Source organism: Orcinus orca, chromosome 6 (assembly GCF_937001465.1).
Source record: "Orcinus orca chromosome 6, mOrcOrc1.1, whole genome shotgun sequence".
Lineage (NCBI taxonomy): Eukaryota > Metazoa > Chordata > Mammalia > Artiodactyla > Delphinidae > Orcinus > Orcinus orca.
Window position 1 is genome coordinate 27,880,871 of NC_064564.1, and position 110,872 is coordinate 27,991,742.

Consider the following 110,872-nt stretch of genomic DNA (forward strand, 5'->3'; position numbering starts at 1 on the left):
ACAAGTGCTGGCTTAAGACAGTGTCATAGTTAGACAGTGAACGCTGCAAAGGCAGCTGCCCCTGCTGGGGGCCATGGCCTCTGTGGGGACATTTCTCTAGCTGAGCCACCTTTACAACCCTGCCTATTTCAAAGTCATATCCAAACACAGTCAACAAGGTTGCCGGAGAGCAGCTCGGAGATGACATCACCCCTAATTAGCAGCTGAGAGAGGAGGGCATGAAAAACAGGACGATGCACGATGCAGGTACAGGGAAAAAAAGATGCTTGAAATAATTTCTATCCTATTAAATTGTTGAGGCTGAAGTCCAATTGGTCTATTTTGTCATTTAGGATCTCTGTTGCCTTATTTTCTGTTTGGAAAATCTGTTCATTGATGTCAGTGGGGTGTTAAAATCTCCTACTATTATGGTATTCCTGTCAGTTTCTCCCTTTATATCTGTTAGTATTCATTTCATTTATTTAGGTGCTCCAGTATTGGGTGCATATATGTTAATGAGTATAATATCCTCTTCTTATATTGATCCCTTTATCATTATATAATGTCCTTCTTTGTCTTTATGGACTTTGTTTTAAAGTCTATTTTGTCTGATATGAGTATTGCTACCCCAGCTTTCTTGTCATTTCTATTTGCATGGAATATCTTTTTCCATCGCCTTTCAATCTGTGCATGTCTTTCACCCTGAAGTGAGTCTCTTGAGGGCAACATATTGTAGGTTTTTGTTTTCTTTAATCCAGTCTGCCATTCTGTTTTTTTATTAGGGCATTTAGTCCATTGACATTTAAAGTAATTTTTTTTTTAAGTAAAAACAAGGTTTATTTCAGTATACACAATGAATCATCAAGGAAGGGCAACTGAGCTTCAGCGTCATTAGAAATAAAAAGCTGGTAGAATAAACTGCGTTTTTGTTTTTGTTTTTTTTTACATCTTTATTGGAGTATAATTGCTTTACAATGGTGCTCCCACCAAAAGACACAGATTGGCTGAACAGATACAAAAACAAGACCCATATATATGCTGTCTACAAGAGACCCACCTCAGACCTAGAGACACATACAGACTGAAAGTAAGCAGATGGAAAAAGATATTCCATGCAAATGGAAACCAAAAGAAAGCTGGAGTAGCAATTCTCATATCAGACAAAATAGACTTTAAAATAAAGACTATTACAAGAGACAAAGAAGGACACTCCATAATGATTAAGGGATCGATCCAAGAAGAAGATATAACAATTGTAAATATTTATGCACCCAACATAGGAGCACCTCAATACATAAGGCAAATACTAACAGCCATAAAAGGGGAAATCGACAGTAACACATTCACAGTAGGGGGCTTTAACACCCCACTTTCACCAATGGACAGATCATCCAAAATGAAAATAAATAAGGAAACTCCTTCCAAAAACAACAGAATACACATTTTTCTCAAGTGCTCATGGAACACCCTCCAGGATAGATCATATCTTGGGTCACAAATCAAGCCTTGGTAAATTTAAGAAAATTGAAATGGTATCAACTATCTTCTCTGACCACAATGCTATGAGACTAGATATCAATTACAGGAAAAGATCTGTAAAAAATACAAACACATGGACGCTAAACAATACACTACTTAATAACGAAGTGATCACTGAAGAAATCAAATAGGAAATCAAAAAATACCTAGAAACAAATGATAATGGAGACACGACGACCCAAAACCTATGGGATGCAGCAAAAGCAGTTCTAAGAGGGAAGTTTATAGCAATACAATCCTACTTTAAGAAGCAGGAAACATCTCGAATAAACAACCTAACCTTGCACCTAAAGCAATTAGAGAAAGAAGAACAAAAAAACCCCAAAGTTAGCAGAAGGAAAGAAATCATAAAAATCAGATCAGAAATAAATGAAAAAGAAATGAAGGAAACAATAGCAAAGATCAATAAAACTAAAAGCTGGTTCTTTGAGAAGATAAACAAAACTGATAAACCATTAACCAGACTCATCAAGAAAAAAAGGGAGAAGACTCAAATCAATAGAATTAGAAATGAAAAAGGAGAAGTAACAACTGACACTGCAGAAATACAAAAGATCGTGAGAGATTACTACAAGCAACTCTATGCCAATAAAATGGACAACCTGGAAGAAATGGACAAATTCTTAGAAATGCACAACCTGGCAAGACTGAATCAGGAAGAAATAGAAATATGAACAGATCAATCACAAGCACTGAAATTGAAACTGTGATTAAAAATCTTCCAACAGATTGGCAGAGGGGAAGATGGCGGAAGAGTAAGACACGGAGATCACCTTCTTCCCCACAGATACACCAGAAATACATCTACACGTGGAGCAACTCCTACAGAACACCTACTGAATGCTGGCAGAAGACCTCAGACTTCCCAAAAGGCAAGAAACTCCCCACGTACCTGGGTAGGGCAAAAGAAAAAAAGAAAAAACAGAGACAAAAGAATAGGGACGGCACCTGCACCAGTGGGAGGGAGCTGTGAGGGAGGAAAGGTTTCCACACACTAGGAAGCCCCTTCGCAGGCGGAGACTGCGGGAGGCGGAGAGGGGAGCTTCGGAGCCGCAGAGGAGAGCACAGCAACAGGGGTGCGGAGGGCAAAGCGGGGAGATTCCCGCACAGAGGATTGGTGCCGACTGGCACTCACCAGCCTGAGAGGCTTCTCTGCTTGCCCGCCAGGGCGGTGGTGGGGCTGCGAGCTGAGGCTCGGGCTTTGGTCGGAGTGCAGGGAGAGGACTGGGGTTGGCTGCGTGAACACAGCCTGAAGGGGTTAGTGCACCACGGATAGCCGGGAGGGAGTCCGGGAAAAGGTCTGGAGCTGCCGAAGAGGCAAGAGACTTTTTCTTCCCTCTTTGTTTCCTGGTGCGCGAGGAGAGGGGATTAAGAGCGCTGCTTAAACGAGCTCCAGAGACGGGCTTGAGCCGCGGCTAAAAGCGTGAACCCCAGAGACGGGTGCGAGCCATGTCGAAAAGCGCGGACCCCAGAGACGGGCGGGAGACGCTAAGGCTGCTGCTGCCGCCAACAAGGGGCCTGTGTGCGAGCACAGGTCACTATCCACACCCCCCTTCCGGAGATCCTGTGCAGCCCGCCACTGCCAGGTTCCCGGGATCCAGGGACAACTTCCCCAGGAGAATGCACGGCGGGCCTCAGGCTGGTGCAACGTCACGCTGGCCTCTGCCGCCGCAGGCTCGCTCAGCACTCCGCGCACCTCCCTCCCCCCGGCCTGAGTGAGCCAGTGGCTCCGAATCAGCGGCTCCTTTAACCCTGTCCTGTCTGAGCAAAAAACAGACCCCCTCCAGCGACCTACACTCAGAGGTGGGGCCAAATCAAAGTTGAGCCCCTGGGAGCTGTGAGAACAAAGAAGAGAAAGGGAAATCTCTCCCAACAGCCTCAGAAGCAGCGGATTAAAGCTCCACAATCAACTTGATGTACCCTGCATCTGTGGAATACATGAATAGAAAACGAGTCATCCCAAATTGAGGAGGTGGACTTCGAGAGCAAGATTTATGATTTTTTCCCCTTTTCCTCTTTTTGTGAGTGTGTATGTGTATGCTTCTGTGTGAGATTTTGTCTGTATAGCTTTGCTTCCACCATTTGTCCTACGGTTCTATCCGTCCGGTTTTTTTGTTTTGTTTTGTTTTAATATTTTTCTTAATATTTAATTTTAATAACTTTATTATACTTTTCTTTCTTCCTTTCTTTCTTTCTTTCTTCCTTCCTTCCTCCCTTTCTTTCTTTCTTTCTTTCTTTCTTTCTTTCTTTCTTTCTTTCTTTCTTTCTTTCTTTCTTTCTTTCTTTCTTTCTTTCCTTCCCTCCTTTAGACAACGAATCATCCCAAATTGAAGAGGTGGACTTTGAGAGCAAGATTTATGATTTTTTCTGCTTTACCTCTTTTTGTGGGGGTGTATGTGTATGCTTCTGTGTAAGATTTTGTCTGTATAGCTTTGCTTCCACCATTTGTCCTAAGGTTCTATCCGTCCCTTTTTTTTTTCTAATTATTTTTTAATTTAATAACATTATTATATTTTCCTTTATTTTATTTTACTGTATCTTCTTTCTTTCTTTTTTCCTTCCTTCCCTCCTTCCTTCCTCCCTCCCTCCCTCCCTGCCTCCCTCCCTCCCTCCTTTCTTTCCTTCTTTCCTACTTTTCTTCTTTCTTTCTGTCTGTCTGTCTTTCTTTCTTCCTACTTCTACTAATTCTTTCTCTCTACTTTTTCTCCCTTGTATTCTGAGCCGTGTGGAGGAAAGGCTCTTGGTGCTGCAGCCAGGAGTCAGTGCTGTGCCACTGATGTGGGAGAGCCAACTTCAGGACAATGGTCCACAAGAGACCTCCCAGCTCCACATAATATCAAACGGCAAAAATCTCCCAGAGATCTCCATCTCAACACCAGCACTCAGCTTCACTCAACGACCAGCAAGCTACAGTGCTGGACAACCTATGCCAAACAACTAGCAAAACAGGAACACAACCACACCCATTAGCAGAGAGGCTGTCTAAAATCATAATAAGTCCACAAACACCCCAAAACACACCACCAGACGTGGACCTGCCCACTAGAGAGACAAGATCCAGCCTCATCCAGCAGAACACAGGCACTAGTCCCCTCCACCAGGAAGCCTACACAACCCACTGAACCAACCTTAGCCACTGGGAACAGACATCAAAAACAACGGGAACTACGAACCTGCAGCCTGCAAAAAGGAGACCCCAAACACAGTAAGATAAGCAAAATGAGAAGACAGAAAAACACGCAGCAGATGAAGGAGCAAGATAAAAACGCACCTGACCTAACAAATGAAGAGGAAATAAGCAGTCTACCTGAAAAAGAATTCAGAATAATGATAGTAAAGTTGATCCAAAATCTTGGAAATAGAATGGACAAAATGCAAGGAACATTTAACAAGGACCTAGAAGAACTAAAGATGAAACAAACAATGATGAACAACACAATAAATGAAATGAAAAAGACTCCAGATGGGATCAATAGCAGAATAACTGAGGCAGAAGAATGGATAAGTGACCTGGAAGATAAAATAGTGGAAATAACTACTGCAGAGCAGAATAAAGAAAAAAGAATGAAAAGAACTGAGGACAGTCTCAGAGACCTCTGGGACAACATTAAATGCACCAACATTCGAATTATAGGGGTTCCAGAAGAAGAAGAGAAAAAGAAAGGGACTGAGAAAATATTTGAAGAGATTTTAGTTGAAAACTTCCCTAATATGGGAAAGGAAATAGTTAATCAAGTCCAGGAAGCACAGAGAGTCCCATACAGGATAAATCCAAGGAGGAATACGCCAACACACATACTAATCAAACTGTCAAAAATTAAATACAAAGAAAGCATATTAAAAGCAGCAAGGGGAAAACAACAAATAACACACAAGGGAATCCCCATAAGGTTAACAGCTGATCTTTCAGCAGAAACTCTGCAAGCCAGAAGGGAGTGGCAGGACATACTGAAAGTGATGAAGGAGAAAAACCTGCAACCAAGATTACTCTACCCAGCAAGGATCTCATTCAGATTTGATGGAGAAATTAAAACCTTTACAGACAAGCAAAAGCTGATAGAGTTCAGCACCACCAAACCAGCTTTACAACAAATGGTAAAGGAACTTCTCTAGGCAAGAAACACAAGAGAAGGAAAAGACCTATAATAACGAACCCAAAACAATTTAGAAAATGGGAATAGGAACATACATATCGATAATTACCTTAAATGTAAATGGATTAAATGCTCCCACCAAAAGACACAGACTGGCTGAATGGATACAAAAACAAGACCCATATATATGCTGTCTACAAGAGACCCACTTCAGACCTAGAGACACATACAGACTGAAAGTAAGGGGATGGAAAAAGATATTCCATGCAAATGGAAACCAAAAGAAAGCTGGAGTAGCAATTCTCATATCAGACAAAATAGACTTTAAAATAAAGACTATTACAAGAGACAAAGAAGGACACTCCATAATGATCAAGGCATCGATCCAAGAAGAAGATATAACAATTGTAAATATTTATGCACCCAACATAGGAGCATCTCAATACATAAGGCAAATACTAACAGCCATAAAAGTGGAAATCGACAGTAACACATTCATAGTAGGGGGCTTTAACACCCCACTTTCACCAATGGACAGATCATCCAAAATGAAAATAAATAAGGAAACTCCTTCCAAAAACAACAGAATACACATTTTTCTCAAGTGCTCATGGAACACCCTCCAGGATAGATCATATCTTGGGTCACAAATCAAGCCTTGGTAAATTTAAGAAAATTGAAATCGTATCAAGTGTCTTTTCCGACCACAACGCCATGAGACTAGATATCAATTACAGAAAAAGATCTGTAAAAAATGCAAACACATGGAGGCTAAACAATACACTACTTAATAATGAAGCGATCACTGAAGAAATCAAAGAGGAAAATAAAAAATGCCTAGAAACAAATGACAATGGAGACACAACGACCCAAAACCTATGGGATGCAGCAAAAGCAGTTCTAAGAGGGAAGTTTATAGCAATACAAGCCCACCTTAAGAAGCAGGAAACATCTCGAATAAACAACCTAACCTTGCACCTAATGCAATTAGAGAAAGAACAAAAAAACCCCAAAGTTAGCAGAAGGAAAGAAATCATAAAAATCAGATCAGAAATAAATGAAAAAGAAATGAAGGAAACAATAGCAAAGATCAATAAAACTAAAAGCTGGTTCTTTGAGAAGATAAACAAAATAGATAAACCATTAGCCAGACTCATCAAGAAAAAAAGGGAGAAGACTCAAATCAATAGAATTAGAAATGAAAAAGGAGAAGTAACAACTGACACTGCAGAAATACAAAAGTTCATGAGAGATTACTACAAGTAACTCTGTGCCAATAAAATGGACAAATTCTTAGAAAGGCACAACCTGGCAAGACTGAATCAGGAAGAAATAGAAAATATGAACAGATCAATCACAAGCACTGAAATTGAAACTGTGATTAAAAATCTTCCAACAAACAAAAGCTCAGAACCAGATGGCTTCAGAGGAGAATTCTATCAAACATTTAGAGAAGAGCTAACATCTATCCTTCTCAAACTCTTCCAAAATATAGCAGAGGGAGGAACACTCCCAAATTCCTTCTACGAGGCCACCATCACCTTGATACCAAAGCCAGACAAGGATGTCACAAAGAAAGAAAACTACAGGCCAATATCACTGATGAACATAGATGCAAAAATCCTCAACAAAGTACTAGCAAACAGAATCCAACAGCACATTAAAAGGATCATACACCATGATCGAGTGGGGTTTATTCCAGGAATGCAAGGATTCTTCAATATATGCAAATCTATCAATGTGATAAACCATATTAACAAACTGAAGGAGAAAAACCATATGATCATCTCAATAGATGCAGAGAAAGCTTTTGACAAAATTCAACACCCATTTATGATAAAAACCCTGCAGACAGTAGGCATAGAGGGAACTTTCCTCAACATAATAAATGCCATATATGACAAGCCCACAGCCAACATCATCCTCAATGGTGAAAAACTGAAAGCATTTCCACTAAGATCAGGAAGAAGACAAGGTTGCCCACTCTCACCACTCTTATTCAACATAGCTTTCAAAGCTTTAGCCACAGCAATCAGAGAAGAAAGGGAAATAAAAGGAATCCAAATTGGAAAAGAAGAAGTAAAGCTGTCACTGTTTGCAGATGACATGATACTATACATGGAGAATCCTAAAGATGCTACCTGAAAACTACTACAGATAATCAATGAATTTGGTAAAGGTGCAGGATACAAAATTAATGCACAGAAATCTCTTGCATTCCTATACACTAATGATGAAAAATCTGAAAGTGAAATCAAGAAAACACTCCCATTTACTACTGCAACAAAAAGAATAAAATATCTAGGAATAAACCTACCTAAGGAGACAAAAGACCTGTATGCAGAAAATTATAAGACACTGATGAAAGAAATTAAAGATGATACAAACAGATGGAGAGATATACCATGTTCTTGGATTGGAAGAATCAACATTGTGAAAATGACTCTACTACCCAAAGCAATCTATAGATTCAATGCAATCCCTATCAAACTACCACTGGCATTTTTCACAGAACTAGAACAAAAAATTTCACAATTTGTATGGAAACACAAAAGACCCCGAATAGCCAAAGCAATCTTGAGAATGAAAAACGGAGCTGGAGAAATCAGGCTCCCTGACTTCACACTATACTACAAAGCTACAGTAATCAAGACACTATGGTACTGGCACAAAAACAGAAAGACAGATCAACGGAACAGGATAGAAAGACCAGAGATAAACCCACACACATATGGTCACCTTATCTTTGATAAAGGAGGCAGGAATGTACAGTGGAGAAAGGACAGCCTCTTCAATAAGTGGTGCTGGGAAAACTGGACAGGTATATGTAAAAGTATGAGATTGGATCACTCCCTAACACCAGACACAAAAATGAGCTGAAAATGGATTAAAGGCCTAAATGTAAGGCCAGAAACTATCAAACTCTTAGAGGAAAACATAGGCAGGACACTCTATGACATAAATCACAGCAAGATCCTTTTTGACCCACCTCCTAGAGAAATGGAAATAAAACCAAAAATAAACAAATGGGACCTAATGAAACTTCAAAGCTTTTGCACAGCAAAGGAAACCATAAAGAAGACCAAAAGACAACCCTCAGAATGGGAGAAAATAGTTGCAAATGAAGCAACTGACAAAGGATTAATTTCCAAAATTTACAAGCAGCTCATGCAGCTCAATAACAAAAAAACAAACAACCCAATCCAAAAATGGGCAGAAGACCTAAAGAGACATTTCTCCAAAGAAGATATACAGATTGCCAACAAACACATGAAAGAATGCTCAACATCATTAATCATTAGAGAAATGCAAATCAAAACTACAATGAGATATCATCTCACATCAGTCAGAATGGCCATCATCAAAAAATCTAGAAACAATAAATGCTGGAGAGGGTGTGGAGAAAAGGGAACACTCTTGCACTGCTGGTGGGAATGTGAATTGGTTCAGCCACTATGGAGAACAGTATGGAGGTTCCTTAAAAAACTACAAATAGAACTACCATGTGACCCAGCAATCCCACTACTGGGCATATACCCTGAGAAAACCAAAATTCAAAAAGAGTCATGTACCAAAATGTTCATTGCAGCTCTATTTACAATAGCCCGGAGATGGGAACAACCTAAGTGCCCATCATTGGATGAATGGATAAAGAAGATGTGGCACAAATATACAATGGAATATTACTCAGCCTTAAAAGGAAACGAAATTGAGCTATTTGTAATGAGGTGGATAGACCTAGAGTCTGTCATACAGAGTGAAGTAAGTCAGAAAGAGAAAGACAAATACCATATGCTAACACATATATATGGAATTTAAGAAAAAAATGTCATGAAGAACCTAGGGGTAAGACAGGAATAAAGACACAGACCTACTGGAGAACAGACTTGAGGATATGGGGAGGGGAAAGGGTGAGCTGTGAGAAAGCGAGAGAGAGGCATGGACATATATACACTAACAAACGTAAGGTAGATAGCTAGTGGGAAGCACCCGCATAGCACAGGGAGATCAGCTTGGTGCTTTGTGACCGCCCGGAGGGGTGGGATGGGGAGGGTGGGAGGGAGGGAGATGAAAGAGGGAAGAAATATGGGAACATATGTATATGTATAACTGATTCACTTTGTTATAAAGCAGAAAGTAACACACCACTGAAAGCAATTATACCCCAATAAAGTTGTTAAAAAAAAAAATCTTCCAACAAAAGCCCAGGACCAGATGGCCTCACAGGCGAATTCTGTCAAACATTTAGAGAAGAGCTAACACCTATCCTTCTCAAACTCTTCCAAAATATAGCAAGGGAGGAACACTCCCAAATTTATTCTACAAGGCCACCAACACCTTGATACCAAAGCCAGACAAGGATGTCACAAAGAAAGAAAACTCTAGGCCAATATCACTGATGAACATAGATGCAAAAATCCTCAACAAAATACTAGCAAACAGAATCCAACAGCACATTAAAAGGATCATACACCATGATCGAGTGGGGTTTATTCCAGGAATGCAAGGATTCTTCAATATATGCAAATCTATCAATGTGATACACCATATTAACAAATTGAAGGAGAAAAACCATATGATCATCTCAATAGATGTAAAGTAATTATTGATAGTTATGTACTTATTGTCATGTTAAACCTTGTTTTCCAGTTGATTTTGTAGTTCTTCTACAAAACTTATTTTTTTGTTTTTCCTTTTGTGGTTTGATATGGTTTTCTTTTTTATTATGCTTGAGTTTCTTTTCGGTGTTTGTGAATCTATTGTATGTTTTTTATTTGTGGTTACCATGGTTTTCAAGTATGTTGACCCTTAACTATATCTACTTGCTTTAGACTGATAATACAAGTTCAAACACATTCTAAAAGATCTACATTTTTTATTCCCCGCCCTCACATTTTTGTGATTTTGATGCCCTATTTTACATCTTCATGTTCATCCTTTTGCTGTTAATTGTAGTTAGAATTGCTTTTACAAAAAATTTTTAATTGTTTTTGAATCTATTTACTGGCCTATTTAAGTGATCTTCCATCCTTTTATATATTTGTCTTTCCTATTGTGATTTTCCCTTTCCTATAGATGCTTGCTTCTTTTCTATTTAGAGAAGATATTTTAATATTTCTTTTAGGGTAGGTTTAGTATTATTGTATTATTTTAGTTTTTGCTTGTCTGAGAAATTCTTTATCTCTCTTTCTATTCTAAATGATAATCCTCCTGGGTAGAGTATCCTTGGTTCCAGGTTTTTCTGTTTCAGGGATTTGAATAAATCATGTCACTCACTTCTAGCCTGCAAAATTTCTGCAGAGAAATCAGCTGACAGCCTTATTGGGGTTCCCTTGTAACTGACTCTTTGTTTTTCTCTTGCTGCCTTTAGAATCCTCTCTTTATTTTTAACTTTTGCCATTTTACTTATAATATTTATGTCTTGGTGTGGGTCTGTTTGGGTTCATCTTGTTCGGGACCCTCTGTGCTTCCCGTACCTGGATATTTGTTTCCTTTTTCAAGTTTGGGAAGTTTTCAGCCATAATTTCTTCACATACATTTTTGATCCCCTTCTCTCTCTCTTCTCCTTCTGGAACTCCTATTATGTGTAGGTTTGTATGCTTTACATTATCCCATAGATCTCACCTGTTGCTTTCATTTGTTTTTCATTTGTCTTTCTGTGTGCTGTTCTGATTAGGTGATTTCCATTATTCTATCTTCCAGATCACTTATCTGTTCATCTGTGTTATTTAGTTTGCTATTCACTGCTTCTAGATCGGTTTTTATCTCAGCAATTGAGCTGTATAATTTTGATTGGTTCCGTTTTATAGTTTCTAGTTCCTTGTTACAGTGATCTGCATTTCTATCGATAATCTTTCTTATTTCCTTTAGCATTTGTGCTACCTCCTTTTTGAACTCAGTGTCTAGTAGACTGGTGAGGTCTGTTTCATTATTTGTTCTTTCATGGGATTTCTCTTGTTCCTTTAATTGGGAGTGGTGCTTCTGCTTTTTCATTTTACTTAACTTTCTCTGCCTCTATGACTTTAGGAGAAACAGTTATCTACTGTGGTCTTGAAGGGGTGTTTTTGTGTGGGAGCAGCCCTGTGTAGACTGTGTGAGTCCAATATTTTTGGTATGGATGCCAGCCACATCTTTTCTCAGTGTGTGCTGGCCATTATCCCCTTGATAGTGGGTGTAATTGGTGTTGTGGTGTCCAGAGCCAGCACTGGATGTTTGGCAGGGCCTCCTCTTTGCTCCATGGCTATCACAGCCCTGTTGGGGGCGGGTTCCGCTCCCCAGTTACTGGAGTAGAAGCCCTGAGGATTGGGTTCAATTCGGCTACGTTGCCCTTGACTGCATGCTTTGTCCCAAAGGAGGTGAGTGCTGAAGCAAGTGAGGTCCCTGTGGTCACAGCGAACCTATTCACCACCTGTGCCGAAGTCCATGGTTCTGCCCAGAAGCAGCCCAAGGTCACATCCCTTTCTCCATTGTGTTTATCCTAGACCTAGTGCTAGGCTGGTGCTGGGGTCCAGAGTTCTGTAGCTGCAGGAATTGAGGTGGTTGTGCTGCCGCCTGGGACCTGGGCTGCCTCTGTGGCTGCTCTCTCCCAGGACCTGTTCATCCCAGCTCTGGCTCCAAGCCATAGTGTGGGGTGGGCGGGACCAGAGCACTCCTGCCAGGAAAGGAACTGCTGCATATTCCTCCTCAGAGGCTGTCCACCCAAGACGTGTGTTTCTGTGGTACCACCCTGTGTGCACGCCACTGCTGGACCTGTGCCCCACTGTGCACATGCTGACAATGGGCTCCAATGAAGGACCACACCCACCATTCATACACTGGCAATGGGCTCTGAGGTTTGGACCATTACCACACCCCAAGCCCTCCAGGCTGTCTCTGCACAGTTAAACCAAGTTTTCTCCCAGGGCCCGTCCACCTGAGATTCAGTGCCTAGCTGCTGCTGGTACTAGCAGTCCTACCGGGCATGCATTTCAGGCTGGGAAGTGCGGCAAGGTGGCGGCCTGTCTCTCTCCACCCTGATTGCTAGCAAGCTGGCACATGTGCACTCTTTGAAAGCAAAGTTCAGACCCCTCCAGCCCCTCTATCTGTCCCATCAGACCTCCCAGCAGGCAAGGCGGGTCCCTAGGGAGAGTGCCTGTCTGTGTGGACTTTCCCTCCTATGTCCTCATCCTCTTACTCAGAGTCCTACTGTCTCTCAGAAAGGCTTGAGTTCTTGGGACAGGACCAGGAGAGGACATGATGCCTGGGATTGCAGCACCCATTGTGCTATCAGACTATAGCTAGAGTCAATCATGGAGGAAGGCAGAGGCGGCCCTGGAGTACTACACCTCATCACCCCTCCCCTTCTAAGAACCTTCAGTTATGGGAGGTAATCCATTCTCGTTTCAGTCAATGTTTTCTATCACTGTTGCAGAAAACAACCGATGTGGTGTTTTGTCTAAAATTTCTATCTTGTATAAAGTATTTTGGCAGATATTTTTCCTACTGTATGTGATGAAATCACAGGGAGAAGAGGCAGTTCAGAATCATGATTCGACAGGTGGTCTAGTCAGAACTGCAGAGCCTTCACCCCTTCCTGGTTCACTCTGGTGGGGGTCACACCCACTCCCGGTGACAGCCCTTTAAAGAGGGCCCTACTGGGGTAATCAGCCCATTTTAAAGGTGTAGATCTGAAGCCTGACTACCACGCCCTGAGCAACAGGGCATGAAGGCAGAGATGAGTCCTCTGTTAGGACATGAAGAGCTGACTGTTCAAACGATTACTTGCTAAGAGATTAGTTTCCAGTGAGAGATCTAGAGTTCCTCATGTACATTACAGTAACTGTTGGCTCAAGGCACCTGTGTCTGCTCTCTCCACAGACTTCCCAGCTACAGGGTCCTTCAAGCCTCTAAGAGCACGTGGTGAATGGCTGGCAGTCTCTGGTTGTCATTTCCCTGTAACCCCCGCCACTGTTACAGACACACACACACATACACACCACACACACACACACACCACACACCACACACACCACACCACACACACACACCACACACCACACACACACCACACACAAACGCATACCACACTCACCACACACACACCACACTGCACAAACACCACACACACACACCACATACCACAAACACACACACACACCACACACCACAAACACACACACACACCACACACAACCACACACACCACACACCACACCACACACACACACACCACACACTACACACATACCACACACACATACTACACACACCACACACACCACACCACACACACACACACACACACACACACACAGGGCCCCGAGCTACCTTCCCTGCACCCCCACACTGTTCACCACTTGTTTTGCCAGAACAGAACAAATATTCTTATGTGGTCATTTTGCCTACAGAGCGTCCACTAAAACACAGGTCTCGTGCACCCCTCCCCCTGCCTTCCTCCCTGCAGAGGTTTGGTCCACAGGCAATGGCTCTGTGAACCGGGACCACTGTTTTCAGAAGAAGCCAATGGGGAGCCCCGTAGACCTCGTATGTAACTACAAATGGAAATCCTTGTGACACCCTTGAATAAAGTAACAGAATGCATGGAGGGCTCTCTGACAGATCATGAATACGTGGCTTGAGGAAGTTGGGAAGCTTTTATCAGTAAGTGCTGACCTCACAAAGAAGTCTGTAAGAGAATTAAAACAGAGAAATACAAAGTGTGTGCATGTGTGTGTTAGGGAGAGGATACAGGACAAAAGCAGGTGTAGCTCTCGCTGGCCCCTCTCTGGCGTGGCCTGAGTACATTGATAGTGACCATTAATTATACTGCCTGAGATGGTTGTTGAGACCAAACTTCACCCTGCCCGTCTATCCCATCTCGCATTCTTTGCCAGCCTCACTGCCCACCCTACAGTTTCTCTAACATAATAAGCCGTGTGCTTTCTCACCCCAGGGCCTTTGCACATGCTGTTTCACTAATCCTCCTTCCCCTTCAGGGCTCTGCTTAAATGCCCTGTCCCAGCAAGTCCACCTTCAACCCCTGGACCCCGTCAGGCCAGGTTAACTCATGCTGAACACATTTCACACTGTGTAACCAATTAGCATAGTTGTATGTGTGGTATATCTTTTATAGTATATATAACCACATAGTGTGGCAGGATAGTTAGTGTTACTAGTAGTTTGAGTCTATCCTACCCTGTGGGCTGCACGCTTTGTGAGGAAGGGGCTGTGGCTCTCCTGTTCAGATTTGGGACCTGGGTAACTGGCATGAACCTTCCATGTAAAAGTAAAAACCCACCCTGCCACTCACTGGGCTGAAAGGGCAGCCCCAGAAGACCAGCTGCAGAATTCATAAGAAAAGCACTTCTCACAGGACAGCTGTGCCCTGTCACAACAATGCCTTCTGTGAAGGATTGCTGCTGTTCCCACTGAGAAGCTTGAGTCTCTAAAATCCTAGACTGTCAGACACTTGCCATTTGGAATGAAAGCTGTGAGAATGAAGCAGCCCATGATCCCCAAGGGACTTGGGTCTCCGACTCAGGGATGAAGCCCAGATGTACAACCCAGGTGCACAGCTTCAGACAAGGGGTCTCTGGACACACGTTCTTGCAGTTCCCAAGGAGGTCTACACAGCTCTGCAGGGCAAGCCTATCAACCCATAGCTTCATTCCAATTTCACCTAAACTCCATCCTTTACAAATCCTAAAAAACTCTTTCCCTTTATTGGTAAGATGCCCAAAGACTCCTTTGGTAAGCAATCAGCTCACTATAACAGGTCAATGAACCAGAGGCCAGGTTGGTCCCCGGAGGTCCCAGGCGAGAAGACACATTGATCTGAAACAGAGCGTGGTGCCTCCTGACAGCCTGTGTGTTGTCCACGTCCCCAGCACTTGGGCCAGTAGGCTCCACATGGTGACCAGGGCTGCAGCCTCTGTCTTCTCCAGGTTCAATCATAGACATTTAAAAAATTGAGATATAAGTCACAAACTGTAAATTCACCCTTTAAAAGTGAACTTTTATTTCAGTGGGGTTTTAAAAATATATTTACAAGGTTGTGCAATCATCACCACTATCTAGTTCCACAACATTTTCATAGTCCAAAAACAGATCCCCAAGACCCACTGAACAGTCACTCCCCATTCCCACGCAGCCCCTGGCAACCTCTGATCTGCTTCCTGTCTCTACAGATTTGCCTATTCTGGACATTTCATAGAAATGAAAACTTACGACGTGGCCTTTGTGTCCGGCTTCTTTCATTCAGTATAATGTTTTCAAGGTTCATCCAACTTGTAGCACGTACCAGTATTTCATTCTTTTTGTGGCTGAATAATATTCCTCTGTATGGGTAGACTATATTTTGCTTATCTCGTCATCAGTTTATAAGACACTTGAGGTTTTTTTTTTTTTTTTTTTGGCTATTGTGAATAATGCAGCTATGAACATTTGTATACAAACTATTGTGTGGACACATGTTTTCATTTCTCTTGGGTTTAAACCTAGGAATGGAAATGCTGGTTCATGTGGTAACTCTGTTTACCATTTTGAGGAACTGCCAGACTGTTTCCCAAAGCAGCTGCACCATTTGCATTCCCACCAGCAGTAAATGATGGTTCCAGTTTTTCCACATCCTCACCAACACTTGTCTTTTTGACTAGAGCCACCTTAGTGGGTGTGGAATGAGTGTGACTATATTATTCTTTAGTAAATAGGTTTCCCCTCTTACTATCATACCCAAATTCAAACGTCCCTTTAAGAACACACAATCCTGATGCATAATCACAAGCATGTCCAAGTGCCCTTCATGCTGTGGCCTGAGAGCTATGTACGAAGCAGATATGTGAAGCAGATCCAACCTCTTCCTACCTGTATGACCTTGGGCAAGTTATTTATCATCTATCAGCCTGAGTTTCCACATCTATAAAATGGAGATGGTAATGTCTATTGGGAGGTTTTAATGAGATAATATATGTAAAGTCTCTAGAAAAGTGCCTGGAAAATAAGAAGCTACTGTGTTTCTCATTATCATTTTAATATAAATTGATACTCCTGAGCTCCTATTAGCAATAGAGTGACTTAATTTGTTAGAGCAAATTAGACATAGTGATCCACTTACCACCATTTGATCGAACCAAGTGACCCACAATCCAGAAACAATCTCTAAAGACAGCTGGCCAGGGAGGGGCTGAGGCTCAGATATCTGTAATCGACCTCAAAGTGTGGTGTTACAGGCTCCAACCAGCTGGGCAAGATGGGAACTGAGCACTTAGGATGAAGCCCAAAGGATAGAAAGTCATGCCACTGCATTCCCAGTGTCTTGCATCCCCTCTTTCCTGGGGCCTCCCTTGGGAACACCAAGATTGGCCTGAGGGGCTGTCCAGATAACACATTCAGGGCAAACCAGGCTTTCCAAAGCCCTTTCCGTTTTCAGTCTCTGATTCTTCCCTCCTCAAGGCAGACTCATTCCCTCATTTGTGGAGGTTTCTTACCCCCTCCAGGCCTGGTGACCTGTTTCTCCAAAGTTGTAACTGCTCAGACCCTCTCATGGATGGTAAAGCGCCCATCTTTGTGACTACTACAGTTTATCCAACCAGCATGAGGGGTGTCACCATGTCACGAGCTCACTAGCCTTTGACTCTCAGAGCGGAGCAGAGGCTCCACACACCTTGCCATCCTGTCTCACAAATCACGGGGGGCCTGTATGAATCTTATTCACCTTGCCTAGGCTACCTCTCCCACGGTCTGGGACCGCTCGGGCAGCCCAGGGTCTCCAGATTTCTCTGTGGAGCCCTGTCCTCTACACCTCAGGCTACTCCGAGGGCAGCAGCTGCCCCTGGAACCAGTTAGAAATGTAGACTCTCAGGCTTCACCCCACACCCGCTGAATCAGAATCTGCATTCACACTCCAGGAGAATCATGCTCTCAACCTAATAGTTTCCAACCAACTGACAAATCTTAGAGCAACGCCCTGGGCAGCTGTTCTGCTTAAACAGAGGCCTTTAGTCAGGAACATTCTGTTTTCTGGGTGCCTAGTTTTCATCAGCGTATCAGCCTGCGGCCATCACCTCTCTTCACTGGCCTTCACAGCCGGTCTACTCTTCCTCCCATCTGTGTGCTCACCCTCAGTCCCCAGAGACAGGACTCCACTGCCTGCACACATGCACACTCACCCGCACATGCATATGCTAACACTACCCATGTGTTCACGTGCTGCACATGCATACACTTTACACGTGGATGTGTACACACACACATGCACATTTAAACACATGCTCACATACCCACCTGAACATGCAGAGACACACATGCACCCTTGTGTGCATACTTACACACTTGTGAGCACACACAGGACCCTGTTCTCAATCTCTGGGACCAGCTGAGAGAGGGAAGAATAAGATTGATTCCAACATACATCAAGACTCTCTGTAAAACCTGTGGGTAAAATACACAGCCCTCTCTCCTGAGAAAGATCGGGATTTTTCAGCCTGACTTTTGAGAGCCTATTTTGTAAATCTGTATATATTGAGAAACAGTCAGTGGTCTGAATGAATTAAGATCAGCTGCATGGATGCTGACTGACATGGTCAGGTCATGATCACGTTGGCAGGTGTGAGTTCGTGGAAGGACAGGAACCACCCCCTCTGCATTGCCCTCCAATAGGCAGGTGTCCACAACTGGAGAGACCCTTGACCTCGAGGTCTGCCCGTCATCTGTAAGATGTGACCACCCACCTATTTCAGTCTCTGCACAGGGTCCCTGCTGGCCCAACGGCAGAAACTGAGGCTCTCACAGCTCACTGGTCGAGGGCCCTTCACATCTGAACTGAAGACCCCCCAAAAGTCACACTGAACTTATGGAGAGAAACGCAAAGGAGGCAGATGCCCACCTTTTTAAGGCATGGAATTTATTTTATGTACCAACGAACACATAGTACTTACCTGTACAGTTTACAGGACTGAGATGGACAACCATCCGTGTTAGGTTATGCTAGCGCCTCATCTGCACTGTCCACGACAGCAGATACAGGCCACACGCAGCTATCTATATTACAATGAAATAAAATTAAAAATTTAGTTCCTCAGCCCCACGAACCACATTTTGGGTGCTCAGAAGCCACGTGTGGCTACCGCATTGGGCAGCACAGACAGAACATCCCCCAAGGTTCTACTGGACAGCCTTGTCTTGGATGTTCAGTGCAAGCTCAGCTTTCCATAGCACAGGTCTGATCGTTACTACAAGACACTCAAGTGGACCCATCTGTAAAATGGGAGTGAAAATAATGCCTAACCGTCAGAAGAAGTTATTGCAAGGATTTTATATCTTATATATGAAACACACACACAGAACAACCAAGTTCCCAGCACGTACACACATAGTGTTCTGTTGCCTGACAAATCTGAGTTACTGCTATGTCTTAGTCCACTCAGGCTGCTGGGTGGCTTACAAACAAGAAATCTGCTCACAGTTCTGGAGGCTTTAAGTCCAAGATCAAGGCACCAGAAGGTGGGTGAGGACCTGCTTCCTGGTTCATAGATGGATGACTTACTGCTGTCTGCTATCATATGGAGGAAGGGGCAAGGGAGGTCTCTAGGGTTTCTTTTGTAAGGGCACTAATCCCAACAGGGGGCTCCACCCTCATGATCTAGTCACCTCCCAAAGGTCCCACTTCCTAATACCATCACACTGGGCCTCAGGATTTAACATAGGAATTTTGTAGAGACACAGCCTGTAGCAATGGGCTCGAGCTTCTGCCAAGTGCCTTAATGCAGGCACACGTGGTTCTCCCTGGAGTCCTTACTTTGTCAGATGTTAATAAGATATCTCTACTGTTAAAGGACTGAGGAAATCTAACTCTGAAATGCTTGCAACATTCCTGTCCTGCACAGGATTTCTCTGCCTTGGCTTCTTCCAAGGTATTCTCCCGAAATCCAAAGCCAGAGCTGCTTTACCCTGGTAAGGTCTGCATTGGCTTGTTACTCACTTGGAAAGGGTTTATCGCTCACCATTGTGTTGGTAGCCATCAGCAGATGAGGGGGTAAGTGATAACTGAGGGTCCATGACATCTCTCCGCCAGAGTCTTCTCCAAGCCACAGGTTGCAAACTTCTCTTTCTAGGTCCCCCATCCACAAGTCCAAACAAACTTTTATTCTTGAGAGACTTTCATTCAAAGATAAACTGGTAAAACTCATTTCTTAGTAGCAACCACCAAGCAACTGTATTTCTAAAGACTTCTTTAGGATCAACTATCAAATGTGAATTTTAAAAGACCATCTCAAATTATCACAAAGTCACTGGGAGCAGGGGATGCACTTCTGGAGGAGGCTTTGCAATCCATCATGGCTGTGGGCCCTAGAGGATGAGAGGGATGGAGGCAGTGATTTATTCATTTAACCATTAATTCATTGTTGTTGTGATCAATTTTTCCAAAATAACGACACTATTACCTAGGACAGATATTTGGCTTTATTCTTTTGTACATAATTTAGACAAGAATATCGCCGATATTAAGAGAGACCAATACATCTACACAGAGGTGAAATAAATCAAAGCAGTTTTGAAATGGCTACCACCCCAAGGCTACTGAGACATGGGGCATAAAGAAAAGCACAGGCCAAGGTCAAAGCCACGGCTACCACGAACACAGAGGTGGATGTCACCTGTTTGCCTCAAAATCTTATGTTCTTATGCTGTGCAAAGAAAGTAACCAGTCCTAAGCACGAACATTCATCTTCATTATAGTGCAGGCATTCTTTTTAGGGCTTCAGTTTAACACTACAGATTCTCGAATACATAGCGCACGCCGGGGGAAACAGCTCTCATGGCCAAGTGTAGTCGACATAACCTTGAGTTGCTCTCCTGTGTAAATGTGGCCATGTAAGAACGGAGAGCGAGTCCTCTTGGAGACTGGAAGGTACCTCTCTTGCTTTTGCATCTGGACCCAACTGTCCTTCCTGCCTGGATCTTGAAGGAGCAAGCACATCCAAGCCTGCGAGGAGATGGGGCACTGGCAGTCACTGCTCTCAGGGTCAAGGCTGGGGCTGGCACTGGCTGACCACTAACTTGTGAGTACAACATCCAGGCCAAGGAAACACCAGGAAAGCCGGGGCAGCTTGCAAAGTACATGCAAAATGCCCAAGGGGACTAGTGAAGTGTTCCCAGTTATGACTGCGAAGTGGGAATCCCTTTGCAATGACAGCAACTGGAACTGGAATGTGACGTGGAGAAACTCATAAAGTAGCACATGCAGAAGTGGTTAGGCAACAAAAATGCAAAAAAAGCAAGGCAATCTCTCTAGCCAAGAACTCGAATAGGAGAGACTTGTGAAATCCTCACAGATTCTTATCCCAAACAGCTTCCAGCAGGAACTCCCAGCTTGATACTCTGGTCCTTGAATAATCTCCCCCCTCTGAAGTGTTTTATTTGTTCTCCCTCAAAGTCCAGGTACCTTAGGCAGGAAAGGGTTAGACATCCTGTTTGCTCCCTTCTCTCGTCAGTGTGTCCACCTGTGCAAGGGTAGGAGGCAGCAATGAAGAAATGCACTGAGCCACACACATGTTCTGGTGGGGGAAGGCATGCCGTCTGCCCACCAGCCTCCTGCCGGACTTTGATGAAACATTTTCCCACATGAATTTGCCCTGGTGTTGGGCTGACTTGTAGGATTGCCTCCATAGCTAATTTTTCCTCAAAAACTGCTTTCAGGGCTTCCCAGGTGGTGCAGTGGTTGAGAATCCACCTGCCAATGCAGGGGACACGGGTTCGAGCCGTGGTCCGGGAAGACCTCACATGCCGCGGAGCAACTAAGCCCCTGAGCCACAACTACTGAGCCTGTGCTCTAGAGCCTGCGAGCCACAACTACTGGAGCCCATGTGCCACAACTTCTGAAGCCTGCGCGTCTAGAGCCTGTGCTCCACAACAAGAGAAGCCACCGCAATGAGAAGCCCGCAGACCGCAACAAAGAGTAGCCCCCGCTTGCTGCGTGCAGCAACAAAGACCCAACACAGCCAAAAAAAAATAAAAAATAAAAATAAAAAACTACTTTCACAAAACCCCCTAGGACCACAAATGTACATGAGACTAACATTCTCCCTCGCACTACCACCTGTGTGCTCTCACACCTGCTCCAGCCAACAAATGCAGCATCCCAAAGCATGTGCACACAGGCGTGCACAAACACAAGTCTGCATTCCACCACAAGGTAGACTCTGGAAGGTTCCTCACTGCAGCGGGCTGAGCTCTGATGGACGGATGTAGTGGCGAGACTCGAAGGGTGACAAGGCGGCGTTCTCGACCCAGCCTGAGTGACCTAGGTCCACCTCTCCACTTGCCTTCGCTTTCTGAGGGCAGGCTCAGCCCCACAGCATGTAAGATGTGTTTAATTCCCAAACTAGCCTAAAGCAGAATATTTCCAGTAACGGGTCACTGGGAGTGAAAATAAAGTGTATAAGGTCTCATTCTCAGCTGCTTTTGCTTTCGGTATTCTTAACTTTTTGGTTTTAGTTTTTGGCTTTTCACACTCCCTTCTGGCCGCCTCTTCTGGTTCTGCCTTTCTCATGGGCCTGCTCCCTCTTCCAGATTGAGCCTGCTCTCGGTCTCCGGAAGAATCACAGACTGTCAGCATCAGAAGGGGCCCCCTGGCGTCAAGGTGCTTCCTGTAGCTTTTGGTAAACCTGCAGGCCTCACAGCACCGACTCACCACCAACCACTGCTGCCCCGTGGGTGCCCACGGGCCACATGTGGGCATTCGCCCAAAGGGCTTCTCAGCCTGGGCCGTGAGCTGCCCAGCTCCACAAGTATTAATACTTGTAGCTTTTTCTCTAGTTTTCTTGTCCTCCTCTCAGCCTTTTAGCAAGATGATTCACTTGTGATGATGACGTTATGGTTCCCACCAGTTATTTTCCTAAATAGAGAAAACTTCAGTTTTTCATGACTTCAGCTCTGATGCTGTTTCCCAGCACTTGACCCAGAGGACAAAGGCGCATGACACTCATGGAGCTCACACCCCCCAACCCCCTCGGCAATCTACCTCGTCCAAATGCAAGTCACAAACTAGAACACCCCCCTTTGGTCTAGCCCCGTGTCCTCAGACTGGGTACCAAAGCATCACCCATGAGGTTGTCAGAAAAACAAATTCCCAGGCAGGCAGCCCAAACTCAGAATCACAAACTGTCCCTCCCACCTTTCCTTCTTTTTAGAATTCAGATATTATCTCAGGAGTCTTCTAAATGCTTTATTTGAGATATAATTCACATATGTATCATAAAATCAACTATGTTAAGTGAATAATTTTTTAGTAAATTTAGTAAATGGTTATACAATCATCAGTAACAGTTCCCTCAACGCAAAACGACTCCTAGTATCCACTGGCAGGTGGTCTCCATTCCCAACTGCAGCCTCCAGCAACCAACCAATAATCTACTTTCTGTAGTTTTTACTTTTTAGGAAATTTCACATAAATGGAATCACAGAATATGTGGTATTTTCCATCTGTCTTCCTCCATTTTATGTTTCTGATATTGTAGCTTGTACCAGCTCATTCCTTTTCCTATCTGAGTAGTGTTCCATTGTATGGATCTACCAGTGTGTTTATCCACTCACTGGTTGATGATAATTTGGTGTATTTCCATTTGGGGGCTATTATGAACAATGTTTCTATAAACATTAGTTTACAAGTTTTCTGTAGACATATTTTCTCGATTTTCATGTGTATTTTCCTAGGTACCTAGGGTCTTATGGTAAATTTGTATTTAACTTTTTAAGAAACTGCTAAACTGTTATCCAAAGGGGCTGCACCAATTTCTCCACATCTTTACCAACATTTGTCATTGCCTATCCTTTGTGTTACAGCTATTTTGGTACTGTTATTTGGTACAGTTATTCTGCATGGGAAGTGGCATCTCAGTTTTAATTTGCACTTCCCTAATGACTAAGGATGTTGAACATCTTTTTGTATTTATTGGCCACTTGTGGATCTTCCTTGGAGAGATATCTATTCAAATCCTTTGCACTATTACTTGGATTGTCTTCTTGTTAAAGAGCTCTTTGTATACTCTGAACACCAATCTTTTATCAATATGATTTATAAATGTTCTTTTCCAGTCTGGCTTGCATTCTCATTTCCTTAACAGTGGCTTGTAACACACAAGTTTTTAATTTTGATGGAGCCTAACATCAATTTTACCTTTTAGATTGTGCTTTTGGTGTTGTATACAAGAAATCTTTGACAAAGAGAGTTTTTATCATGAAAGGTGTCACACTTTGTCAAATGCTTTCCCTCTGCCTTTTGAAATGACTCGTGTCTTTTGTCCTTCCATCTGTTAATATGGTGGAATACATTCATTGGCTTTCTGGTATTAAATCTCACCTGGCCATGAACCTAAGCCTTTCTAAATGTCATTGGATTTGTTGAAGATTTTTGTATCTATATTCATAAGGGATACTGGTCTGTAGTAGTGTTTGTGATGCTTTTGTCTGGCTTTTGTATCAGGATAATAGGGGGCTCATAACATAGAACAAGTAAGTATTCCCTCCTCTTCCATTTTCTGAGTCTCTGAAAGATTGGCATTATTTCTTCTTTATATGTTTGATTGCATTCACCAGTGAAGCTATCTGGCCCTGGGGTTTATTTTCATGAGAGAAGTCTAGTTTCCAGCCTAATCTCTCCACTTGTTATAGATCTAATGAAATTTTCTATTTCTTCTTGACAAAGTGTTGATTTGTGTCTTAAGATTTGTCCATTTCACTTGAGTTGTCCATGTGTTGACATAAAGTTGTTCACAGCATTTCCTTACCGTTCTTTTAATTTCTATAAAATTGGTAGTTATGTGACCTCTTTGATTCTTGATGTTGGTAATTTGTGTCTTCTCTTTCTTCCTTGGTCAGTGTAGCTAAAGGTATGCCAAACTTGATCTTTTCAAAGACCCAACAATTGCTTTCATTGATTTTTCTGTACTATTTTTGTTTTCTATTTCACTGATTTCCATACTAATCTTTATTATTTCTTTCCTTCTGTTTGCTTTGGATTTATTCTTGCTCTTCTTTTTCTAGTTCTTTTAAGGTGGAAGCTTAGACTTTGATTTGAGATCTTTTTAATATAAGTATTCACAGCTATAAATTTCCCTCCAAGCACTGTTTAGCTGCATCCCATATATTTTGATATTATGTTGTGATTAACTTATTAGGAAGTGATATCCAAATTTTTTTTTTTTTACAAACACCTCTTTAATCATCCACTTACTATCGTTTTTGCAAAAGTCCAACTTCCAGGAAGATAACAACGAATTTAATATAAAAGGTTGTTAGTTAACTAATTCAAGCTCTGTACTTCAGATTCTAAGAAGTAACACTGAGCATATTAAGATCTATCTATGCATACAGTCCAGTAATCAGGCCAATGTGAGCTATGTGGAAAATAAACATGGATGCATTTGGTATTAAGCCACTGCCTACACACACACCCATGTCATCATTCAGACGGTTTGAAGACTGAGTTCCATCCTCTTAAAGACAAATAAGAATTCTGTGAAACACACAGCTAAGTGGTTATTTAGAGAAATTCCAAGTGTACATGGCAAATGAATTGTGATAAAATACTATTCTTTTGTTCCTATAATAGTTTCTTTTAATTAATAAGCACCTTTCAAAGTTATAAAATGACATCAATTCATTTTCCAAAGTTAAATCAATGTGTGAGAGCATGAGAGAGCATCCTGCAGGTGAAAATCATTTTGGCACAAGGTACTTCCGTGTCCTGCAAGTTTTCTGTTTTGTTTTAAAACTATTACTGAGTATCCTTTCAGGAATAGAAGTAGTCTAAAATGACTTGAGTTCTGTTTCTGATGAAGCTCTCAACATCATTTGAATACTGAAGCCTGAGGGTTGTTTTCCATCAGAAAGTCATACCTAAATGGGCAACAGCAGACAGGGGTCACCTGGCTGAGGTCCGAGGTAGAACTAACACAGCCTGGCTCATGAATGGGCAAACACAGGAATGCCATGTGCTGATATCTGAACAATCTCATAAGCACATTCACAGAACTCCAAACACAACAACTTTAATCATTTCCCCAGTTCCAAAGTCTTTTAAGACTTGTATATTGACATAAAAATTAATCTGAAGGCTTAAAACAGGAAGATTTAAGTCAAAATCATTAGAAACATGAAAGCATTTTCTAACCATCCCTGAGATACAGCCTTGGAAATATTAAAATAACAAAAACTCCATGATTTTTAAATACTCCCTAAGATCCAAGATGGTAGGTCTCAAACTTGAGTATGCACAAAATTAGGGGTAGGGAAGGAGTTCTTCTAAGATTGCAGTTTCCTGAGTGTCAACTTTAGTTTGTGTGAAGCCTAGGAATCTGTATTTCTAATAACCCTCACACAGATGATCATGTAGCTGACTCTCATGCTGCACTCAAAGACACTAGCCTAAGATGGGTTAGCAGAAACAATTTCTCGGTCTTACCGACCACTCTTAAAGACCACCCATTTCTGATGATTACCAAAATTAACATGTAATCGATTCCTATTTCTTAGCTCTTTAACCCCTTTCTACTCCAGAATAATAACTTAATGGTGAGTTACAAGCACAATGTCAGACACTGAGGAAAAAAGCTACAGAACCTCACCTTTTAAATACATAATCTTAATATAAGTAAATGAATCTTCTATAAAGGCTTATTTAGGCTCATGACAGACCATTAAAAGTGTGTTAACTGTTGATAAGGCAAGGAAAATAAAAGCATGAAAGGAATGGGGACTAATGTGTAAGAGAAAATGGTCACGTCAGCCAACATTTCATTACAGTACACGGTACCTGCTTAGCCAACAGCTCCAACAGGCAACCTGGAGCTAGGCAGCTGCCCTTTTCTCTGCAATCCTGGTCACCAATGTGTGGTGCTAAAGTGAAAGGGAGAAATTAGACCCTCAGTGGCCTTCCCAGGAACCACTCAGAGAAAGAATTCCCATGTTGAAAAATGAAGTGCTCTTAGCTGCCACAGCAAACCCCACCATCAAACACACTCTTCATTGACAGTCATGTAGGACCAACTCCTGAGGCTGTAAATCCAGCATGGTCACTTGGGATACAGATTTGACACTTCTGTCTGTGAACATTTTCCTGGGGCCTCCTGACCACCCACAATAGGAGTGTAACTGAGACAGTAGTTACGCAACAGATCTTTGTGCAAAGAGAGCAGTTCTCTCACTGCTCTTCCTTCCAGGAAGCAGCCAGGGGGTAGGGGTGGGGGGTAGGGGTTGGGCAGCAGGGTCCTTGGGGGCAGGTGGACATCCTGACCTCTGAGGTTTGAGTGTCACCTCAGTGTTCGGCAGACTGGATACAATCACTTTACCAGGGACTACACTTGCCACTGGCCCTCAGGCCCAGGCTGCTCCCTGGACTTTACGGATGCCATGAGGGGTGACGGGTGACAACCCCAAAACTCAACTGGTCTGTGACACCAATCACGATGTTATGAACATGCTGTGCAGCAGGCAGTCAAAGAGGCCCTGGTGGAGGCCAGAACAGTGGAGATGCCTCCTGACTCTAGCGTGGGCCTCCGCCCAAGCCCTCAGCTTCACAGGCACTCTGCAGGCACTCAGGAGCTGGCAGACAGCCTGAAGTGGAGAGCCATTGAAAGACAGACTCAGGTGAACCTGAGATGAATCTGCTCAGAGTGTCTCTTCTAATGCTTAAAGGTATCCTAGGCACTGTATGAATTAGCTTACTCCTTTTTGCAATAATGTACTTTCATATACTTCCCTTTTGGGGGGATTTTCTGCTCAAAGTCACTCAAACCAGAACTTTTTCAAAACGATACTCTGGACAGTACCCAGGGAACTAGGTATGACTTTACCATCTGAAAAAATTCATGACATAAGATTCTTAAAATCTTGTCTTTAAAGATCATAAAAAGTAAATAAATCAACAGAAAATTATATTAACATGATCCTGAAATAAGATGCTTAATAAAGGTATGACAATTTACTTAAGTACAAAGGAATTTTGGTAATATGGTTAGCTATAAAAGGAACTTAATTTTCTTGGAAAAATTAACAGTCAGCTTAGAACAATGGCTTCAAATAAATTTTGAAAAACTTCTAATTTACCTTCAGTTCAGTGCTGAATGAGCATATAAACTATTAAGTTAAACCTAGGATGCTCAGTATAAGGAAAACATTAAAATACCTTGGTATACAAAAGTCCCATCTTAATAGTGTCTTTCCTCAAAATACTTAAAATGTCTTGAAATCCAGTAAATCCTACAATATCACATCAGAAAAGTGAAGCTGGTAAAGTTGGTCTTTTCTCCAAAGAAGGTAGAGATAAGAATACAGAGCAACCGTTAAGATGGGTGTCTTAAAAAAAAAAAAGATGGGTGTCTAGCCAAAAATCATGCCTTCACCCATTTCAGCTTGAAATTGTAAGTAGAACTGTTTTTAAACAGGAAACAAATTACAACAATTTTAGAATATTTTAAATTATGAAGACACAGAAACTGCAGAAAAGGTTTTGGGTTTTTCTGATATTAATGGTACACAATTTGAAACTTAACCTTGCACTTCATGATAAACTATAAGGTGCACGTAAACCCTGAGAAGCAGCAGGTATGACAACACAACCAGGCAAGTCCTGACCACAGCCAAATGGATCCTGCTGGAACGTGGAACACAAGTTTGTCCTGCTCTCTCACAGAAAGCCCCTCACTGGAGGAGGCTGGGCAGAAACAGCCCTGGTGGATTCCAGCGTATTAACGGTCTGTTGGCCAATGGTCGGCTGGGAGGATTTTGACTGTAAACTGAGAATATGCTACAATTTACATTTTACTTTGTTTTCTCTTTCTAAAAGCTACACCACACCACTCTTTGGTGTCACAGACAACTAAAATGCTTAAATGGCAGTTGTAAGCTCCTCCATGGAGCACAGTGTAGCAGGGAGAACACCGGTTAGGAATAAACACCTTCATCAGCTTCATGTTCATCAGCCAAAGTAATTGTTGGTATAAGGCACCTCACTAAACCAGATGAGCAGTGGGAAGACTTCGATGTAGTAATACGTAGAACAGACACGAGCTTATTGCTATCTGAATTACGTTGCTAGTTTAAATGTAGTATAGACTGTCACTTATTCTGAGGCATTTTTGCAAAAACAAGTTACTCTTTCCTAAGTGCTTTTAAAAAACAGGAGATAATAATATTATTCTGGATAAACAAGTTAGAAGTTCAGAGATATTAAAAAAAATAATCATGCAAAGAAAGAAACTGAGCACAGAGATGTTTTAAAATAGAGAACAGAGACCAGACTCCAAATACCTGCCCAGGGCTAATTCTACCAGGCCTTGTGAATTTATCCTGCAAAGTCCAGCTGCTGCACCGGACAGTGCCCCCCAAAATCCCAAGTCGTAACCACCATATAACTCACGTACTGGTGAAATTTAACCACACAACAGTGAACACAAGTTTTAGGAGCCATTTCAGTGAGGTGCCTCTCTGAGGTGGCAGTATACCATATCAATTTACATTATCTGGAAAGAAACAGCAATCTTCCACAGGACTCTTAAAACTTCACTATTAAGGATGGAGAATTTTCAAGGGCAAAATAACTATGTATACCTATTTTGTTCCATAAAAGATTTTAGGTAGCTTATGAAATTATTTGTATAGTATTCACATTTACAAAATATCCTAGAGGCAAATGTACATTTTTGCTACTATCTGAAGAGTATTAAAGCTGAATTAGGTTAGAATTGACTTGTTTACAGGTTATAATAAAGACTTGCAACATAGCAACATTTGTAATTCCATTCTTAAGAAGTTTAATTAAACCCTCACCTCCTTTAGAGGAAGGCAGCCTGCTATCTTCACTTTCTCAGCAGGACAAAATCCTGCTCTTGGTGTCCACACCCTCGACACTTTCCCAGGCGCCCCACTGAAGAACACAAGCAATGGCACCGTTACGCGCCAGCTGCCAGCTACCATTCTCGGACAATTTGATGGTTATTTCTTTTGAGCACACATGAAAATAAAATGAAATTCGGTTGCAGTTTAAATAAAGCAGCTGGCTTTACCTGAGTGTGGGACCAATGTTAAATAGTCATACCAGAAATTAATTAAAGATGGGACATCAAATACTAAGGTGAAATTAATACCTGCAAACAACCCCGCCCCCTCAAACCATAATCAACTTTTAAAACTTTTCCAAAGAGGGACTGATTTCAGATTATATTAGAGAAAAAGCAACATTGGTGATTAAAGACACAGTGCATCAAGGCCTCACTTGGGGTGGGAGTGAGGACAGTGGTCATTACTCTCCTATTACACACAACGGCTACGTTTCATTGGGCATAACTGTACTGTTTTAAAGATACGACTTCCCTCTTAGGCAGCAAAACATTCTGAAAGTAGACTATTTAAATTACTCCAAATCAGGCCACTGGCTGACACTGCCAACTCTAGCACCATGTTTTACGAAAGCACTAAGGAGGCAGTTCAGTGTTCATGACCCCTACGACAATGTGAGAACATTAGCAAAACACAGATGCAGACCTTTATTCATGAAGGTTATCTTCATAGTCTCCTTCTTAGTCACAATAAAATGGAAAATGTAGAACATCCCACTGACCTTTCAACGGTGCTTTTTACAACAATTTTTACATATGCTGGGAGATGCTACTGTTCTGAAAAAATATAAAAATGGAAATCTTCCCGATTGACATTATATAAGTGAAACTGTATCAAACTAAAAGATCTCAAAGATCATAAAATCAAAGCAAATCATGGCAAGGCCTGAAATGACAGAGCTGCTGTCTGTGTAAGGCCCTGACACCCAATGAAATCCCAGCACGAAGGTGACTCGCTCCCTCTGCATCAGGCTCAGGTCTGCATCACGCGAACATCCAGCATCACTGGATCCACTCATCTTTTGAGTGAGTAGGGCAGGATTCTCCCCAAATACAGATGAGGAAAAGAAGTTAGAAAGGCTAAACAATTTGCCTGAGATCATACTGATAGGAAGTGGGCAACCAGAACTCAGAGATTTGGCTCTTCTTTCAATGCTCTCTTTAGTACACTAAATTTATCCATCCCTTTTAAATAAAAATAGAAAATTAGTATTGTTTTTAAAATAATTAGTCTATCAAAAATAATGCTCTGCCAATAAGATTTCTTTTCCATTGTAAGCTTAACAGTAAGAAAGCCCAACTAAATTTTAACACGGTGCTGTGGATTAAATTGCATTACCCCAAAATTCACCTGTTGGTATCCTAACCCCTGGCAACTCAGAATGTGACTGTATTTGGAGATAATGGCCTTTAAAGAAGCGGTTAAGGTTAAATGAGGTGGTTATAGCGGGCCCTAATCCAGTGTAACTGATGTTCTTACAAGAAGAGATCACGGCAGACACACACAGAGGGAACACCATGTGAAGTTGGAGGTAGGACAGCTGTCTGCAAGCCAAGGAGAAAGGCCTCAGGAGAAACCATCCTGCTGACACCTTAACCATGGAGTTTCACCTTCTAGACCTGAGCAAGAATAAATGTCTATTGTTTAAGCCCCACAGTCTGTGGTGTTTGTTACGGCAGCCTGAGCTGACGGACACATATAATATGTAAAGCAGTATCAGAAAACAATCCTTCAGTGGTCTACCACATGTAATTTGATCAGAGCATGACCCTTTTTAAAAAACATAACTACCAAATTTTAAAAAAGGGCCAGTGACAACGGCTGAGACATTTGTTTTCGTTTACTTGTTTGTCTTACAAATGCATGTGAATTAAGGAGACGGCTGGTAACAGGTGTTAGTTTCCTGTGCTCTGTGTGATCTCTCCCCCACAAACTGCTCAGAGGCAGTAATTCTAGTTGTAGGACAATGCAGACTGTGGACTCCATCCCTTCAGACATGTTTTTCAGTCCTTAACATACTGCTCTCTTCTGCTGGCTGGACTGCTCTGAAAATGACCACAATCTTGTCCTTCTCCTGTGACAAATCAGATTTGGGATAAATTAAGACAAGTGCAGTGGTTAAAACTACTTGGCCACGGTATTACAGGGCAACTCGAAGCAACACTTTGCTCAAATCAGGTCCCCCGTAAATAACAGACATGCACACACACACACACACACAGAGTAAACACAGTCCACACAAAGTACAACTCTTGGGAAAAAAGCCACAGTCACCAGGGACTACTCTCCTCTCGTTTTTCTAGTGGGAATGCACAGTGCACAAGAAGTCGTGTTCAGATTTCTTACAAATCCTTTAGGAGACAAATCTAAGGCAAAAGCTTTAAAGCAACTTTCACAATCTGTATCAGAAGACAATTCAGAATGCTGAATTTCAATCTTCAGTTGTTAACTGTTCATATCAATGTCAAGGTTTTTAAAAGGTTTTGGTCTTCCTTCTGTCCCTTTCACATCATAATCTGCTTTGGTTCCAACATGAAGACACAGAATTTAAAGTTACGTGTAATGTGCCAATCCTATGAAAAGGATTTTTAGGTAGTTCACATGGTACTTCAAGCTCTAATGTTCCCCCAGAGCATGAATTTTCAAAGCATAAGTTGAAAGTAATGAAAGAGGATGGAGATAAAGCGGAAGCAGGAACACGCCCACAGTATACATGGCAGCCTACTCACCTACTGTTAATAGCCAACGTAAAAAAGAAATGCATGGAAAGGGCCCACGCCTCTGTGTCACCATTGCGAGAGCTGACAGGGGTCAATGCGCTACCTGGTCCAGTGCCCTCACATAAAAATTAAGCAGAAAGAATGCAATGTCATTTTTAGGCAAAATGATGTGCCAAGGCAGTACCCGAAGACCATCTGCCACTGAGTTACCAAAACCTACGAGTTTTAGGGCCCATACAGGGGCAGAGACTATCCTAGAATGTCTGGAGAAACAGTTTACAGACTCACCTAATTTTCCGAAATTCAGCAGCCTAAAAACTTAAACACACACACACACACACACACGTATATTAATGACATAAGACAATTACTGTGAAAACTAGGAAGGAGCATAAGAAGTCTAGGTTTTATAAGAATATTAACTTAATGACATGTTTAAAGTGTCTGAAATATAAAATAGTATCTACATTCTTGTGATGGAAATTATTTAAATATTTCCAGTACAATTTCTCTCCAAATAAAAGATATTTATTTTTATACCTTTTATTAGCTATATTTATTATAACTTTGGGTTACAATTCTCACTATAAAGAGACAGATTTCTACATTCTAGTGACTTAATATAAAACCTTTTATTATGCAACTTGGAAATAAAATACTTTTTGCTATCAATGTACAAAATAAGGTTACAAAAAATTATCCATAGAAATTACTGGACCATAGACTATTCAAATCAAATCACCCCACTTTAGTAATTTAATTCTGAGGCGTGAACACAGCAGCTTGGAGCCTGGGCACAGGCATTGAAGGTCTGAGTCCTGATGGCCTCTGTAATCCTGGACAAGGTACTCAACCCTCACTCCTTTTACAACAGCACAACATGGAAAAACGTCATGCCTTCCTCACAGTATTAAGAATTAAATGAAGGGACTTCCCTGGCAGTTCAGTAGTTAAGACTCTGCGCTTCCACTGCAGGGGGCATGGGTTCGATCCCTGGTTGGGGAACTAAGATCCCGCATGCCACATGGCATGGTCAAAAAACAAAAAAACAGAAGGTGTTTGGCAAGGTACTTACTAAGCACTTTTGCTAGTGCTTTATTAGTGTCAAATGCTTTATTATCACAGAGCTGTGACTGTACCAAGTGAAGAAACAATGGAAAGCAAGCCCATCCCTGCAATTCTCCAATAGTGGCGACTGCTCTAGACCTAGTTCTTCAGTTTACAAACAGCAGTCAGCAACCGCCAACCTTTCGACTAAGCTTGCTTTGTTATTTTGGGGGAAAATATTTCCTGAGCTGTACCTTCGATACTGCAATGAGTGATTTACCTTCAGGAAGAAGACTGTAAGATCTCGCCCAGGGTGAACACGTGTGCTTCCAGGTTCATCTTCTCCCAACACCTGTCTGCGACTCCTCCCACCAGAGTCTGAGAGGTGGTCCTGAATCCCCTTGGCCAGGGCCTCAGCAGTAGTCATTGCAGCTGCCATGCCAAGCCTCCCCAGCCACTGGCCGCAACAAAAGTGACCTGTCCCGTCCTAGCTTTAACCACGGATCCTTGGGCCAAACAGGGAAACATAAAAAATGAATCTAATTAAGGGCAGGCATACCATAAACTCTACTTTTCCCTCTCACTGATAAAATTATCCAGGAAGATAAAATATAGAGTACATATAGTTCCAGTATTACCTACATGTCTTTGTCCTTACTACTGGAAAAAAAAAAAAAGGAGATTTTTTCACTGCAGAATTTCACTAGTTGGTATTTAAGTATTAATAAAAGCAATATATAATTATAGCAAGAAAAGATGTGAAAGTATAAAACACACATTATTTAATTCTATTTAAAACAATTCTTTTAAGTTTAAAATTTTATGATAAATTGAAATTTCTCATTAATTGCTAATCACAAACTTTCATATTTTGGACTATATAATATATTGGGGCTACTGATTATTGCTCCCTTTCTTTACAGGTACTATTAATTATCATTCAAATAAAAATTCTATTTCTTTCTGTTCCTATATATATCTGACATTTACATTTGGTGAAAAGAGGGAAAAAAGGTCTCTTAAAATCTTCAAGTAAAACTTCAAAAACTTTTTCAGAAGCACGTTTAACACATCACAGTTTGCTCATAAGCACAAAATTTACAGTCAAAAGTTGCACATAAAGGGTTTATTTTAAATGTTTTAAGGATAGGATAGAGTTACATCATAATTATAAAAATTACTTACAGAATGAACAGATTTATATTGTTTATACTTCTAAATGCAGAGAACAGGGAACTGTCTACACATTGTATAAAATAAAATTAAAATTAAAAATGAATTCAAGCTTGAAAGATGAGGTCATTTACCTAATATTAAAATGCGAACACGAAGACCTCTGAACTATACACATTCGTTCGAACTGCACTAATGATGGAAAATACAAAAAGCGCAGCATTTCCAAGGAACCACAGACATTTTGACCATAATTATTTTGTTACAATAATTCCTGTTTTGTCTTTGGAGAACTGTCTTTTTTTTTTTTTTTTAAGACAATCAGCTTCAAGAATGTCTTCAGGCACTACAATTTGTGACAATCAAAACAGTCTTCTAATGGGTCCACAGCGTTCAGAGATTCAAGCCCAATGCACTTCAGGGTTTGGCACGTAAAACAATAATAGAAATGAAATCTGGTTTAGAAGCAACTGTGATTGTTTTAAGAATGCACAGTCCCTTCAAATGCTGCATGACATACACAACTGGAAAATCACCTTCTGTTGGCACTACATTTGCTTCACCAGTGCATCTTTATCCTACAACCACTGAAACAGCACAGTTAAGCAAATATACAGAAACTGAAACCAAATAAAAACAAAGATAGAAAACAAAAAACCTAAATATATTTAACATGCAATTTTAGTTAGTTACATTGAACATTCTACTTAGAATAGAGCATGCAAAAAAGGATGGTCTGCTTTTAAGGTTTTCCTTTGAAGCTTTACATGGCAGCCAGACATCACGCACGCACACACACACGACACAATAATACTATAGCAGGTCAATGAGAAAGGCCAATACATTTTATACAGAGATTCATGTCTTGTGTTGTCACAAGTCCCATGATAATTTTGGAAATTAATGTTGTATTCCTAGAACAAGGAACCAACATTCCGATACCAGGAAAATGCAAGCAATGCATGCAGATCTGAAACATGAGCCTAGACGAAGCCTGAAATACTCGGCTGGGGAGCAGAGTTAGTCATGGCATCAGGAAGTGTGGTTTAAGCCACCAAAAGAAAAAAGAATGGGAAAAAAAAAGGAAAAAACAACAACAAAAAGACCCCTTCCCCTTCCTTCAACCCTAAAGGCAATAAATGGAACAATGATTAAAATAATGATGATAATAAATCACGTCACATTCATCTAGAGAGATCACGTGGTATTAAAAGTTGCTAAAGGTACTTGCAGAAAAACCACAATGCAAGTCATTAAGTAATGCCAGAAATGTTTCAACTCAACTGACCCAACCCTCAGGATACCTCCAAAGGACTTTGTTTTTCAGTCTGAAGTCACTGTGTCCTGTTCATGCAGTGCACGCTGGACAACACACTCTCTGGGCCACATGTGTCCACTTGGGCACAGGGAGCTGGGCTCAACCTTGAGATTCACATGCAGGAACTCTTACAAGAGCCTCCAGGAGAACAGATGACAGATCTGTAGCATGACACTTGTTTCAAGCACAGGAGGAACATCTAAGACCTGGGTACCCACTGCATGGAGCAGCTCACCCCTGGCTGCCCTCAGTGAGGCACTGGGCACGCTGGAGAGAACTGGGGTGCTGTATTTACATGGTGTGCGAGGTTACCACCCACCAGCACAACAAGGCACAGCCTTCCTGAAGGCAAAAATGGGCATCACACAAACCATGCAGAGCGCGGCCTTGAAACTACAGAATCTCTTAACATCAAGAACAGCCATGACAGACGTCACACAGACCTGGTGTTTGACTGAGATTCATATGCATTTAAGCTTTCTGCCCAAATCAGAGGTAAGATTTTCAATCTCCACAAGACTGGTTTCACATATCATCTTTCTCCTAGCTTTCAAACTGCCAGGGATCATCCAAAACAAAGTGATAGACTGATGTTCTGCTGCTAAATGAACCACTTTTGCAGTTCTATTTTAGTTAAAACAACCTTGCAGGAAAGGATTCAATGGCTAAGGGCTGCTATCAGTCACACCCACAAGCCAGTGCAGGTGACTGACCCTGATGTGGCAGGATCCACCAAATGGAATGAATCCACATCAACAGCATACCATGAGTAAGAACATACAGCACCACAAGAGGTGTCAGGAATTTAAGCTGTTATTTGTCTAGACATTCTTCGAGGGGAAAAGCCAAGGGGGAAAAGCCTTCTGACCATAATCATATATCAGTAATAACAGTAATAAAAATAAAGGTATCCCAGAGAACTTGTTAAAAGGCAACAATGTCATTCTTAAACTTACATTTCTAATATAAAAGCACTACGTTCTTCCAGGAACTTGCCAAATACACATAAACCGCTGATATACTGTTGCCTTTTAAATCCGTGTACTAAAATTCCAGATTACTAATTTGTACAAATAACGGACCAAATGTGCCATCCAAAATACACCTGGCATTACACTATGTGGACCAAGTACCTGGGCTTTGCTTAAAAAGAAGTATTTATGATAAAAAATGTAAACAAATAATATACAAAGCTTAGAATTAAAGGCAGCCTTTTACCCAGATTTCTAACTGTTTTGTAAAATTGTAATGTGGGTCATTAAATGTTCACAGGTGATTCATATTTGAATTTACAGTTTAAAGCCTCCAGACTGAAATGGTACTCTGAACTTGACTTTCAAAATAAGCTGAATGTCCCGATGTGCTTCCTGTGCCCAAATTTAATTTTAAATAAACAGCAGTAATACAATGAATACACTAAATACAAATGGCTTGGGTCAGCACTCCTGTTAAACTGGAGAAAATTATGTAACCCCCACTCCAACCCACAAAGAAAGGACTGCCCACGAAGTGTGTGTGTGTGTGTGTGTGTGTGTGTGTGTGTGTGTGTGCGCGCGCGCGCGCACGTGCACACAGATCTATGTGTATGTATATATACATTATATATGTATACACACAGATATAGATAGATAGGTAGATATAGATACATATATATCTCAAAAAAAGGCAATAACAAAAATACCAAACTATGCTTGCATTGTGGCAGCAGAATAACAGTGTTAAGCGTGAAGGGGAAAGTGGATAAGATCTACTACAGTTTTAAATGACTATGATACTAGCTTAACTTTTACCAGACTTGCCTGTAACTCCCTTCCAAACAGACAGACTTCTTTTAAGAGGAAGGAGTTCCTTACACAAAATGCTTTGTGTTCACATAAATCTGTACTATTCAGAACAAAACCAGTTCTGCTGGCAGAGATTGTGGGTTCGCAGGGACATTTAAGCTTTCATTAAACTGGAAAGCAATCAAGTCTTTATGTCTACAAATTATACATTTAAGAGTTCCACAAATTTGGCAAAGTTCGTGATGACATCTAGGATGTTTTCACCAAATCGTAGACATAAATATGGAAATCATCATCAAACTTGATGAAATAGACAGACGGTTTGGCTTCTACTTGATGAATGACCATGCCAGTCCTTTTAGAGCCATCTTCTTTGGCATATTCCACTTGTTTGCCTACCAGGCTGTCCACAACTTCTCCTGGTTCCCTTTCTGCTGGAGGTGAATCATCTGTATTTAAAAGGGGGAAAAAAGAGAATTTAGAGTCAATTTTTAGATACACACCAACTCACATATCTATTTTAATAATTAAAAAAAATTTTTTTTAATATCCTGAATTCACCTTGATTTTCTAGACCAAGAGTCAGCAAACTTTTCCTTCAAAGGCCAGACAATACATATGTTAGGCCTGAAGCCATACGGTCTCTGTACCAACTACTCAGCTGTATTGTTGTCATATGAGAGCAGCCACAGATGATATATAAATGAATGGTGTGGTTGTGTGCCAATAAAACTTTATTTACAAAAACAGTGTGCTGATCCCCAAGAGCTAGACATGTAAATGATTTTGAAAATCATAACCAGAAATTTCTTTGGCTTATATTTAGTTATAGCTATAATTACCTAAAGAGGGATGGACTAAAAGAAGGAAAGGGTCAAGAAAAAAACTAAATACAGTTGACCCTTGAACAACAGGGGTTTGAACTGCATGGGTCCGCTTATACAGGGATTTTTTCCAATAGTAAATACAGTTAGTTGAATCCACAGATGCAGAGGAACTGCAGATACGAAGGGCTGCCCATAAGTCATATGCAGATTTTCAACTGCGCGGAGGATCAGTCTCCCCAACCCCCAAGCTGTTCAAGAATCAACTGTAATTATACAACTTCTTTCTTTTTTAAAAAAATTTTATTGAAGTATAGTTGATTTACAATGTTATGTTCTATAGCTTCTTAAAAATAAGGCTGTTTTCCTTTGAAATAATTTCAAAGCAGATAATACCTACTAGGATTACTGAGAATGTGCCTAAATGCCTAAGTATTCCTGTCTTATCCTGTGAATCCTTAAAGCTTTTTTCCCCTCAACTTCATTTCATCACACATGGTCCTCTTAACCCAGTTTCAAAATAAAAGAGATTTCCTGTGCTATAAAAATAGGTGCTAAGTGAACTCCATCCTCAGACCAATTACAACTGAATCTCAGAGGATGGCTGAGGCACCTGTACTTTTTGAGAAACCCCCAAGAAAATCTGAGTGTTGGAAAACACTGCCCGCCCTATGACCTAGCAAGAACTCTGTAAATTCTAGGAATACACATAAAATGAGAACAAACCATCACTGCCAACAATAAAGAAACAAAGTACAAAAAAGGGTAGCCAGGGGATGGAGCTAGGCAGTTACAATTCTATTTTAAGAAACCCCTAACAGGTCCTGAATAACTCAAGCTCTTATCCATGTAGTAACAGAGAGCCTTCAAGTAGGACAACCAGGTATCCTGGTTTGCCCAAGACAGTCAGTGCTTATGCCTGTAGTCCTGACACAATGGTTAGCAGTGCACCTTTTTATTTTCACATGTATCCTGGTTTGGATCATATCATGTATCTGTATTAACAGTAGTTTGCCTCTTTGATTATAATAAATTCTCTCATTGAATGGCATAATCTGAAACCTGCTATTCTGATCTCACACAACACAAACAAACCACCTGAGCATAGTGTTATCAGTTCTTTAAAAAAAGGAAGTAAAGAGGAAATCTAAGCTGAACTCTTCTTCAACAGTGCTCTTCCGTCAAGCAGCAACATCATACCACACCACACTTTTGTGGCACCTCATGTGTACAAAGAAATTACGAACACATGATCGCCATACGTTTTACAGTAACCATAAGTGAAGAAGCCAAGGACTCAGAGGCCACTGCAGAGCTCTTTGTATCAGAACATCACAACAGCAAGTAACAGCAAATAAACTTCCATACCACTCGAAAGAAAGGAGGAGTGAGAGGATAAAGACGTGGTTGGTACAGGCAATGATTTAATCTGCAAATGACCTCATACTTTCTATTATCAAGTCAACAGTACTTGCTTTGGACATTTCTCTACAAAAAAAGTTTAAAACTTCATATAGGTTGGAGGAAATGTTTTTATGGTATGCTCTCATATTTAAATTCCCGCCTATATAACACTTTCCATTACACATTTATAACAAATATACACGCACTTAAAACAAAAAAGATTAAGAAGGCAGAAGTCAGGGCCAGATGAGCACATGAGTAGATTCAATGAGTGGCTTGTTCACAGGAAGAACTTAAAAAAAAAAGGAACAGAGATGGTGTTACATTGCTAATATATCCAGTGTCTGTCAGTCAGCCATATCTGCCTAGGGCCAAGAATTCATGTGTTTGAGGAAAAGCTATTGAGTAGTTTAAAGAAAAAAAAAAAAAGGCTTACGCAAAAGTGAAATTAAGAAAATAATTTTATTCACAATAGCATCAAAAAGAATAAAATACTTAGGACTATAAGAAGTGCAAAAACGTATACTCAGAAAACTACAAAACGTTGATAGAAATGGAAAAAACTCAATAAATGAAAAAACATCCCATGCGCATGGGTCAATGGCTTAACTTAAGATGGCAATACGCTCCCGCCAAACTGATCTAGAGATTCAACACAATACCTAACAGAATCCCAGCTGACTTTTTTGCAGAAATTGACAAGCTGATTCTAAAATTCATACGAAATTGCAAAGAACAGCCAAAACAATTCTGAAAAAGGAGGATTCACACTTCTTGATTTTAAAACTTATTATGAAGCAGTGTAATCAAGTGTGACACTGGCATAACTATAGACATATGGACAAATGGAATAGAACTCAAAGTCCAGAAATATCTTCATACCTCCATAGTCAAGTAATTTTTACCAAGGGTGCCAAAACCATTCAGTAGGAAAAAGAACAGTCTTTTCAAAAAGTGGTTTTCAGACAACTGGATTGCCACATGCAAAACAAAGAAGTTGGACATGACACATCATAAACAAATATTGACTCAAAATGTATCAAAGATCCAAGTAAGACCTACATGTAAGAGCTAAAACTGTAAGACTCTTAGAAGAAAACATAGGGGCAAATCTTCATAACCTTTGATTTGGCAAGGGTTTATTAGATATGACACCAAAAGCATGAGCAATAAAAGGAAAACTAGAAAAATAGGATTTCATCAAAATTAAAAACTTTTGTACTTCAAAGAATACTTTTAAGAAACTGAAAAGACAACTCAGAGAATAAGAGAAAGTATCTGCAAGTCACATATCTGACAAGAGACTTATACCTATACTATTGACTGTTACGACTCAATAACAGAAAGACAATGCAATTGAAAAACAGGCAAAGGATGTGAATAGATATTTCTCCAACAAGACACACAAATGGCCAATAACACACGAAAAGATACTTGACATCTTTAGTCATCAAAAAAAATGAAAACCAAAACCACAATGAGATACCATTTCACTACCACTAGGATGGCTAAAATCAAAAAGTCAAGTAACAAGTGTTGGTAAGGATGTGGAGAAATCAGAACCCTCACACACTGTTGGTGAGAATCTAAAATGATGCAACCACTTTGAAAATCAGTCTGGCAGTTGCCTAAATGATTCAACCAGAGTGATCACTATGCCTCATCAATTCCATTCCAAGGCATATACCCAAGAAAACTGAAAACAAATGTCCACTCAGAAACTTGTACACAATTCTTCATAATAACCAAAAAGAAGCAAAAAAATCCAAATATCCATCAACAGATGAATGAATAAACAAAATACAGTATATCCATACAATCGAGTTGTATTTGGTTATTAAAAGAAATGAAATACAGACACACGCTACAACATGGATGAGCCTTGAAAACATAAGCTGAGTGAAAGAAGCTAGTCACAAAGGACCCCACATTATATACACCATTCATATCAAAGTCCAAAGTCCAGAACAGGGAAAGTAAATTATTCTTGGCAAAAGGGTAAAAATTTCACAACCTATGCTTTGTGCATGACTAAAAGAATAATCACTTAACCCTAATAATTAAAATTTTTAAATGTATCTGCACAAGAGTTAATCAAATATCTTGCTCTAAAGATATTTATCAAATTATTTTTGAATTATCAAAAATAAAAGTTGTCAATCTATACTTACTAGAATCGGGCATAATGCGAAGGTCGCCTTCTTTATAATCATCTAAGAGCTGGTACATGTACAAGACAGGATCTTTTTCATAGGTGATGTAAAACCATGTGTTCATTATAGGGGCGCGTGCTAAGACCATTCCCCTCCACTCGTCTTTAGAGCCATCCTCGGTCTCAAACATGTGTTCCACTGCTTTGCCAATCATTGTGTCGGCTAGGTGTGCATCACTGATTCGAGATGTTGCTGGGGACAAAAAAAGCAAACAATGGTTTACGTGAAAGAATCTGCTTTTTTCTTTTTTTTCTGAATTCATCTGTTCTTGGTACTGTACCTAATTAAAACTTTTAGTTTATTCAAGGTATAAAGTGTTTTTTTGTTATTGTTTAATCGATAATTATTTTAAATTATGAGATAGAATTAGACTTACAGAAGAGTCCCAAAAATAATATTGTTCCCATATACCCTTTACCCACCTTGCCTTTTAAATATCTTATATAACCATTGACCATTTATGAAAACCAAGGTATTAACCTATTCAAGGCATAGGTTTTTACTCTTGCCCCTACAATCTATTTTTTACAATAATCAGAGTGATATTTGTGGCCGTTATACCAGATTGTGTTGGTCATTTGCTTAAAATACTCCAGCACTTTCCTTTCATAATTTGAATAACGAACTGCTTCTCCAGATCCACAGCACATTGGCCATCATCCCCTGGCAGCCCTCTGCCCTCCTGCTCGTCACATACTGCTTGACTGCCTTACACCTCAGCAGCATGGGCATCTTTTCCTGGGATACCCTTGGGCTGACTACGACCCCCACATCCTCAGGGGCTGGCTCTTCCTGAGCAGATGTCCTCCCAGAGGCTTTCCAGGACCACCCGGTGAAAACAGCCCCAACAATCAGTCACCTAACCGAGCTTGATTTCTTAAAGACATTTACCACTCTCTGCAGTTATCTTGTTTTACATGTTTGTTTACTTGCTTTTAGACTGCACAGTGATGAAAGCAAAGGCCTTTCCCATCTTGTTTCCAATACTGTGATCACAGGGGTTCAACATTTGTTGTATAAATTATTTCAGAGGAAAGCAGGTTGTTCTAGATGGCCTGTGTGATTAGGAACACAGGCCTCCCTACTGGTGTATCAACAGCCCTCTGCAGCCCTGCTCTACATTAAAGACATAGGTGAAAAATTACAAGTTTCATTTTCTTTTTTAATATTGGGAAAATTATGGAGGAACCTACTGATTTTAAGATTTATCCATTCCTCACATTTTAGACAATTATCTTTAAAAAAAAATTAGCACTTCTTACTCATGAGTCCTATTTTTGTCAAAGTTCAAAGGAACAAAGATTAGAATTTCTTGGTAAAGATACTGCTATCCAATTTTATCAGAAGGACACTGTAAACACATACGGTAGTTTTCTTTGCTTAAGTATGCAATAATTACCCAAAATAACATAGAATTCCCCACTGTGCATGACACTATAGCAAAATCCCACTAGTTTTCTTCATACCAGAAGTTATCAAACTTTCTCATCTTAGGACTCCTTTACATTCTTAAAAGTTTTTGAGCATTTGTTTATATGGATGATAAATATCAGTACCAACTATTTTAGAAATTATAAATGACATATCTAAAAATATGTTAAAATACCTACAGAAACACATTTTTAATGAAAAATATTTTCTAACAAAAAATTAGTAAGAAATGTCTAGCTTTAAAAATGGACAGCTAGGGGCTTCCCTGGTGCCGCAGTGGTTGAGAGTCCGCCTGCCGATGCAGGGGACACGGGTGCGTGCCCCGGTCCGGGAAGATCCCACATGCCGTGGAGCGGCTGGGCCCAAGAGCCATGGCCGCTGGGCCTGCGCATCTGGAGCCTGTGCTCCACAACGGGAGAGGCCACAGCAGTGAGAGGCCCGCGTACCACCAAAAAAAAAAAAAAAAAAAAAAAAAAGACAGCTAGAATCTCATATCTGTTTCAGCATTCAATCTGTTGTATGTACTTTTAGTTGGTGTATAAAATCACAAAGATATGCTGTTGAAAAAATATTTTATTAGTGTTCAGATAATTCTAGGTATTCTTCTATGATACCACATCAAAACTCAACAAGTGGTAGCTTTCCTTAAAGGTTAATTGCAATGTAGAATCTGAAATCATTATCAATAAACTTCTGTCACACTATTAAATTAAAATTCATTTGTCTCCAGAATACATAAAGAACGCCTACAACTCTACAACAAACAAAACAAAAAAATCAAGTGACCTGATCAAAAAAGTGGGCAAAGGACTTGAACAGACATTTCTGCAAAAATGACATACGAACGGGCAAAAAGCATATGAAAGATTCTTAACATCACTAATCATCAAAGAAATGCAAATCAAAACCAACAGAAAATAACAAATTATTGGTGAGGATGCGGAGAAATTGGAACCCTCGGGCACTGTTGGTGGGACTGTAAAATGTTAACAAACACTATGGAAAATATTACGTATGTAGGCTCCTCAGATAATTAAACACAAAATTACCATATGATTCAGAATTCCTGGTTAAATACTCAAAAGAACTGAAAGAAGGGCTCAAAGAGATATTTGTATACCCATGTTCACAGCAGCAGTATTCACAACAGCCAAAAGGCAGAAGGAACCCAAGTGTCCAATCATGGATGAATGGGGAAAAAAATGTGGTATACACATGCAATGGAATATTATTCAGCCTTAGAAAGAAAGGAAATCCTATCACATGCTACAACATGGATGAATCTTGAGGACATTCTGCTAAGGGAAAGAATCTAGTCACAAAAAGACAAATACTACATGATTCTACTTATGATGTATCTAAAGTAATCAAATTCATAGAAACAGGATGGTGGGTGCCAGGGGCCAGTGGGAGGCAGAAAAGAGTAGCTGTTGTTTTAATGGGGAAAGAATTACAGACTTGCAAAATGAAAAATTTCTGGAAACCTATTCCATAACAATGTGAATATACTTAATGCCTCTGAACTGTATACTTAAAAATAATTATGGTAGTAAATTTAATGTTTTGTGTTTTTACCACAACATAAAAAATCTGTCGGTCTTTGAATGGATCTTTCACCAATATATGATTTGGTAACATCATGCATTGCTCATATAGAAAATATTGTATTCACTGAGTTATGCAGATCTTCCAAATAGTGGGAAACTCCAGTGTATAACTGTGAAAGGATGAGAGTGAAAAAGGCAAATTATATCTTAAGATTTTTATGAAAATTAATTTTGACCTAATAAGCCTCCTGAATTGGCCTCTGGAAACCTCAAGGGTCCTCAGACTACACTTTGGGAACTGGTACTCTGTGACATCACATGCTTTTGGATTGACTGACTTACTTTTCTCTCCACCTTTAGCTTAAGGAAAACAAAACTGTAACTTTAATGTACTGCCTTAAGCAAATTAGGAAAGACCATTTTCTTCCTACATGAAACATAAATGAAGTCCAAATAAATTTTCAGACTAAAGTATCACAGGGAATACCACAGTTAACTCTTAATTAAATTAGGCATGTAACATATTGCTGCTTTGCACACAGGCCTTTGGATTTCCTTTTTTAAATTGCTTTTCTGTTTACAAAAGCAATCCATATCTACTGTTGGAAACAGAGATGGCCCAGAAGTAGAAAGAAAAACATTAAGAAACCCTTAAATCCCATCACCAGAGATACTCATATATCTTCAGATATTTTGGTTTAGTCAAATCACTTTTTTATCAAGATAAAAGGTTTCTTCTGTCCTATGATGACATCAGAGCTAACACAGGTCATGTGGCAGAATGCAGTAAATTTCAAGTAAGCTAGCAGCCTTGCCCTTGAAGGGGTCAGAAACTAAAATTCTGGGTCAGAAAAAGAATGTATGATAATTACTGAGCACAAATAATTGATATAAAGGTGTGGATAATACTTTTTAAGCCCTGAAGGGAAGATTCTTCAATGTTAATTTCTAATGTGGAAAATGGACTGATGTCAAGATCAGGAGAAAAGAGGATGTGCTTCACGAGGAAGAATGTGTTCAGCTGAACTTAGACTAAAATGCCAAAGATTTACTATTACATAATTAGTTACCTTTGGTTAAAAATACAAATTTAAAGAAAGATTTCTGTGAAAGCTGAACTATATTTATACAAGATGAATAAAGACAGTGTTTGCTATCTAAAGCAAGGATTAAAAAAATAACTTGCTGCTCTGGCAAAGTTAACTTGATGAGGAAGCATGTGTTCCAGGAACACAATGGCAAAAACAAAGGGGGAAAGGGGGGCTAGGTAAGCGTCTTCCCTTGACAATTTGATCCCAAATTTCTATCCTTCAAGTGCAGATCTGCTGAGGCTTTATTTGTACATATATAGGCTTCTACGGACAATTCCAAAAGCATAAACCAGATTCAAGCAATAGCAGCATCACTGTAATAATAATAAGAAAACATTTCAAAGTAAATACTCTGAAGAAAGTAACAACTTGGGTGTATTCCATTGATCTTAAGAATAAAATCATATTTTATTTTATTCTTAAAAATAAAACCAGTCATTATTATTTAACTGACACCTTATGCCTTAAGGAACCTAAGGTATGCAAGGCAAAACTGATTTGTATGACATTAAAAAAGCCATTCATTTCCCACAAACCTTGTACAAACGAACCCCAAAAATGTTGTAACAGAGTTCACATGTTTTGGTTGCTTAAATTTTGGCTGAAGGTACAATTATCACTTATATAATAATACACAATGATAAAAATTCACTTCACATAAAGATCCTAAAATAAATACATGAAATTTTTCTGAGCTATTATAATCTGATGAAATGAGCACATTGAATATTTGAGCTAATGAGAAATACTCTTACTCACCAGAGTCCAGATAAACTGAGCAAAATGTGGGAAATAATCATATTAGAAATTATTAGACTGTCGAATTCTTGGGGAACAATTTTATACGTCTTTATATCCTTCACAGTTCCTTGAACTTTGGTTTTAGAACATTTGCTGAGCAGTTTTTGTGGTTTTAGGTGACTGATTTAAATGTGTATCAGAAGTACTTATGCTCCAATTAAAAAAAATACCAGTAATGCTAATAATCAAAAAGCATCCATTTCAATAATCATTTTTAAAGCATATAATGCACAAACAGTAAAGAGAACTTACCAACTCTATCAGGGAGGACTTCAAGCGCAGAAACTCTTTCATCTTTATTAAGTTCTAGTCCATAAACACAGTCAAATCCATCGTATTTTATAAGATACAAAGAAGGATTTACAGGCACCTGGTCCAGAACGGTTCCTTTCCACTGGGTGATGGGGCCATTCCCCTCTTTCCACCCATGCTGAATCCTGCAGCCTACGATGTTCCGCCGGGGCTGGGAAACAGGTTTGCTCGGCCCCACACTGCTCCGATGTTTTCTGTATTCACACATATACACACGTAAGGTATCATCTCAAAAGTATGCACTCCTACCAACACAACTACTGCTAGCTAGCATGCTCCCATCACAGATGATCCGGGTCCTATGCTAGCTAATGTTGCCACACTCGGGGTTCAGGTGGCTACAGGCAGCCATCTCCCAGTCCCACAGCCGTGCAGTGGTGGCTCACAGGTGGGGCCTGTCTCTAGCAATAGAAGCTTCTTGTGCACCCTAACTGTGGACACGCAGAAAAACACAACTAGTCAATAGCAACTTAGCCTTAAAATTAAGTATCAGTTTTTCAGCTTTCTGAGTTTCCTTTAATTCAATCAACTCACAATTATCCAAATTAATCAAAGAAAGACAAGGGCTGACTACATGAAATAACCACACATGCATATGGCTTTATAAAATAGAAATCCATTTCTCATTAAAAAGAAACTCAATTTCACCCATTCTAATGCCCACATAATTTTGTCCTCACTGGCTTAAGCAATAAGAATAAACTAGACATTTAACTTTTTCTTAAACTGGAGTCCAGGCTGGCTTCTATCCATGCATTTATACTATCATTACTTCTCTAGAAAACATAACCTTCAACACTTAAATTTGTAACAAATACTTAATGTAGTATTAAAAATTATTGAAGCAACACCAAACTACATTCTTTCTCAATTACAAACAATCGAAAAATCTACATACAATGTTTACAAGTAATACACCTGGCTCTCAGTATCAGGGAAAAAATCTTCATTTCATGTAGAAATCCAGAGACAAGGGACAAGACTTGGCTTGAACGCAAGCTGAAGGCCAAAGCCATGCTGGCACATGGATGCTGCTATATGCCAAGAATGAAAAAATTTAGGGAGCAGAAAAGAACCCACTCATAAGAACCCAAAGCTTATGTGGGCATAAAGCTCTCATCTGGTAAACCACAAATAAAAGTGGTGAACAAATGGCATAAATACAAATAAACTTTTAAAAACAAGTAATTTATTGTAGCCTGTAATATTTAAAACTACAGTTGTATATATTTTAAGTAGACCAGCTTGGTAAAGTTAGTGTTTTGTGAAACAGAGAAACAGGTTACAACAAGATATTAAAGCTGTCTCAAGGAGGCCTAGAATCAGTTGACACAGTCCTTTACCTAAGCAAGATAGGGAACACCATTTGGGGAACACCTCAGAAGGAAAACTTCTCCAGTTGGACTGTAAAAGGGTTCAAAAGGTTATATGCAGGACATGAGACCAAAAAACGCTGTGTCTAACCCAGCCCTTAAGTCTCTGCAAACACCCAGCCAAATGGTCTTCCAGGAAAGGCAGAGCCTGAACTGAGGACACATACTGAGAATAACATCCTGAGTAGGGTGAGGCCCGTGGGTAAAGGAAAGATGAGGTTCAGATGCTTACAGGGTGGGCCCAAAGGAGGCCGACCTCAACAGGTATCACATAGGAGACTATACAGAGAAACTTGAGTATGCCATGGGAATACTGAAGAGCTCTGCAGCAAGGATAGCTGTCCTGGAATACTCTCACCCCTTCTCATGTACAAAAGTCTCGGGAGAGAACCATGGTGGCACCAATGGGCAACGGAGGCAAACCCAAAAATATGCCCACAAGGCAGATGGAAATTACCACCTAACATTATGCACATAACAGAGGCCATGAAAGAGGAACTTACATCAAAAACATAAGAGCCCAGATGAGAGACAGCTACACAAGAGCAGATGTGAGAAAAATCAGACACAGTCAACAAACAAGCAGCAATTTGAAAACTTTTCAGAAATGAAGGCTAAACTAGAGGAACATGGAAGAAATTGACACCATGGGGCATTTAAGGAAAACAGATAATAAAAAAGAGACAGATGGGAACAGATATGAAATTCCAACTTCCATGTAACAGAATCACCCAAAAGCTAAAATCAGAGGAACAGAAAGAATACTAAAATAATTCAAGAAAAATACCAGAAATAAAAGACTTAAATGTACACACATGCCCCTGGGAAAACTGACCCAGAACTACTGACACTAAGACAGTCTAGTGAAACAAACAAACTTTAAAGAAAATAACATCTCGTGGGCATCCAAGCAAAAGAACTGCATCATGTGTAAGGATAATCACATGTGTAAGGAAAAGAAAATCACACAGTGACACCGTGTGCCACCAGATAACCAAGTGACAAACTTAAGGTTCTCAGGAAAGAAAATGTGAGGTGAGGGTTTTACAGGCAGCCAAGAATTCTATACTGACCTCCAAGTAAAAGTATACAGATAAAACTGTGTGAACACATAAGAACGCGGGGAATACTGTTCTCACAAATGCTTCCTGAAGAAGTTAACAGTTGGCCATCCATATCCATGGGTTCCACATCCTCAGATTCAACCAAACATGGATAGAAAAATCCCAAAATTCCAAAAAGCAAAACTTGAATTTGCCATACGCAGGCAACAATTTACCTGTCATTTACATTGTATTTACAACCATTCACATAGTGTTTACACTGTATTAGGTATTATGAGTAATCTAGAGATGATCTGAAGTATATGGGAGGACTTATGTGGGTTATGTGCAAATACTATGCCATTTTATATAGGGGACTTGAGCATCCATGGATTTTGGTATGGTGTGAAGGGTCCTGGAACCAATCCCCCTCGGACACCAAGGGACGACTGTACAGGACAGAGTTTCAGATAATCAGGAACGCCTGGGGACTTCCCTGGTGGTCCAGTGGCTAAAACTCCGTGCTTCCAATGCAGCAGGCCGGGGTTCGATTCCTGCTCAGGGAACTAGATCCCACATGCCACACCTAAAGATCCCACGTGCCGCAACTAAGACCTGCTGCAGCCAAATAAATAAATATTAAGAGGGAAAAAAAGAAAGAACACTTAGAAAAGTTTCAGCACAGAGCTGATAGTAAGCAATGAATATCTCTTACTATAGAACAAACACAGGAACAAGAGAAATAGAGTAGTATTTAACTATTACCTGCTCTGAAAATACAGTTAACACTACTCTGAAAAGGGGGATGAAAGAAGAATACGTAAAGTATAAGAAGCTCACCAAGCAAAAGAATATTACTTGGAACAAAGTACCCGGTATTAAATGGAGAGAGAAAGGAGAAAAGCAAGAGCTAAATTCAATATTGTTCATAGTAAGGAACCAATCTATATAACCTTAAATGAATTAATAAGATTAGTTTTAAAGGACTTCAGTATAAAACTTAGTGGAGAGGAAAAAACCTTAATAACATATTGTCGAGTCTGTAACTTGTAACTACTACTAATACTCAAACCCGAAAGAAAGTGAACCTCAAGACCTTTTCATAATCCCTGAAAATGTGCCACTACATCCAACTGGCCCTCTGTAGGGATATGGCTGGTGAAGGTGATTACATTCCTCCTTTAGAATACAAGAATCTTTGCTAGCATTATGTTTTTCTTCAAATAGACAATTACCTATCTTCTTTTGATCTTTAGGCAAAAGTCCTTGTGTTTCATCCTGTGTACAGGATCAGGCTTTCTTCACAGCAAAGGCAGAGGTTGGTTCCCAAAACTCACTGAAGAAAGAATTCAGTCATATGCACCATTTTGTAATTCACACAGACATTCCATTATTACTATCAAAATTATAAGCAAATTCAGCATCTTCACCAGTGTGATGGTTAATTTTAATGTGTCAGGTTGGCTGGGCCACAGTATTCAGGTATCTAAATCAAGCATTAGATGTTTTCTGTGAAGGTATTTTTCTACATGAAACTAAAATGTAAATCAACAGACAGACTGCCTTCCATAACATAGTTGGGCCCCATCCAATCAGTTAAAGGTATTAAGAAGGAGTGTTCGCCCCCCACAAAGAGGCAATTCTACCTTCAGACTCAAGAGGCAACATCAGCTCTTCCCTGGATCTCCAGTCTCTCTATGCATGCACCATTGGTGCTGTTTCTCTGGAAAACACTGACTACAAACAGAAAAGATTCCATCCTAGATTCAGAGGCATGAAATTTTCTACTACTATGATTCTCAACAAAACCAATATAAACTTAGCCATTGATAGCAGGAAAGGGCAACTGGAAGACTCAGAGCAGTGATTTTCTAGTTCAGTCACTCATCCTTTCTATACTCATTAGTGGCATTCTTCTGGAACCGCAATTGCTTCTGAAGAGGGAGATGCTTGATGCTTTCTAATCACATTTCAGAACAAGCAGTTTTTATCCTGGTCACCTCCAGTGGTATAGTACACAAGGCTCTCCTCCATCTTCTGAACAACACAAGGGACTCAAATCTAGCCAGCAAGCATCCCTATTCAAAGTGGCTCCTATATCCTTTAATTCTGAAGAAACACAATGCCTCCTTTTTGCATGGATTTTATTTCCTCACTTTCTTTAAGGGAACTTTAATCATTAACTTTTAAAATTATTTATTTATTTTTGGCTGTACTGGGTCTTCGTTGTTGTGAGCGGGCTTCCTCTACTTGCGGTGAGCGGGAGCTGCTCTTCGTTGCGGTGCGTGGGCCTCTCATTGTGGTGGCTTCTCTTGCTGCAGAGCATGGGCTCTAGGCTCACGGGCTGCAGTAGTTGTGGCACGCAGGCTCAGTAGTTGTGGCGCACGGGCTTAGTTGCTCCGCGGCATGTGGGATCTTCCCAGACCAGGGCTCAAACCCATGTCCCCTGCATTGGCAGGTGGGTTCTTAACCACTGCGCCACCAGGGAAGCCCTTAATCACTAACTTTTGTTGTGGTAAATAATATGCTTGGTCTATTCTAACATTTTGCTTTGTGTTTCTGTTTGCAATGCTTTGTCTCATTTCCTCACCCCTTTCTTCCTTTATACAGCTAGGATGAGCAAGATTTCTTTGCACCAAATAAAGCTTCTAATGGAAGCTGTAGGAATCTATAGATCTTATTTCTGAACTTACAGCAATTACTTCTAACTTCCTAAATATCCTATTTAAATTCCCTGACAGTCCAGTGGTTAGGACTCCATGCTTTCACTGCTGAGGGTGCGGGTTCGATGCCTGGTTGGGGAGCTTCCCACAGGCCACATGGCTCGGCCAAAAAAAAAAAAAAAAAATCCTATTTAAACTTACAATTTTCTATTAAAATCTACAATTAATCAAAACCTATACTTTCCCTTCACCGGTCCAAGCAAGACTAAAAGTAACAAAAAAATTCTTAGTAAAAGAAGGAAAGAATTTTAAAAACAAACACCTTAGCACCTAGTAACCCCTTCCTGGCCACTTTCACCACACTGCTGAAATTCAGTCTTTTGTTCCAAACTGTTATTTATCTTGCTACTATCTTAAAAATAATTTAAAAAAAACATTTCCTTATTTAGAAGTAAACAAGAGGATTTTTGTTGCTTTCTGCAACATTTATATTTTTCTTACGTACTGGGTTGGCCAGAGAGTTCGTTCTCGTTTTCCCGTAAACCTGAACTTTTTGGCCAACCCAATATATTTGGTCTTTCTAGACATGTCCTCTGGTAAGTCAGATAGGGTTAACAAATGCAAACTCCAAATTCTTGCAAGCCTCAAAATATTATTTTGTTCTCATCCTTGACTTGCCTAGGTATACAAGGCAGGCTCAGATTCCTTTTCCCCTCAGTACCTTTATTGCAAAAAGGTATTTTCATTGTCTTCTACCTTCCAGAGTTGAGAGATACCAGATGCCAATCTGATCCTTGCTCCTTTGAGGGTAACCCATCTTCCTCTTCAAGTTGCTTTTAGAATTTTGTTACTGGATTCTGAAATGTTACCAGGACTTGTGACATATGTTTCTAATTATCCCTCACTAGCACTTGGTCAATCTCTTGAATTAGGTAAAACAGGCTTGAATTTCAGTCTATCTATTGAATACCTTACATAATATTTTTAATTTCTATGAACTGATTATTTCTTTATCTTGAATCATTTTTCTTTTTAATGAACACACCTTCTGATATCTGAGGATAATTTTCACTTTTCCTGATTCCTTATGAACTTCTGGGTTTAGCCTTGTCTTTGTTGAGTCTGCTGCTGTCTGAGTGGCATCTTTCTTAACACTTGCAGATTCCTGGTTAGCTGCCCTGTTCCATGTATGACTTTCTTTGGTACTATCAGTGTTCCTCAGGTGCCTGATGATTCTTGGTGTTCATACTTCAGATGCAAGGAAAGATTAAGTGGTATCTGTAGCTGAGATGTATTTCTTCAGGCCAAGTCAGGGTCCCTGGTGTCTGAGTATTAAGTACAGGTTCTGATAAAGCAGCCAGGACCCAGGGAATTGTGAAGCAGCCGAGACTGAGTAGCAACTTCAAGTCAGGGGAGGTAAGGTGAGCATCTACTGCTTAATGGTTTCTCACCCATAATGATTCAGACGACTGCAGCCAGCCTTTGCTCTCCCTGACCTGAACAGATTCTAGGGGTCTAGTTTGAACATTTAACTTTTTCAACTTTTTGGAGGTCTTCCTTTGCAGCTGAAAGTGGTTGGGAGTTCCTTGGCTTAGCTGAGTTTTTATATAAATCTATTCGCATCTGCTGTATATCTTGCAGAGATTTCTCAGTGTTCTGGTCTGCTGGTAGGATGATCTTTCTACACCAATAACAAAAACTGCAAATTTAATGCAAATTACAATGAAGTACTATTTTCTAACTGCTGACAGAATAAATACAACCCTCCTAGTGAACAATCTGGCAATCCACTGTCCCAGTAATTCCAGGTCTAGGAATTTATCAAAAGAAAACAGTGGACAAGCACAAAGCTACAACTACAGTGAAGTTCTGAGCAGTGTTCATACCAGGGAAAACTGGAAATAAAAAATGTTCAATAGGGCTCACTGAATTAATAAGTAACAGTGTATCTATATGATGAAATAACTACATAGCTATTAAAATCACAGAAAAAACATGACATTTTATTCCTTGGCTTGTAGACACATCACTCCAATCTCTGTCTTCACATAGCCTTTTCCCCTATAAGTCTGTGTCCAAATTTTCTTCTTATAAAGACACCAGTCATTGAATTGGGGGACCTCCGTAATCCAGTATGACCTCATCCTAACTTGATCACATCTGCAAAGACCCTATATCCAAATAAGATTACAGTCAGTTTCCAGGTGGACACGAATTTTGGAGGACATTATTCAACTCAGTACATACATCCCTCAGAGTCGTTGCAAGGAATAAATGAAATAATGTTTCCAAAGCACTTAGTACTGTGCATGGCAGGGCACACAGTAAGACACACAATTATCCATACAGATATGCAGAAAAAAACTTTTTAAAACATACATTAAATTATTAACAGGTGTAATCTCTGGATGATGGCATTAAAAATAATTAAGTTGTCTTCCTCTGAATTTACCTGTGTTTTCAAATTTTTCTATGACTTAAGTATTTTACTTTCATAGGCAGATAAAACACAATTTTTAATTACTCTTAATGCAATGGATGTCCTAATTCTGCAATAAACTATATATAAAAACAGATTTATACATATTAGTGTTATCAATTCCAAATTTTATTTCTGTTGCCTTTTTTTTTTTTACATCATTTCACTAGTTCTAAAAGAAGAATTCAAGGAGATCTAATATAGATACCATTTCTGCCCAATTTATTTAATAAACAACTTAATTTGATCGAAAGGAGGAGGTAAAAAAGAATGAATGGATGGGACTTCCCTGGTGGTCCAGTGGTTGGGACTCTGTGCTTCCACTGCAGGGGGAACGGGTTTGATCGCTGGTGGGGGAACTAGGATCTCACATGCCGCGTGGCGCGGCAAAAAAAAAAAAAAAGAATGGATGCCTAAATGAATACTAAAGACAAAAACAGTAATAAGAATAATATACTACTTTTTAAAATCATCAGTCAAGCTTTCCAATTACTGCACCTTGAATACCTAAACTGTTCAAATACCCTTGCAGCCGAAGTTTACAAAGAAGAATGTTTAAAAATATTTTTAAACATATGTTAAAATATTAAATATTATTTAATATTAAGAGTGTAGAAATATATAAGTTTTTGATAAACTGATTTAAGCTCTTCCAACTATAGCATCCACTAGAAGACAAGGTTTAGAACTTCCCTAAATTACAAGAAATATACTAAGAGTATCTAATATTGGGCAAAATGTTGATAATTGCTGAAGCTGGATGATAGGAATTCGGGATTTATTATATACTACTTTATTTTTGTGTGTATTTGAAATTTTCCATACTAGAAAAGTTAAAAATTATATATTAAACAAACTCTAACATTTTACTTTAATTTCTAATTGCTAATTCAGATTCAAAAATCAGTAAGAAAAACTTTAAGGGGGGACTTCCCTGGTGACGCAGTGGTTAAGAATCCACCGGCCAATGCAGGTGACATGGGTTCGAGCCCTGGTCCGCAAAGATCCCACATGCCGCGGAGCAACTAAGCCCGTGCACCACAACTACTGAGCCTGTGCTCTAGAGCCCGTGAGCCACGACTACTGAAGCCCGCGCACCCAGAGCCCATGCTCTGCAACAAGAGAAGCCACCGCAATAAGAAGCCCACACACCACAACAGAGTAGTCCCCACTCGCTGCAACTTAGAGAAAGCCCACACGCAGCAACGAAGACCCAACGCGGCCAAAAATAAATAAATAATTATATATATATAAAAAAAAACTTTAATAAAAATTAAAGCTTACTTACATGAGTTGAAATAGTATATATAAAAGCAAACAATAAGAATATGTCAGATTACTGGAAGAAGATATAAAAAGAACACAAACACACGTGTGTCATCTCTAGACAGTTCAATCTAAGAACAGTACAGGGAATTCTCTGGTGGTCCAGTGGTTAGGACTCCTCGCTTCCACTGCTGAGGGCCCGGGTTCAATCCCTGGTTGGAGAATTAAGATCCCACAAGCCACACAGCATGAACAACAAAAAAAATTTTTTTAATAAATAAATAAGAGCAGTACAAATAAGGATGTGAGATTAATGATTTAAAGCAATGAACTTTTAAAATTTAAAATAACAGTTCCTTTAATATGGTGATGTTGTTTTATGTTCTCCCTGGATACATTATTTTTAACAGCCTTAGTCTCTGGTATTTTCTTTGGAAAAAAAGTCTAAAATGTTCTTAACTATCATTTACTAGGTAGTCAATAAATAAACAGCAATACTGTAAACAAATACCAAGACACTTCATTCAACTGAGGACATATGGAATTACATAGCCAAGGGCAAATAAAAAGCTGCATCCCGTCAAGATCCAAACAATTCAAGGATAAAAGCAGAGAAACAAGAATTAAACATCTATAATCACTTTCCTTGTTTCTTATCTCCAGAAGCTATAAATGGCTTTTCTTGTAGTTTCAATGGGAGAAAATGGTGACCAAGTACACAGCATCCAATCATCCTTCATTGCTGTAATTTTGTGTACTCATTTCCAAACAACTTGACTTAGTTATCTAATGTGCTTTAAGATATCAGCTCTGATAATGGTCTAGGCCAGTGCTTCTCAAACTTTGGCATGCATTGAATCACCTAGAGAGCTTTTGAAAAAAGATACCCAAGCCCTGCCCCAGAGACTCTGGGCTCCATTCCGCAGGTCTGGAGAGGGACCAAAGACTTTCTAACAAGCTTCCAAGTGCTACTGCTGCTGGCACCAGACCTGAGCTGATCCAGAAAAAACACTAATTTCTATCCATCCTTGTGCCCAAAAACGATAAACTGAGAGTGCAGAAAATATTTCTGTACTTTGCTCAATACTTTAAATAAGTTCTCAATGTACCATTCCAATTATTTGGTCATTAAGAAAAGAATTCCTAAGAACAAACTAGTGGTTACCAATAGGGAAAGGGAAGTGGGAGGGGAAAAATAGGGATAGGAGATTAGGAGGTACAAACTACTATGTATAAAATAAATAAACTACAAAGATATATTGTACAGCACAGGGAATATAGCCAATATTTTATAATAACTATAAATGGAGTATAATCATTAAAAATTGTGAATCACTATGTTGTATACCTAAAGCTCACATAATATAAATCAACTATACCCCAATTTAAAAAAAATCTGTTTTAAGACCTTTCATCTTTTATCTAGACTCCCTTATTGACTTAAGTTGACTACTGTTTCTCATCAGTAAATATCTTACTTTTATAGTCAATATTTAAAGGCACCATACTTCTTCAAGTTAAATTTTCAACCATTACAATTCTACTATGAACCAGTAAATGACTGCTACACACCATGTACTTTGGTGTATGAATTAATTACTGACCTCTTTCCTTATTCTATTTAGTATTGTGAGATAAAAGCAGTTTCCTTACTTTGTGTTCCAGCAGATTTCAAAAGAAACTATTAAGGCAAATAATTATCTTTCTGCAAAATGCATACCAGCAAGTCGAGAGAGAAAAAACTGCTTCTCTAGTACTTGTTGCTTGATAAAAGTTCTACAGCTGATACGGTCATTCCCAGCTTAAACTGGCAATATAAAAACAAGATGGAGAAAGTCAAGTTTTCCATCCAAATCACTATGGTTTTTTCATTATTTTGTCTACACAGTGTACACCCTGAGGATATCAGAGATGTCCATGGCAAACATCCAAATGCCTCAAGGGTCTTCCAAAGCACTAGTCACTTTCACTGGTGTTAATAACAGTTACTGGCAAATTGATTAAAAAGTATTACATATTTGACCAATTTAAGATTGTCAATACCATGGATCATTTAGATGCTTGCTCCAACTGTTATCTAGTCTGTGTGTTTAGGACAGAAATAATATATTTTTCAGATATGAGACAACAAAACATACAGTTCAGGAAATAGAATGTGGTAGTTAATATGGGCTTTAGAATCAGACTGTCCTATTTCTGAATCCTAGCTCAGTCACTTCTTGTATGTATGACCTCAGACAAGTTACTTAATCTCTCTGTGCACGAAGAATTCATGGTCCCTACCTGACAGGGATGCCATGAACACTAAATGAGACTACACCAGGGACACAAGGAGGAGGATCACAGTCACAGTTTTGGTTGGTGACTAGTATTGGTATCTTATAAAATGAAAGGAAAACATTCCCTGGAAATCCTCAACTTAGCATGTAACAGCTCCTGATCCATTTTCTAAATGTACATTAGTAGGAAATACACCAAAGCCCAGTCATACCTTCCAACAGTACCCTGAAATGTAAATCTATCCACTATTCCAACTAGGAAGAAAAGAGCCGGATTTACATTTGAAAACTAAAACAAAGAATCACTGTAGCTAAATTCACCTTACATGTCCCCCAACTACACTTCCCTTCAAGATGTAACTTCAGTGCACATTTCCCAAATAACCTCCTGGGAAGCCAGGAAAGGCTTGTCCACCAGCTTGTCCCCCAAACACACCAAGGACTCTAGCCCGCAAGAAGTACAAAAGTTTGTTTCTATTTACTTTAAAAAATGAGAACAAGACTCAGCTACACAACGTTTCTGGGTGCAGAGGTACTGCTCCAAGCACTGGAGACCTGATTACCCGAATCCCCTAGCACCCATGGGGACGGTAGGTGCCGTTCTCAGGACGGTGGCTCTGCCAGCATTTGTTTCCTGGGAGTTCCTGTGACTCTCTCAAGCAAGCAGAGGCATCTGCACATGGAGTTATTATTGCTCAGTCTCCCTGTTCCAACACGGGAAGCGAGAGGAGGCATGACCACGGGTCAGTGGCTGCACATGAGGAGTCCCGAGTGCCTTACTTTCTGGAGAGCCACAATGGGGGCAGGCAAGGAGAGTGAGGCTCCAGTTCTGCTTTCCTATATTTGTTTGCTATAAACACTTCATCTGTAGAAAGGATTCTATGATAAAAAGCTGAAAACCTTGTTGTTCTAGTCCAACACCATGACTTTACATGAGTTAAGCAGAGCACCAGGCACATGAGGGAACTTGGTAAGGCCCACAGCTAAGCCAATGGGGCTTCCCACTACAAGGCCAGCCTCTCCAACAGCCATTATTCCCACTCACCCTTCCAAGGACACCTATTAACACCTTTCACTTGTGAAATGTGGAAACTTTTGTTTCAGTTTTTTCCCATCCCACCCATCTTCAAATTTGCACTGAGATTAGAAAAAATAGGAAAATGACTGATAACTTTTCCTTTCATTTCAACTTCTCCCTTTTAAATATGTTCAAAACGTCTACCCTTTAAGTGAGACAAGCACACCTCATATTAAAGCACTAGATCAAGTTCCCTGCATCATGCAACATACAGGATGAGAAACCCTTTTAGCTGTACACATATGAACTTCAAAAATTGAACAGGTAGGTATTTAAGCCTTGTGTTTTAGGGGAAAAAAGATGAAGAGTTCCAGTTTTGCAAAGTTAATGTGTAATTTACTTTCATTTCCCACTGTATTTAAGTTTTTTTTCATTACCTTCTATTTGTGCCAAGAGGTGGTGTACCATTTATGGTAATGATATGATAATTAGTGGAGATATATTACATAAATTATCAGATTACTAGATACGGCAGAAGATGTGAAGGTGATGGGCAAATAAATGAAATTTGAGAAACGCTTTATCAAACCTCAGGACTTGCCTTATCTCCATATTTTTACTTTCCAAGTCATTTCTTAAACTGAATATCACAAATATTTACATTACATATACAAGTATTCATTTAAATAGAGACATATTTAGTTTAATCACCAACAATTACTCTAAGGCACCTTTATTCATCCAAACCTTCCACAAAAGCTCAGAGGACTCACACTCTTTGACCACTACAGTGCGGTGACCAAGAGGTGCAAGCATTTCAATATGAGTAATTTGAAAATAATTGCTATGGGGAGTCTTAGGAGGTGCTAGGGTCAAGGAGAGTCTTCCATATTTAACAATCCATGATTAAGACTCATACAATCATAACTGATTTGTTAGAGAGGGTTCCATGGTACAGTAGCCGTCACTACTGCACAGTAGTGGATACTTGTAAAATCTATTAAATAAAATACAGTACCAGTGGATATTGTTATTTAAGATAGTATCTCAATTTTCTTTTTGGACATAACTACATTACACACAAAAGAAGATTTCAGGGAGGAAAAAAGTTGCTTCTACTCTCTAGTACCTATAGAATTTAGGATTTATAACACATTTGTCACTTAAAATTATCTTTCAATATACTTATGCTTTCTCTAAATTACAAGCTCCTCATTCATTTGAAAATCTTATAAAGAAATGAGTGTGCCTGGCAGAGTGCTAGCCAGGTCCTCAATGCACAGGGATTAGATAGCACACCACTACTCAGCATGCAGCAAGGCTATATGTGATGCTGGCTGCTGTGAGGCAAGACCTGCTCATACAGGGAGAGGGCCTCACATAGATGACCTCATATCTCATGTAACCAAAGGCCACAATTTGCTATCTAAAAAGGCAAGTTTCAGAATTGCTTACTTGTGGGATGTCCGTTTCTTCATCATGCTTGCAGATACACCAGCATGGCCTAAAAGAGAAGTGAGTATGAGTCAACGAAAACTGAATAAAAAATAGTTCAAACTCAGGAAAAAGTTAACTTATGAAAAACTGCTATATAAAGTATGAAGTTAAAATAAACCACAAGGGAATTCCCTGGTGGTTTATGGTTAGGACTCTGCGTTTCCACTGCCGAGGGTCCAGGTTTGATACCTGTTTGGGGAACTAGGATCCCACAAACCACAAGGCGTGGCCAAAAAAACCCACAAACAGCCAACATGTAACAAAACCATTTGTTTACTTATCTTTTAAATAGGAGATATAAGGGATTCTGGGAAGATAAAATGACAGAGACAGCAGTTTATCTCCCTAAATCAGCCATAAAACACAAAACCAAAATCACACGGACAAAAACTACAACAAAAAATGACAATCCTAGTCATAAAGAACTAAAAGGTACAGAACTTGTCTTCCTGCCACAAACAACTAGAAAATGGGACAAGAGATATGACATATCTGGATCCAAACATCAGGACAACAGGCAGCAGAGGACTATGGAACCAGGGAGCAGAAAACCCATGCAGAGGTCCCCACACCAACCAAGTGCATCCCCATAACAACTTGTGGATGACGGTTCATGAAGGGAAAACCAAGAACACTGTGGTTCTGCTACACTGAGAGTCAGATGGGAGTTGCGGAGGGAGAGGTGGCTGGGAGTTGTGGATCTGAGTGCTGGCAAGGAGAGAGATCTCAGAGGGAGCTCCAAACATCTGGAAGGAGAGGGGTGGTCTTAAGTCTGGCTAGATATTAACCTGCAAAGGCATGAGGGTTGTTCAAAGTCCATCTAGCCACCTCTTTGAACACACAGGGCAGTCAGTAAAAACCATAAAAAGATAATCCATTAACCAGAAGGATGAAGTAGCCCTAAGAATAAAAGCTGCTATAGACCCATCCTAGCACCTGCTTGCCAAAACAAACTCCAATATTCATTAAAGGACATCAATAAAACCCAGTGCTCCACAACACACTTCAAATGTCCAACACCCCAACTAAAATTATTAGACCTGTGGAAAAGCGGCAGACTGTAACCCCATAACCAAGCGGGTTATTACCAAAACGATGTAATTAGCAGGCAAGGATGTTAAAAGAACTATTAACAACTATGCACAAATAGCTAAAGGAAGACAAAAACACTTAAAATAGAAAAATGGGGGTGGGGTGGGGAGAAGAGAATAAATAAATGAAACTGGTGATAAATACATGATCCAAAATGAAAGAAAAGAAATCACTGGATATGATTAATAGCAGATTAGACCCCACAGATAAAAAGACCAGTGAATGTGAGACATTGCAGTAGAACATATCTAAAACGGAACACAAAGGAAAAAACTGGGGGAAACAAACAGCCTCAGTGACTTGTAGGACAATATCAACTAGCCCAACATAAATGAAATGCACTCCATGAAAGAGAGGACCAAGGGGTGAAGGAAGAAAAAGTCTGACAAAAATAATGACAAGAAGTTTTCCAGATGTGGTAAGTATATAACCATGGAGCCAACAAACTCAATGAAGCCAAAGTAAGATAAAGACAAAGGAAAAAACGACACCAAGGCACAACCTAATCAAATTTCTGAAAACCAATGATAAATAAAATATTTTAAGCAGACAAAGAATAAAGACACCTTAAATTTAGGGAAACAGAAAATACTAGCTCCAGATATGTTGTCAGAAACAATGTAAACCAGAAAACAGTGGAATAAATCTTTAAGGTGCTGCTAAGATAAACAAAATAACCTACCTGTGGATTCAGAATACTATAGATAGCAAAAATCTTTCCAACCCAACAATATTGATAATTTCATTAAACATAGTCTAAATGAATCAATTAAGAGACCATATAAAGAAGGAAGAGACAATTATTAACATCAGACAAAGTAACTTCAGGACAAAGTTATCAGGGATCAAAAAGGACATTCCAAAATGATGAAAGGATCAATCAAGAAGCCATACCAGGGAGTTCCCTGGTGGTCCAGTGGTTAGGACTCCAAGATCTCACTGCCGAGGGTCTGGGTTCAACCGCTGGTGGGAGAACAAAGACGCCACAAGCTGTGAGGGCGCGGCCAAAAAACCAAACCAAAACAAAACAAAAAAAGGGAAGCCATAACAATCTTAAATGTATATGAACCTAATTATAGAATACTGAAATATATGGACTTCCCTGGTGGTGCAATGGTTAAGAATCCGCCTGCCAATGCAGAGGTCACGGGTTTGATCCCTGGTCCGGGAAGATCCCACATGCCGCAGAGCAACTAAGCTCATGTGCCACAACTACTGAGCCTGTACTCTTGAGCCCACGTGCTGCAACTACTGAAGCCTGTACACCTAGAGCCCGTGCTCCACAAGAGAAGCCACCATGAGAAGCCCGTGTACCACAACGAAGAGTATCCCTCACTCTCTGCAACTAGAGAAAGCCTGCGCACAGCAACGAAGACCTAACGCAGCCAAAAATAAATAAAATAAAGAACACTGAAATATATAAAGCAAAAACTGACAGAATTCACATGGAAAAGTGACATACTCATAATTATATTTAAAAATATGAACGCTTCTCAGTAATTGATATAACAAGTGGCTAGGAATATCAGAAAGGATATAAAAGACCTGAACATCACAAACAGCCAACTAGGCTTAGTTGACATTTACAGAATGCCAATCCAATACTGTCAAAATAAAGATCTCTTCCAAGTTCACATGGGACATTAACCCAGATACACCATATGCTACTCAGAATACAAACCCTCAATACACTTAAAATAACGTGAAATCATACAAAGTATGTCCTCTAACTATATCAGAATCAAGTCAGAAATAAATAACAAGGTATTTGGAAACACCCCAGTGTTTGCAAATTAAACAACAATCTTCTAAAACTTCACGGTTCAAACACAAAATCACAAAGAAAATTCAAATATTTTGAATAAAAATATGAAAATGAAAACAATCTATCAATATCTGTGGAATGATGCAAAAGCATGCTTACTATATTGATCAAAATTCACGCTAAGTAACAAGATCCACCTGGGTGGAGCAAGAAGGCTTCTGGGTTTTCTGCAAAGTTCTCTCTCCTTGGGCTTACATTAAGACATGCAATTTTTAGACATAAACTTCTGTACTTACATAACATTTACAATTCTAAGAAGTTAAATGAAAAAGGAGATATATGGTCAATTGGTCTGTGTAAGATTGTCCATTCTACTTCATAGATAAAAACAGTGAGACATTACCCCGATTGCTTAGAGAGCCATTCTCCCCCACTTTCACCTAGCATGCTTATATATATACAGTGCATGAAGTGGGCAGCTCATACATGAAGATAAGATACAGACTGAACAGAGAGCAAATCTATCCAGAGCATCCCTGGAACATCCCTAGGCTTACAATAGATGCGTATAACGATATAAAAAATGCAAAAGTAGACGTGAAAATACAGGATTCGATCAAGATCTACTGGAATTGTACCTGGTGTCAGGATCCCCTCCTTCCCTTCACCACTAACTATACAAGGAAAGGGCAGCTGACGTTAGCATTTGGTACACCCCCAGTCTAACACCCACGCGGCTCCCTGCATCCTAGACACTTAACAGGCCCCAGACATCGCCACACTCCCCACAAAGCTGACTTTCCCATTTAGATGAGTACCGTGACAAAAACAATCTTCTGATCACTCAAGAAAAGGTAAGCCGTTTGTAACTAATCCTTAATTCTTAAGTATGAATGGACAATGATCAATAGTCAAACAAAACAAAAAAACAAACAAAAAACCCAGTGGTATGAGAAAGATAAAAATAAGCATCACTGTTTGTAGTTCCAAGACCTACGAAAATTAAATAAAAGAACTGGTATCCTCAGGAAAACTGAAGATACTATAGTCATAAAATGGGAACAAGTGGCTATAAAAAGGGACAACAAGAGCTCTTGAAAATTAAAATAAATGAAGAGAGAGAACTTTCCATTTCCAGTCCGGCATGTTAGGAGCTTGGAAGTTATCACTCTGTCCTAACAAGGGCTGAACAAGCTGAAAAATCAACAACTCTTCTTAGATTGGTGAGAGAAGTGAGGTTACAAGGAATCACTGTCCCCAAAATTGGAGACACAGACAAGCCGATACAGAGAATCACAATTCATGGTAGCAGAATCCTCTGCAGGAACCAGTACCTGGGTAGGAAAACCTGAAAGGCAATTGACTAACTGCTAGAGGCTTGATGTGGACAAGTCTGAAAAATAAAAACTCCAGGGGACCTAGTCATGGGAAGGAAGGGGCTCCACATTTTTTTAAGTTTTACCTCCAGAAGCACCATCAGGTTCTCACAGTGAAGAGCAGAGAAAAACCCCCTTATGCTTTCAGCAGAGGGAAGGGAGAAGTACCCTTTTTGAAATACACCAAAGTATTATGTTCTTAACAAGGCCTGACCTTGAGAGAAACTATTTTATTGGAGCCTTACTGTATCAGGGCCTAAGTGACCAGAGGGAAGGGAAATACCCAACTCCAACTCTCTAGCTGTCCCCTGGTGTGACAGGTATTTCAAGGCTCAGCCCCCTAGCCACCCTGTAGGACACAAGAGGGGAGGAAACTGAGGAGCACAAGTGAAGGTCACAGCCCGGTGAGGCAGACTCACTGAAGACTAAAACCTCATCACAGAACTACATAGTGTATCTCTCCCTCCCACACCACACCACCATATCACTTAAGGCTCATTTACCAGAGCTCCTTTTACCCAGAATATCATGTCTGGCTTTCATCAAAAACTGTGAGGCACAGTTTGAAGAGACAGAGCAAATACCAGAATCAGACTCAGATATGGCAGTGATGCTGGAATTATCCAACTGAGAACTTAAAATAACTATGAATAACATGCCAAGGGCTCTGAGTGGCTGAACCACACTGACTCTTCTTTGTCATCTCTATCCCACCCCGTCTCCCCTTTCTGCATGACTGAGCTTTAGCTTACTCACAAGAAATGCACCCAAAGCAGGTAAGTTTCCTATCAACTTTTACCCTTGCCTTCACCTGATATGAAAACTGGGAGAGTATCTTTTGCTTATGCAGATGGTTAGTGGACATGAGACCCCTGAGGGGGGGAGGAAAAACCCCAGTCCCATCTGTGTGGGTGTGCTTCTCCCTTAGTAATCAGATTCCATTTTTAGCTTTGGCTCCTTTAAATCCCCCTATACTCCTTTTGGTGGTATGGAGTGCAGCTGCAAACACCTATGGATGGTCGTCCAGCTGATCCTGCCCGTGTATAAGTCACCCCACAATAAACTTCATAATTGCACTTTATGACCGCTTCACTTTTTAGTCTCAAAGACTAAAAAAATTAAAGAACCATATAAATGGACAGATATTCCATGTTCATGGATAGGAAAAACCAACACTGTCAAGATGTCAGCTCTTCCCAACTTGATATGTAGATTAAACGCAATCCCAATCAAAATCCTAGCAAGTTATTTTGTGGTTATCAACAAACTGACTCTAAAGTTTATATGGAGAGGCAAAAGACACAAATAGCCAACAGGATATTGAAGCAGAAAAACAAAATTGGAGGACTGACATTACCTGACTTCAAGACTTGCTATATAACTACACTAATCATGACAGTGTGGTATTGGTGAAAGAACAAAGAGATCAATGGAACAGAATAAAGAGCCCACAAATAGTCACCCATAAATACAGTTAACTGTTCTTTGACAAATGAGCAAAGGCAATAAAATGGAGAAAAGACAGTGTTTTCAACAAATGGTGCTGGAACAACTGGACATCCACATGTAGAAAAATGAATTTAGACACAGATCTTATATCCACCACAAAAATGAACTCAAAACAGATCACAGGCCTAAATGTAAAACAAAAAACTATCAACTATAAAACTCCTAAAAGGTAACATAGGAGAAAATCTAGATAACCTCAGTTATGTTGAGAACCTTTTAGATACAATGCCAAAGGCAAAATCCATGAAAGAAATAATTGATAAGTTGGACTTAATTAAAATTTAAATCTTTTGCTCTGTTAAAGACACTGTCAAGACGGTAAGAACATATTTGGGAAAGACATATCTGATAAAGTACTGTTATCCATAACATAAAGAGAACTTTTAAAATTCAGCAATGAAAACAAACTGATTAAACAACTTTTAAAAATTGAACCAAAAGGGCTTCCCTGGTGGCGCAGTGGTTGAGAGTCCACCTGCCGATGTAGGGGACACGGGTTCGTGCCCCAGTCCGGGAAGATCCCACATGCCGCGGAGCGGCTACGCCCGTGAGCCATGGCTGCTGAGCCTGCGCGTCCGGAGCCTGTTGCTCCGCAACGGGAGAGGCCACAACAGTGAGAGGCCCGCGTACCGCAAAAAAAAAAAAAAATTGAACCAAAAAACCTTTACACCTCACCAAAGATACAGAGATGGCAAATAAAAGTATAAAAAGATGGTCTATATTATAAGTCATCAGGGAAATACAAACTCAAAACAATGAGATACCACTAAATACACCTATCAGAATGGTGAAAATCCAAAATATGTATTGATAACACCAAATGCTGGAGAGGATGTGGAGCAACTGGAATTCTCATTCACTGTCAGTGGGAATCCAAATTTGGAAGTTTCTGACAAAACTCTTACCATATAATCCAGCAATTATCCTCCCTGGCACTTATCCAAAGGAGGTGAAAACTTACATCCACATAAAAGCCTGCACATGGATGTTCATAGAAGCTTTATACATAATTGCCAAAACTTGGAAGCAAGCAACAAGATGCCCTTCAGTAGGTGAATGGATAAATAATTGGTACTATATTCAGACAACAGAATATTACTCAGTACTGAAAAAAAAAGCTATCAAGCCATGAAAAGACATGAAGGAATTTTATGACTCCAACTATATGATATTCTGGGAAAGGCAGAACTATGGAGACAATAAAAGGTCAGTGGTTGCCAAGGGTTAAGGGGGAGGTAGGGATGAATAGTTGGAACACAGGATTTTCAGGGCAGTGAACCCATTCTGTATGATACTATAATGGTAGATTTGTGTCATTATGCATTTGTCAAGACCCACAGAACATACAACACCAAGAGTGAACACTAAGGTAAACTACAGACTTAGGATGATGCTGATGTGTCAATGTAGTACCTTCATTGTTAACACATATATAATTGAGTGTGGGATGCTGCTACTGGGGAACTCTGGGGAGAGATGGGGGGTATATGAGAAATCACTGTACCCTCTGCTCAATTTTGCTATAACTTAAAACTGCTCTACAAAAATAGTCTATTTTTTTTAATTCTTTAAAAAAAATAAAGAGGTACTAGACTTATTCTTTGACCATCAACACTGGGCTAGACAACAAGAGGTAAGTGATGCCTTCAAAACTGAGGTAAAATTATTTTGAATACAGAACTCGTAACCAGATAAATTACCAACTGGCATTTACAGTCATGTACGGGCTCAAAATTTAAACCTTAAACAAATCTTCTCTCAGCATTATTGGAAGATACTCCAGAAATTGAGAGAAAAGCACTGTAAACACAGAGGATCTGAGAAACCATCTTAGAAGTTCAGCGCAGCTTCTGAGAAGTAGGCTAAGAGACCCATACAGATGGGAGCAAGAGACAAGGGACTCAAGGAAGATTTTCTCCAAGAAGCTGACTCCACACAACAGAGAGTATAAGATAAATTACTCATACCACAGACAAAAGTTAGTATCTCTGACATTAAAAGAGCCTCTGAAAGTAGAGAAGAAAAAATGGGTGAGATAAGAACAGAAAAAGGCCAAAGAGGCATTTACAAGTAACACAAGATATGCAGCCTCACGCATACAACTACAGAGATACCATTCCCACCCATCAGATGGACAAAAATCTACACTGCTGACAACATACAACGCTGGTGAGACTCTGTGAGAAACACATATTACTTGCTGGTAGGAATGCAAAACGGTACAGAGCCCATTGAGGGGAATCTGGTGACATCTCACAGAATTACATATACATTTAAGATCTGATTCAGTTCTACCTCTAGAAATCTATCCTAATGGCACTGGCAAGACAAATGGACAAGGCTATTCATTGCAGTTATTATTTCTAATAGCAGAAGAGTAGAAACAACCTAAATGTCCAAATAACTGACTACTGAACAAACTAATTTGGTACATCTGCACAACGGAATACTGTTCAGTTGTAAAGAGTCATGAGCAATTTCTCTACATACTGCTAAGAAGAGGTCACCTATACATACTGTTAAGTGGAAAAAGCAAATAACAGAAGAGTAGGTAGGTGTGTATATATTCACTGGGCACCAATGTCAGTTAGTTGTCAATGGTGGGTTATATCACCCATCTGAGGATCACAGATTTTCCAGTGGAAAACAGAACAAGACCCTTTATTAGGGAGCTACATCTATTTGTTGATTGAAATGAGAAAAAAAGCCTAATTTACAAAATAAACTGTTTAATGACTCACCAAACCACTACTTAAACTGTACTAAACCATGACAGGCAAGTAAAACTATATATACTCAAACTGTTTTAACAAGCTCATTCAGACACATGTTCCAAAATAACCAACTTTTGACTTAACTTTGCATGGACTCAGATGTTCCAAGGATAAAGACCAATGTCTGTTCCAGCAACTCATTTGGATTAAAAATACCAATCCCCCTACACACCACACTCATTGCCTCCAATCCTATTAACTCACTCATTCTTCCCCTGTGAGCACCTTTCCCTCTTGTGAAATTTCCCTGGGAGGCTGTCAAGGTGACAGGCTCCCTGTTGATCAGCAATTTTAATTAGTCTGGCTTTACATGACCAGCAGTCGTCTCTGGGGGTGCCACTTCAACAAACAGAAAAAGAGTATGACTTTATAACTTTAAGGGAGAAATCAGGAAATCTGAGAGGTATTAAATACTCTCATCATACAAGCAGGAAATCTGAAAATCCATCTCTAAAGAAAACATTCACAAGAGAAAACATTCACAAATAGAGACGAAAAGCAAAGAGACACTAAGACAATCATAAGAGGTAGAGCTAATTCAAGAAAGGCTTTTTAAAAATGCAACTTACAGGGGCTTCCCTGGTGGCACAGTGGTTAAGAATCCACCTGCCAATGCAGGGGACACAGGTTCGAGCCCTGGTCTGGGAAGATCCCACATGTCGTGGAGCAACTAAGCCCATGTGCCACAACTACTGAGCCTGCGGTCTAGAGCCTATGATCCACAATTACTGTGCCCGCATGCCACAACTAGTGAAGGCCACGCACCTAGAGCCTGTGCTCCACAACAAGAGAAGCCACCGCAATGACAAGCCTACACACCGCAACGAAGAGTAGCCGCTGCTCGCCGCAACTAGAGAAAGCCCGCATGCAGCAACAAAGACCCAATGCAGCCAAAAATAAATAAATTACAAAAAATAAAAAAAAATAAGTTTCTAGAGAAGAGGGAAAAAACCACTGGACACATACAAAGGTTCAGAAATGAAAATGGCATACAGCTTCCCCAAATAGCAACACTGGATCTCAAAGACAATGAATGGAGCAATGCCTGGAAAATTCTGAAAGAAAAAGTTATTTCCAACCTAGAATCTTTTCCCTGCCAAATATAAAGCATGAGAGTAGAATAACAACAATGTTGATACAAGGTCCAAAAAAACTTCCATCTTCTATGTGCATTTTTTAAAATTCTTATTAGAGACAATTTCAGGAAATCTGAGAAGTGGAAAGTAAAGAATATGAATGAATCACTATACATTCCACTTGCAGCTTTAACAATCAACTCATTCACTGCCTACTCTTGAAACTTTTGAAGATGTACATGCTTTACCCAGGCAAGAGTACACACTAAGAGACAAAATGCATGGGAACCAGGAGGAAAGGAGAATCTAACATACAAAAGAGGAAAAAGAAATTCCAAGGATGACAATGTTGCAGCAGGTCGAGAGAATAATCAACAGATGAGAAAAGGACAGAAGGCACTAGGAAAAAATCCTCTAAGAAAAACACGGACAGATGGATTTGGCATGCAGGAAATTATACTGAGAGGAGCTTTATAGAGCTGTTGGAGGGTTTAAGAGACTTCAACTTGCAAAGAAACTTAAACAAATAGAAAAAAAACTAAAGCAATCACTAAACTCCAGGAAAAATGTGCAAAAAAAATAATCATACTGCATTACTTGGCTCAAAAGTTCAGTACTTATGCAGTAATCATGATAGAAACAGTAAGTACCATTTTAGCCAAAACTTAGAAGGCTAAAGAAGTAGTAAAATTGTCCCTGTTTGCAGATGACATGATGCTATATATAGAAAGTCCTAAAAGATGCTACCAGGAAACTAGTAGAACTCATCAATGAATTTGACAGTTGCTGGATACAAAATTAATATACAGAAATCGTTTGCATTTGTATACACTAAAAACAAAATATCAGAAAGAAATTAAGGAAACAATCCCATTAACCACCGCATCAAAAAGAATGTATCTAGAAATTAACCCACCTAAGGAGGCAAAAGACCTGTACTCCAAAGACTATAAGACACTGATGAAAGAAACTGAAGACAAACGATATACTGTGTTCTTGGAATGGAAGAATCAATATTGTTAAAATGACCATACTACCCAAGGCAATCTACAGATTCAATGCAATGCCTATCAAATTACCAATGGCCTTTTTCACATAACTGCAACAAAAAATTTTATTTGTATGGAAACACAGAAGACTGCCAATAGCCAAAACAGTCTTGAGAAAGGAGAACAGAGCTGGAGGAATCATGCTCCCTGACTTCAGATTATACTACAAAGCTACAGTAATCAAAACAGTATGGTACTGAAACAAAAACCGACATAGAGATCAATGGAACATGATAAAAAGCCCAGAAATAAACCCATGCACTGATGGCCAATTAATCTATGACAAAGGAGGCAAGAATATACAGTGGAAAAAAGACAGTCTCTTCAATAAGTAGTGCTGAGAAAACTGGACAGCTAAATGTAAAACAATGGAATTAGAACATTCTCTAACACCATATACAAAAATAAACTCAACTGGATTAAAGACCTAAATGTAAGACTGGATACTATAAAACTCCTAGAGGAAAACATAGGCAGAACACTCTTTGACATAAATCACAGCAATATTTTTTTGGATCTGTCTCTTACGGTAATGGAAATAAAAGCAAAAATAAACAAATGGGACCTAATTAAACTTAAAAGCTTTTGCATAGCAAAGGAAACCATAAACAAAATGAAAAAAGACAATCTACGGACTGGGAGAAAATTGCTGCAAATGATGCTACTGACAAGGGATTAAATTTCAAAATATACAAATAGTTCATACAGCTTAATATCAAAATAACAACCCAATCAAAAAATGGGCAGGGCTTCTCTGGTGGCACAGTGGTTGAGAATCTGCCTGCTAATGCAAGGGACACAGGTTCGAGCCCTGGTCTGGGAGGATCCCACATGCCGCGGAGCAACTAGGCCCGTTAGCCACAACTATTGAGCCTGCGCGTCTGGAGCCTGTGGTCCGCAACAAGAGGCCGCGATAGTACTAGAGAGGCCCGCGCACTGCAATGAAGAGTGGTCCTTGCTTGCTACAACTAGAGAAAGCCCTCGCACAGAAATGAAGACCCAACACAGCAAAAATAAATAAATTAGTTAATAAACTCCTACCCCCAACATCTAAAAAAAAAAAGGACAGAAGACCTCAACAGACATTTCTCCAAAGATGACATACAGATGGGCAACAGGCACATTAGAAGAGGCTCAACATGCATTAATTAGAGAACTGCAAATCAAAAGTACAATGAGGTATCACCTCACACCAGTCAGAATGGCTATCATCAGAAAGTCTACAAATAATAAATGCTGGAGACGGTGTGGAGAAAGGAGAAAAAGGAACCCTCCCTACACTGTTGGTGGGAATGTAAACTGGTACAGCCACTATGGAGAACAGTATAGAGGTTCCTTAAAAAACTAAAAACAGAGCTACCATATGATACTGCAACCCATGCACCCCAATATTTGTAGCAGCACTAATTATAATAGCCAAGACCTGGAAGTAACCTAAATATTTGTCAACAGATGAATGGATAAAGAAGATGTGGTACGTATATACAAAGGAATATTACTCAGCCATAAAAAAATAAATGAAATAATGCCATCTGCAGCTACATGGATGGACCTAGAGATTATCATACTAACTGAAGCAAAGAAAAGTATCATATGCTATCACTTATATGTGGAATCTAAAAAAATGACACAAATGAACTTATTTACAAAACAGAAATAGACTCACAGACATAGAAGACAAACTTATGGTTACCAAAGGAGACATAATGGGGGAGGGGGATAAATCAGGAGTTTGGGCTTAACATATACACACTACTATATATAAAATAGGTAAACAACAAGAACCTATTGTATAGCAGTTAGAATGATACTCAGTATCTTTTTTTAAAAAAAATCTCATTTATCTGTCTGTCTATCTGTCTGTCTGTCTATGCCAGGTCTTAGTTGCGGCAGTCGGGATCTTCGTTGCAGCACACGGGATCCTTAGTTGTGTCAGGCGGGATCTTTTAGTTGTGGCATGCAAACTCTTAGTTGCAGCATGTGGGATCTAGTTTCCTGACCGGGGATCGAACCCAGGCCTCCTGCACTGGGTGCGTGGAGTCTTACTTAGCCACTGGACCACCAGGGAAGTCCCAATATAATCAATATCTTGTTAATAACCTATAATGGAAAAGAATCTGAAAAATAATACATACATATGTACATGTATACATACACAACTGAATCTGTTTGTTGTATACCTGAAACTAACCCAACATTGTAAATTAACTTTACTTCAATAAAAAAATTAAATATTGACTTCATTATTTAAAAAAAAAGGTTAACGGGAGAAAAAAGATGTTACGTGAAAAAGCCGTCATCCTCCACAGGTTTCAATACATATCTAAATTTTTCAGATCAAGAGAAATTTGTGTACTCATTTACAAATTTTGAAGGTAAACAGCAAAATGAATGGAGTGCCTACTTTTTGATATAAGTCTTCGGCACTACTTGACATTTCACCCATGAATTTTTATTGATTTGATAAAAGTAAAATCAAGGTTTTAAAAATATTTGAATATAGCAAAAATAGTTGTTAATCTGAGTATTAGGCACATGGATATCTATTACTACCATTCCCTGTACCTATCAGTATAATGTCATAAAAGGAGAAAATTTGCAACCTTTGGTAAACTAGTAAAAATGGAGGCTAACTTTACAGGAAAAAAAAAATATGAAAAAAGCTTTACTGTAAAAAAGGACTTGCTGCCCAATGTCATTAGGTATATATAAACTACCACTTTAGTAACCAATTAAATTCCAACATATTTATATAAATAAACCTAAGTTATTTTAAAAATAGAAATCCCTGGAACTTCCCTGGTGGCACAGTGGTTAAGAATATGCCTGCCAATGCAGGGGACATGGGTTCGAGCCCTGGTCCAGGAAGATCCCACACGCCGCAGAGCAACTAAGCCCATGTGCCACAACTACTGAGCCTGCACTCTACAGGAGCCCATGAGCCACAGCTACTGAGCCCACGTGCCACAACTACTGAAACCTGTGCACCTAGAGCCCATGCTCCTCAACAAGAGAAGCCACCACAATAAGAAGCCCGCACACCACAAAGAAGAGTAGCCCCCGCTCGCCGCAACTAGAGAAAGCCCGTGAGCAGCAACAAAGACCCAACGCAGCAAAAATTAAATAATTAATTAATTAAAAAAAAAAGAAATCCCTAATATGTTGAACTAGGTACATAAAGAGAATGCAGAAAACTCAATTTTCAAATTTTTATTGATCACTCACACCCTAATGTCAAGCACTGTCAGGTATTAGGAGTTGCCCACTGTGGTGGTTTTAAAACATGACCACAATTCTCTGACACTTCTCCCATGGAGCAGAGTACATGCCCACTCCCTTGAACCTGGGCAGACCTCTGAGACTGCTTCAATGAACAAAATGCAACAGAAGTGAACCTGTATGACTTCCAAGGCTCCAAGAGAAGAGACCATGCCACTGTGCCTGTTTCTCTTGGGATACTTGCTCTGGGAGCCTTCATGTAGTAACTCCAGCTACACAATGGCCCACAGAGGAAGAGAAACATCCTAGGAGCCTTATCCACTGAAGGCCCCCACTTTAGCCTTTCAGATGGCACCAGACTAAGGGCATAGCTGAGCCACCATATCAACTCTGGAATGCCTATTTGGGCTTCTTGCTGCATGAGAAAAAGAAACCCCCTTTGTGTGTGAATTTTCTTTATTTGTAAATGGGCACATTTGTTACTGATACAGGGATTTAAAAGTAACAAAGCCTTTGTCTATGTTAACAGGGAAAATGATTAAGACTAGTTTATAAGTAATACTGATCAAGGGATCAGTATCTCTCTAAAATAGAGTATAATACACAACAGTGAAAAACAATAAATGACCCCAGGGTTTCATATGTTAAAATATTCATCAATAGGCTGATTAGAATTTACAGAGTACCTACTTTGTCTTTAGCACTAGGCCATATGCTCTAAAAAATATCAAAGAGTAAGAAAATATAAGATCAAAGAACTGGCTAGGATTAGACAATCTCTCCCTTAACAGTAACATCTCTTGGTTTAGCTCCTTCAATTACTTACACCATACTACACATCACTTTAATCAATTCTCTCTCCTAAGAATATGACTAAATCAGTGAAGAAAATAGGAGTGCTGAATTTAGAATGGTGTGCATAAAAAGAACTTGAGGGTACGAATTACTATTTCAAATGACAGAAACATGGGGCGTTCACTGATCAACAAAAACTTGACAGCAATTTTTGCAACTAATGAGATGGAATAAACATTTCGTTACAAACAGTATGATCAACAAAAAAAAAAATGCTTTTTGCAGAGCGGCTATAATGTGCCAGGCACCTACCTAAGCACCTGACAACATAAACACATTTATTCTTCATAATAACCCCAATAGATACATACCATAACAGTCCCATTGTTTAGATGAGAAAAACCAAGGCTTAAGAAGATACAAAATGCACCAATGTTTATACAGCTAATAAAAGAGCAGGACAGAGCTGATGAGCCTGTTGGAATTTAAATAGTAACCTCTCAGGTGACTTATACTTCAGTCAGTCACCACTACTGCAAGTTAATCTTACTGACAAATATTTAACAGTTAAATCAATATTATCTTTACGAGAGGAACTAAAATCAAAGAGAAAAGAGAAACTTAAAAATCTTAATCCCTGTGGCTCTTCTACAAAGGAATTCCAAACACTACAGTTAATAAATATAATAAATTCTAAATCACATAACAACCACTTGTAAGATTAATAGTAATTTTCCTAGCAGAATTCTCTGATTCATTTATCAAAGAACCTTAATATGTTATGACAGGTTTTTTCCAATATTCAAATGTATTTCTGGAATGGAGAAAAACATAAATCTTAAAGAAAATACTACTTACCTATTTTATTTTGTAGCCTATAAGATTTTTAACCTTTGTTTTTAGGGTGGACAAAAATCATGCAAAGTCTAAACTTCTAGTATCGGCTGTGTGCCACAAAAATAAGAATTAATTTCTATTAAATATTCATTTCCATACATTTCATTCCAGTAAAGTTCTTTCAAATAAATACACAAAAAACTGAGCTTACCTTTTTCCCTATAAATATCCTAAATCTCACTAAATCTAATACTCAGCTAGTCATCTCACTTTCACATCTTCTTTCAAAAACAAATGATAAATCCTTTGTTTACTATAATCCTACAAGTATTTACAATTCACTTGCTGTATTTACTGGACATCTATAACTTACTGCAAGAGACCACAGGAAAAAAAAATTAATATGATCCCTACCTTTCAAAAACCTAAACCTGTTTCTTTCACATGTGTATGTGTTTAAAATACTGGAAATCACAAAGCTTTAGGAATAGCAAACCACTACGAATTACATGAGAGCATTTCTCATTTTTACAACTGTTTTAAATTTATTGTACTAAAGTGTAGAACTGCACTGCCTACCTGCATCAGCTCTGGACCGCTGGCCAGGTGTCTTCCCGAATGGGGTCTTCATTCATCTGTATTTAAGTGAGCAGCAGAGCTGCTGGACTAGGGTGAAAATTCAGTATGCTCCAATTTGAAAGTTTTCACAGAATTTCAATGTTCTTGTTAATCCATCATCCCAAGCGCCTTTTTTTTTAATAAGTTCAGCAAAAATACGTGAAATCCTAAGTACTCTGTAAGACAGTGAAATAATAGTTCATTACTAGAGCATCACAAAAGCAAACTACTCCAAGTAAGCCATCAAACATGACAAATTTTAAACGTAACATCAGCTAAAATACACTTTGCCAGGAAGTAATTAACTTTATTTCCTCAGACCTCAGTGCCAAGGACAACACAGAGAAGCAGGAGAAAAGGAGGTACTAGACCCCTCAACAAGGAAAAGTGCAGTTCTTCACGGGTCAACTAAACATAATACAGCATCTGGCTTCCGGCTTCCCCCATTGTATCCCAACCCATTTTGCTGGCAGCCAATCCATTTTGCTGGCAAAAGTCAGAAAAGGGTAGACACTGGCATGTCAGAAAAGATTTAGACTGGCAGGTCCCATATTCTTGATGGGACACAAAAAGACCCAGCAAGGCACTGGAGTGGGCAACAGAGGTGTGGTAGGTGCATGGTGGAACAACAGCTGGAGGGTGAGGCAGCACTGGAAGCTACTTCAAGTCTGAGCCACAGCTAGAGGTATGGTCAGTAAACCAGCAGCCTTGGGCAAAAGAAGGGATTACAGCCAATAAGACTTTGCAGTTCCCTTTCTGCTCCCAAGCTTCAGGAAACCAGAGCGGAAGATCCAATAACTCTGGAGGAGCCTCAAAGAAATTTCCATACCCATGCAAAAAAGTCAGTTTATCATTTAATTGAAATTTGGGTCCAGTTTACAGTCCACGTAGTAAAACATATATGGAAATGTATTCTCATAGAACACAAAAATATCCACCACAAATTTCACTGAACCACATGACTACGTTCAGTTCTCGTTGTTAGTCATCATGTCTACATCATACAGCCATGCATTCACAGGTTTAAGAATTGAAGGGAATGAATTTTCTAGAGACTAAAATTCAACAAAATAGTTAAAATAATTAAAAAGCCTAAATAACAAGGGAGAGAGGAATCATTTCAACTGGTAAAAATGCTTAACTATATAGAACTTCAAGGGAAATTTAAAAACAAATGGCTTTTATAATTCATTTAATGAATATTCAGAATGCCTACTGTTTGAAGCTTAGGTAGAAGGGGAGAGACAGTACACAAATAAGTAAGGAAAAAAGACAGTATTTCAAGTGGCAATAAGTTATACAGGCATCCCTCAGAGATATTGAGGGTTCAGTTCCAGACCACCACAATAAAGCAAATATTGCAATAAAGTGAGTCACACTAATTTTTTGGTTTCCAATGCATATAAAAGTTATGTTCATATTATACTGTACTCTATTAAGTTTGCAGTAGCATTATACCTGAAGAAAACTATGTACATACCTTGATTTAGAAATACTTTATTGCTAAAGATGCTAACCATCATCTGCCAATGAATGCCAGGTTGCCACAAACCTTCAATAAAACAAGGTATGCCTGTATAGAAAAAACATGGAAGCAGCAGCTTTTCTGAAGGTGACTTTTCCCATGCAAGGTTCATGTGCTCTTCCTAGGAGCTACAACCAGCCTGCCTCCCCACGCACTGAGGTAAGGAAATGAAGTCTAGGCTGTCATGACAGCAAAGTCTAGGCTGTCATGACAACAAAGACATACACTTGTCTTTCCCAAGGCCACCCAACAGACATGTAAGCCTCGCATCACTCTACCTCTTTCAGCACCAGAAATCTCACTTCCCCATTCAATTCTTCCCACTCTGATGTATCTTTCCCTACTGGAACCCTACAGCCCTCTTCCCCCATCTGCCCAAACCTTTCTGCTGCCTTCTGAAAGGCAGTCTGTCTGTAGCAAAAGTCTATCTAGGGTCCCCTCCATCCAGCAGCTCTCTCCAAACTGGTTGTTTGTGTTCCCCAAACAACCTTACTTACACAATCTCTCCTACCCCAACACCCCAACGTGGAGGCACGTGCCATAGCACTAGTAATAACAGGCCCCCCTTTTCGTTGCAGTCATCCACCTATTAATCCTCTAGTCATCTGCACACACTCTTGAAGATCTTACTTGTTTTCCATCACATTCTTGGCAACATATGATCCTTGAACAACGTGCTCCCTTGGTTCTCTGACATCCTCATTTCAAACTACCTACCCAACTCCAACCAACTATCTCCACAGCCACAACCTCAACCTTCTCATCACCAATGACTACAATACCTCTGGAATCTTTGTTTCAAGCATCTCACACTCAAAACCACCTCTGATCATTCCACTTTTCCTACACCAGAAGTTCCACTCCAACAATTCTTTGATGCAACCACTACCTCCAAACTACAGCCTGACCTTTTTCTTCCTTGGGGACTAACTTCCCTCATTACTCAGCTTAGATTCCACAGATGGTCAACCACTAGAGTGACTCCCTTGCTTTTCTCTTCCTGTCACTTTCTGGCAAAACCCTAACCCAACTCCTTTCCTACTGCACCCACAATTTCAGCCATTAAATGGGGCTGAAAAACTTCCCAATTTATAATCTCATTATCTCAAGTGGGCATTTGACAATACCAAGCCCATCCTCCTATCTGCTAGTTAGACAGAAGCAAACAGAAGAGAACTACTCATCTTCCCACCACAAGTTCACCAGCTGGTTGGTAGCCTCTGCTACTATAATAACAGATAAACTGTGTTTAAATTCAACCCTTTCATATGTTTTAACAATCCTATCTCTATCTTCTCTATCAATTTCTGTTCTCATCGGTATACAATAAATAATGCAGTATTTCCCAATTTTAAAAACATCCCATGACTCTGCTCCTTTTCTCTGACACTCTTTACAAAGCTGCTTCAAAGACTGAAGAATATTTTAATCTACACAAGTATCAATGTTTCTTAACTTAATAAATCAACTTGGTTCTATAACATGAAAATTTTAGCTTACTGATGGTCTAAAGAGTATGTACCCTTCTCACTAGCAGATTTAAGCTTATCTTGGTATGATTTTTCTACTGCTTACCACTTCATTAAAATTTTCAGGTTGAAATTGTTATAATACTTTTTAAAAAGTATAAGACACAGATTGAAAAAAAGAGTTGCAGAAGGGAATGATATAGGAGCTTTTTGAATAATATAAGAAAACAAAATTCCAGATAAAAGTTCTTCCCCATTTTTGAGTTGCAATTCTATTCCAACTGCTTGATCTTATCTTAAATCCTGAGACAGCACAGTCTCATTTCTAAGATAGCAGGAGTCATAATTTTTTTCAAATATTACACAAAATGTTGTCAAATGGAGCTTAAATTGAAGCCAATAAAAAAGATAGCTCTGTATTCAGGACTAAACCCAACAGATTGCTAACACCATTCAGTGAAAGGCTGTTAAAAAATAATGTTGCACAGTACCAAAGAATCACCCCAAATTACCTGTTGATTATAAATGCTTCTTGACAATGGAGGGATCAAACAATTCAACACCACTAATTGTGAGCCAACCACACTTTAGAGGCTTCCAGATGTGATGTGATGCAAGGTACATCACATCATTATAAAACATTCTTGACAAAAATGCTTTATCTAAATCTACTTGAGACTCTAGACCTAATTCCCAGTTTTTAAGAAATACAGGTGATACAAGAGAATGTGAGAAGTTTCTACAAGACAAATGGAATACACTCCTTAAAAGGTCAATGTCATAAGAAAAAAAGTTAGACATACTGCTCTAGATTAAAAGAGACTAAAAGCAGACAGCAAGCAAACCCTGAATGAATGGTTTGGAGGGGAAAAAGCTATAGAAGACATTGAAGTCTGGGGAAATTTAAATAGGGTCTATATAGTAGATGACACATTATGGAATTATCATTAACCTTTAAAAGCACAATAATGACACTGTAGTTATACATGAGAATATATTTATTCTTAGGAAATACATGCTGAAATTTCTACAGATAGGCTGAATTAATGTCTGCAAGTGAATTTCAAATAGTTCATGGAAAGAAAGTGATACATACACAAACAATAAAGTGAAAATGACAAAATATTAATTTTTGAATCTATACAAAGAACATACTAATGTTATTCTCTGAACTTTTATTTCAATTTAAAATTTTTCGTAAAGAAAGCTGGGGAAAAGAAGATCCTGGATTTATTTCCCTTTGCTATAAGTCCATCTGTATTAAATATAATTAACTATCCAAGCATGCAATTTTGCTAAACAATCTTTAAAACATGTCATGAATTTAGTTTCGAAACTCAAAATATTTCTGTAACCAGCTGAAAGGGGAACACAAGATTCTCACAATTTCACAAACAAGTGTCCCCAAGCACATGCTGTGTGTCACACACTGCTATATATGCATCAACTCAGACTCTACACAACCACCATAAGGCACACATTATACTTGTTCCATTTTGGAAATTAAAACCCTACGGCACCGGGACTTCCCTGGTGGGGCAGTGGTTAAGAATCCACCTGCCAATGAAGGGGACACGGGTTCGAACCCTGGTCCGGGAAGATCCCACATGCCGTGGAGCAACTAAGCCCGTGAGCCACAACTAATGAGCCTGCACTCTAGAGCCCGCGAGCCACAACTACTGAGCCCACACACCACAACTTCTGAAGCCTGCGCACCTAGAGCCCGTGCTCCGTAACAAGAGAAGCTACCACAAGAAGCCCGCCCACCTCAATGAACAGTAGCCCCGGCTCACTGCAACTAGAGAAAGCCCGTGTGCAGCAATGAAGACCCAACGCAGCCAAATATAAATAAATTCATATATAAAAAAACCCCTACAGCACCTTTGTTATACAGCAGAAACTAACACAACATTGTGAAGCAATTATACTCCAATAAAGATGTTAAAAAAATAAATAATAAAAACCTACGGCACCGAAATTAAAATGCACGTGGGCATACAGACTACAAGTAACATAGCTGAGATAAATTTCTTATTTTAAAAATAAACACAGGGACTTCCCTGGTGGTCCAGTGGTTAAAACTCTGTGCTTCCACTGCAGGGGGCACAGGTTCGATCCCTGGTAGGGGAACTAAGATCCCACATGCATGCTGCAACTAAGACCTGGAGCAGCCAAAATAAATAAATAAATAAATATTTTTTAAAAAAAAGTTACATATCAAAATATTTGCTGCCAGCTGCTATCACCAAACAGTGCTATTTATAAAAAGAAAATAAATTTCTAAAACTGCTTAAGCAAAAGTGCCATGTTCCAAAGAAATCTCAACACTAGTGGAAAAGTACAAACCGCTAAACACACCAAGTATTAAGCTGAAGTTTGGGCTGCCAACAAGTGTCTTACAGTTGTCGTCACAAAGGGTTCAAAGTGTGGGGAGGAATGTATGCTATCACAAATATTTATGTGAAAAATGACATATGGCTAAAATCTGAATAGGACCTGAATATTAAACAAGAAATAATTTTCTTAATTTCTTAATTATGATATTGTAGTTACAAAAAAAAATCCTTATTTTTAAAAGTATCATGATGTCTGCAATTTACTGCAACTTTCAAATGGCTTAACAACAAAAAATGTTGAGTATAACAAAATGTCAGCAAATGAATCTCAATGGAAAACATACAGGTATAACTCAGCTATAGGTTTAACTTTTCAGTGTACAGGAAGTTTCATTAAAAAAGTTTGGGGAGGGCTTCCCTGGTGGCACAGTGGTTGAGAGTCCGCCTGCCGATGCAGGGGGCATGGGTTCGTGCCCCGGTCCGGGAAGATCCCACATGCCGCGGAGCGGCTGGGCCCGTGAGCCATGGCCGCTGAGCCTGCACGTCCGGAGCCTGTGCTCTGCAACGGGAGAGGCCACAACAGTGAGAGGCCCGTGTACCGCAAAAAAAATAAATAAATAAAATAAAAAGTTTGGGGAAAACAACAGCAGAGAGAGAAGAACAGCAAAATCTGGAATTGTTGGCAACAACACAGATTTACTGTAGGTACTCCAAAGTCTGTAGCTTATTTCCTAAGATGTGATTTTTAAAAATAGATTAAGAAAAGGTGGTAGGGCTTCCCTGGTGGTGCAATGGTTAAGAATCTGCCTGCCAATGCAGGGGACACGGGTCAAGCCCTCGTCTGGGAAGATCCCACATGCTGCGGAGCAACTAAGCCCATGTGCCACAACTACTGAGCCTGTGCTCTGGAACCCGTGAGCCACAACTACTGAGCCCATGTGCCACAACTACTGAAGCCTGCACACCTAGACCCTGTGCTCCACAACAAGAGAAGTCAGTGCAACGAGAAGCCCCTGTACCGCAACCAACAGTAGCCCCCACTCGCCACAACTAGAGAAAGCCCGCACGCAGCAACGAAGACCTAATGCAACCAAAAATAAATAAATAAAATAATTTTTAAAAAAATTATATAAAAAAAAAAGGTGGCAAAGTATTTGCAATTCCTGAATCTGGATGGTGAGTATACAGGTGTTCGACTGCGTTTCAACTTTTCTGTATGCTTGAAAATGTTCACAATAAAATGTTAAGAGAGGAAAAGGGTCAATAGTTTTAGATTCTATAAATCTGGAAAGAAAAAACATTGTATTACAACTCAGAACCTTCCTAAGTACCCAAAAGAATTTACCAGAAAGCCCAGTCACAAATGTTTCAATGGATGGCATGTAAAAACAGTGCTCTAGAGGTCTCCAGCACAGGCTGTCCCTTTGGCTAAAACCTCAAGATTAAAATGAAGGGCTGTTTGAACACAGCATTGTTAATTACCCAGTGTTTGGCTATAGTACATACCAAGTGTATATCTGAAGGCCTTCAGGGCCACAAACTCTCATATCAATATAAACAAAATTATTAAACAGCCTAAATCACGAGACATCCAACCACCAAGTTCTAACAAAGGAGCTCTTAAGGATGGACAAAATTCACAAGTATCATGAATTTGGATGAGGGAAAAATTCTATCTTCATTTTCCTAACTTTCACCTGAATTATACAGCAAGCACTTCCTTCCATCATGAGCGTATGAAACCACATTATTTTACCAGTATCCCTGACTTTCTCAACAACAGAAATCACAGATCTTTCCACCCCACTGCATTTATTACAGATCTCAAAACAGCTTTTAAGCTCATCAATTACTTCGGGGTTTTTTTGTTTTTTTGGCTGCATTGGGTCTTTGTGGCTGCGTGCGGGCTTTTCTCTGGTTGCGGCAAGCGAGGGCTACTCTTCCTTGAGGTGCGCAGGTTTCTCATTGCAGTGGCTTCTCTTATCGTGGAGCATGGGCTCTAGGCGCGGGGGTTTCAGTAGTTGTGGCTCGTGGGCTCTAGAGCGCAGGCTCAGTAGTTATGGCTCACAGGCTTAGCTGCTCCACGGTATTTGGGATCTTCCCAGACCAGGGATTGAACCCGTGTCCCCTGAGGTGGATTCTTAACCACTGCGCCACCAGGGAAGCCCTCATCAACTACTTCTAAATTAAGTTACGAGGCCTGCCACAGAACAAGACATGACCGGAGTAGGTCAGCCATCAGGGCATTAGTCATCAAACTGTGACAACAGAATTGGTGACGGTTGTAAAACAAAGAGTTTGGCTAGAACTTGCCCCCTCCCCACCCCCGTTCCTGGGAAGTACCTTCTAAATCGTTGGAATGTCCTAAATGACAGGAGTGTTTGTGATTTATGGTGGGTCCCTAGATAGTTTGTGCTAACAAGATGACTCAGGATGGGGCTAGCCACACCAAAAAGACCAACCACGGATTAGAGGATTGGAGCTTTGAATCCCCTGAGAGCCCAACTTTCAGGGAGGGAAGCTAAAGACTGAGCTCAACCTCATGGCCAATGATTCAATCAGCCATGCTCACATAACAAAACCCCAATAAACACTCTGGACATAGAAGCCGGAGAGAGCTTCCCTGGTCAACAATACTCTAACTCCATGCACCATTACATATCCATGTGCAGGTCAGTGATACTCCTGACTCCACAGAAGAAAACTAGAAGATTCCCATTCAAACCCTTCCAGACCTTGTCCTGTGTGCTTCTTTTGGATGGTCATGGATTTGGATCCTTTTCTGCTATAATGAAACTGTATCATAAGTATAGCATTTTCCTGAGTTCTGTGAGTTGTTCTAGTAAATTATCAAACATGAGGTCACGAGGACCCCCGAATTCGTAGCCAGGTGGTCAGAAACGTGGGTGGCCTGTGGACCACCAAGTTTATTGTTGGTATCTGTAGTGAGGGCAGTTTTATGGAGGACAGTGGTTCGGCCTATAAAGTCTGACCTCACTCTGGGTAGCTAGTGTGTCAGGATTACAGTGCTGTGACACACAGATCTACTATGCTCTCTTGTATTCCCTACCATCAATTATTTGTTGATCAATATGTGAAAGGAGAGAAAAGACCACCTCAATTTACTTTTTGATAAACATCAAGAGCTGTCACTTTAGTACCTTAAAATATGAAATTGTTTCTGTATGTCTTATCTGTCACTTAACATATTAACAAAAAAGCCATATTACTAAATTAACATTGTTTTCATATTTAGTAACTATTTAAATATAACATTTCTTCTTTGCTCCCTTGTATTTTATTCACTGTATTCAGAAACATTCTGAGAAGGTATCCACAGGTTTCACCAGACTGAGAAAATGTCCGTGGCACAACAACCCCTGCCTAAAACCACTGGCAAAAAGCAACCCTGAATCTTTGATGTGTCTTTAAAGGCCACCTGCAGGAATCAATGTAAAGAATGGACAATCCTGGTAGTGATGGACTGGTAATTTAGACCACTCTCCTGAAAGCTAGAATATCAAAATAAAATCTAAAAGAACACCCTTAACAAAAACTATTGGGAAGCAGGGTTTCTTATAGAAAAGGTTAATTCCAGGTGAGCGGGAGGAAATATATGAAGAGCCTGGAACATCTTGCCATACCAGAAGCCAGGAAGCTATCAAGGTCAGGAAGATCACTGGAATGGTGTCACAGAGACAAAGGGGGATCTTTTACACTATTTTCTTGACTATTGTACAGTTCACCCTCCACATCTGTGGGTTCCACGTCAACAGATTCAACCTACCTCAGATCAAAAATATTCAGGGGAAAACAAATTCCAGAAAGTTCCTGAAAGCACTGGCAACTATTTACACAGCTTTTACATTGCATTTACAACCATTTATGCAATATTTATGTTGTATTAGATATTATAAATAATTTAGAAATGACAAAGTATATGGGAAGATGTGCACAGGTTATATGCAAGAAACTATGTCGTTCTATGTAAGGGACTTGATTTTGGTATCCATGGATTTTGGTATCCTCTGGGGATACTAGAACCAATCGCCAGCAGATATCGAGGAACGACTGTATAAGACTGAAAACTTCCGTGACAAAAACATGAACACACACAGTGACACATACACTAACCATATGCTTGAAGGCATCAAAGAACTTGAAGATAGCAGTGCTTCCAGAGGCAGGACCTAGAGTGGTAGGTAAACCCCACATATGCAACCACTTTTCTCCCTGAGAGTAACTGCCAAGTGTTAAGGGGCAGCTAGAGGCTAATAACTTTGCAAGGTGAGGGGCCAAAGACCAGAACCCAGGGACTACCAAAGGAAGGAGGGGGCTGGTGAACCCACGTCTCTATGACATGGAATCCTGAATTGCTCTTGGGAGCTGGGGGAATGGTAAGAAGTCCAGCCGCAACTCCTCTTTACCCTAAAACTTAGCAGAGGTGATCCCAAGCTGCCAGCTCCCTCAGACGCCTGGCAGAGCAAGCATAAATCCTCTCTAGGAATATCATCCTGACCCCAAATTATCTCAAACACTTTAAAAAATGTAATCTACTACATGTGCAACCATGCAAGTTAGCCCAGAAAGAGACAAAATAAAAACTAGCAGAAACGACAGATAAACAACAAAAAAAAGCAGACCCACTGGGCTACCAGGTGTTGCAGTTACAAAATCATACTTTATAGTAAGCTACAGGAAGGTTACAGGAATAAATAAAATTATTAAATGAAAAATAAAATAGCTGTGACTATTATGTTCAGAGACAGAAAAATAAGATATAAAACTTTGGTAGAAAACTATCACAGAACCAGATTTTCCAGAAGTGAAAAAATACAATAAACTCAATGGATAGATTATCAATAGGCTGGCCTCGTTAAAAATTAGTGAACAAAGATAGATCAGAAGAAATACCAAGGACGAAGCATGCAAAGGGTAAGAGACTGGGAACGCCTCTCATGCATTTAAATGGAGTAGAGGGTAGGGGGGACAGGGCAGAAGAAATACTTTAAAAGATAATGGCTGCAAACTTCTCAAAAGAATAGAAAACATTACCACAGATTCAGTAAGACCTATAAACACAAAATATAAATAAAAAGAAATATATACCTAGACACATCATAAAAACTGTTGAAAACCAAAGACCAAAAAAAAAAAAAAAAAAAACCCCATAAAAGCCTGAAGTAAAAAAGATCCCATCCATGACAGCAAATATTAAACTGACAGTTTACTTAAGAAAAAAAATGAAAGCTGAAAATCTAATAACTTCTTTCAACACCTTAGAAGAAAACTGACAAGTTAGAACTCTATACAAATCAAAAATATCCCTCAAAAGGGAAAATCAATTTGAGATATTTTTAGACTAACACATACTCAAAGAATTCACTATTAGGAGTCACACAACAGGGGAGAAATAAAGAATGTTCTTCAGGCAGAAGGAAAATGGAATTGGAATTGGATTGGACTGGAATTATAACAAGGAACGAAGAGCAATGAAAAGGGTAAATCTAAATGGCTACTACTGTATAAATTAATAGTGTCCTAAGACAAAATATACACAGAATTAAAATAGCACAAACTGTGCTACGTAAGTGAAACTAATATAAATGGAGTTTAAGTGTCCAGGAAGAGGGGGAAACAACTAAATATTAGATTTTGACAAGTCAAAGATGCATGTTTTAAGTAACCTTGAGGTTAGCAGAGGAAAAAAAAAAAAAGGCATTCAAAGAAAGCCAAGAAAGGAGTAAAAGACACATAAAACAGGTACAATAAACAGAAGGCACTTATTAAGACAACATACTCAAACCCAACTATGTCAACAGTTGGGTTAAATTTAAATATCAATAGACTAAACACTCCAATTATGAGAAGTATTGTCTGACTAGATTTTTAAAATCCCACCTATATACTGCTGACAACAGAAACGTCCAAAACATAGTACAAAGAATGAAAGTACAAGGTTAAAAAAAAAGATATACACTGCACCTGCTAATCAGAGAAAAGATAATGCAACTACATTAATATTAAGCTAATCAACCTTTACCTCTAATAACACTTTTGCCTTAAGGAAAGACAATTATTTTAAAAGACTCAACCGGTAAAGAAAATACACAATGCTAAACATTGTACGCACCTAGTAACATAGCCACAAAATAGATAAAGCAAAAATTATCGCAAGTAAGGAGAAACAGACAAATGCAAAATATGAGTATTAATACATTTCTCTTGGTAACCAATACAACCAGCAAACGAAAAGGAAAAAAGGATGTAGAAGAATTTAACACAATTAACCAAGTTAAACTAACAAACATAGAACACTGCATCTAACAAAGACAGAAGCACATTCTTTCCAAGCACACACAGGACATTTACAAAAAGTGATCATATGTTGGACCATAAACCAAGCTTCAAAAAATTTCATAAGCTTTTAATTACATAGTATTATGACCACAATGGAATGAAGACAGAAATCAGAAAAAAACAAATACAGCACAGAAGATTCTTAGAGCAGTGAAACTATTCTGTATGACACTATAATGTCAGATACATATTATAAATGTCAAAACCCACAGAATATAGAACACCAAGAGTGAACCCTATGTGAACTATGGACTTTGGATGATAATGATTTGTCAATGTAGGTTCACCCATTCTAACAAATGTACAATCTGGTGCAGGATGCTGCTAATGGGGGAGGCTGTGCTTGTGTGAGATCAGGGGGTACAGGGGAACTCTGTACTTTCTACTGTTTTGCTGTGAACCTAAAGCTGCTCTTAAAAATAAAGTGTATTTAAAACAAAAAAAAAAGTTTATCTGACAAGATAGGTTAATGAGTATGCTATGGTTACAAACCACCCTAGAAATCTTAGCTGCTTAAGATGAAGAAAATTCCCACTCCCACCCATTCCCTCCCCCTCTTTTCTCCACCCTTGCCCTCTCCCCCACCCTCTGCTCTCTGTTTGCTCTACACCAGTGGTCCCCAACCTTTTTGGCACCAGGGACCAGTTTCGTGGAAGACAATTTTTCCATGGACGGGGGGGGGGGGGGGGGGGATGGCTCAGGCGGTAATGCAAGTGATGGGGAGCAGCAGATGAAGCTTCGCTCACTCACCTCCTGCTGTGCAGCCAAGTTCCTAACAGGCCACAGACAGGTACCTGTCCGCAGCCTGGGGGTTGGGGACCCCTGCTGTAGCTGGAATAGAAACTGATAGGTATATCCACACTGGAAGTTTGGCATTATCTACTAATACCAGACACAGGCATAATATACGACCCAACAATTCTACTCCTAAGTCTACCCAACAAAAAAGCATACAAGAAACATGCATCTGAATGTTCACAGCACGTCTGCTCACATGAGCCCCGTGACAGTCATGGAAATGAGCCTGCTGGATCACCTAACATGGGGAGCTGCTCTGTTCTGAATCCATCATCACCATTCCCCCAGCCCAACACTTCCCACAGGCTGTTCTAGCCAATGACTGGCCATAGGCAGGATGCTAAAGCAGGTCCATTCCTGCAGGAGAAGGAACTCCTCTGACCCCAACTTTGGCTGGAGGACATGTCACTGGCCTTACTTAAACTTTCTTAGAACTGCACTGAAGTCCGAAGACTTATCGTACCAAACGTTCCCTCCAACCTCTTCCTCCTCTACATACATCAGTCCTGCAAGGGGCTGTTGGCTGTGTCACAAGTATTTCTCCTACAGCAAAATCTAACCCCAACTTGTTGTCTTCTTGTCCTTGGGGGACCTTAACAGGCTCAAATTGGGAACAACCCAATATTTATCAACAGAAGAATGAACTACTACCATGGATAATACATGAATAAATCATTACATTAATAAACAAACTACAACTATACATGACCGAGTGAATGAAATTAATGACAAAATGTGTAGAGTTCCACGGTTGGTATGTCACAAACCATGGATCTGTAACTACTTCTGTACTTTCAGTACATTTCACCAAAAAAAAAAAAAGAAAAATCAAAAAGGCAAGACTCTGAAAAGTCAACTATCCTTAAACCAAAGGGGAATTTGCTACTTACTATTAACTCAGATTAAGAAGCTACCCATATGCACTAATATGTATAAAATAGATAACTAATAAGAACCTGCTATATAAAAATAAAATTCAAAAATTCAAAAAAAAAAACTAAAAAAAAAAAGAAGCTGTATGCAGCCAGACTGTTTACATGGAGCCCTCCTCCCCCTTCCTTCATCATTCTCACATCCCTCAGAGGTAACCACTGTTAAAAGACTGCTGTGAATCTAATGACATATGCAAATTCTTAAAGCATAGTAAGTATAGATATACAAACATCTTAAAACACATACATGCACACACAAAGTTCTACAACTTGCTTCTCTTACTAAACATTACATTTTCCATGCAGTATAGGAAATTTTTTCCTCTTATTTTTATTTCCCTCTTATTTTTAATAGTGACAGAACATTCCAGAGTATGGACATAAAGATCACTTACTTTACTGTTAACTTCAATATTAGACAGATGTTTCTCATTTTTCACTACCACAAACACCACTATAATGAAAAATCTTACACATACAGGTTTGTACCTTTGTGCAAATACATCTATACCATAAATTCCTAGCAGTGGAATTGCTAGGCCGAACAGAGTACAGGCATTTTATATTGTTTCAATGACGCCACCTTCCAAAAAGAGTCCACCAAATTAGTCCCACAAGTCATATAAACTATATATTTAAAGGCTAATGTATTTTAGATGAACCCTACTTTATGGACTAAAGCTTGTGGTGAAGAGTAATTATGAATGGAAAGTACATAAAATTGCTTTTATCTTTCACTGAGTCAATTTAAGGAAAAATTTCAGAGGGTTACACAAAAATACCAGAGTAACCAAAAAATTACCAGTAGTTACAACCCAGAGATTGATTCTAAATAAAAAAGACCATTTAATAGACCTGACAACCCAGGATCCAACTGTCACCACAGCATTTACAGATCCCAGTTCAGTGCCAGCAGATCCCACTGTGATTTCTGATCTACAGAGAAGAGTGACCAGAGTTCTCAAGGATACTGGGGCTTATCGTACCAAATGTTCAGATGTCTTGCAGGTGTCTTATGGCTGTGGGATAAGGCCTGAGTTGTGAACCTTCCCAGGAAGGGTAAGTCTTTCATGACAAATCCACTCCAATACTCCAATCTCCCTAAGCCTTTGGATACCTTCCTCTACAGTATACCAAGGTAGTTCTGGCATCTCAACTCCACTTAGTACAGGTCACCCTTCGGTTTGTTTCAGGCAATCAACCAAGCAGAGCCCTTTCTAAGCCCTCAAGCTGTAACACTGAATCCAGAATCTCTCCTTATGGGTCCACATCAATAAATTTGGCCTAACCCAACTTTACATTCCCTTCACCTTCAACTCACACCCTTAACATCCATTCCCATAAATATTCCCCAGGTTCCTATTTCTCTCATGGCAAACTAGACAATCTTTTGGGTAGGCCTACCTCTTCATGGGTCACAATTTGCACCTCACCCTTTGGGACCTCCTGGGATGATCCTAGGGGAAGCCAAATGCAGGTTTTTCAGGCAAAGGGAGATTAAGTTAAGGGAAGGGATGGAAAGGTTGCTTCTACTGGGAAAGGTAGCCCAGCAGAATTTAGGTGTTCAAGGTCTCCAGTTAAATCAGAATCTGACCATATGCCGCTAATCCAATTTTCAGGATCCCATTCCTTACCAACCAATGTTTTCACTTACAAACGGGGAATTCAATTTGCAGTTTTAGGGCAGTTGTAGAAACTTTCAGGTCCCTTATGTGGAACCTGACCTGGTAATTTAAAACCCTGAACTCATCGTTTTGCTTTGCAACGTTTTCACTTGGCTAGGCTAAATCGCATTCCCCAAGATTTCCACTCCCATTTGTTTCCAGATTGGGCGGGCCAGAAGAGAGACTACTGTGCAGCACGCGGAGGAAGCAAGTGAAGGGGCAAACATCTGGTAGGACATCTGCAGTCTGCACCCACTGAACTCCCCATTTGCTTCAATGATGCGAGGCTGCAACAACTACTCTACCTTCCCCCAGGCTCCCTGAGAGTCTCTGCCTCCTGGGCCAAGTGTGTGTGGTTACCTCCATGACAAAGGGCCAGTTCTTTCAGGATATCCACACAACCAAGGTCAGAGGCAACAGAACTGACACAGCTTTCCATCTGTCTTGCTGTGGCTTCCAGTCTGGGTTCTCCCCCACATTACATCCACCTTCCCTTCTCAAATGCCTGTCCTATGGACTGCAAACTCCAGCATCAGGCACACAGACAACAGTCTTATCAACGAGTTGCATCATCAGCTCCTACACTGTGTTAACTGAGATCCCTGAATAAGACAGTCTGACAGACCCCTGTGCAACAGACCACACATTTAACCACACAGCCTCAACCTGCCCTTGGACAATTCTAGTTACTGCCCAGGGAATTTGAGCACTCACAACCCAAGTACTGAACTAAGGACTAGAAAAGTAATTACGGACAAAACAAGAAGAATCTCTACTGTAATGAAGCTCAGCCTTTTTGAGAAAACAAAAATCCATTAAATCATGTGAACAAATGTAACCCTGTAATTTTGATAAGCACCAGGAAGGACAACAATGTCCCTAATAGAAGAACTTGACTTCAGTAAAGTCAAGAAAACTGCTAGTTACTGTAGCAAGTGGTGGATATATCGAAGTTCCCTATTCTACCTTTATTATAAAATGTGCAAACTCACACAAAACGAATTTCATAAAAAAGTGATGCCTGAGACAAGCTCTAAATGAAACTAGGAATAACTGAAACCCGGACGGAAAAGCATTCCAGGAAGAGGGAAAGAACAAATGCCACACTCCCTGGTGGCAGAGATGATGATGGGCACGGGAGATGTGAGAAGGACCTGCATGGCTGGAGCAAGGAAAGCAAAGGGAGATGTGGTACTGGTGAGGTCAAGGCCCCAAAGTTTAAGAAATATGCACACCCTTAAGGCCACGTTTTGAAGTTCTGTCCTTAAAGCAATGGGAAGCTACTGAGGGTTTTACGTAAAAGGTGACATAATCAGATCTGCCTTTTTAAAAGGTAATTTCTGACACTAACAAATTACAAACACATTTACCTTTTACCCAACAATCTCACTATCTTGAAACTATACCTGCACAAATACAAAACAATACATCCACAAGGTTATTCACAGCAATGGAATATAAACAACCCAAGTGTTTATAATTAGGAAATGAACTACAAGCACAAAAGAATGAAAAAGAGTGTATACGAAGTGATCTCTAGAATGTATTAAGTAAAAAGGAAGAAACAAAAGTGTACACAAACTTCTTTTTAAGAAAGGCAGGTAAAAAACATACTTGTGATTAAATTTGCAAAAACAGTGGAAAAATAAACCAGAAACTAATAAAAGTGGGGCAGGAGGGGTACAGTGCAGGGATAGGAAGAAAAGGGAGAATGTGAACATACCTTAGTAATGCAGCTTTGATTCTGGAACTATATAAATGTTTTACACACTGAAAAAATACATTAAAACATTAAAGAAATCCTTAAAAGTTAAAGATTTCATTCAAATAAACCAAACTAATGATCAAATTGGTTACAAAATCAGAGGGAAAATGTTTTCAAATGATTTTATAATTCAGATTGTCAACTGTACATCCTTGCATGGATACATTTTTAAAACAAGGAGAATAAAATACAAACCTACAATCACTCTACTGTTATTAACGTTTTCAAACTACTATATTTATACTGTAGGATAAAGGAAAGTAACTACTGTTGCTAAGAATGCAAATTTTTAACATTAGAGAAGAAAGGATAAAGTCAAAGTAAAAACCCTATAAAGTTAAATGTGAATTGGAAATATCAACACAAAATCAAAATTTATTATTTCCCAAGCCTATCCAATGAAAGCAAGGGCATCTCAGTAGCAGTAAGGACACACAGCACCAGATTTTGTTATCTAAATTCCACTGCCTGATAAAAAGAGCTAAAACAACTGGCTGATAGATATTGGGCAGGAAAAGCACAAAGTGAATCTAAGACATCTTGTAACATGAGCAAGAAACAGTTCAAAGATTAATGGGGTCGCATCCAAGGGAAGAGAACTAGTTTGAAAGGACCAAGCCATGCCCAAATTAGAACAAGCTGAGGGAAAAGAATGATGACTACTTGTTTAAAACACACCAAATACATAAAATTCCTTGGGTCCACAGTGATCCTGAAAGAGAGAAAGCAAAAAGAAACAACAACAAATCAACCCTGTACATAGGAAAAAGAACATTCTTATCCTGTGTCAGGACCTAAAACTCACACTAGGAATATTAACTTAGATATATGATTAGTTAATATACAGGTAGATATACAGGTCATACATACGTGTAAGTATATAGATCATCTATAGATAAATACGTGGATCATTTGCAGACAGGTCCAAAAATTAAACCTAGGTTATAAGGATATAACTATAAGCAAGCTGAACAACAAATATAAACAAATATAATCTAAGTTTAAAAAGTTGTCATGCTTTATTACTACAATCTAGAAACATCTAAAATGCTATGAAAATGCTTTATTAACCTCTTCATTTACTCTCTCAACATTTGGATAAAACAATATCCATGATGAATGGATCCTTCCTCCCTCTACCACCCACCACCCACCCCCCAAAAAGTCAACACACTTAACATTCTAGGGACTCCAAACAAATTGCCCCTGCTTCAAATGACTTCATCTGCCTTCTTGAACAGGCTACACTCTTTAAACTAGAGCTCCTACACTGGCAGATTTCCTCCAATGCTCCTTTCATACGGTTTAATGCCTTTCAATGGCTCCCCTCACCTTTAGGATAAACACCAACCACCTTAATGAGATATGTACAATTATTTAAAATCTGGCCCCAAATTCATCCCTAGACAGACTGGCCATGCCAAATTATAAGTGGTGTCAGCAGTGGTATGATCAATACCCACAGAGAACTTATGATGTCCAGGGACCCTAGGAATCAGTCACACAGGAGTAACCGATAATACAGGGCAAACTTTTGGTTGTAATTCAAATCCAGAATGGTCTCGAACACTCTCTTCAGGACTCTGCTCCTGCTGTCCCTTCATCTAGACTTTTTTCCTCTCCTAATCTATATTCTTAACCCTGCTGGAACATCACCTTCTCTTCCCAGATATCAAAAGCATAGAATTTCCTCATCTTATGTATGGGTATCTTCCCTACCAAGCCGTAAGGTCTCTGAGGGCACATCTTTATGTATTATGTCCATACATGACTTATGGCAATTTTAAGGCCATATAATAAGCACCCAGTAGAGATTTAATTAAAAATTTAATTGGGACTTCCCTGGTGGCGCACTGGTTAAGAATCCGCCTGCTAATGCAGGGGACACGGGTTTGAGCCCTGGTCTGGGAAGATCCCATGTGCCGCGGAGCAAGTACGCCCATGTGCCACATCTACTGAACCTGCGCTCTAGAGCCTGTGAGCCACAACTACTGAAGCCTGCGCACCTAGAGCCCATGCTCCGCAACAAAAGAAGCCACTGCAATGAGAAGCCCGTGCACCGCAACGAAGAGTAGCCCCTCCTCGCCGCAACCAGAGAAAGCCCGCGTGCAGCAACGAAGACCCAACGCAGCCAATAAATAAATAAATGTATAAAAAAATTTAATTGAAGACGAGCACAACTAAGCAACCTGATGTTGAAAAAAAAATGCTAATAACTATAGCAAAGTTCAAAAGCAGGATGGAGAAGGAAATCAACAATGACTGGCACCAGCTGCTGAACTTCAGGAACTGTATTGGGAACTCTACAAATCCATTGCATTTAATTCTCATAATAGCTTTATATGATAGGTTTCATCCTATAGGATGAAATCTAGGTTTCATCACAGGTTTAAGCTTTTTAAGAAAGCTTAAAAAGGCTATGTGATGAATCATGTATGTAGCTTTGAACCAGTAAGGAGTGTGGCTGGATTTCAACCCAGACTCTTCTGAGCTGAAGGCCATCTCCATGTCCAACTCCAGAGCTCTTATCCTTTGCACAATTGATTCCCTGCTTCCAATTTCTCTTCATTCAAGGAAAAGAGAAAGAACACACAATTAAGCATCTAATAAATATAAGAAAGTATTTACATGATATATGTTAACTGTTCTTTCTCAGCAAATTAGAATCCTGCTAATAGCTAATTCAAAAGAAATACCCAACAGCATTATTTTTAATCTCTAAAATAATCCACAATAATTCTTCAGGAACAACAGTACCCTTTTTATGTGTTTCCAACATACCGGCAGAAAAAATGCTAACAATTAAGGAGTGCAGCCAGTGGAGTTTAACTGTATGCAATCAGGTAAGTCATTGGGAAGTGAGAACACTACATAATTAAATTTCTTCTAGTTAAGACCTCAAATTAATAACTCATAATTATACACTATCAGTGTGATAAGAGCCAAATCTGAGGTACTCTTTCCCATAGAATGCACAGGCACACACAAATCACATCAACCTCCCAGTCCACAATTTACAGGAGTGGTACCGTTACCGGTAAGGACACCAATGACCAACGTTTCACCATTACCTGGATTTCAAGAGTGTTACTAGATATTACACGAAAAACAAAACAAGAAGGGATCTGGGGCCAAATACGGAAAACAGTGCTGGTACTATTTCTCAGAGCCCTTAACCTGATAATGTGAATTGTGACCCTTGGGGAGAAGGAAAAGGACAAAGCAACGTTTCCCAAACTAAGGTAACCAAGAACCGTTTTGTTTTTCCTGTAGCATTTCTTAGCACTAGTATTACCAAGAATACCACCTTAAACACTGCTTCAGATATATATTCCAAAACTAAGTAAATACTGTTACTGTGGTCTGAATTGGTAAATAAAGGTACTGTCAGAAACAGTACTATCAAAATTCTGGGGCCAACAGAAAACCTTAAAAAAAAGAATGCTAGGGGTTTCCCTGGTGGCACAGTGGTTGAGAGTCCGCCTGCCGATGCAGGGGACACGGGTTCGTGTCTCGGGCCAGGAGGATCCCACGTGCCACGGAGCGGCTGGTCCCATGAGCCATGGCCGCTGAGCCTGCGCAGCTGGAGCCTGTGCTCCACAACGAGAGAGGCCACAGCAGTGAGAGGCCCGCGTATCACAAAAAACAAAAAGAATGCTAAGTTAATCATAGAGATGACTGAGGGCCTCTTTTCCTTACCCATTTCACGGCATTTGAAAATAACCATTTTGCATTTTGTGGGACTTCTGGTGGTCCAGTGGGTAAGACTCCGCATTCCCAATGCAGGGGGCTCGGGTTCGATCCCTGGGTGGGGAACTAGATCCTGCACGCATGCCGCAACTAAGAGTTCGCATGCCACAAGTAAAGATCCTGTGTGTGGCAACTAAGACCCGGCACAGTCAAAATAAACAAATAAATAAATACTAAAAAAAATAAAGTAACCATTTTGCTACTCAAGAGTCAAAATAAAGAAATTCAATTTTATTTCTCACAAGAAACACACATCTACTACCCATAATTTTGACAAACATATTTAGCAACTCTTACATTTAATTATCAAGTCTGATAATAAAGGTTCTGTAATCCAGTAGCTACTACAACTTTTTGGTATTTGCCCATTAACCAAGGTTGGGGGGATGGGGGAGAAGCCTCCTCATTTCACTCTACCCCCATCCGAAATTTCACAGCCTCTGAAAGTTCACAACCTTTAAGAATGTTCACAAACTCAATCTGTCCTGGTATACATCCTCAAGTGTAGGTTTAGTTTTCACTTCCTAACAAAAGCTGTGTAGAAAGCAATTACTGTACTCTCCATCAATGCTTTCAGACCGCGGAGTTCCTTCCAGAAAATTCCAACAGAAGTTATATAGGAATTCGCATTTTGGTAGGTATGTCGTCTCTGGCACAAGTCACGTTATACAGTGTAATCCGTTAACACTTAAATGTATTTGGTGTTGCTTTTTAACGTACAGCAAAATCCATATTTGCTACTTCAACATGCATGGAAAACCCTCTCCAAAACCAGGAATCTCAATCCACAAATCATAAATAGCAAATAACCGTAAAGCTAATGCGTAAACAGATTTGGGGTGCCTATTTCGTGGCATTTATTGCTGAAGCCATCACTAAAATCTAACCCGGTAGAGTCGAGGACGCATCCGCAGTTGGAAAGATGAACAGAGCCAAACCGAAGGCACTGCGCAGTTTCCGAGCCGTGCAATTAATCTCAGCAAATGCTTGCGGAATGCGTTCAAGGTCACTCGTGATGAAAAAGAAAACTGTGTGAGTGTGGGTGTGCAGAAACCCCGCCGTCCGCCAGTCCCGCGCAGAGCTGACCAGGGCGCGCGGACAGGCAGCCAAGGGGGCGGTGGAAATTAGGAGGGGGGTGTTACGGGGAGCCCCGAAAAACCACCTTCTCCACGAAGCCTACTGCTGCAGGACCCAGGGCAGCCGCCGGGGAGGCTACGCCGTCGTAGGTACACAGCCCTGGGTGGGAGACCAGCACAAGGCCTCAGGGGGGTCCAGAACCCGGAGAACCCCTCCCCTTTCTGAGGTCTCGGTGCAGAGCCCCTCTCTCTCTCACGCTCCGGGGGGCAGTCCCCATTCCCTCCCCCACCTCCTTCCCACCCTCCACCCCAGCCCCTCCCCACGCCCCGAAGGCCCGTTCCCCTCCCCCATTTACATCCCCTCCCACCCAACCAGGGATACAGTCCCCACCCCCGCCCCAGGGGACTCGAACCCCTCCCCCTCAAGACCCGAGGGTCCCAATCCTTCCTCCCCGCCCAGCCCGGGTTATGCAACACTCACCCCGCCCCGCCCCCCGCCAGGGCCCGCCGCAGCGCCCCCGCCGCCCCGCGCCCCCCGCCCACTGTGTGCCGAGGCCTCCGGAACAAAGCGCGCGGGCCGACCGGCCTGGCCGGGGGCGGCGGCCATGTTGGCGGGGGCGGCGAACAAAGGCGCGCGGTCAGAGCCCGAGGCCCCCGCCCGCGGCCCGGCCGGCAGGGGGCGCTGTGCAGGCGCCACCCGCCGCCCGGACAATGCGCCTCGGCCCACTGCTCCCCGGGCGCCACCGTCCCTCAGCGCGCCCCGCCCGCGACCCCGTTGCGGCGCCCGCTTCCCCACGGCGCACGGACCTCACCTGCCGGCCACCTAGGCCGCCGTCGGCAGCCCGCGGGCCCTGCCGTCCCGCGCCGCGCTCCCGCCCCGGCCCAACCGAGCCAGACGGCGCCGCCCCGCCCCCGCTCCGCGGCCGCCGCCGCCCGCCCCCGGCCGCACGGCGCACGCGCACTGCGCCCGCCGACTGCACCGGCCGAGGGGCCCGGCCCCGGCCCGACGGGCCGTACTACGCAGGCGCTGCAGTCGGTGGGCGGGGCCTAGAGGGCGGAGGGCGGGGCCCGGCGGACTTGGCTTGAGACTGCTCACGTGGTGGTGGGGCGGGACTGAGTGGGGGAGGGCCTGGAGGTGGGGCGGGGCCTGGTGGCAGAGCAGGCCTTGGTCTGGCACAACTCACCTGGCCGCCGAACAGAGCGGAGCGGGGCCTGGCGCCGGGTGGGGCCTGGCGGCGGGGAGGGGCCGGGCGCGGCTCTCACCTGGGGGCGGGGCTTGGCTGCGCCCCAGCTGCGCGCTGGAAGAGGCGGCGTTCAGGGCCCGGAGGCCCGGGAGAGGGGCGGCGCGGTCGCAACGGAAGTCTGGCATCCTTGGAAGTTTCGTTTTCGCGCGGTGGGAGGGCTTTCACCGAATGACTGTCCCTCCTTGTCCTTGAATTTAAGCAGCAAGTCGACCTGCGTCGCGCACGCCGCCCCTTTGGATAAAACCGGATACAGTGACAAGGCCCTCCACTGGCTGAGCCGTGGCCGCAGAGACAGCGTCCAGTGCCATCCGGCTTCCCGCGCGGACCCCTCCGCCGCACTGCGCCACCGCGGCACGGACCCGGGCCTCGCCCACTCACCTGCCCTACCTGGCAGGGGAGGGTGAGCTCTGCAGCTCTTGACCCTGCACTCCCTCCCCGTGCGCCGCCCCCACCACAAACTGGAGAACTCGCTCGGCTCTCCGCGGAAGTCAGGAGCCAGGCATTCCCACGGTTACTTGTGAACTTGTTTGAGTTATGTTTAAGCCAAGATGCCCTTTGAGTGTCAGGTTAATTGTTTGCAGGAGGACGGGGAGAGGAAGGAAGCGTCCAGAACAGTTTTGACTCCTGCGGAGTGCCGTACCTGGAGGCTGAACCCCGGGTCTGAACCCCTACCCCAGCCTGGAGTTCTGCCCCCAAGCCCTGGCCTGGGACTCGCCTCTCCCCACATCCTCATCTCCCGACTCCCGCCCAGCCCTCTCCGCCCACCAGCCCGGTGTCCTCCAGCGAGTCGCTGGGCGGACGTGGTTCCTCGAGTGCAAAAGCGCAGTCACTTCGTAATAAACCGCCTCCCCGAATGTTGTCAGGTCAAATGACAGATGTATTATTGGAAAGCACTGTGTATACTCTAACCTGCAGGACAATTGTCAGTTAGCAATGCTCTTTGGGATTTTACTGGCACCTTTTTCTTCCAAGTAAGATTGATACGTGCCTGTTGGAACAATTAAAGTGCTCATCTCAGATGACACACTTGGCAAGAGCTACAAGTTCACAGGCCAAGTAGAGGGCCAATTTAGTTACAGATATACAAAAGTGTGTCGCCGTACTTACCAGTTAGGAAGTGTTGAGAAATTGTTACTTTCCTTTCTGTTTAATGTTTATGATGCAGACAGTAGTGGAGCATTTCAGGAACAAGGAGAAATGGAAGGAGGCAGGTGCCAAGGAGTCAGCTAGTTGGAATATTTCAGTGGCATCCCCTGGATTTCTCCACCTCGCTACTGTTGACATTTGGGGTCAGATAACTCGTTTTTAAGGGAGATGTTTGGCAGCATACCTGGCCTTTACCCTCTAGGTGCCAGTAGCACACTCCCTCCTCCAACATGAAAACCAAAAATGTCTCCAGACAAAGCCAAATATGTTGTCCTACCCCCTCCAACACTGGAGAACCCCTGTTTTAAAGTTGGCCTCTAGTGATGATCACTGGGAGCTATCAAGAATGCACAGGCCAGGGCTTCCCTGGTGGCGCAGTGGTTAAGAATCCGCCTGTCAATGCAGGGGACATGGGTTCGAGCCCTGGTCTGGGAGGATCCCACATGCTGCGGAACAACAAAGCCCGTGCGCCACAACGAATGAGCCTGCGCTCTAGAGCCCGCGAGCCACAACTACTGAAGCCCACGCACCTAGAGCTGGTGCTCCGCAACAAGAGAAGTCACCATAATGGGAAGCCCATGCACCACAACGAAGAGCAGACCATGCTCACTGCAACTAGAGAAAGCTGCGCAGCAACGAAGACCCAATGCAGCCAAAAATAAAAATAAAATTGTTTTTAATTAAAAAAAAGATATTTTCTAAAACAAAAAAGAATGCACAGGCCAGGAATGTCAGCCAGCCCTATGTCAGGAAGGGCCACACTCCAGAGAAGGCAACTACTAGTCTTTCTGCTAAAAATATCTCCATGGCCCTCAGAAGCCTTACTTGCTAGCGTGCTGAATGTCAAAAATGAGGTTTTACGTCACCCATGTATATCTGCCAAAAAGGTTTAAAATGAAGCTAGTCACAGGGGAAGAAATCAGACAAATCCAGTGTGAGAGACATTTTGCAAAACAGCTCCACCAGACTCTTCAAAAAATCTTCATCAAGAAAAACACAGAACAGCTAGGAATAAGTTCAAACATAAGAGACCACAACCAAATCCATTGCATGACCATTGATCCTACACCAAGTTGAAGGAAAGAAGCTATGAAAGAGATTTGGGAGATAATTGGAGAACTTGATGGAAAATATATTAAAGAGAGTATTATTTAGTCTGTTAAATGTTTCACTGTGATAATGGCTATGTTTGAGAATGTCTTTGTTCTTCGGAGTTGTGTGATGAATTATTTTAAAAGTTGTGGTGGCTACAATGTTCTTTCAAATAGCTCAGAAACACATGTATTTTATATACAGATAAAGCAAACGTAGCAGAAGGTTAACAATTGGTAAATCTAAGTGATGGGTATATATGTTTTAATTCTGCAATTTTTTCAACTTTTCTGGAAAACTGAAATTTTTCAAAATAACAAGTTAGAAAAGTGGAATACGAAGTATTTTGTGAATTTCTGGAATGCTAAATAAGCCAAATTGCTTCAACTTCCCAGGCAGCCTCTGTTCTCTTCCAACTTGCTAACTAAGCATTTCCAGAAACTTAATTTCTTTACAGTTTTTCAACCACACTGTACTTCTGGAGATTACGTCAGAAGGGCCTGCATGTATTTTTCATCCTGCAGGAACTATATTGCTGGCAAATATAAACAAATATAAACAGGCGTGTTAAAAGTTTCAACTTATACAAGGCCTATGTCTATTTTAATGCTGGATCCCAGGGATTCTACTTGGGGAGAAGGGAATTTCTGCCCCAGAGATGAACCCACAGTGAACCTTGGTATATTCACCCCACTGACATTGATGGATCATAGGAAACTGATCCTCAGGAGCCTTTTTAAATTAGTTATATTTATTACAGGATTATTCAGTTATTCAACACAGCAAAAAGTATTCAGTCTTCAGTATGTACCCCACGCAATAGGGATGATTCTTTGTATTAACTTAACCTCTAGGTGAGTGAGCCTTATAGGCCACCAGTCACCTTGTAAGTAAGGATGATCTCTCCTCAGTGTTTGCCTGGGTCAACTCCCAATTGGATGCTATAGCCTGCTGTCCCCGGGGAAGTGGAGACAAAGGTCATTGAACTGGGAGCACTCAGGGCTTACAAGTTTAACATGATGACCCTCATTATGATTGTGGCTTATGCTGGTTCTCCTACTCGCACTTGTGGCTATAGGTTATGGCTATGCTGGTTAGGCAGCCCTATGTGAATCCTGAGAAGATGGTGGCCTCACTAGGACAGAAGCCACTCCTCTCCGCTGGCTCTGGGGTCAGATCTCTGACTAGAGCCACACTGATGCACATATTCTACAGGGAGAAGCATGAGGTCTAGGGCTGTCATCCAGGGCAGAGGTGACCACAACCTACCTGGATGGCCAGCAGTGGGGCCAAAAAAGAAGGAAGAGGTAAGGAATGCTCAGGAAAAGGCAGGGTCAGCTCTGCCTGGCACCTCTCCAGGTATTTACCCCACTCGGGGCTACCGGAGGCTGGAATGAGTGAGGATGGTTTCTCCAAGCCTCTTAGCACCCTCTGTCACATCGTGTCTTCTGAACTTCCAGAGGGCACACCTTTGTTTCTATTTTCTGCGGTATCTGTACTGCCTGGACTAGAGCCTGGTGAGAGATGTGGTTCATTAAAGACTACAGACCAGTTGTGGTTTGTAGCCAGCTTCCCCAAGTTTGTTTCATGGCCTCAATGCAGAAGTTTTTCTTCGAGGGGAAGTAACCAGTTAGGGGAAAAAAACAGGTTTACCAGAGGTGCTACTGCTGGCTCTGCAGGAGCCACACACAGACCTAGATCCAACACCCTGGCTTCTGACCCCTTCCCCCTCCCCCTCCGCCTCCCCACCCTCCCCACCCCCCACCCCCACCCCCACCCCCGTGCCCTCTCTAGTGTCCTCACCTTGTTGGAGAGGGGAAAATTTCCCCCTTCACTCCTCTTGAGTTCCTGTGGGTGGACTAATAACAAAATTAACACAAGACAGAAGAACAGGAGAGAAAGAAACAAATTTTAATTCATGCACATGTAGGCCTCATAGAAATGGGATCTACGAGGTGACCAAAGCAGGCAGATTTTATACTTTTTAGACAAAGAAAAAATAAATTTGTGAGGAATTGACAATACAAACTTAGGTTTTGGGTGCTCAATTAGTGAAAAATCTAAACAGAATTTGGGCTTGGGGTAGTAAATTTAAAAAGTAACAGCGTTTGTTTATACAGGCTTCTCAGCCTGATTTCCTTATCTCTGGTGATAAGGATCTCTCTTTGCCTCCTGGTACAAAAAGGGTACCTTTCACATGGGAGATTTATTTCCTGTTTTCAGGGAGACAGAGGGGAAGGTCAGAGTGTCCCTCTTGCATTGGCCATTTCTTAAGTAACTTTAATTCAAAATAATCAATGTGCCATTGTGGCATATTTGGAGGCAGTCCGCCCTGGCTCCAAAAACCTCAACCAGGAGGGTATGAGTCCCTTCCTTTCCCATTCTGAATGGAGAGGTCTGGCTACCTTGCTTCCCAGGAAGCCTCAGACCAGGTAGACCCCAGCAGCTTCCTATTAGAGGGGGAAGGAGCCAGATTTTGCAAGCCTCTTTCCTTGGAAGTCTGGCAGCAGTGGGACCAGAAGAACCAAAGAGGACCACTTTCTTCTCAGGAATTCTCTCAGAAAGTACTCTTTCTCCACACTCATTTTTGGCTTACCTTGGAACCTCAGGAAAATCATAAATTAGAGCACCATTCCTCTTCCAGGCTTCTCTCAAATAATTGAAACTATCACTGTCACAGCACTGCTGAATGAAAAAGAGAGCCAGAAGAGCCATTCTACTCCCTGGCTCAACAGATATCAAATGGACCCTACTGAGCACAAGGTACTGCATTAGCCTCTGGAGGGGACACTATGTCTACATGCACAAGAATGTTTACACTTCATGAAGGGAACATCACATGGTGCTAAGGAAATATTTACTGAATGAATGACTCCAAGAAAGAAACAGCAGGAGCAGAGTTCAGCCATCTGGTCAACTAAGAAGCTTCCTCCCCTGGCTCACTCCCACCTTTCTCCAGGTCATTCTCTACCCAGCAGGCAAATATATGCTTTTAAATGTCACCTCCTCAGAGAAGCCTTTTCTGACCACCTGCACAAGTAGATTGCCCTCTATTCTCTTTTACTGACATCCTTGTTTATTTTTCTTTGTAGTACTGATTCTCTTTTGTAATTACATCCAGCACTGACTTGTTTAGTCACCACCCACCCCATTATAAAGTCCAGAGGCCAGAGGCAAGATCTGTTTTCCTTATCAATATACCTCCTAGAGGACAGTAAGGGTTCAACAACTATTTATTATAAATGAATACATGACTTGTCTGAATACTGTATCATGCGCATTTGTTAGAACATAGGGTTTGTGAAGGGCCTCAAGTGCCAGGATATTGGGGAATTTAAATTCTATGCACATGTAAGGGAGTTTCACCATCCAGTGGGAGACAATTGAAGATGTTCAGTCAGGTTCGTGGGGTGACTTTTTTAAATCAATCCGTTGCTATCTAGAAGAAAATTTAGAGTAGGAATTATGAAATATAGGCGACCATGTGGAAGGCTACTGAAATAACTTGGGGGGGCTGGATTTGAACTGGATACAATGCTTATGAAAAGGGTAATATAACAATAACTTTTAAACAGCAAGCAATACATATGACTGGTTCACTTTGCTGTGCAGCAGGAGCGAGCACAACATTGTAAAGCAACTCTAAATTAAAAAAAAAAATTCAAAGGAACCCAATTAAAAATATATATTAAAAAAATAAAACAAACAGCAAGCAAACTACTCGATGATAGAGGAGAGTTATTATTTTATTGAGGAGGAGGATTATGGTTAGGTTGAGATGGAGGAAGTCCTCATGATTTAAAGAAACATCCTGAAAAAAAATTTTTTAAGTATTTATTTATTTATTTGGCTGTGCCAGGTCTTAGTTGTGGCATGCAGGATCTTTAGCTGTGGCATGTGAACTTTTAGTTGTGGCATGTGGGATCTAGTTCCCTGATCAGGGATCGAACCCAGGCCTCCTACAGTAGGACCGCTGAGTCTTAGCCACTGGACCACCAGGGAAGTCTCCTGAAAAATTTTGATTAAATGATATGATGATACAGTTATGCTGAGTTCTCTCAACAGAGTGGTTTTGCCTGGTTATGTAAATGGAATCAAACAGTGACCTGCCTACATACAACGTAACACTTCAATACTGTTTATGCATCCCTAGGGATACTGTATGTGAACTGGAAGATAGCTGCTCTTGGATATATTCCTAGAAGTGGGATTGCTGAATAAAGAGTATGAATATTAATAGAAATATTAATACATACCACACCCATACAATGATATGAATGTCATTTTAGATCTTTGCAAGTTCAGTAGGTGAAAAAAACCATATCCCATGATAGTTTTTATTTACATTTGTCTCATTTTATAACAGGTTGGTCTCTTTTCATATATTTAAAAGTCATTTGAGCCTCAGAAATCCACTAAAAACTATTAGAAGTGATAAACAAGTTCAGCAAGGTTGTAGGATATAAAATCAATATACAAAAGTCAATTTTTTCCTATACAGTAGCAATGGGTAAACCAAAAGTGAAATTAAGAAAACAATTCCTTTTATAATAGATTTCAAAAGAATAAAATAGGAATAATTTTAACAAAAGAAATGCAAAAATTATACTCTGAAAATTACCAGTGTTGAAAGAAATTAAAGAACTAGATAAGTTTGAAAGTATCTCATGTTCACAAACTGGAATACAATATTTATAGATGGTAATACCCTCCAAATTGATCTACAGATTCAGTACAATCCTTATCAAAATCTCGACATTTTTGCAGAATTTGATAAGCTGATCCTAAAATTTGTGTACAAATTTAAGGAATACAGAATGGCCAAAACAATATTGAAAAAGAAGAATAAAGTTTGAGGAATCACACTTCTCAATTTTAAAACTTACTACAAAGCTACAGTAATTAAGACAATATGGTATTTACATAAGCATAGATATATAGGGAATTCCCTGGTGGTTGAGTGGTTGGGACTCCAAGCTTTCACTGCTAAGGGCCTGGGTTCAATCCCTGGCTGGGGAACTAAGATCCCACAGGCCACTGTGTGGCAAAAAAAAAAAAAAAAAAAAAAGAATAGATATATAGATAGATGGAGTAGAATTTAGAGTCCAGAAATAAGCCATCACATTTACAATCAATTGATTTTCAACAGGGTACCAAGACAATTCAAAGGGGTGCCAGTATTTTCAACAAATGGTGCTCAGACAAATAAATGTATATCCACATTTTAGAAAAAGAAGTTGGACTTCCATCTCACACTACATGTAAATATTAACTCAGAAGTACCAAAGACCTAGATGTAAAAATTATAAAATGCTTAGAAGAAAACATAGGTATAAGTCTTTGTGACCTTAAATTAGGCAATGGTTTCTAATTCTAACACCAAAAGCACAAGCAACAACAACAACAAAATAGGTAAACTAGTGATCCCCAAAATTAAATCTTTTGAGCTTCAAAGAACACCATCAAGAAAGTGAAAAGACAACCCACAGAATGGGAGAAAATATCTGCAAATCACATATCTGAAAAGGCACTTGTATAAAAACATACAAAGAACTTAGTAACACAATAATAAAACAACAAATAGCCCAATTAAAAATGGACCAAGGATCTGAATAGTTCTCCCAATAAGATAAGCAAATGGCCAATAAGCATAGGAAAAGTGTTCAGTATCATCAACCAATGAAGGACCACATATTGTATGATTCCATATATCTGAAATGTCCGAAATAGGCAAATCTGTAGAGACAGAAATTAGATTAGTTGTTGCCTGGGATGAGGGGTTAGGAAGACGGAAGAGTGATGACTAAGGTGTGCAGACTTTCTTCTGGGCGTAATGGAAATGTTCTAAAATTGATTATGATGATGGATCCATAACTATGGGAATGTACTAAACACCATTGAATTTTACACTTTAAAGGTGTGAATTACCCGTAAATGAATTAAATCTCAAAAGAAGCTGTTCAAAAATGAAACATAAAACAGTCATTTGATATTTATTTCTTGTGAATTGTCTATGTCCATGGTCAATTCTTCTATTTGGATTTTTGTTTTATTTTTCTCCTTAATTTGTAGGAACTCTTTGCACCTTGAAGAATACTAGTTTTCTGTCATATGTGTAGCAAAAAATTTACCAGATTTTTTATTTGGGTTTTTCTTTTGTTTGTAGTATTTTTTTCCTGCAAAGATTTTGTTAACACCAGACAATAAAACAGCCAGTTATTATACCAGCAAAGCAAGTTTATCTGGGAGCAGAAAACAACTGCAATTCGAGACACGCAACTATAGCAAACCACATTTAGGTCCAGCCTAAGGTTCTCATAGCCCATCTGTAGGCACGGTCATAGTAGTAATATCCCCAGAAATCAGGATAAATCTCCAATGTGCCTGAATTTAATGAACAAGATATATCACTGTATCACCAATATCTGCCCGTAGCCCATTTTCAGTAAGATGAATTTTCTTGCTCGTGGGGTCCATGTGTAAAACAGCACGCTCAGAAATGGGCGTCTCCTCAGCATGCTCTTTTCCCAGGACAGGAACTTGCCAAGGCCCCAACAGTGGATCGTCAAATCTCATCAGTTTCACTTTGGAAAGGTCTTTGATTCCTCAGTCCACTTTCATTAAACGCCAGATTATAGAATCACGGTTATCTCCTTGCCTGATTTCAATTTTGGTTGAGAAGTGGCCATTGAATGGCTGAGAATTCACTACAGAAGCTGATACACCAGGTTCTGTTCTAAAAACATTAAGTGGTTTCCCAGAACAGCAATCTTCCCTGACTTTATCTGCTTCAGAGGCACACTTGACTTCTGTGTGTTCTAGCTCAAGGGAGTTGGTCAGATAGACTCTACTCTCCATGAGCACTGCCTGTTCTTCAAATTCTAATTGCAAATCCAGAACATGAGGTCCCATCTTCTCCAGATTTTCCTTAATCATTGTGACAAATGGCATCACTTTCTTCATGTATTTCTTCAATTCTGGCAAATTGCCTAGTTCATTAGCATGACTTTGTTATCAGGCAATTTTCCACTGTTGGTCTCAAAGTGATTACGTAGAACTGACAGGGTGATGTGTTGCCAAGATGGATAGCTCTTCGCCACATAGATGGTGTAATGTGAAGGCTACTGAGGGGGCTGCTTGTCAGTCTTCTTCCCTTTAGCTAGTATCATATAGTTCTTGAGTCGCAGTCTAAGGTCATGTGCTATTTCTATGAGATACTGTGAGGAATGTATCAAGCTTTCATCCACAGGACCTGCCAGAGGCCATGAAGCATTCATAACTAAGTTGGGATTTCCCAGGAGTGTCCAGATGTGCTCACACAAATGAGGACAGAATGGAGCCAAGAGAAGTGTCTGAACTTCAATAAACCGGAACACAAGGTCTTGGTGCATCCCTTCTATGGCCAATTCATGGTACTTATCTTTCGCAGCCTGAAACTCAAAAACCCTGTTTTCAAAGCTTCTTTAAGCATCATCTTTTCATGGTTTTGATCTGTTTTTATAATTTCACTGGCAAAAACTCTATCATTGAAGGTGTTGGCAGGACCACTTCTTAGGCTATCCCAGTTGGCAACCATTTCTTTCACCCATTCCACCCAGGTGTACAGATGGAGAATACCTGCATCTGCCATGGTTTCCATAAAGTTAGCATCCTCAACAGTGTCACCAGCATCAGCTAGAGCCAAGCACATTCCATCGGCTGAATATTTATCAAGAGCTTGGGTCAAAGTGAGGAAGTTGCCTGTGGAGTTTTGACATCAAAATCCAGCAAAGAAGTGCAGCAAAGTAAGGAGAGGAAACTTTTTGTTGAGGAGAAGGGAAAGTTGGGAGGGGCTATTATAAACAAAAAGCCCACTAGAGCAGGGGTCCCCAACCCGGGCCACAGACTGGTACCGGTCTGTGTCCTGTTAGGAACAAGGCCTCACAGCAGGAGGTGAGCAGCGGGTGAATGAGCCATTCATCTGTATTTACAGCCACTCCCCATCACTCACATTACCACCTGATCTCTGCCTCCTGTCAGATCAGCATCAGCATTAGATTCTCATAGGAGCATGAACCCTACTGTGATCTGCGCATGCGAAGGATCTTATGAGACTAATGCCTGATGATCTGAGGTGGAGCTGAGGTGGTGATGCTAATACTGAGGAGCGGCTACAAATACAGATTATCATTAGCAGAGAGGCTTGACTGCACAGAGACCATAATAAATCAATTGCTTGCAGACTCATATCAAAACCCTATCAGTGAGTGACAAGTGACAATTAAGCTGCATCTGGTGGCAGGCTTTAAGTCAGAATTTGACCCTTATTTTAGTCTGCACGTGGCCCGCCCATTATTTTATTTACCACTTCCATCCGCGCCTCTTTCCCACACTGTGCACTTGTCTCAGTCATAGTTTTGGTAAGCCCACAAGCTCACCCTAGCCAAAATGAGTAAAAAACAAATGTCGCTGAAGAGCTTCTATGAAAAGGGTGAAAGACCCAATGATGAGAGAGCAGAAGACTCTCAGGCTGCCAACAAAAAAAAGCTGCATTTAAAAGAAAATACCAAGTCTTACTTAAATTGCAGCAGGTGATTCACATTCTCCAAGCCCACTTTGTATAATATGTGGCGACCAGCTATCCAACGAAACCATGAAACCTTCAAAACTGCTCATCTATCTCAGCTTTCACAAGAGTTTGAACATTACTTCCCAACCACAAAAGACCCCCGAACTGGGAAGGAATGGATCTGCGACCCATTTGTGAATAAGCCAGGTGAATTGACTTTGTCTGTGCTAGAAGAGGATCAACTGCTTGAGATTGCAAATGATGGTGGCCTTAAAAGTATGTTTGAGA

The 110,872-nt window shown here is 40.5% G+C and overlaps 1 protein-coding gene and 1 pseudogene across 3 annotated transcripts; both read right to left on the bottom strand.

Annotated features, from left to right (window-relative positions):
- Positions 1-34,364: 34,364 nt before the first annotated feature.
- On the bottom strand, positions 34,365-99,575 carry SPIN1 (spindlin 1). Of its 3 annotated transcripts, none has more exons than XM_004270597.4 (6): positions 99,367-99,515; positions 76,841-77,055; positions 60,728-60,776; positions 47,092-47,345; positions 41,928-42,161; positions 34,365-37,977 (listed from the first exon to the last, which is right to left on the bottom strand). In XM_004270597.4, exons 2-6 carry the CDS (start codon positions 76,890-76,892, stop codon positions 37,778-37,780), a joined length of 789 nt encoding a protein of 262 aa, XP_004270645.1. In that variant the 5' UTR covers positions 76,893-77,055; positions 99,367-99,515; the 3' UTR covers positions 34,365-37,777. The 3 variants fall into 3 exon arrangements, with proteins under 3 accessions (XP_004270645.1, XP_012388795.1, XP_033285496.1); XM_012533341.3 differs by lacking the exon at positions 99,367-99,515 and adding an exon at positions 94,599-94,638; XM_033429605.2 differs by lacking the exon at positions 76,841-77,055 and having other exon boundaries at positions 99,367-99,575.
- An 8,926-nt stretch (positions 99,576-108,501) lies between these two features.
- LOC101279462 (leucine--tRNA ligase, cytoplasmic-like) lies at positions 108,502-109,781 on the bottom strand (annotated as a pseudogene).
- Positions 109,782-110,872: the final 1,091 nt, after the last annotated feature.

What these genes read in the sequence shown, in the direction of transcription:
- SPIN1 (XM_004270597.4), bottom strand. Translation starts at nt 76,892, where the DNA reads ATGAAGACCCCATTCGGGAAGACACCTGGCCAGCGGTCCAGAGCTGAT. An exon ending in GCGGTCCAGAGCTGATGCAG is followed by an intron (nt 60,777 to 76,840) that starts GTAGGCAGTGCA and finishes CTTCTCTTTTAG; the next exon opens with GCCATGCTGGTGTATCTGCA. An exon ending in TCGCATTATGCCCGATTCTA is followed by an intron (nt 37,978 to 41,927) that starts GTAAGTATAGAT and finishes TTTTAAATACAG; the next exon opens with ATGATTCACCTCCAGCAGAA.